At 31.5% G+C, this 144,179-nt stretch overlaps 9 protein-coding genes across 17 annotated transcripts; 6 read left to right on the top strand and 3 right to left on the bottom strand.

Annotated features, from left to right (window-relative positions):
- Nucleotides 1-31,729: 31,729 nt before the first annotated feature.
- LOC135127935 (AFG3-like protein 2) lies at nucleotides 31,730-39,903 on the bottom strand. 2 transcript variants are annotated; one of them, XM_064054647.1, is made up of 7 exons: nucleotides 39,687-39,903; nucleotides 39,359-39,630; nucleotides 39,070-39,310; nucleotides 38,715-39,019; nucleotides 38,505-38,623; nucleotides 32,731-33,234; nucleotides 31,730-32,675 (listed from the first exon to the last, which is right to left on the bottom strand). In XM_064054647.1, the coding sequence occupies exons 1-7, from the start codon at nucleotides 39,771-39,773 to the stop codon at nucleotides 31,843-31,845; spliced, it is 2,361 nt and encodes a 786-aa protein (XP_063910717.1). In that variant the 5' UTR covers nucleotides 39,774-39,903; the 3' UTR covers nucleotides 31,730-31,842. The 2 variants fall into 2 exon arrangements, with proteins under 2 accessions (XP_063910717.1, XP_063910718.1); XM_064054648.1 differs by having other exon boundaries at nucleotides 39,070-39,307; nucleotides 39,687-39,902.
- Nucleotides 39,904-44,954: 5,051 nt separating this feature from the next.
- Whd (withered) lies at nucleotides 44,955-91,312 on the bottom strand. 6 transcript variants are annotated; one of them, XM_064054639.1, is made up of 12 exons: nucleotides 91,059-91,312; nucleotides 74,496-74,647; nucleotides 65,859-65,995; nucleotides 65,048-65,324; nucleotides 64,269-64,789; nucleotides 47,626-47,830; nucleotides 47,466-47,573; nucleotides 47,385-47,410; nucleotides 46,546-46,608; nucleotides 45,881-46,313; nucleotides 45,447-45,758; nucleotides 44,955-45,395 (listed from the first exon to the last, which is right to left on the bottom strand). In XM_064054639.1, exons 2-12 carry the CDS (start codon nucleotides 74,634-74,636, stop codon nucleotides 45,303-45,305), a joined length of 2,316 nt encoding a protein of 771 aa, XP_063910709.1. In that variant the 5' UTR covers nucleotides 74,637-74,647; nucleotides 91,059-91,312; the 3' UTR covers nucleotides 44,955-45,302. The 6 variants fall into 6 exon arrangements, with proteins under 6 accessions (XP_063910709.1, XP_063910704.1, XP_063910706.1 ...); XM_064054634.1 differs by lacking the exon at nucleotides 46,546-46,608 and adding an exon at nucleotides 46,779-46,844 and having other exon boundaries at nucleotides 91,059-91,311; XM_064054636.1 differs by lacking the exons at nucleotides 46,546-46,608; nucleotides 91,059-91,312 and adding exons at nucleotides 46,779-46,844; nucleotides 90,516-90,683.
- Nucleotides 51,106-51,850, top strand: LOC135127752 (uncharacterized). Its single transcript, XM_064054343.1, has 3 exons — nucleotides 51,106-51,163; nucleotides 51,463-51,645; nucleotides 51,693-51,850. The coding sequence occupies exons 1-3, from the start codon at nucleotides 51,115-51,117 to the stop codon at nucleotides 51,848-51,850; spliced, it is 390 nt and encodes a 129-aa protein (XP_063910413.1). The 5' UTR covers nucleotides 51,106-51,114.
- Nucleotides 57,278-57,973, top strand: LOC135127933 (uncharacterized). Of its 2 annotated transcripts, none has more exons than XM_064054645.1 (4): nucleotides 57,278-57,357; nucleotides 57,418-57,465; nucleotides 57,520-57,669; nucleotides 57,717-57,973. In XM_064054645.1, exons 1-4 carry the CDS (start codon nucleotides 57,306-57,308, stop codon nucleotides 57,878-57,880), a joined length of 414 nt encoding a protein of 137 aa, XP_063910715.1. In that variant the 5' UTR covers nucleotides 57,278-57,305; the 3' UTR covers nucleotides 57,881-57,973. The 2 variants fall into 2 exon arrangements, with proteins under 2 accessions (XP_063910715.1, XP_063910714.1); XM_064054644.1 differs by having other exon boundaries at nucleotides 57,418-57,469; nucleotides 57,524-57,669.
- On the top strand, nucleotides 58,142-59,289 carry LOC135127934 (uncharacterized). Its single transcript, XM_064054646.1, has 4 exons — nucleotides 58,142-58,350; nucleotides 58,408-58,452; nucleotides 58,832-58,978; nucleotides 59,036-59,289. The coding sequence occupies exons 1-4, from the start codon at nucleotides 58,299-58,301 to the stop codon at nucleotides 59,170-59,172; spliced, it is 381 nt and encodes a 126-aa protein (XP_063910716.1). The 5' UTR covers nucleotides 58,142-58,298; the 3' UTR covers nucleotides 59,173-59,289.
- On the top strand, nucleotides 82,946-123,558 carry LOC135127931 (BTB/POZ domain-containing protein 10). Of its 2 annotated transcripts, XM_064054640.1 has the most exons (7): nucleotides 82,946-83,004; nucleotides 104,142-104,422; nucleotides 104,689-104,805; nucleotides 104,854-105,102; nucleotides 111,649-111,779; nucleotides 122,286-122,594; nucleotides 122,642-123,558. In XM_064054640.1, the coding sequence occupies exons 2-7, from the start codon at nucleotides 104,232-104,234 to the stop codon at nucleotides 123,016-123,018; spliced, it is 1,374 nt and encodes a 457-aa protein (XP_063910710.1). In that variant the 5' UTR covers nucleotides 82,946-83,004; nucleotides 104,142-104,231; the 3' UTR covers nucleotides 123,019-123,558. The 2 variants fall into 2 exon arrangements, with proteins under 2 accessions (XP_063910710.1, XP_063910712.1); XM_064054642.1 differs by lacking the exon at nucleotides 104,689-104,805 and having other exon boundaries at nucleotides 82,947-83,004.
- Nucleotides 123,544-124,214, bottom strand: LOC135127932 (NTF2-related export protein). The gene is made up of 3 exons (XM_064054643.1): nucleotides 124,106-124,214; nucleotides 123,967-124,053; nucleotides 123,544-123,914 (listed from the first exon to the last, which is right to left on the bottom strand). The coding sequence occupies exons 1-3, from the start codon at nucleotides 124,112-124,114 to the stop codon at nucleotides 123,585-123,587; spliced, it is 426 nt and encodes a 141-aa protein (XP_063910713.1). The 5' UTR covers nucleotides 124,115-124,214; the 3' UTR covers nucleotides 123,544-123,584.
- Nucleotides 124,215-126,967: 2,753 nt separating this feature from the next.
- On the top strand, nucleotides 126,968-138,923 carry LOC135128195 (uncharacterized). The gene is made up of 12 exons (XM_064055088.1): nucleotides 126,968-128,605; nucleotides 128,657-129,184; nucleotides 129,702-129,845; nucleotides 129,954-130,254; nucleotides 130,308-131,334; nucleotides 136,227-136,302; nucleotides 136,581-136,760; nucleotides 137,499-137,909; nucleotides 137,965-138,114; nucleotides 138,176-138,319; nucleotides 138,375-138,684; nucleotides 138,738-138,923. Exons 1-12 carry the CDS (start codon nucleotides 128,519-128,521, stop codon nucleotides 138,854-138,856), a joined length of 3,477 nt encoding a protein of 1,158 aa, XP_063911158.1. The 5' UTR covers nucleotides 126,968-128,518; the 3' UTR covers nucleotides 138,857-138,923.
- Nucleotides 138,924-140,878: 1,955 nt separating this feature from the next.
- On the top strand, nucleotides 140,879-142,897 carry LOC135127928 (cyclic GMP-AMP synthase-like receptor). The gene is made up of 6 exons (XM_064054631.1): nucleotides 140,879-141,086; nucleotides 141,467-141,877; nucleotides 141,933-142,082; nucleotides 142,144-142,287; nucleotides 142,343-142,652; nucleotides 142,707-142,897. The coding sequence occupies exons 1-6, from the start codon at nucleotides 140,934-140,936 to the stop codon at nucleotides 142,823-142,825; spliced, it is 1,287 nt and encodes a 428-aa protein (XP_063910701.1). The 5' UTR covers nucleotides 140,879-140,933; the 3' UTR covers nucleotides 142,826-142,897.
- Nucleotides 142,898-144,179: the final 1,282 nt, after the last annotated feature.

Genomic DNA, 144,179 nt, shown 5'->3' with positions numbered 1-144,179 from the left:
GCCCGAGCGACCGCCGCTCCTGACCGAAGGCGCCACCCCCGGCGGCGTGAAGGTAGCCGCATAAGCTTGGTCGACCAGACGTGTTTCTGATATCAGCGATACTAGTCGACCCAAAGCTTGGCACCCAAGTACGCCGCCACCCCATACGTTATCGGCGAGATTCCGGACCGTCACCGGACCGTCCGTCCCCCATCATCCGGAATTTCGTCGCAAGATGTTTTGATATCTAAGGTAGATAACAAATACAACACAGATTTGAAGGAAAATAAACGACCGATTTTGAAAAAAAAGTGGTATTTTTTTCCTTATTAAAATCTTTTTCGCGGCTATTTAAAAAGATATTGCGAAGACGACATATTCGTGATCCTGAGAAAATTTTTGAAGAAAATGATAACATTGTGAGGTCATTTCGTCAAGTTTAATTTTTGAAAAAAAAGGTGGAGGCGCCAAGACAGAAATTTATTATAAAAGCATTTATTACAGAAATCTGTAGGAATTCCTTTTTGATATTGTGTATATTAAAAGAAATTATGATTTTCTTTAGATGTTTTGATATATAAAATAGATAACGGAACAAAGACAAACTTGAAAGAAAATTAATGACCGGTTTTGAGAAAAATGTGGTATTTTTCCATATAAACATCTTTTCCTCTGCTAGTTGAAAAGATATTGCGAAAAGAAAGACAGATTCGTGATCCTGAGAAAATTTCTCAAGAGAATGATAACACTGTGAGCTCATTCCTTCAAGTTTAATTTTTTTATAAAAATGCTGGGGGCGACGGGATAAAAATTGATTTTAAAAGTACTTATTACAAAAATCTGTAGGAACTCCTTTTTGAAATTGTGTATATTAAAAGAAATTATGATATTCTTCAGATGTTTTGATATCTAAGGCAGATAACAGATACAACACAAATTTGAAGGAAAATAAACGACCGATTTTGACAAAAATGTGGTATTTTTTTCCTTATTAAAATCTTTTTCGTGGCTATTTATAAAGATATTGCGAAAAGGACATATTCGTGATCCTGAGAAAATTCTTGAAGAAAATGATAACATTGTGGGCTCATTTCGTCAAGTATAATTTTTTTATATAAAAATGGTGGAGGCGCCGGGATAAAACTGTATATTAAAGGTACTTATTACAAAAATCTGTAGTAATTCCTTTTTGAAATTGTCTATATTAAAAGAAATTATGTTTTTTTTTAGATGTTTTGATATTTAAAATAGCCAACGCAACAAACACAGACTGGAAGGAAAATAAGTGACCAGTTTTGGGAAAAATGTGGTTTATAGACATCTTTTTCTCCGCTATTTGAAAAAATATTGCAAAAAGAAGGACAGATTCGTGGTTCTGAGGAAATTTCAGAAGAAACTTACAACATTGTAAGCTCATTTCGTCAAGTTTAATTTTTGAAAAAAAAAAGTTGGAGGCGCCAAGACAGAAATTTATTTTAAAAGCATTTAGCACAAAAATCTGCAGGAACTCCTTTTTGATATAGTGTATATTAAAAGAAATTATGATTTTCTTTAGAGGTTTTGATATATAAAATAAATAACGGAACAAAGACAAACTTGAAAGAAAATTAATGACCGGTTTTGAAAAAAATGTGGTATTTTTTCCTTATAAAAATCTTTTTCTCCGCTATTTGACAAGATATTTCGAAAAGGAGGACAGATTCGTGATCCTGAGGAAATTTGCGAAGAAAATAATAACATTGTGAGCTCATTTCTTAAAGTTTAATTTTGATGAAAATGGAGGAGGCGCCGGGATAAAAATTTATTTTAAAAGTATTTATTACAAAAATCTGTAGGAACTACTTTTTGAAATTTTGTATACTAAAAGAAATTTTGACTTTCTTTAAATGTTTTGATATTTAAAATAGATAACGGAACAAAAACAACCTTGAAGGAAAATAAATGACCGGTTTTGGGAAAAATGTGGTTCTTTGATGCTTTGTAGTCTATTAACATAAACTGGTTTTTTACATGACCCCACAGGAAAAAGTACAGTAGGGTTAAATCGGGCGAATTAGCTGGCCACTCAACTGCTCCTCTTCGTTCCCGAGATATTCAACTGCTTCTATACTTTTTGGCAACCCTGTATGTTGTTTGCGCACCAAATTCCTCAAATTTGTTGAAAACGTATCGTTTTAGTTGAAATTCACCATACTTATTAGAACCAGAATATCAAATTTAATGTAATCCCATTTACCTCTCTGCTTGACGATTTTTCACTATATTATAGATCGGCGCTACAGGCAATGAAAACAGTTTCACAGCATCAAGTGCGCGTCATATTCTAGGTTAAACTCACAGCAGCAGTACCCCTTCCAAAGGCTTATATTTCACGATTTCGCTTTAATTTCCCATATAAAGCGATTAGTGGGCTCAACATACGCCGGCCCTGTTTATCGCCGAGTGTTTTCTTTATTAGAACGGGATTAAATCCGAATATTTGGAACTGACGGTGCGAATAATTCGGAACGAGTGGAAAGGCGATTTGTTCTCTGGATATCGAGAGCGCTCTATCAGCGACTGATGCGATTTATTTCTGTTGTTAATTTACGTATGAAGCCGGAAATAAATTACCGGACCAATTTAATTCGCACCCCGACACTGACATTTTGTTTTGCAGGTTTGCTAAATGCGTGTCGATGCGGAACTTTTTCACAAAAAGGTTTTGTTGCCGTGTTTGGCGCTGACAAAACGTAAAAAAAGAATTTTTTTATAGCGACAGCCGATGCAGCCTTCACTCTAGCGGTGAAAATTATTTGACGTTTTTAAAATTCAATTCGGTTTGGTTTGTACGAGCCGACGATACGAAATTGGCGAGGTGGGTATGAAATATTGTTTTTGAAATGCGAGTCGTGATGGACAGAATGTAGCGAAAGTTCGATGTCGTATGAAACCTATCTCCAACGGGTCTTTTTAATCTGGCTGGAAACTTTTTTTACTAAGTTTTACGAATTAGGCGACATAAATTCGATTATTACACGTATATATCATTTTTATTGCAAGCAAAAGCTGGAGGAGGAATTTTAATCGGGTCATTTTGGTGAATATTTAATCGCAGGTTTCCTTAGCGGTTTAAAGCTTGTAGGTTTCCGTCGTCTGTCTGTCAGTCGTCTGTTCGTTACTTGATTAGACAGATAATTTAAGAACATTTTAGAATAAAATAACATTAGATAAATTCAAATCTATTAGAGTTTAGCCAGTTTGAAAGAAAAATTAAATTCATTTTACTGTACCTAAAGCCATGGTTCGTCCTATAGATTTTTTACAGACCATATAATCAGGAATAGAGGAGAATGAGAATCATTTGGACAGCGAGTAAATTCTGACTGTTCAAATTTAGACTATACACAAAAATCCGCCACTCTGAGTTAGCGTTCGGACCTTAGAAATTTTCTTTTATAGTAACTGCTAAATGCAAATTTACAAAGAATATAAATTAAGTATTGTCCATTAAATCAAAGTCATGCGATGAATTGCATAGTGTAAACGCACTTTGTCAAATAAAATTCCGGACAGACAAACTAACAAACAGACAGACAGACGAAAACGGAAGACCTACTTTTTCGTGCTCTAAGACTAATAGAGATTTTTTGAGGGAGCAAAATCTACCTCGATTTATATTTAACTCCAAGATATAATAAGTTGGGGTTGTGTAGGAAAATTTGCAAATCAAAAATGGCTAACTTCAGTAATATTTATGTGTCATAAATTTAAAACATAATTTACAAAGTCCGATAAGTTTTTTAAGCACGACAAGGAAATTAGTTTAAAATGTTACTTATCTATCCTGTATTGGAAATACAAAATATGACTAAGCTATTTCAGTAATTCATTCACTTATGGAAGTGATCAATCATTTTGTGGCTAAAGAAATTTAACTCACGCTATTTTCAGATTTTTATAATTCTCCAGCAAAATATTTCCTTCAACACATAAATCCTTTATTTTAATTTAAAATCTAAAAAAAAACATGTGAAGGTAACGTTAATGTTAAAACACAGTTTATGCAAACTATGTTAAACTTCATTTGTAACAGGTGATCAACTTCTCAGATTAGGTAGACTATGGAAATATTTTTTAATTCACATTCTTACTTGGCGCCCCAGAGAAGGTTTGCATTTTTAAAAAAGACAATTGGGACCCCCGAGAAGGTTTCACATTCTTAAAAAAATACATTTGGCGCCCCTGAGAAGGTTTCACATTCTTAGAGAAAGACATTTGGCGCCCCCGAGAAGGTTTGACCTTTTTAAAAAGACAGTTGAGACCCCCCAGAAATGTTTCACATTATTAAAAAAAGGCATTTGGGCCCCCGAGAAGGTTTAACCTTTTTAAAAAAGACAGTTGGGACCCCCGAGAAGGTTTCACACTATTAAAAAATGACATTTGGCCCCCCGAGAAGGTTTCACATTATTAAAAAAAGAGATTTGGATCCCCGAGAAGGTTTGACCTTTTTAAAAAAGACAATTGCAACTTCCAACAGGGTTTTACATTCTTAAAAAATACATTTGGGGCCAGCGAGAAGGTTTTACATTTTAAAAATAGACAGTTGGGACCCCGTAGAAGGGTTCACATTATTAAAAAAAGAAATTTGGGCCAACGAGAGGGTTTGACTTTTTTCAAAAAGACAGTTGGGACCAAGAAAAAGTTTTACATTTTTTAAAAATACATTTCGAACCCCCCACATTCTTAGAAAAAGACATTTGGGCCCCCGAGAAGGTTTGACCTTTTTAAAAAGACAGTTGGGACCCCCGAGAAGGTTTCACAGTCTTAGAAAAAGACATTTGGCGCCCCCGAGAAAGTTTGAACTTTTTCAAAAAGACAGTTGGGACCCCCGAGAAGGCTTCACATTATTAAAAAAAGACATTTGGGCCCCCGAGAAGGTTTGACCTTTTTCAAAAAGACAGTTAGGACCAAGAAAAAGTTTTACATTTTTAAAAAATACATTTGGAACCCCCGAGAAGGTTTGACCATTTCAAAAAGACAGTTGGGACCCCCGAGAAGGTTTCACATTATTAAAAAAAGAGATTTGGATCCCCGAGAAGGTTTGACCTTTTTAAAAAAGACAATTGCAACTCCCAACAGGGTTTCACATTCTTAAAATATACATTTGGGGCCAGCGAGAAGGTTTTACATTTTAAAAATAGACAGTTGGGACCCCGAGAAGGTTTGACCTTTTTAAAAAGACAGTTGGGACCCCCGAGAAGGTTTCACAGTCTTAGAAAAAGATATTTGGCGCCCCCGAGAAGGTTTGAACTTTTTAAAAAAGACAGTTGGGACCCCCGAGAGGGTTTCACATTCTTAAAAAAAGACATTTGGGCCCCCGAGAAGGTTTGACCTTTTTCAAAAAGACAGTTGGGACCAAGAAAAGTTTTACATTTTTAAAAAATACATTTGGAACCCCCGAGAAGGTTTCACATTCTTAGAAAAACACATTTGGCCCTCCGAGAAAGTTTAATCTTTTTAAAAAAGACAGTTAGGACCCCCGAGAAGGTTTCACATTATTAAAAAAAGACATTTGGATCCCCGAGAAGGTTTGACCTTTTTAAAAAAGACAATTGGAACTCCCAACAGGGTTTCACATTCTTAAAAAATACATTTGGGGGCAGCGAGAAGGTTTTACATTTTAAAAATGGACAGTTGGGACCCCGTAGAAAGGTTCACATTAAAAAAAAGACATTTGGCGTCCCTGAGAAGGTTTTACATTTTTAAATAAAGAGAGGCGTATTCTCACTTTTTTGAGAAAGTGGGGTAAATTCATCAATTAAAAAATGTGTCAAAACAGATAATAATATACACTATGCGAGAAAAAAGAGAAAAAAAAAACAAAAAAAAAGCCAAGTTTGGAATCGAACCTTCGACGTCTGGACCGCACTCCTTTCTCGTAACCACTAGACCACCGCCGGGATGCCTTACGCTAATGGCAAATTATTATTATACCGTACATTATGTTTTTGTAAAAATTTGAACAGTTAAATAAACGTAGAATTCTTTAAAACGACGTCTTCAAATTGTTGGTGGGGATGATTACCAAAATTTTGGTTAGCATGTAACCATCTACTCTACATGATATACATACAAAATTTGACAACAATCGGTCCAGCAGTTTCGGAGATTACGTGTCTAATAAAAATGGATACTGACACCAGACAGACAGACAGACGAAAACGCGAGACTACTTTTTTCGTACTCTTGGGGTCATGAAACGTCGAGAAAATATAAAAGTGGTCATTCGTCCGATGGACCCGATTACTATACTTCCTTAGCTTACGTTCGGGAAGTAATTCGTATTTCTATAGACGACCCTAACCCAAAATCTTTTTGATCACTCGTTATTATAATTGTACATTTTTTACTTCCACGTTTTTCTTTTCTTTATTTAAACGCAAACTTAGTATATTATGTCAGAATAAGCTCGTTTTGGAATTAAATTTTCCAGAATTTTTCGATTCTTTATTTATCCCACTTTTGTTTCTACCTGCTCTGTGGTCCAAATTCTAACACATTTTTCTATCTTCAATTCAAATTCTTATTTCATAAATAAGATAAATACGATATAATAATAAAAGATATTTTTTTATTAGTTATTAAATTAGCTAAATGAACTTTTTATCTATTTTTTCCTCTCTCTCATTATTATTCCTTCGCCCCTGAAGTACAATAAAACAAACCTAGCTTTTTCGGAAACTTATAAGGACAAATGTATCAATTTGGATAAATACAGTGCAATACTAATAATAACAATACTGTATTTCCAATATATATAAATATATTTGTGGTTTACGAGTCTGCCTTGATTTTTATCACAATTACTTTACAAAAGTTTTTGTGCGCAAAGCTAATAAGTATGTATTTGGGTTACGTGCATAACGATTGCCGGTGGACCTGTGGATTTCTTGGAGAACTTGAGTTCTGCTCGCGTTAATTCGATCCCATCCTTGTCGACATTTTTTTTTTCTAGCACGTTGAATTTGTTTGAATATTTGTATTCAGATACGAGGGAAGTCCTGTCTAAATGACTTTAGACTAATTTTTTTTAAATACGTGCTCCTATTAAGCATCCATAAAATCATGTTTAGTTGTCTTTATATAAATTTGTCAACTGTGTGAAACAACACTAATTACGCTGTAGTTCTGCTGGATGCACCGGGTAAAAAATTTTCACCGAAAAAATATAATCATATCTTAAATTATCTTTACAAAAATTTTCTTGCCATTAAAACTAAACTAACAAAGGTTTATTAAAGAAAATATGTAACGAGGTCACTAACTTTTTGATGGAAATAAATACAAAAATTGTACGAATTAGCACAACATTGTCAATTTGATAAGTATAACCACGAAAACATCTATTCACTGTCCACAACCCTTATAAACACACGAAAAGCAATAAAGAAAAATGTAATAATCTACTATCAGCGCAGTTGCTATAATTTATCAGGGATTAGTTTGTTTGTTTTCTACGGCTGCAGTATTTCTATCCTAACGCTATGTCAACTACTAACAAACTACATCTTTATGCACATAATAATCCACTAAAATTTTGCCGATAACTAACACAACTGTGTCAGCTACTGTACCAGTTTAAGTGATTAACTTTTTAATTATTCGCTACACGCTGCCGCTGAACCAATTGACACATGATACATTTGGCACCCTGTAGGTACTTTCCGCATTATCCAGAATAAGCTACATTCAGCGTTCCACTTCCCCAGATTTAAATCCCGCGTCCAACGAGGGAGGCTCTAGCATGATGGATGCTACCCATTTGAATAAAAAGCCCCATTGTCGTTACCCGTTTCCCATTTTTTCGCGTCTCGATCATTATTGGAGCAATATCGGAACGCATCCGTTTCCATTAGTGCCGCTGTAATTGCCGGACGATAACCATACGGGGGTTAACCGGGCAATTAACCGTCACCAAACTATCTTGATTATTGTTAGGTATATCCAGCTGGTGCAGGTTAAGAGTGCAGGGCCGTCGCATTACCATTTAAATGTCGAGGAAGCGGGCGTCCGTCGTTGTTTGGGATTATGGTAATGCTTGGAAGGAAGAGCGAAGTTAGTCGGTCGCTAAGACCGCCATAGGACCGCACTAAAAGCTGATTAAACAGGGACCGAATGCAAATTCGACGCACTGAAAGAACACTTCCGTAATCGCCGCCAGGTTAATTTCATCCAGAGGGTCGCTGGAAGGGCTTATATTTTATAATTACGTTTTAATTTCACATATAAAGCGATTAAGGGGGTTAACATACGCCCGTTCTGTTTAGCACCGAATTCCTTCTTTATTGCGGAGATTAACACGGGGAAAGACAGCTTTAGCGTGATTAAGAATTTCTGAGGTTTTGAGAGGTTTTAAATTTTTTATGCTGTGGGGTAAATTCTTACACAGACCTCTCAGTCCCTCTTCTTTTTCCTATTGATCTTTACTTGTATTTTCGTATATCTACGAAGCTCGGGAAATAACTTTATGCAAAAATATCGCTCATTATGTGCTTTCTCCACATTCAAGCTTCTTCCATTCGATAATAGTATACAATTCTAAGTATAACTGGAGATTTATCTTATAGTATTTTGAGTAATACAGATCATCTAAATTCCACCTTTTTACTATTTTCTGAAAAATGCAATATACATATCCTACTTTTGATTTAATGTCGTTCAAGTTGAAATTTTGGCCAACAACTTGATACTTTCACTATATCATATAGATGATAAAATGCTAACCAAAACCTGTCTGATCATCCCCACCAATAATTGATGACGTCGTCTCAAAATTTTGCGTAGTAAATATTATTTAAATTTCTTATAAATAACATACTTCTATACTTGTGATTTAAGAATCCGCCTTTTTTGTACTGACTGTAACAGAAAGCGAAAAGAAAAAATAAACAAACTACATGCACACTCGATTAGAATTATATTATCACCTAACTTTCTCAAGTGTGAGCAAAATGAGGTCCAGTTTCAGTATTTCTGCCACGAATAAATTCCTGCATACGTATAAATCGTTTGATGAAACAACAAAACTGCGTTTATGATGGATGACATATATTCAGCGTGATCAAGAAATACCAATTTTAAGCTAAATTCATTGATACCAACTGAAACTGTACTTGGTGATCACGCTGTATATGAACCCTTTAATATGTATATGCAATTATATAAGATTAAGACATCTTATAAGTTATCAGAAACCAGTGTTAAATATTTCCTTCGGTATGAAATATTTTACTTTTTAAAATATAAAATATTGTCAAACTTTTTTTTAATTTTTATTTATTTAACCCATATTACATCAACATAACATGAATTTCAGACTTTAAATCTCTGAAATTTAAATCCAAATTAATAATGAAAATAACCAGCATTAAACATACTATATGTTTCAGGGGTGTGGCAATTTTTACATAAATTACTCTGCAGATTTTAATAACGTTCTGGGAGTAGAAGTTGCTACTTTACATTATACGAAGGGTTCTGGTGAACTTTGCTCTGGTCCTGGAATTTTCATATATGCAAAACCAAAAACCTGACATTTTGTATGACAGCTCTGGTGAAAAAAAGTTTGTTCCAGTTGGATGAATTTTGAAAAAAATATTTCAATTAAAAATTTGACCACACATTAAATTGAGTTTTTCTCGGTTATTTTTGAAAAGTTATCCAGTAAGAAAATGATGAATATTTTTTTATATATTATCTAAAATGCTGTTATACAGTTTTGACTTTTTTACGCAAAATTTGACTATCTAAAGTAAAAATTTAAGGCGGATTAATAACCCACAAGCGCAGAATGTTATATTATAAAATATAAACAACATTTGCCATGTAAAATTTCCAGGTCACGTCATTAAACTGTCATATTTTTCTCAAAAATCTCATTCTGTGGTAGTTAATCTTTTTTTTTGTCTGTAATTTCGTATTCCCTTTTGGATTTCCTGTTACCGTGGTTTTACTTTTATTGCTGATCTTCATGTTTCTTTTCTTAAATTCCTTATTAATATTGCTTTGCTTTTCCCCTGTTATGATTAGATCATCTGTACAGCATAATTCCGTTTTTGTTATTATGTTTATTTTCCAATATCCTATTTTATATTTTATATTTCATAATTTGTATTTTATATTTTCTTAATTCTGTTTACACGCTTTGACTAGGTAGTTCACCTAAATTGAACAGTGGAGGAGTGAGTACACATCCCTGTGTTAGTCCTATTTTGCTAATAAACCTAGTAAAAGCATCTCTTCCTACCTTAATTAATTTCTCGCGAAAATTTGGTCTGCTGTTCCCCTAGTCTTTGTTTTGACTCTCTTCCATTGTATGTTATATTTTTTTTTCTTAATCTTTTTCCTAAAATTCTAGTATCCTGCAGTACTCCCCAACTTAGTACTTCTGTAGTTTGTGCATTCCTTACTACATGCCTTTTTGAATATGGGTGATTTAATTCCCACTTGTCAGTCATTTGTTTGGTTAAAATATCTCCAGGAGTTCATCTTTCCATTCAATATTTGAGTACTTAACCTTGTTGTTAGTTCATAGAGCCCTGGGTTTCTTTAATTTTTTAATTTTCTTTTTCTCGATTTTATATCACAGTTTTTTGTTCTTTACTTCGTTTATTTTTTCAATGTTTCTTTCGATTTTAAAATTTTCCCTTTAATCGACTCTTCAAACGAAAAATTACATATTATAATTATAATATATCGACTCTTCAAATTTTCAATCTTTGATTTTTCATTTTTTCAATTTTTTAATTTTAATTTTTCAATTTTGCAATTTTTCGATTTCTCAGTTATCCGTTTTTCCGATTTCTTGAATTGTCAATATTTCGATTTCCAATAGGTATTTAGTTTTTTCGATTCTGCAGTTTTTCGATTGTTAAGTTTCTCTGATTTTATTCTTTCAATTTTCAAAATTTTCGTTTGTTCAATTTTTTAAATTCTTGCATGTATACTGGGACGATTTTTAGATTTTTCTAAATTTTCATTTGATACTTTTTCGATGTTCTTATTTTTGATTTTTCAATTATACAATTTTGCAATTTTTAAAGTCTTGGTTTCCTTAATTTTTCAATTTCCTTTTTCTCGATTTTATATCACAGTTTTTTGTTTTTTACTTCGTTTATTTTTTCAATGTTTCTTTCGATTTTAGAATTTTTCCTTTATTCGATTCTTCAAACGAAAAATTATATATTATAATTATATCGACTCTTCAAATTTTCAATCTTTGATTTTCCACTTTTTCCTTTTTCTAATTTTAAAATTTTTCAATTTTGCAATTTTTCGATTTCTTAGTTATCCGTTTTTCTGATTTCTTGAATTGTCAATATTTCGATTTCCAATAGGTATTTAGTTTTTTCGATTCTGCAGTTTTTCGATTGTTAAGTTTCTCTGATTTTATTCTATCAATTTTCAAAATTTTCGTTTGTTCAATTTTTTAAATTCTTGCATGTATACTGGGACGATTTTTAGATTTTTCTAAATTTTCATTTGATACTTTTTCGTTTTTCTTATTTTTGATTTTTCAATTATACAATTTTGCAGTTTTTAAAGTCTTGGTTTCCATAATTTTTCAATTTCCTTTTTCTCGATTTTATATTACAGTTTTTTGTTTTTTACTTCGTTTATTTTTTCAATGTTTCTTTCGATTTTAGAATTTTTCCTTTATTCGACTCTTCAAACGAAAAATTATATATTATAATTATATCGACTCTTCAAATTTTCAATCTTTGATTTTCCACTTTTTCCATTTTCTAATTTTAAAATTTTTCAATTTTGCAATTTTTCGATTTCTCAGTTTCCGTTTTTCCGACTTCTTGAATTGTCAATATTTCAATTTTGAATAGGTATTTAGTTTTTACGATTCTGCAGTTTTTCGATTGCAAGTTTTCTGTTTTTATTCTTTCAATTTTCAAAATTTTCGTTTGTTCAATTTTTTAAATTCTTGCATGTATATAAGGACAAGTTTTAGACTTTTCAAAATTTTTATTATATACGTTTTCGTTTTTTTCACTCTTGATTTTTCAGTTACAAAATTTTGCTATTTCTCAATTTCTTTGATTTAAAAAGTTGAAAAATTAGCAAAAATTGAAAAATCGGAAAATTGCAACATCGAAAGTTTGCAAATCGAAGAACTGAAGAAACGAAAAATCGAAACATTGAAGAACTAAAAATGGGAAAAAATTAATGAATCCCAAAATTGCAAAGAAGAAAACGAAATTGGAAAACCCAAAATCGAAAAATTATAGAATCATCAATATTGTGAAGTCAAAAAACTGTAACATTGGAATATCCAATAATTGAAAAATTAATATCTAGAAATTGAAAAATTGAAAATCCAGTAATTGAAAAATGAAATACATAGAATGAAAAAGTCTTAAAATCTAATAAATAAAAAATTCTAACTAAAATCGTTAAATTGAAAAAGTGAAATAATTTTAAAATTGTAATTATAATTACGTACAGTGGCGCTCAAAGAAAGGACACCTTTTGAAAGGATTTTTGCAAAAAATGTAGTTGTATAAACTGGACTCAATGACATTTAAACGTTAATAAAAATTTACAACTCTGGGGAATGAAAAGTGTCCTACCTAATTTTGGCCGTCACTGTATATAAAATTAAAACTAGAAAAATTGCAAATCAAAAATTGAAGAAACGAAACGAAAAATAGAAAAATCAAGAAATTAAAAAATCTAAAATGTGAAAAATCGAAAAACTGAAAAAATTCACATTGAAAAAAAATTATAAAATTAAAACTGAAAAATTGAAAAAACAAAGAAAATAGAAAACCAAAACAAATAATTTCAAATTGAAAAATTGGAGAAATAAAAAATTGCAAAATCGAAAAATTGAAAACTAAAACTTGAAAACTCGTGAAGTTGGAAGACGAAAAATTTAAACATACAAAAGTTGGAAAATAAATCCAAAAACCGAAAAATTTAAAAATGAAAAATCGGGGTGATGCATATCGTGAAATTGAAGAAACAAAAAACATGAAAAATTGCAAATCGAGAAATTGAAGAAATGAAAAATAGAAAATCTAAAAACTGAAGAAACGAAAAGAAATAAAAAATTAAGTCATCGCAAATAGAAACACTGAAGAAACGAAAAAGGAATTGAAAAAATAAAAAATAATAAAATTGAATAAAAAAATCGAACGAGACATTGCAAATCGAAAAATTAAAAGCCAAAAACTCGAGAAACGGAAAATTGCAAAATCTAAAAAGTGAAAAATTCAGAAGTTGGAAAATTTAAACTGGAAATCTCTAAAAATTGCACATCGAAAAACTGCAGAAACAAAAAAAAATAAGGAATAGAAAAATTCAACTGAAAAAAGCTTAGAGGTTATCAGAAAACAAAAATCGCAAACAAATTTTATAATTTTTCAGTAGAAGCGGATTTATTGGGCTGACTTTAGGGGCGAGGGAGGTTCTGTCGAAGTAATCTTTGACTAATTTTTATCTCTATGAGAACTTCTGAGAATTTTTTTTACCAAGAAAACTTGTTTTATGCTAATGAATAATTTGTTCGTTTTGTCTATTCTTTCGTTAATCTCATCCTCATCTTCTATATTTCCGTTGCTTTAATCATTACTTCTCGGTATTTATAGCTTAGCACTTGTTCTAATTGTTTTCCATCAATTGTCATCTTATGTTTCTCTTCTCTTCTCTACTATGATTTTAGTTTTATTGCTATTGATCTTAATAAATATTTCTTTTCTTAACCTTCTCATTAAAGGAGTCAATATTGCTCTGTGACTATTTTTTCGTTTCTCCTATTATGATTAGACCATGTACATAGCACAATTCCGTTATTGTTATTATGTTCATTTTCCAATATCCTACTCATTTTTTCTTAATTTCTGTTTACACACTTTGACAACTTCATCTAATGCCAAAGTGAACAGTGAAAGAGTCAGAACACATCCCTGTCTGAGTCCTATTTTGCTAGTGAACGTACTAAAAGCATCTAACTTCCTACTTTAATTACTTTCGCCAACAAAACTTTCATATGCCGTTCCCCTACTTTTCCGTACACCACTTTGACTCTCTTCCATTATATGTTCTATTATTTGTCTTATTTTATTTTTTCTACAATTCTACTATCTTGGTAGTACTGCACCGGTACGCACAAATTTTTAAACTAATCACGTCCTCTGAATAACCGCGATCTTGTCTCCTATTTTGGACTCTAGTTGGCGCTGCGCTTCATTGTTGCATCTTAATGAAGCGCGGCGCCAACTAGAGTGTAAAATAGGAGGCGAGAACGCAGTTATTCAGAGGACGTGATCAGTTTAAAAATTTGTCCTTAGAAGTAGTACCGGTGCAGTACTACCAAGCTAGATAAAGAGATGTTCAGATGAGAAGACTAGTACAATTAAGGTCGAACATCATAAAATCGTTTGGCCTGTTTAATTATATTAAATACCCTGCCTACCCACCTCATCGTACCTATAAATGAAACCTTTCCCCGATTGCTCTTAGTTCTCTCCATTTTTTACTCCTTGTTGGCTAATTAAACCTTCCTCCAGTTATTTATAGCTCTAGCCGTTCCATTTTCTCCACGAAAATCCCGAATTACCGGAATAAACGGGAAACCATTCAAGAATCCGCAAAATAAAAATTGTCGACGCATCGGCGCGAATTCGTACGTGAGCTTCGTGTTCATCTACAGGTAGGTTCGGGAAATTGGCTGGGGGCTCGTTGAGGGGTGAAAGCGTGGTGTGAGAGGACGTTGTACGTGATGGACTTGCGGGGAAATACGGCATTGTAAATCACTGCTGCTATCTGGATAACGCGCGTGCCAACCTCTATCAGATGACCTGCGTGATCCTTCGTGATGGATTTACCACTACCTCGTACTCCTATACACTATACCTCGACTTGACTTCACTAATGAGAAATTACACTCGAAGAAGAGGGAAAGTCTCTCTTGTTTCCTCATCAAAAGGGTTTTGGCGGGTTTAGAGAAGTGGGTGTTTTATTTTTATACAGCACGTTTTTTATGAGAATCAAAAGGTGTAAGAGACACGTGTTATGAAGATACGGTCTGAATATGAAATAATCGTTCCAGTTCTGCCGCCTGAAGCGGTCATGATGAGAGTGCAACTTTATTAAAGAAAAATATTTTCGTATTCGAGATAATTCTAACTTTTATAAACTTGCTGGTTATATACCAGGAAATGTGTTATTATTGTTACAGCTATTCACGATATTTTGACGTTAAACCACAATATTTTTTTTGTACTAATACAAACTCTGCACAAACTTAATTGGAATGTATGAAAATCCGTGAAATCCCAAATCGACGACTTTCTTTCTCTTTCCATCTTTCTTTCTCTTTCAATCAGAATTAATGTGGCTGTAGACGTGACTAGATATTTTAATCGCCATTATAATAATCCAGTTTAAATTCAAGTGTACACAAGAGATCGTTTTCCTTAAAGTTGAAGTTGCGCAAATCGAATTAACTAGAGTTTTTAAACTGAACTTTATTAAATGGAGGTTAGCAGCTGCAACCGTAACAAAAAATTGACCGACGGGATTCTGACAGAACCTTCCTCGCCCCTAAAGTCAGCCCAATAAATCCGCTTCTATTGAAAAATTATAAAATTTGTTTGCGAGTTTTGTTTTCTGATAATCTCTAAGCTTTTTTAATTGAATTTTTCAAATCTAATTTTTTTTTGTTTCTTATGTTTTTCGATTTGCAATTTTTAGAGGTTTCAAGTTTATATTTTCCAATTTTTTAATTTTCCACTTCTTAGATTTTGCAATTTTCCGATTCGAGTTTTTCTAGTTTTGTATTTTAAATTTTTCAAGTTTTCGGTATGCAATACTTCGTTTCGATTTTTTTTTATTCAATTTTTCGATTTTTCAGTTTTATAATTTTTTATTTTTTCAATTCTTTTTTCGTTTCTTCAGTATTTCCATTTGCGATGTCTTAATCTTTCATTTCTTTTCGTTTCTTCAGTTTTTAGATTTTCTATTTTTCATTTCTTCAGGTTCTCGATTTGCATATTTTTCGTTTCGGTTTTTTATTTTCTTTATTTTTACAATTCTTTGATTTGCAATTTCTCAATTTTTCATGTTTTTTATTTCTTTAACTTTACGATATGCATCTCCCCGATTTTTCATTTTTAAATTTTTCGATTTTCCGATTTTTCAGCCTGTGGATGTTTCAGTTTTTAAATTTTGCAAATTTTTCGTCTTCCAACTTTACCAGTGTTCAAGTTTTAATTTTCAATTCTTCGATTTTTCAATTTTCCAATTTGAAATTACATATTCGCTTTGGTTTTCTGTTTTCTTTGTTTTTTCAATTTTTCAGTTTTAATTTTAGAGGAGTAATTTTTTTAATGTAAAATTTTTCAACTTTTCGATTTTTCAGTTTTTCGTTTCTTCAATTTTTGTTTTGCAATTTTTGTAGTTTTAATTTTATATACAGTGACGACCAAAATAAAATAGGACACTAAGTCCAGTTTACACAACCAAATTTTTGAAGAAATCCTTTCACCTTTTGTCCTCCTTTTTTTCGAGCGCCACTGTACGTAATTATAATTATAATTTTAAAATTATTTCACTTTTTCAATTTAACGATTTTAGAATTTTTTATTTTTTGGATTTTAAGACTTTTTCATTTAATTGCATTTTTCAATTTTTGGATTTTAAATTTTTCAATTTCTCGCTATAACTTTTTCAATTATTTGATATTCCAATGTTACAGTTTTTCGACTTCACAATATTGACGATTCTATAATTTTTCGATTTTGAGTTTTCCAATTTTTAGATTTGACTCGTTTTTTCTTCTTTGCAATTTTGGGATTCATTAATTTTTTTCCACTTTTAGTTTTTCAATGTTTCGATTTTTCGTTTCTTCAGTTCTTCGATTTGCAAACTTTCGGTTTTGCAATTTTTCGATTTTTCAATTTTTACCAATTTTTTAGTTTTTCGATTTTTCAATTTTTAGAATTTTCAACTCTTCAAAACAAAGAAGTTGAAAAATAGCAAAATTGTGTAACTGAAAAATCAAGAGTGAAAAAAACGAAAACATATAAAATGAAAATTTTGAAAAGCCTAAAACTTGTCCTTATATATATGCAAGAATTGTAAAAAATTGAACAAACGAAAATTTTGAAAATTGAAAGAATAATAAAAACAGAGAAACTTAACAATCGAAAAACTGCAGAACCGAAAAAACCAAATACCTATTGAAAATCAAAATACTGACAATTCCAAAAAGGGAAAAACGCATAACTGAGAAATCGAAAATTTCCAAAATTGAAAAATTTTTAAATTAGAAAATCGAGAAAGTGAAAAATCAAAAATTGAAAATTTGAAGTCGAAGAATAATTATAATACATAATATTTCGTTTGAAGAATCGAATAAAGGAAAAGTTATAAAAATCGAAAGAAACATTGAAAAAATAAACGAAGTGAAAAACAAAAAACCGTGACATAAAATCGAGAAAAAGAAAATTAAAAAATCGGGAAACTAAAAATAAAATCAAGAACTTAAAAAATTAAGGAAACGAAAAATTTAAAAATTGCAGAATTGTATAACTGAAAAATCAAGAATGAAAAAAACGAAAACGTATAAAATAAAAATTTTTAAAAATCTAAAAATTGTCCCAATATACACACAAGAATTTAAAAAACTGAAGAAACAGAAATTTTAAGAACTGAGAGGATAAAAATAGAAAAACTTAAAAATGGAAAAACTTCAAAATCGAAAAAATGAAAATTATAGAAATCAGAAAAACGGATAATTGATAAATCGAAAAATTGCAAAATTAAAAAAATTAAAAATCAGAAAATCGAGGAAGTGCGAAATCAAAAATTGAAAATTTGAAGAATCGATATATGTATTATAATTATAGTATATAAGTTTTGGTTTGGAAAATCGAATAAAGGAAAAATTAAAAAATTGAGGAAACAAAAAATTTTAAAATTGCAAAATTGCATAATTGAAAAATCAAAAATGCAAAAAACGAAAAAGTATCAAATGAAAAATTAAAAAATTGTCCTAATGTACACGCAAGAATCTAAAAAATTGAAGATAATTTTAAAAAGTGAAAGTATAAAAATAGAGAAACTTAAAAATCGAAAAACTGCACAACCGAAAAAACTAAATACCTATTGTAAAATCGCAATATTGAAAACTAAATAAATCGGAAAAACGGATAATTGAGAAATCGAAAAATTGCAAAATTGAAAAATTTAAAAATTAGAAAATCGAGGAAAGTGCAAAATCAAAGATTGAAAATTTGAAGAACCGAAATACCATAATTATTATACTATTTTGGCAGATGAGATACCTTCTAAAAGAAGAGAGGGTGGGTGGGCGGGGCTAATACCTGTCAAGATAAGACTGATTTTGGCAAATGAGATACCCTCTAAGAAAAGAGAGGGTGAGTGGGCGGGGCTAAAATTGAAAAAAAACGAAAAATTAAAAAATCTAAAACTTGAACAATCCTAAAACCGAAAAATTTCACACTGAAACAAGAAAAATGATAAAATCAGAACTGAAAAATTGAAAAAATAAAGAAAATAGAAAAGTGAAACGAAAAATTTCGAATTGGAAAATTGGAGAAAGGAAAAACTGAAAAATGGAAAAATGAAAAGTTGTAACAATTGCAAATCGAAAAATTGAAGAAACGATGAATAGGAAAATTTGGACATGGAGAAATTAAAAATTTGAGAAGTTAAAGCTGCAAAGACGAAAAATTATGAAACCGAAACACTGAAAAACAGAAAAAAATGAAAAATTATAGAAAAACGAAATATTATATCAAAAAATTTTAATACCGAAGAAAAAGGAAAAACGAAAAATTGTGATATGAAAAAATTGGTCAAAGGTAAATAAATCCAGATTTTTCGAAACATTAAAAATAAGATAAAATAAAGGTATGTATGTAATGTTAAATTAAAAATAAAGAAACGTGCTACATGTTTGTTTCAAGTGAGTTTTTCATTAAAAAATTTTGTCAACATTTTTGCGAGGACACCTATTTCAATTTGGACAGACAATTTTTAAAATAAATTGTTTCGATTATTAATTTTTTTCACTCATCCTGTACGTAATTCTAAAAACTGTGGTATTCTATTAATATTGATAAAACACAAATATAGTCATAACGAAATTTTAAGATGACGTCATCAATTTTTTGGGAGTGGATAACCTGATAAATTTTGATTAACGATTTACCATGCTTATGACAACCTTAAAACGTTTGTAGGATCATTAGATTTTGCAGTTTCAATCTTAAACTACAAATTGTTGTTGTACAATTTTGATTACATTTTCCAAAAATCTGGATGGGTAAGATCAGAACTCAACACGGATTCATACACTACAAATGCAGGAGTATCTTATTTTATAAAAATAAAACAAATTTACTATTGTAAATAATATACATACAACATTATCTGTCTAATATAAATCCGGACAGACCGCAGGCAGACAGACAGACAGACCGACAGATATGAAAGCTCGAAAAAACACAAGAGTTAGGAGTCGGACGATATTCGATTACAATACTTCCTTAGCTTACGCTCGGGAAGTAAAATTGATGTAAGGGTTTTTAACGAAGTACAGTCAAACAAATCCAGTTTATTTTAGATAAATATTAGGAGTATAATAAAATTTGACACACAGGATTTTTTCTACACACAGACAAAAGTGAGAAGACATTGGTAAATTGATTACAAAAAAATGCTACTTATTATTATTATTTCCATCATTATCATTAATTGGTACCTAGAAATTCATGCAGTGCAAATAGTGCACGTGCATTTATTTCACGATGAACTATTCCCACTGTCACCGATGCATTAAGGGCTCGAATACCAATACCCAGAACTAGTAAACAAACCCGACTTTGAGAAATTGACATCTCCACTAATGTACAGAATTTCTACAAGAACAAGTTTTGCGACTCCATTAAAATTCAAATCTCTTCAGTAGATCACAGAGCTTGAATTCGTGTAGAATTAACAATAACGCTTTGAATTAGTGAAACGTCAGCTTATGAAAATAAACGAACCGTACTTCAAAAAGTCCGTTTTAATTGAGTTGCCGCTTCGTTCATAGTTAAATTTGTCCTCGTAAATTTGATTTTGCGCCACACTGTAACTCCAAGACCAATACTCTGCTTTGAAATGATTACTTTCCGTGTCGTTTGATACACACACAATCTTGGTCACGTAATTTTTAATAAGGTAAATACGTGAAATATGCCATCGGCTTCGACAACTCTCCTGGCACATGGTTTCTGCCGAAGCCAAGTTCCACGTATCCACATAAATTATGCCTTATTCCATTTGTGTGTGACTGTCATTCCCTCTGCATGCCACTTCCAAGTCGCTCTATAGATACTGTAAAATTTATGTGGAGTTAGATAAGTGATTAAACTCCACGTTTGACGCAGAGACATGCATCATGCAGCAGCAACCACTGAAATTAACCGAGCGCATTATCTATTACTGGATGTAATAAGCTCCCGTTTTCATTTCGATGCAGAATCAAATTGCATAGATTAATGCTTAGATTGGTCTGTCCAAAATATAATTGGTTTTTTATTAATAATTCAACAGAAACACTATCTCATGGTCTGTAGAATTCAATTAAAATGTGACGTCGATATATTTATTATCCACGCCACCACATCCAATCTATTTTGAGCTGATTACGAGAGGAATAACATCATGGTTATTATCTACAACATTGTTTTACTAGTACACGTAATATACATATGTTGGAAATGTTGGAATGAGTTCCCGGCATTTATAAAGTAGCTGCGCTTGAGGTCATAACCTTATTTATTAAAGTTGCTCGTGACAGTTTACTCTATTGACACACCACATGTCCATGCCCAAAAAACCTGCCGCATATTATACGCTACACCCGACACGGGTCTGTCCATTAATAGCTTGCAATTAAACGGGCAAATACACGAAAGAAAAACTCTCTGCTTTGGCTAAAAATGGTATATTCCGCTTCCGCCATGTGCTCTTCTGCCTGTATCCCGATTAAAATTCGCATCCTATATATCCTATATTTCTGGAATTTAGAACAATAACAGAATAATTACTAGATTTACAGGGATGGAAGCAAATAACATTTAATTATGGTATACCATGTCAAAAATTTTAAACAACAAAGAATTTTAATGACATTAGAATCTGTATTAATTCAAATTATTTTAGATCAAATAAAAATTAAGTTCAAGACAACAAATATGAAATAAGCGCAATAGACATATTAAATAATTAAATCAAAGTAAGGTGGTTTTGGTACACACTTCGCGTTGAGAGGGGTGCTTCAAGAATAAATGTTCAAATTCAGGATGTAGAAACTTTTTAAATTATTTTCTTCAAACGTCAGAAACACGGGCATTGCATACCTTAATTTTTAAATACAAAGTCCCACTTCACTGCCTTGGTAGTGCAAAAGTTTTTTGCTGCCGCTGAATCAGCCAATGAAATTTAAGCCTAGCCGTCTTATGTGTTCATGTTGATGTTCTTTCTGTCAATGTTTTGTGCTGCCAATGTCAATAACAGGCAACTGTCAAATGTCAATTGTTACAATTCAGTCGGTCAGAGTCGAGTTATAATAATTGTAACCTATATCACCTTCGAGGTTTGACATGCTTTTATTAATTAACTTTAAATTTAATAATAAGTTATTTTGAACAGTTATGCTAGAACTTGTCCTTTACACATTTTAAAAGTGCTATACGTAGACAGGGGTTGTTATAAATAGCTGAATACGAAATGAAACGTGAGCTGTGCGAAATGTAAACCAAGGTGTGGAAAATGAGATGTGACAAATGAGAAATGAGATGTGCGAAATAAAATTCAAGATATGCGAAATTAAATATGAGATATTTGAAATGAAATATGAGATGTGCAAAATGAAAAATGAGATGTGCGAAATGAAATATGAAATGTGGAGAATGAAATGAGACGTCTGAAATGGAATATATATGTGCTGTGCGAAATTAAGTATGAGATATACAAGATTCAAAATGTGTGAAATGAAATATGAATGTGCGAAATGAAATTCAAGACATGCAAAATGAATTTCAAGATGAGGGAGATGAAATTTGAGATGTGCGGAAAGAAATATGAGATGTCCAAAATGAAATATGAGATATGAGATGTGCAAAATGAAAAATGATGTGTTCAAAATGAAAAATGAGATGTGCGAAATGAAATGAGATGTGCGGAATAAAATATGAGATATCTAAAATGACATATTAGATGTACGAAATGAAATACGGCATGTGTGAAATGAAATTCAATATGTGCGAAATGAAATATGAGCTGAAAGAAATTAAATATGAGATGTTGGAATGAAATATGAGATGTGCAAAATGAGAAATGAGATGTACGAAATGAAATGAGATGTGAGAAACGAAATTCAAAATGTGTGAAATGAAACATGAACTGTGCGAAATGAGAAGTGAAAAATGAAATATGAATGTGCGAAATGAAATTCAAGAAATAGGAGTTGAAATATAAGATGTGTAAAATGAAATATGAGATGTGCGAAATAAAATATGACAAGTGTGAAATGAAATAATGTGTACGAAATGAAATATAAGATGTGCGAAATGAAAAATTATGTGAGAAATGAGATGTATGAAATGAAAAATGAGATGTGCGAAATGAAATATGAGATGTGCGAATTGAAATGAGATGTGCGGAATAAAATATGAGATATCCGAAATGAAATGTTAGATATACGAAATGAAATATGGCATGTGTGAAATGAAAAATGAGATGTACGAAATGAGAAATGATGTGAGAAATGAGATGTATGAAATGAAAAATGAGATATTTGCAATGGAAAATGAGATTAAATGGAAAATGAGTTGTGCGAAATGAAATATGAGATGTGCGAAATGAAATATGAGATGTGAGAAATGAAATATGAGATGTGCGAAGTGAAATGAGATGTGCCGAATAAAATCTGAGATGTCCGAAATGAAATATTAGATGTACGAAATGAAATATGGCATGTGTGAAATAAAATTCAATATGTGCGAAATGAAATGTGAGCTGAACGAAATTAAAAACGAGATGTTGAAATGAAATATGAGATGTGCAAAGTGAAAAATAAAATTTGCGAATCGAAATTCAAGATGTGCGAAATAAAATGAGATGTGAGAAACTAAATTCAAAGTATGCGAAATGAAATATGAAATGTTCGAAATGAGAAGTGAAAAATGATATGTGCGAAAACGAAAATAAGATCTAAGCAATAAAATTCAAGAATTGCAAAATGAAATATGAACTGAACGAAATTAAGTATGAGATGTTGAAATGAAATATGAACGTGCGTAATGAATTATAAGCTGATCGAAATAAAATGAGTTGTGAAAAATGAAAAATGTGGTATGCAAAATGAAATGTGCGGAATGAAATACGAGATGTTCGAAATGAAATTCAATATGTGCGAAATGAAATATGAGCTGAACAAAATTAAATATGAGATGTTGAAATGAAATATGAGATATGCAAAGTGAAAAATGAAATTTGCGAATCGAAATTCAAGATGTGCGAAATAAAATGAGATATGAGAAACTAAATTCAAAGTATGCGAAATGAAATATGAAATGTGCGAAATGAGAAGTGAAAAATGAAAAATGATATGTGCGAAATAGAAAATAAGATCTAAGCAACATAATTCAAGATTTGCAAAATGAAATATGAACTGAACGAAATTAAGTATGAAATGTTGAAATGAAATATGAACGTGCGAAATGAATTATAAGCTGATCGAAATAAAATGAGTTGTGAAAAATGAAAAATGTGGTATGCAAAATGAAAAATGAGATGTGCGGAATGAAATATGAGATATTCGAAATGAAATTCTATATGTGCGAAATGAAATATGAGCTGAACGAAATTAAATATGAGATGTTGAAATGAAATATAAGATGTGCAAAATAAAAAATGAGATGTACGAATCGAAATTCAAAATGTGCGATATGAAATGAGATGTGAGAAACTAAATTCAAAATGTGCGAAGTGAAATATGAAATGTGCGAAATGAGAAGTGAAAAATGAAAAGTAATATTTGCGAAATCGAAAATAAGATCTTCGGAATAAAATTCAAGATTTGCAAAATGAAATATGAATGTGCGAAATGAAATTCAAGATACAGGAATTGAAATATAAGATGTGGGAAGTGAGAAATGAGATTAAATGGAAAATGAGTTGCGCGAAATGAAAAAACGAAAAAGTATCAAATGAAAACTTTGAAAAATCTAAAAATTGTACACGCAAGAACGTAAAAAATTTTAAAAACGCAAACTTTAAAAGCTGAAAGAATATCAATAGAGGAACTTAAAAATCGAAAAACTGCAAAATCGAAAAAATAAATACCTAATGTAAAATCGAAATATTGCAAATTAAAGAAATCGGAAAAACGGATAATTGAGAAACCGAAAAATTCCCAAATTGAAAATTTTGAAAATTAGAAAATCGGGGAAGTGCAAAATCAAGGACTGAAAATTTGAAGAATCGATATACTATAATTATTATACAGGCTTTTTATAAATGATTCTAAGAGCGTAGTTGGCCATGGATTTCAAAAATCCCGCTTCGCTGAAATTATGCCTCATTATGACAGTTCTCACTTACAAATATCATTTGTAACCTGTCATTTAAAGGCATCGTTTTTATTATTTTAAATTTAGTAAAGTTCAAAACTGAGAGGCGGTACGTTTCTATGACCTAATTCGACCCTATAATCATTTATAGAAACCCTGTACTATTTTGGCAAATCAGATACCCTCTAAGAGAAGAAAAGGTGGGTGGGCGAGGCTAATAGCTGTCAAGATAAGACGGATTTTGGCAAATGAGATACCTTCTAAGAGAAGAGAGGGTGGGTGGGCGGGACTAGTATATGTCAAGATAAGACTGATTTTGGCAAATGCCATACCTTCCAAAAGACGAGAGGGTGGGTGGGCGGGGCTCGTATCTGTCAAGATAAGACTGATTTTGGCAAATGACATACCCTCTAAGAAAAGAGAGGGTAGGTGGGCGGGGCTAGTATCTGCTACGAAAGACTAATTTTGGCAAATAAGATTCCTCTAAAAAGATAGAGGGCGGGTGGGCGGGGTTAGTACCTACTACGATAAAAGTGATTTTCGCAAATGACATATCCTCGAAGAAAAAAGAGGGTGGTTGGGCGGTTCTAATGCCTGCTAAGATAAGACTGTTAATTGGCAAATGACATACCTTCTAAGAGAAGAGAGGGTGGGTGGGCGGGGATAGTATCTGTTAGCTGCAAAATGTGAGAAAGACGATTTGAGATGTGCGGAATGAAATATGAGATGTCCGAAATGAAATTCAATATGTGCGAAATGAAATATGAGTTGTACGAAATAAAATTCCAGTTGTGTGAAATAAAATACAAGCTGTGCAAAATAAAATGTGAGTTGTGAAAAATGAAAAATGAGGTATGCAAAATGAAAAATCAGATGTGCGGAATGCAATGAGACGTCCGAAATGAAATATATATGAGCTGCGCGAAATGAAATATGAGATGTACAAACTGAAATTCAAGATGTGTGAAATGAAATATAAGATGTGCGAAATGAAATATGACATGTGTGAAATGAATTTCAATATGTACGAAATGAAATGTCAGATATGTAAAATGAAAAATGAGACGTGCGAATTGAAATTCAAGATGTGCGAAATGAAATTTGAAAAATGAAATATGAGATGTGCAAAATGAGAAATGAGATGTGCGAATCGAAATTCAAGATGTGCGAAATGAAATGAGATGTGAGAAACTAAATTCAAAATGTGCGAAATGAAATATGAGCTGAACGAAATTAAATATGAGATGTTGAAATGAAATATAAGATGTGCAAAATAAAAAATGAGATGTACGAATCGAAATTCAAAATGTGCGAAATGAAATGAGATGTGAGAAACTAAATTCAAAATGTGCGAAATGAAATATGAAATGTGCGAAATGAGAAGTGAAAAATGAAAAATGATATTTGCGAAATCGAAAATAAGATCTTCAGAATAAAATTCAAGATTTGCAAAATGAAATATGAATGTGCGAAATGAAATTCAAGAGATAGGAATTGAAATATAAAATATGCGAAATGAGAAATGAGATTAAATGGAAAATGAGTTGCGGGAAATGAAAAAACGAAAAAGTATCAAATGAAAACTTTGAAAAATCTAAAAATTGCACACGCAAGAAAGTAAAAAATTTTAAAAACGCAAACTTTAAAAGCTAAAAGAATAACAATAGAGGAACTTAAAAATCGAAAAACTGCAAAATCGAAAAAATAAATACCTAATGTAAAATCGAAATATTGCAAAGTAAAGAAATCGGAAAAACGGATAATTGAGAAATCGAAAAATTCCCAAATTGAAAATTTTAAAAATTAGAAAATCGGGGAAATGCAAAATCAAGGATTGAAAATTTGAAGAATCGATATACTATAATTATTATACAGGCTTTTTATAAATAATTCTAAGAGCGTAGTTGGCCATGGATTTCAAAAATCCCGCTTCGCTGAAATTATGCCTCATTATGACAGTTCTCACTTACAAATATCATTTGTAACCTGTCATTTAAAGGCATCGTTTTTATTATTTTAAATTTAGTAAAGTTCAAAACTGAGAGGCGGTACGTTTCCATGACCTAATTCGACCCTATAATCATTTATAGCAACCCTGTATTATTTTGGCAAATCAGATACCCTCTAAGAGAAGAAAGGGTGGGTGGGCGAGGCTAATAGCTGTCAAGATAAAACTGATTTTGACAAATGAGATACCTTCTAAGAGAAGAGGGGGTGGGTGGGGGGGGGCTAGTATCTGTCAAGATAAGACTGATTTTGACAAGTGACATACCCTCTAAGAAAAGAGAGGGTGGGTGGGCGGGGCTAGTATCTGCTACGAAAGACTGATTTTGGCAAATGAGATTCCTCTAAAAAAAATAGAGAACGGGTGGGCGGGGTTAGTACCTACTACGATAAAAGTGATTTTCGCAAATGACATATCCTCTAAGAAAAAAGAGGGTGGTTGGGCGGTTCTAATGCCTGCTAAGATAAGACTGATATTGGCAAATGACATAGCCTCTAAGAAAAGAGAGGGTGGGTGGGCGGGGCTAGTATCTGCTAGCTGCAAAATGTGAGACAGACGATTTGAGATGTGCGGAATGAAATATGAGATATCCGAAATGAAATTCAATATATGCGAAATGAGTTGTACGAAATAAAATTCCAGTTGTGTGAAATGAAATACAAGCTGTGCAAAATAAAATGTGAGTTGTGAAAAATGAAAAATGTGGTATGCAAAATGAAAAATCAGATGTGCGGAATGCAATGAGACGTCTGAAATGAAATATACAGCCTGTTATTGAAAGGTACGTACAAAATAAAATCGGCAATTGGTCTCGAAGTATGGGTGCTAAAAGTTAAAAAAAGTTCAGGTAAAAGTGTTCTCCTTCTAGAGATAAAAATTATTAAAATTTATGTCCAAATTCGTTGTACGCCTCTGATAAAAAGATCATCTTTCGTTTCTATAGCAACATTTAGTCTTGACAAAAGTTTTATTGTTACAGTTGCTAGGATTTACTAAAATTAATTAATTTTACCCATTTCGATTCAGTAGCGTCTAAAAAGATTGGATAAGGGTTAATTTTCCCCTTAAAATTTTGATAAGACAAAATAAGTTTTTCCGACTTCTTAGACTTCGCGAAGAACCGTCCATTTTGTTGTACGCACCTTTCAATAACACCCTGTATATGAGCTGCGCGAAATGAAATATGAGATGTACAAACTGAAATTCAAGATGTGTGAAATGAAATATAAGATGTGCGAAATGAAATATGACATGTGTGAAATGAATTTCAATATGTATGTACGAAATGAAATGTCAGATATGTAAAATGAAAAATGAGACGTGCGAATTGAAATTCAAGATGTGCTACATGAAATGTGAAAAATGAAAAATAAGATGTGCAAAATGGAAAATGAGAAGCGCGAAATGAAATATAAGGTGTGCGAAATAAAATATGAGATGTACAAAATGAAAAATGAGGTGTACAAAATGAAAAATGAGATGTGCGAAATGAAATGAGATGTGCGGAATAAAATATGAGATATCTGAAATGAAATATGGCACGTGTGAAATGAAATTCAAAATATGCGAAATGAAATACGAAATGTGCGAAATGAGAAGTGAAAAATGAAAAATAATATTTGCGAAATCGAAAATAAGATCTTCGGAATAAAATTCAAGATTTGCAAAATGAAATATGAATGTGCGAAATGAAATTCAAAATGTGAGAAAGACGATTTGAGATGTGCGGAATGAAATATGAGATATCCGAAATGAAATTCAATATGTGCGAAATGAACTATGAGTTGTACGAAATAAAATTCCAGTTGTGTGAAATGAAATACAAGCTGTGCAAAATAAAATGTGAGTTAAAAGAATAACAATAGAGGAACTTAAAAATCGAAAAACTGCAAAATTGAAAAAATAAATACCTAATGTAAAATCGAAATATTGAAAATTAAAGAAATCGGAAAAACGGATAATTGAGAAATCGAAAAATTCCCAAATTGAAAATTTTAAAAATAGAAAATCGGGGAAGTGCAAAATCAAAATCAAGGATTGAAAATTTGAAGAATCGATATACTATAATTATTATACAGGCTTTTTATAAATAATTCTAAGAGCGTAGTTGGCCATGCACATCAAAAATCCCGCTTCGCTGAAATTATGCCTCATTATGATAGTTCTCACATACAAATATCATTTGTAACCTGTCATTTAAAGCATCGTTTTTATTATTTTAAATTTAGTAAAGTTCAAAACTGAGAGGCGGCACGTTTCCATGACCTAATTCGACCCTATAATCATTTATAGAAACCCTGTACTATTTTGGCAAATAAGATATCCTCTAAGAGAAGAAAGGGTGGGTGGGCGAGGCTAATAGCTGTCAAGATAAGACTGATTTTGGCAAATGAGATACCTTCTAAGAGAAGAGAGGGTGGGTGGGCGGGGCTAGTATCTGTCAAGATAAGACTGATTTTGGCAAATGACATACCTTCTAAGAGAAGAGAGGGTGGGTGGGCGGGGCTAGTATCTGTCAAGATAAGACTGATTTTGGTAAATGACATACCCTCTAAGAAAAGAGAGGGTGAGTGGGCGGGGCTAGTATCTGCTACGAAAGACTGATTTTGGCAAATGAGATTCCTCTAAAAAAATAGAGGGCGGGTGGGCGAGGTTAGTACCTACTACGATAAAAGTGATTTTCGCAAATGACATATCCTCGAAGAAAAAAGAGGGTGGTTGGGCGGTTCTAATGCCTGCTGAGATAAGATTGTTAATTGGCAAATGACATACCTTCTAAGAGAAGAGAGGCTGGGTGGGCGGGGATAGTATCTGTTAGCTGCAAAATGTGAGAAAGACGATTTGAGATGTGCGGAATGAAATATGAGATATCCGAAAAGAAATTCAATATGTGCGAAATGAAATATGAGTTGTACGAAATAAAATTCCAGTTGTGTGAAATGAAATACAAGCTGTGCAAAATAAAATGTGAGTTGTGAAAAATGAAAAATGTGGTATGCAAAATGAAAAATCAGATGTGCGGAATTGAATCAGACGTCTGAAATGAAATATATATGAGCTGCGCGAAATGAAAGATGAGATGTACAAACTGAAATTCAAGATGTGTGAAATGAAATATAAGATGTGCGAAATGAAATATGACATGTGTGAAATGAATTTCAATATGTACGAAATGAAATGTCAGATATGTAAAATGAAAAATGAGACGTGCGAATTGAAATTCAAGATGTGCGAAATGAAATGTGAAAAATGAAAAATAAGATGTGCAAAATGGAAAATGAGAAGTGCGAAATGAAATATAAGGTGTGCGAAATAAAGTATGAGATGTACAAAATGAAAAATGAGGTGTACAAAATGAAAAATGAGATGTGCGGAATAAAATATGAGATATCCGAAATGAAATTTGCACGTGTGAAGTGAAATTCAATATGTGTAAATTGAAATATGAGCTCAACGAAATTAAATATGACATGTTGAAATGAAATATGAGATGTGCAAAATGAAAAATGAGATGTGCGAAATGAAATTCAAGATATAGGAATTGAAATATAAGATGTGCAAAATGAAATATGAGATGTGTGAAATGAGAAATGAGATTAAATGGAAAATGAGTTGCGCGAAATGAAATATGAGATGTGCAAAACGAAATTCAAAATGTGCGAAATGAAATATGAGATGTGCGGAATGAAATTCAAGACGGGAGAGATGAAATCTGAGGTATGTGGAAAGATATATGAGATGTCCAAAATGAAATATGAGATGTGCGAAATGAAATATGACATGTGTGAAAAATAAGATGTGCAAAATGAAATATAAGCTGTGCAAAATAAAATATGAGATACGCAAAATGAAAAATGAGGTGTGCAACATGAAAAATGAGATGTGCGAATCGAAATTCAAGATGTGGGAAATGAAATGACATATGAGAAACGAAATTCAAACATGAAACATGAGATGTACGAAATGAAAAATGAGTTGTGCGAAATGAAATATGAGATGTCTGAAATGAAATTCAATATATGCGAAATTAAATACGAGATGTGCCAAACGAAATTGAAAATATGCCAAATGCGCGAAATCGAAAATGGAATCTGCGGAATAAAATTCAAGATCTGCAAAATGAAATTTAAGGTGTGGGAATTGAAATATGAGATGTCCGAAATGAAACACGAGCTGTGCGGAATAAAATATGACATGTGTGAAATGAAATTCAATATGTACGAAATGAAGAATGAGATGTGTAAAATTAAAAATGAGGTGTGCGAATTGAAATTTAAAATATGTGAAATAAAATTCAAGATGTGCGCAATGAAATATAAGTTGTACGGAACGAAATATGAGTTGTACGCAATGAAATTCAGATGTGCGAAATGAAATATGAGATGTTCGAAATGAAACATGAAATGCGCGAAATGAGAAATGATATGTACGAAATGAAAAATGAGATATTTGACTTTCGTCAATTTTTTGGTATGCAGAATATTGTTTGTAATTGATAAAAGTGCATTTGTTTAAACAAAATTAATTGCATTCGACGCCACAGTCCTCCTTCAACGAGTGTAATCGGTGTAATATCAGTCAATTAATGATTTTTAAAACTGACATGTTTTAACTATAAACAATTCTAATTTTTGTTTTATTTTGTTTGTAAATTCATAGTTCCGTTAAGATTTTTAAATGTTGATGGTTTTAAGACAATTTAACAATTATGGAAAATATTCGTTTAAAACACGTGGCCGAAATTCACTTGTTCAGGAGCAACGATGTATGTAAAAGCTCTGGATGTTGTACTTTGGTCATTACATTACCTACTTCCTCTTCATAACTTCTCACTGGAGATTTTAAAATATGCATTTCAATTATGGCATTTAAACTAATTTTAAACGTAGAACCCTTTTGAATTCTACCTACTTGGTTTTCAAGCTACGATACTCTTGCGACTTACCTGTACAGGACCGTAATGACACCACCCCCACTTTTTCTGGACAACCCCCGCAGCACTACATTGATTAAAAATACGGTTATCTACACCTGTTGAATTGAAACATTACTACCAAGATTCAACAGGTCCAAATGCACACCAGCAATAAAACAAAAATTCGACCGTATTAAATATATTTATTAATATTATACTTCCATCAGCAACTGGGATTAACTTCGAAAAAAGTCCTTAATCGGTCAATTAAAATCGATCAACTACCACAGAAAAAATTACACGGGCGACTTCTGAGGTTGTTCCTCCGTTGTCCTCTCCTTATTCCACTCCTTCAACCCTTCAGGTAACGACGTGTCCTCTTCGATAGATCCCGTCCCTTCGACGAACTCTTCATACGTGGACTTCTCCGGGAACGGCCTCTTCCCCAACAACTCTATCATATCCTCCCTACTGATGATCTCCTTCTTCAACAACCTCTCGGCAACCTTCGCAACTTTGTCTTTATGCTCAGTCAACAACTGTGTCGTTCTTACATGAGCTTTCGTTATAAGATTTCTCACTTCAACGTCGATCATCTGAGCTGTGCTCTCTGAGTAAGGCTTCTCCAGCATCATTTCTCCCTCTCTGGGCATATCGAAACTCACATTCCCGACTTTGTCGTTCATACCGTAGTGTACCACCTGCGCGTACGCACTCTGCGTGACCTTCTTAAGGTCATCCTGAGCGCCCGTCGTAATTCTCTTAAAGAAAAGTTCTTCTGAAACACGCCCACCTAAGGTCATGCACATTCGGTCGAAAAGTTGCTCCTTAGTGTACAAATACTGGTCTTTGGGTAAGTATTGGGCGTAGCCCAGGCCTTTACCACGTGGGATTATAGAAACTTTGAGTAAAGGATCGGCGTATTGGAGGAACCACCCGGCTACTGCGTGTCCGGCTTCATGGTACGCCACCGTTTTCTTCTCTTCTGGCGACAACACGTTCGTTTTCTTCTCCATACCGGCGACCACTCGCTCGATGGCTTGCTCGAAGTTTTTCATGTTTATTGAATCGTTCAAATCGCGGGCTGCTATCAGAGCCGCTTCGTTGCAAACATTTGCTATGTCAGCACCTGCAGGAAAAAACGTAAATTACTCCAAAACAGGATAAATCAAACATTCTCCTACCTGTGAATCCAGGAGTAAGAGCGGCCATCTTCCTAGCCAGGTCGTTCTTGTCCAACTGCGTCTTCAAAGGCCCCAAATGTACTTTAAAAATACTGGCACGTCCTTTAATATCAGGTGCCGGGACGAATATTTGTCTATCGAATCGTCCCGGTCTGAGTAAAGCTTTATCTAAAATGTCCACTCTATTAGTGGCCGCCAACACTACAACATTAGTGGTGGTGTTAAAGCCGTCCATCTCCACCAAAAGCTGATTCAGGGTGTTCTCCTGCTCGGAATGACCGCCGAAACTCCGCCCCCCTCTTTTACGTCCAACCGCATCGATTTCGTCGATAAAGAGAATGCAAGGTGCATGTTTTCGGGCCATTGAGAAGAGATCGCGGACTCTGGAGGGACCCACGCCGACGAACATCTCAAGAAATTCCGAACCGGAGACTGTGATGAAGGGTACGTTGGCTTCGCCGGCTGTTGCCTTGGCGAGGAGGGTTTTTCCGGTACCGGGGGGGCCTAAAATAAATTAGAGAGAAGTCCATTAGAATTTACTCCCAATTTACCACATATACTTAATACAATTCAATTAAATTTTATTATGTGGAGTCCTTCATAAAACAATTCTAAAATATTACAAACTTTATATATAGAAAATGCCTTTTTTTCATAATATACATAGGCATGTTTTAAGTTTTTGTGGCGAAAAAATGACTACGTATATTTAGAAAAAAAAAACCCAACATGGTAGCCCCACCCACCCACCCTATTTCATCTGTGATGATGGGTGGGGCTTATCTTAGGAAAACAACGATTTTGCATTTAAGCTCCGCCACACGACTTACGACAGGTAAAAAAAATCACCACGATTGAGACAGGGAGGGTGGGCGGGGCTTATATAATTCCTTTTTTCTTAATATACGTAGTCATCTATTTTAAATTTTTGTTGCAAAAAGATGATTATGTATACTAAGGAAAAAAAGGCAAAATATGAGCCCCGCCCACCCACCCTGCCTCAATTGTGATGATTTTTTTACTCGTCGTGATCCAAGAGGGCGGAGCTTAATTTTAAAATCCTTATTTCTCTACTAGAAATTTCCATGTAAGACATGCTTTTGCGCATCATGTTGTTCAAAAAATACTATGTATATTAAAAATTAAAGCCAGATTGAGATCGAGACGGATGGGTGGGGCTTATCTTTTGACTTTCTTTTTTACTTAATACATATAATTTGCTTTAAACAACACGATTACTCAAGAACACATTTCACATAGCAATTTGTCGTAGGTAAACAAGGATGTTGCAATTAAGCTCCGCCCCATGACTTACGACGGAGAAAAAACTCATCAAGATTGAGATGGGGCGGGTGGGCGGGGCTTATATAATGCTTTTTTTTTGTTAATATACTGAGCATTTTTATTACAAAACAGAAGAAAAAGCTTGTAAAGTAACATTTCTGGAGTTTTTTGACGAATTTCTTGTATCTACAAACGCCATAATCTGGAAAATATACCCAATCGTCTGCTTTTCGCAAAAACATCGATTCTGCATATCGCAAGTGCGTCATGATCAGAATCGTCAAAACAAGTCGAAATATAATTCAGAACTCATAAAATTCGATAAAAATAACATTTCTAGCTAAAACTGATATAAAATGTTGTTCAATAATTTGGAATTTTTGTGGGAAAATTTGGATGCCTAGGATAAAAATTCAAGGCGGATTCATGAACCACAAGCAGAGTGGTCCGAACACAAAGTTTATTCACTAAAATTGTGAAGTGTCAGCTTATTTTTTTACAATTTTCTTGATTGTACTAGCTTTCAGATAATTTTTGTAAGACTGTACACTAAATCTAGTTATTTTGATAAAAATAATTGAGGTTATTTTTATTGTATCCTTCATTTAAATTCAGTTAGCATTTTTTAACTTTTGTACAAGGGTTGCCAATTATTCAACTGGAAGTAATGCTACCACTGCAGATTTTTTTTTTTATGTTACGGCCTTTTTAAATGCAATTTAAATCAAAATAAAGTGAACACTGACTAGAATAATGTATTTCTCACTATGTCCAACAAAAAAGCACCAATTTTTTTTTTACTTCCTAGGCTCCTTTTATGTTTTCTCAACATTTCATGACTTCTAGAGTATGAAAAAGTCAGTCTCCCGTATTCGTCTGTCTGTCGTTTATGTCGATTTTATTAATAATGCTAACCAAAATTTCTCCCATTAACAATTTGATGATGTCACCTAAAAATTTTGCATAATAAATGCTATTTAAAAAAATTTGAAATCTTCTCGGGGGTCCCAACTGTCTTTTTCAAAAATGTAAAACCTTCTCGGGGGCGCAAAATGTACTTTTTTTTGTGAAACCTTCTCGGGAGTCCCAACTGTCTTTTTTAAAAATGTAAAACCTTCTAAGGGGCCCCAAATGCCTTTTTTATGTGAAATCTTCTCGGGGATCCCAACTGTCTTTTTTAAAAATGTAAAACCTTCTCGGGAGTCCCAACGGTCTTTTTTTAAAATGTAAAACCTTCTCTGGGGCCACAAATGTATTTTTTTAAGAATCTGAAACCTTCTCAGGGGTCCCAACTATCTTTTTTAAAAATGTAAAACCTTCTCGGGAGCACAAAATGTCTTTTTTTTTAATGTGAAATCTTCTCGGGGGTCCCAACTGTCTTTTTCAAAAATGTAAAACCTTCTCGGGGGCGCAAAATGTACTTTTTTTTAATGTGAAACCTTCTCGGGAGTCCCAACTGTCTTTTTTAAAAATGTAAAACCTTCTAGGGAGCGTCAAATGTCTTTTTTTAAGAATATGTGAGTTTAGGTTTTCTGAAGAATCTCATAAGCAAGGAGTAGCCCCGCCCAGCGACCCCCTCTTCATTCCAGTGATTGCGCTTATTCAATCTTATCTTGGCAAGTACTAGCCCCGCCCACCCACCCTACATTTTCTTACAGGGTATGTGATTTGCCAAAATTAGTTTTATCTTAGCATGTACTAGGCCCGCCCACCCGCCCTCTATCTTCTTAGAGGGTATGTGATTTGCCAAAATCAGACTTATCAGGCAAGTATTAACAAAAAAAATAAAAATTGACAAATTACAGATCGAAAAATTGAAGAAACGAAAAACTGAAAATTCCAAAAAGTTATAAATTAAAAATTGAAAACTCGAAAAATTGCAAATTGAAAAACCGCAAAATCTGAAAACTGAAACATCCAAAAGCTGAAAAACTTAAAAATCAAAACTCGAAGAGTCCCATATTGTAATGTATTTTTTCATGTATTGTTTTTCTTTTCATGCATTCTTTTGTTTATTGCAACAAATCGATAGGTACCCGATTTGTGTATGCACTCTTTGTGTAAAACACCAATAAACTTGTTATTATTATCATCTTAAAAATGAAAAAAAACAAAAAAAAAATAAAAATTGAAAAATTGCAAATCGAAAAATTGAGGAAACGAGAAACTGAAAAAATTGAAATTGAAAAAAAAAAAATTAAATCGAAACACTGAAAAATCGAATAAGTGAAAAAATGACGATAATAAAAAAACCGAAAAATTTAAAAACATAATAATTGAAAAAGTCAAAAGTTGAAAAATTGAAAATTTTAAACTTGAAAACTCAAAAAATTGAAGAATTGAAAATTCAAGCAAAAAATCGAGAAGAGGGAAGTTCTGTCGAAAAAATCTTCACGTAAAACCTGGTGGTGTCAAATGTCTTTTTTTTAATGTGAAACCTTCTCGGGGTTGGGGGGGGGGGCAATTGTCTTTTAAAAATGTAGAAATCGACACAGATAGACGCCAAACAGACATCCAGAAATGGGAGACCTATATGGTATAGGGGTCATGAAACGTTGAGAAAACATGAAAGTAGCTATTTGCCAGATGGCTATTCTATTAGAATACTTGCTTAAATTACGCTCGGAAATTCAAAACAGACAGTTTCTGTGGATAGTACAGCTTGATTGCATAAACTCTATTCTCTGTTTGAAAAATTGGTCGAAATTTATTTCGACAGAACTTCGCTCGTGTATAAAACTTAAACTTAACTTTTCAAATTTTGTTCTTTAATGATAAACTCTACAAGTTAAAATAAAAATATGTCTGAACTCTTAAAGTATAAAGGAGCATGTTATGTAAGTAAGTAAAATTGTAAAATGTTATTCCATTTTGTTTGTTTTTTTTTTTTTTCAAAAAATGTGGAATCTAAGGTAAAAACTCAAAACAGATTAATAAACCACAAGTACAAGAGTATCTTTATTTTATAAAATTTAAATAAAATTTGCTATTGTAAATTGTGGAGATGATTAGACAATTTTTCGTTAGCGTTTTACCAACTGCACAATATTTCTAAGATTTCTGTAAAATTTGACAACAATCGATCCGGTAATTGCGAAGATTATCTGTCTAAAATAATTGACACAGACGACAGAAGACAGACAGACAGACAAGCAAACATACAGAAACGGGAAACCTACTTTTTCGTATTCTAGAGGTCATAAAACGTCGAAAAAAGCAAGGATTTGTCGGATGGACATTATTACAATACTTAATTTACGCTCAGGAAGTAAAAACAGAGCCGAATAATCGCAAAATAATAATTTCATCATAAAATTTCCGATAGATAAACACGAATTACATTAATGAAAGATATACTTAACCATAATTTTTTTGAGGACGTTAAATTCGATTTTTATGTTTTAGGCGATAATGTTAGGAGATTATCTGTAGCATAAAATCGTGAATATCAGTATTTTCTTCTTCTGCGAACTGTACACAATCTGTTTAGTTATTTCCATTTAAATGTTATAACTTTATTCACAAAGCAGATAAAGATTAAAATGTCATGTAAAATAATTAATTAAGCTTCATAAATCAAAATTTAGTGTTGCAGCAGTCTATTTTGAAGCAAATATTTGATGTGTGCCAACAGCATAAACATTTACACGATAATTTAGCGATACCTATAAATTACATAAAATGTGGTTTCGTGTTAATTTCGCTTAAAAATCAAAGCAAATAATAATTAAAGAATAAAAAAACATTAGATATTTCCAAAGGTATCCTATAAAAAAAACAACTCCGTTTTACTTGCATACTGTCAGTGTTACTCAAAATGTTACTGTGCAGCAACGCTTTGCTACAAAAAAGGTGTACTAATGCTAATTTTAGTACACTAAACTATTATATAACTGCCCAACAGGTGCAAAGATCAAGTGAAAATCGCATAAAAAACTAAAACCCTATTCGACACATGTTTGTTAACCAATAGGAACGCTAGGTTGATTTTTCAACAACTCAAATATTTTAATTTTCTTTTCTTTTTCAGGAGTGTCTGACGCGCATTCGCTTAACGTAAAATAGGTAAACTAAAATACAAAAATTTCGTCATTCTTAGTAGCATGAGAATCAGGATACGTAATATTCTTATATAATTAAAATTGTGACATTTTCTAAGTGTTTTCATGGTACTAAAAAATTAAATTTGAGACAAAATGGACTAGAAATATTCCCAAGAAATTATTATTTATTTATTCATAATCTGATGATCAGAATTGCAGGAGATATGTTGTAATTTTTTTTTTTTTGTTCTAATGGAAATTTTGGAGTGTGAGACACAATATTGTTTTTATTTGCACTAAAAAATCGTAGTCGTAATTTAGAAACCAATTTAAGATAGACAGATTACACTTTACTACTTTTCTCACCTGTTTTAATTAATTAATAATTATTCAAAGTGAGATGGAATATTTTAAATAAATTTCAAAATATTATTTTAAAGCACCTACCTGTCAACATCGCTCCCTTCGGAATTTTTGCCCCAAGATCAATATACTGTTGAGGGTTTTTCAAAAAATTTACAAACTCCATAATTTCAATTTTAGCTTCTTCACATCCAGCCACATCCCTATTAAATTCAGACAATATTTAACACAAAAAGCATGAATATGAGGTAACAATTTAAGTAACAATCAAAAATTCAATAAAAAAAAACATACTTGAACCTCACTCCAATTTCATTAGAATTTATAAGTTTGGCTGTGCTTTCCATTACACCTCCAAAAAGGCCACCTCCACGGCGCCTCTTTCCTCCACCCATCATCTCGGCAGATCGTCTCATCATGTAAATAAGGAATCCAATTACAAGCAGCGTCGGTAAAATACCCGATAAACTAGCAGCCTCAACTTCAGTCTTGTAGATAACGGGTACAAAATTAGGAGGCTCAACATTCATTTCTATTTGTGCATTTTCTAAATTACGTTCAAATGAATCAACACTACCAATATTAAACCAAACAAAATTCTAAAAATTTAAAATTAGTCAAAGTCACAAAACCATAATTTATCACATACAGCACCATCCACGGTATTTCCGGGGAGAAGTCTCACTCTAACCCATTTTTTATTAACAACTTCTAATTTTTCTACAATACCTCTTGACAAATAGCTATGTACGAATTCTTTCCAACCGATTTCTTTATAGCCCATCTCCCATAATGTTATAGTGGCAAGAAATGCGATGGCCGCTCCTGCTCCCAAAATGTACCACTTGTCTCTGTCGCCGTCCCCAAAGGGCTTCCCTCCACTACCCCTACTTTTTATCATTAGTTATGTCATAACCTTCACATAAATGATAACTTACCTGCTCCCGGTGCCTCCAAATAGCCCGAAGGACCACTGGTCGTAGGGTTTGGAGCTACCAGATTGGCTTGTCTTCGGGGGCGGCTTAGGCTGCTCCTCCTTCGCTTCTTTTCCTTTGGTTTCTTTGCTCTCTTTAGCCTCCTTCGGAGGTTCTGTTTTTGCATCTTTTGCTTTCTGTTTGGATCCCGGCTCAAAATATTTCTCAAAACCTTTAGGCGGTTTCTCGCAGAAGAGTCTCCATTGGTTTAATACGGCTTTAAATGTTGAATTATTCTAGAAATTTAAGCATGACAAGAGGTTGCATAGGTTAGGTAAAAATTTCATCATACTTTGCTTACACTAACGTTGCATTGTTTGAGGTTTCTAAATAGCAATTTTTCTAACTTTTTACTGGTGCTAATGAGACGATATGCCATAGCAAATAATGAGAAAAAAAATTATTTATATCACATAACTAACCTCACACTTGATAAATTTTAGTTACAGATGATTTATGCACTGATTTGTGGTGTGTGGTTGGTAATGTCGGCAGTGTTTCGAATCGCTGGGGCAAGTGTCAGCTGTCATATAAAAAAGTCAGTAACAAACTACAGCGTGGTCACAGATATATGCTGGTCACAAAGGGAGTAGGGGATAAACAAGAGACGCAACTCAGTGTAAAATATCGAGACTCCACGCCAACTGACGTTGCGAATTGGAACTAATATTAAGAGCGCGCAGATTTAAAACATCTGCCCATTTTTGTTCTTAAATTTTATTTTGTTTTCACTACTGCTGCATTAAACAGCTGTAAAAAATTATAGTAAAGTACTAAAACTAAAGTATTTTCTTCTTGACATAGCAATAAAAAAACAAAGCCTAGGTTCAAAACAATTTATTAAATAAAAATAACAGTCGTAAGACAGATGTATCTAAAAAGTACATAAAAGAGCACAAAAAAAAGGTGTCAAAATATTCTACTATTATTATAGAAAATCAAATTAATTCATAGTTTTCTCGATTATTCTATCTTAAAAACTTCTTAAAAAGTTCTTTATTCCTTGGAAATGTAAAGTATTTTACTGTAGGATCTGTCTGAAAACACTTTCCACAACCAGTAACTGCACATTTTTTTCGGTATTGATAAGAACCCTATAAATGTTTCATTTTCCATGTTAAATATATGCTTAAAACTAATTTTAACGCTTACCTTCTCCATTTTTGAATTATTAAAACAAAATTTCTCAAGACCAGTGAAAACGGCAGCTTTATAGCACACAATTAACAAATCGAAAAGCCAAACTAAAATACTGTTTTTTTTTTGCAACAATGTAATTCAAATTTAAAAGAGCGTGCAACATGGCTGCCAATAGCGCAAATTAAAAATAACTGTTTCACTATTTCTCATCTAATCAAAAAGGCTTTGATTATTAAGAAAATAATAATAATAAACGCTTAATGTACAAGAATACACAATCAATATATAAAATTTAACAATCTTGCTTTTAAAATATTTATTTCATTTTATTACAAAATAGATTTCTATCACAATTTATATTGACTGCCCTCTCTGAATGCGAACAACAACTATTGTTATGGTTCAAGGTCGCTAATTTAACTTGCTACCCCCTGGTATTTAATATCAGTGTAGTACATGATACAAGTAAATATGGTATGGACATCCCATGAACCAAAACTCGTCTTCTTCTGCGCAACGTTATCTGACGTCATGTGGAATGAATGACCTTCCACTTCTGTGTTGACATCTGATGTCAAATATCAATTTTAAGGGTTATGAGGCAGTTATGAGTTTTTGTGGTTATGAGGGTTATTGTTTATTGTTACCAAACTGATGATAGCAAATAATAAGAAAATATCTGTGTCCTTGTTATGCTCCGTCTTTTCTACAGCAGGTATTTTTTGCTTCCAGTATGGCGATCCTGTTACTGTCATTTGGCCGTCAATTGCCTTGGTGGTAACACGTCTTCCACGACTGTTTGCTGGTTACCGGTGACACTTTCTCGTTGAATAGGGCTGGAGTTACTTTGGGACTGGAATAGTGTTCTTTCCGGTCCGTTAACTCAATAATTCTAGTACAGTCTGTCGTAACCTCAAATCGTAAACACATCAACCTTTCGTTGACAGATAGCGAAAATTACTAGCCTCGCGCTATCTTTGTTTAAGACATAGGTTAGGTTCCTCTCTGTCGAATTCCGACCACAGGCAGTTTGCCGTACTTTCTAAAAGTAATAGTAGATCTAGTGACTTTAGTTGGGCTCGGTAAATATTTCAATTTCCCGCCTGAATACAGCCAGGTGACGTCAGCAAACCTGCGTATGTCCATACCATATTTACTTGTATCATGAGTGTAGTACATAGAATATTCTCACTTGGAATAATTTGATAACACTTCACACATTTTCAAAATAGTTGGCAATTTGTGCCAGCATAAATTGTGGGCTGAAATAATTTTTTCCAAAGAACCACAAATCGTCATATCTACAATCCAGTTCCATATTTGTCTACAAGAATTTACCATTTTAAACATGTTGTAAGTTTCTTGTTCTGAAAAGATGACTACGTGTATTATGAAAAAGAGCAAAATATAAGCCCCGCCCACCCCCTATCTCAATTGTTATTTTTTAATCGTCGAGAACCAAAGGAGCGGAATTTAATTGCAAAATCCTTTGTATTTCTCTAGAAGAAATTTAGAATATTGTGTTATTCAAAGAATACTATATTTTGCCGTTTTATCTTAATATGTGTAGTCATCTTTTCACAACAAGAAACTAAAAATATGTTTAAAATAGTAAATTTGTATAGACAAATATCGATTTTGCAATTAAGCTCCACCCCTCCCATCGGAATTGAGATAGGGTGGGTGGGCGGGGCTTCTATTTTGCCTTGTTTTTCTTAATATATATAGCCATTTTTTCATAACAAGAAACTTAAAACATGGTTGAAATGGTTTTGCAAGGAAATATGAATTTTGCAATTATGAGGCGGGGACTAATTGCAAATCGATATTTCCTTATACAAATTTTCCATTTTAAACATGTGTTAAGTTCTATGTTGTGAAACAAAATCTACACATATTCAAACAAAAACACAAAATGTAATCCCGCCCACCCACCCTATCTCTATTGTAATGATTTTTCTTATTCGCCGTTAACCAAGGGGGCGGAGCTTAACTGCAAAATATTTATTTCTTTACAAGAAAGCACAAACATGTTTTTGAGTATCGTGTTGTTCACAGAATACTATGTATATTAAGAAAAAAAGCCAAAATATATGCCCCACCCACCCACCCCATCTCAATTGTGACGATTTTTTTAATTCTTAGAAACTTAAAACACGTAAATTCTTATAGACAAACATGGATTTTGCAATTAAGCCCCGCCCTCCGATCTGACGACGAATGAAAAATTCATCACAATTGAGCTTGCGATGGATATGGGTGGGGTCTAATCTTTGGCTTTATTATTTTCTTAATATACATAGTATTCTTTGAACACGATACTCAAAACATGTTTTTAATATCTGGTAGAGAAATCAGGATTTTGCAGTTAAGTTCCGTCCCCTTGGCTCACGACGAATAAAAAAATCATCAGAATTGAGATCGGGTGGGTGGGCGGGGCTTATATTTTGCCTTGTTTTTCTTAATATACATAGCCATTTTTTCATAACAAAAAGACAACATGTAAGCCCGCCCACCCGCCCTATCTCAATTGTGATGATTTTTTAAAACTTAGAAACCTAAAACAAGTTTAAAATGGTGAATTCTTGTAGACAAATATCGATCTTGCAATTAAGCTCCGCCCGTCGATCTCACGACGAATGAAAAAAATCATCACAATTGAAATAGGGTGGGTGGGCGGAGCTTCGTTTTGCCTTTTTGACAACGGAGTTTATAAATTACAATTTTCAGCTCTAAAAGCAACGTCAGTGGGAACAGCAACTGCAACCATTTTATCTAAAGAATTTAGTCGATCTAAATAACCGTTAATCCTATGGTGAATTTCCTCAGGATTACCAATTTTTCTTGTCTCTTGAAATGATGGAGACAAAAGCGCATGACACTACTTACAAACTTAATAGTAAATATACATGAAGTTATGGCAGTATCTACCGATATAAACAGCAAAGAGTAAAAACTGGCTTACTTCAGTTAAGCGGCTTATACGTAAGCGGCTTAATAAAGTACGATATAAACGTAGTAACAAGAAAAAATTAAAGCCAAAGATTAAGCTCCACCCATTAGCTGCCCTAAGCTAAATAGTAATGAAGTTTTCATTAATTGACAAATCTAGGGGCGGAGCCTAATCGCAAAATGCATATTTCCTTACAGAAATTTACCATTTTAAACGTGTTTCAAATTTCTAAGAATAAAAAAATCATCACAATGGAGATGGGGTTGGTGGGCGGGGTATATATTTCGCCTTTTTTTTTTCTTAATATACATGTAATCTTTGAACAACACGATACTCAAACTCTTGTAAAGAAATAAGTATTTTGCAGTTAAGCTCTGCCCCCTTGGTTCACGGGCGAATAGAAAAAATAATCACAATTAAGATAGGGCGGGTGGGCGGGCTTACATTTTGCCTTTTTGTTTTAATATGCAGATTTGCCCTCCGGTTAAATATAATGAAACGTACAAGTCTCAAACACAACTCTACATTACAAAAAATGTCGTTCTTTCTGGCGCTAAATTTAACTTGAATCGGGACACTACAGTATTATTAATTATTGTTTCATTACAAACGTAAATTTTCAAGTTATTTAATTTATTATGACCATTTATGTAAGTAATCCCGGAGGAAAATTTGTTCCGTCTCTTGGTTGTTACTAAATGTTTGACTTTTTAGTACATAAGTCTAACATTTGTCGTTTTCGGCGGTTGACAGTGAAAATCTGGTATTGCAGACAAACATTCACTTGAACAATGACAATCAGAAAGAAATTCTACATTTGGGTGGGGATCCGTCACTATTTCGATTAAAGTTAAAAATCTTCTGAATTTTGACGATAGCGCCATGAATATGATACAAGGCAGGAAACAAGCAAAATTTAGTTATCACATTCTATAAAAAATTTCAAACAAATAATTCACACTAATTCAAGTTAATGATTAGATCAAAATTAGTTCAAATTCAAGCTGTAAGAAAACCCTTCAGTCGGCAATGATATTAATTTCTCTCAAAGTGGATCTGTTTCAGGCCAATTTGTAGCGTCCCGTTTAATTTAAAATCTTCACAGTTAACTCGACAATTTTCATATATGTTAAACAAAATTTTTCTACAACTGAGTTTTGAGCATTTATTCTCAGACATTCCTCTCACAGCGAAGTGTGCACCAAGACGACATTATCATGAGAATCGTGTGCTTACACTCACAGCACCAAAACAAGAAGTGGGTCAAGAGACCCTTTTAAAATCTAGGGCGACCTTCTGTGAACCCCCATACCCATGGGTGATTACCTGTTAGTTTTTGTTTGACGCGAAATTTAATTTTTCAAATCGGGACACCACAGTGTATTGTAGAAGCAATATTTTTGTCTTAGAAAAGTGTAGGTTATGTTGTCTGAATTTCAAGGAACGGGTTTTAAATAAAATGAGCACTGATATCAAACAATAGTTTATTAATTCATAAAAATGTATAGGTACAATGATGTCTATAATTTGAAAACTAGAAAACAAAATCAGTTGGTTTAAAAAGACAAGTATTGCATTGATGCTTGCATTATAACTAGATAATCATAATAGTACTCATAATACTCACACAATCATTAGCAGTATTAACAACATTACAAAAATTTCAAACAATGTTCAAATAATAAAAAACAATTTAACATAATTGCAACAACCACTCGGTTCTGTGCTGAATCGCATAATAACTTAAGTTTCTTAACCTAAAACCGAATACCACCATGGAGATTGTCTTAAATTAGATCCCAACATCCTAAAAAGTTAATTTTTACCATTGTGAGATTGATAGTCGACGTAGAGCGCCTTCATGTCCGAAAGCGCCTTTTCTATTCTTTTTGCGAATCGGTGGCAGTCCTGAAACGAACTTATTAATATCACGACAATCACCCAATGCGTCGCTTATACCGTTTTAGTGCTGCTCCTTTTGTTCGATATGTGGAAGAAAAACATATCTTCGCCCGCTATGATGTACGAAACACCATAGCCATCGTCGGCCACGGGCCCAAAACCACCCCCTGCACTAATACAGTTGGGGTGCTTATTGAGATCCATCCTGCCAGTCTGGCCATGGGGGGTTTGTGATGTTGACAATCTCCACGGCTCACTCAGCACTTTTTGAAGGAAGGGTGATTCTACTTCTAGGTATTTTGAAACTACATAGAGACAGAACAGGTGTCTGTCGATGCCTTTGCCGCACATGGCGTCTTGGTAGGCAGTCTAGAAAAAAAACGAATTGATAGTGTCTTGAAGAGCTCGATCGCCTTGTTCAGAGGCATCGATCCCGTAACCGTGATCCATGATACACACTTTGAATTTTGTTCATGTTTAAACCTCCTTACCTGGTGTTTCTCACAAGCCTCTATTAGCAGCTGCACTCGTTGTTCAGTGCTGCAATTAGGATCCTCCATCGATTTGACCCACTTTGACGACTGTACGGTACACGGTCTCACGGTTTCGGTACGTCCTTCCCTATATAACCTTGTCATACTGGCTTCATAAGTCAGATCGAACTTTCCAGCGTCTCTATAGTAAGCCAGCTGCAGCGCCATCTGGAGATACGCGTCTGGACTTAAACGACAACGTTTTATAAACCCTTTGCCGTAGTTATTATGGACGTAAATTCTTAAATCGATGTCTTGTATTAAACTAGCGACTACTTTCATGCTCTTGTCGATGGCCCCTTGACATTCGTGTTTTATTTCCCAGTTGAGTCGAATTGGGGTGGGGGGAGTGATTTCTGGAGTACCAATCGCGTTGCCGTTTTCGTCGTATCTGATACATACAACGTGAGTACAAATATAATAACGAGTCATTGGTGAAAATTGTCACAAAACCTGCCACTTTCACACAAAAGCGGCGGATTTAGTTTTGATTATTATGCAACTAATTATCAAAACCTCATCCGCAAAGCTCTTCATGCATTCAAAGCAATCATGCTTGGAAGTGTAAGCGTTAGTGCAGAAAATGTGGTGTGTTTAACTACAGTCCCTAAATAAATAATTACCGTTTATTAAGTTCATCGAGGATGAGGTACTCCCATAAATGTACAACAACGGCAGCATCAGCCCTAGTCATCGAGAAAGAAACAATTTACAGTGAGGTCCACAACCACGATAACATAGAATAACATTAAAAGAAAAGCGCAAAGAAGAGAAAAGTAAATAAAGTACAGTGGGACGCAACAGCGGGTTCCATTCATCTAGAGAACATTACAATGATGAGGATGCTTATTATTACCGGTTTTCGTGGACCTGGGCCGTTACCACCCACTCCCAAACATGGGAAGCTACCGCTGCGTCGGCCCTGCATTAGAGTATTCGAAAATCTATATTAAAAAAACAGTGAACACCAAAAAATGAGAGGATGTTACAAAGTATGAAGTAAACACTATTTTTTCCCAAATCTCTGGACGTACTATATTTGCTGATAAATCGTCAACATACACACAACTATATTCTATTCTTTTGTAACATCATCTCATACTTCACTAGGAAAAAATATGAATAAACATAGCTGTGGAAAGTTTTTAAACCAAAAATTAGTAAAATGAAAGAAAAAATAACTTATCACGCACAAGTTTTTCTTAGTAAGTAAACCATACAAAAATTCTTTCTTCTTTAATTTTCCGACTGCTACATTTTCAAAATATAAATTTGGACAACTATAGTGTGTTCAGTTCATCTCAAAAATGAATTCACAAAAACGCGTTTCTATTCACCTGTAAAAAAATTTGAATCAGCAACCTCTTTTTTTTTGTTTTTTGCAAACAACGATTTCTGTAAGACTTTTTTTTAATTTAAACTTATTTTAAGAAATGTTTACAATTACGCAATAACCACTCACCACGAATGCTCTGCATTAAAGCCAATCTGCAACAAAACAACAAAGTCAACTAAAATTCGAAATTAAGGGGTCAGTACGAACCCGTCCGTTGTTTCCTATGCACAAAGTAAACGACTTGTCGAACCAGCGGTCGTACCCTTTTCCATGCAACAGAATTTTGCCGTAGTTGTCCAATTTGTCAGGGTCCGCCTGAAATAAACAACATCAATGAAAATTCTAACAAGTATAAGGAAGTTCGCACCGCATCGTAATCGTAGGGCAAATCGTCCAACGTGACGAGAAAAGCGGCTTTTTCTATGGTGTCCAAGGACGATTTGTTGACACCTTTACCGAAGAACATTCGCCTGACGTTGGCCCAATGCGTTCTTTCGCCTGCTGTTAAAGCGGCTAGTTTTTCTTCACCAGGAAGCGGCTCGGATTTGTCGTCCAGAATCTGTTGGATTTGTCTGAAAATAAAAATTTGTGATAATTAATTATCAATTAAAAAAATCCAACTATACAAAATTTTGTAATAAAAACTATTTCTGATAAAAGTGCAGCCTCGATATTGGGCACTTCTTTTGATAACTGTCTTTTGTATTTGTATTATTTTTAGATTTTTTGATGTTTGATTCCAATTTTTCATTTTTTAAATATTCCAATTTTTACGTTTTTCGACATCTCGGATTTCGATTTTTAAATTTTTTCGGTTTTTCAATTTCTGGATTTGTAATTTTTTGACTTGAAATTTCTTTCGATCTTCCGATTTTTCGATTTTTCAATTTTTCAGGTTTTTAATTTGATGTGTCGATTTCTCGTTTTTTCAATTTTTCGAAATTTCAGATTTTTCACTTTTTTGGTGTTTCACTTTTTGGATCTTCCGATTTTTCAACTTTTCGGTTTCGAATTTTGCGCTTTTTCAATTTTTCGATACTGCAGTTTTAGGATTTTTCAATTTTTCGATATTTTAAATTTAAAATTTTTCAGTTCTTTGATTTTTAGTTTTCTATTTTTCAATATTTCAATTTTTAACTCGATTTTTCACTTTTTAGTGTTTCAAATTTCTCAATTTTTCTGTTTTTCGGTTCCACAATTTTTCGACTTTTCAATTTTTCAAATTTCAGATTTTTTGATTTCTCAATTTTTTATTTTTTTTAAATTTACATTTTCGATTTTGCCATTTTTAAGTTTCTTTGATGTTTGATTCCAATTTTTCATTTTATAATATTCCAATTTTTCAATTTCTCGGTTTCTGGATTTTTAAAATTTTTCGGCTTTTCAATTTTTGAATTTTTAATTCGATTTTTCACTTTTTTGTGTTTCAAATTTCTCAATTTTTCAGTTTTTCGGTTCCACAATTTTTCAACTTTTCAATTTTTTAAATTTCAGATTTTTTGATTTTTCAATTAGTTTTTTTTAATTTTTAATTTTTATTTTTCAATTTTTCGATATTTTAAATTTAAAATTTTTCAGTTCTTTGATTTTTAGTTTTCTATTTTTCAATTTTTCAATTTTTAATTCGATTTTTCACTTTTTTGTGTTTCAAATTTCCCAATTTTTCAGTTTTTCGGTTCCACAATTTTTCGACTTTCCAATTTTTTAAATTTCAGATTTTTTGATTTCTCAATTAGTTTTTTATTTTTTAATTTTTTTTAAATTTACATTTCCCATTTTGCCATTTTTATGTATTTTTGATGTTTGATTCCAATTTTTCATTGTATAATATTCCAATTTTTCAATTTCTCGGTTTTTGGATTTTTAAAATTTTTCAGCTTTTCAATTTTTGAATTTTTAATTCGATTTTTCAGTTTTTTGTGTTTCAAATTTCTTAACTTTTCAGTTTTTCGGTTCCACAATTTTTGGACTTTTCAATTTTTCGATTTTTTAAATTTTCAATACATATTTTAAATTTCAGATTTTTCACTTTTTTGGTGTTTCACTTTTTCTATCTTCCAATTTTTCGGTTTCGAATTTCGCGCTTTTTCAAACTTCTAATCATCAATTTTTCGATACTGCAGTTTTAGGATTTTTCAATTTTTCGATATTTTAAATTTAAAATTTTTCAGTTCTTTGATTTTTAGTTTTCTATTTTTCAATTTTTCAATTTTTAATTCGATTTTTCACTTTTTTGTGTTTCAAATTCCTCAATTTTTCAGTTTTTCGGTTCCACAATTTTTCCACTTTTCAAGTTTTGAATTTTTTAAATTTCAGATTTTTTGATTTCTCAATTAGTTTTTACATTTTCGATTTTGCCATTTTCTGTTTTTTTTTATGTTTCCAATTTTTCATTTTATAATATTCCAGTTTTTCAATATCTCAGTTTTTGTTTTTTTAAAATCTTTCGGCTTTTCAATTTTTCAATTTTTAATTCGATTTTTCACTTTTTTGTGTTTCAAAATTTCTTAATTTTTCAGTTTTTCGGTTCCACAATTTTTCGACTTCAATTTTTCGATTTTTTAAATTTTAGATTTTTTGATTTCTCAATTAGTTTTTTTAATTTTTAGTTTTTCAATTTTTTAACATTTACATTTTCGATTTTGCCATTTTTAGATTTTTTTGATATTTGATTACAATTTTTCATTTTATAATATTCCAATTTTTCAATTTTCTACATCTCGGTTTTTGGATTCTTAACATTTTTCGGCTTTTCAATTTTCCATTTCCCAATTTTTTAACATTTTGGGAATTTAAAATTCTTCAATTTGTGGATTTGTAATTTTCTGACTTTTCAATTTTAAATTTCTTTCGATCAAGAATATTCTGTCTAAATTACTTCAATATTTTTCTAAATTCTATTGTTATACAAAACCTTTTTTTAAAGCTGGCCATAGGGATTTACGTGCTAAAACTTTTAGTCGTAGTTTTTTCTGACATTGGAAAATTTGGAAATTTTCCTAAATCAAAAAATATCCATAACACTGAAGTATAAATCCCATGAGGAAAAGCGTTAATTAAAACAGGACCGTATGCACATGAAACATAGCAGTGAAAATTTTCTGTACAGATTTTACGATAGGATCTTAAGCAGATTCAATAACTATATCATAACAATGAGTAATTAGCACAACGTGATTGTAATAAACGCATTTATGGCCAGGTACAGGGCGGTATTAAGTCCGGAACTGCAGTAGAATTCTTTTAATTCTGGCAAGGTATAAGTTTCCGCCCTGCGGGCATTTTTATCAGCATTAATACAGTGTGTCGGACGAAGACAGAACCACAAACATACCAGATGTCGTAATTGGTACAGTTTTACAAGACCTCGCCACAATTAAAAAAATTTCTTCAACTCTCCAAATTAGGGATTCTAAATATAATCATTTTTCCAAAATAAAGGGAAATAACGAAAACTGTATCAAAACACCCTTCGCCGTCAAACGTATAATTTTTGTAGTGTGTTTTACGAAATTATTATTAGAGAACAAAAATCTTGTTGAAAAAAATAGACATAAGAAAATTAAAAATCAATGATTTAAACTCTAAAACTAGCAAGAAAAATAAAAAGTCACGGAGCTACTTTTTCATACTCGTAAAAATCAAGCATTTTATTTTGTTGAAAATATTTTTTTCTATTTAGTGTTCAATTATTTTGACGTAAACTGTATTCAAAAAGGGCCAACTCTATTTTTACAGTCAAGAAACTTTCGTTAGTTGCTTTCTTATTACGGTCCTGAGCATGTAAATGCATATAAAAAGCGAGCCCGAGATTTGCATTTTCACAATCTGAATCATCTACCCAACAGTCAACAAAATGTTGTACGTCCTTTTGATAGTGATTGGTGCGTCCTTCATCGAACAAGGTATGTTAATTTGTTTTCCAAAAATATAACCGTGCTTAAAAAAATGTTTTTCTTTAATGAACATATCCGCATGCAGTAAATACCAAATTTAACGGTATGTTGAACAGTACCTAAGAATTACATTGCACTGATGATAATAGTACCCTTCATCCAAAAAATTGTGTTACGTTGTAGACTCTAATCACAATTTTTTAATTTAGTACGAATAAATCGTGATAGCGGTGCATAAAATTCAAATATTTCCACTATACTATTCAAAAATGTATATGTATAAGTCATAATAAAATATATTGTTGCAGCTCTTAGTTTGCAGTGTTACGTGTCCAACACCCACCCCCTGAGTAACAATTTTATCGAAAATACTATACAAGATTGTGATCCATACCTAACAAATGCGGCACAACCCTTTGGAGCACCTGATTTAAATTTAGGTACTTTTTTAGGTACTTCCAGCCGCTGTTACACAATGCAAGTGACAACAAGTAATGACAAATGTTTTTTTTTTCCACAATTTGACACAGTTTTGCAGGTAGCCCAATAGCCAATTTCGCTCTAAAAGGCTGCGTTCCGGCGGGCCTCTGCGACTTCATTGTAAGGCCGATTGCTGAGAGACACGCTCTTGAGAGAGGGGTAACTGTTGTAGCAACAAGATGCGATCAATGCGCCCAACCACACTGCAATCTTTAAAATTGTCGATTCAAAGAAGTCCAATTATTTCGGAATGTACATCATTTTTGTGACTTGAATTAAACACAATAAAACATGTAGTACAAGGATTCAGGCAAGACTTCTATCATTACGGGTATTAAGACCAAGTAATGATATGCATTGATAAGATTAACAAAACAACTTTCGAGATTCTAGAATTACAGCATACAAATTAGTCTGCTATTATTCTCTAATCTCACCCCATCCCCAAAAGTCTAGCGTAACTACCGATCATTTATCCGCGCATCACTTGGAAAGTGACCTACACTACTCTGACCTACTGGTGCTAATCTAACTGACTGACATGATCAGACTGTTCGAGAAACTTACGAACAATATGACATGTTCCTAACAAAACAGCTTTTTGAATTTTGACAATTATTGAATCATTCAAATGCAAAGACTTTAAATTCTCAACTAAGCTATTTGGGACTACACTTACATTAGAGATAACTAGGGGTAGAATTGAAATTGTTTTAAGATTCAACATGAATTTCATTTCTATCGATAATTGTAGATATTTTGAAATCTTGGTGTGGTATGTTTGAATAATGTTGTTTGTGTTAGGAATAGCAATGTCAATGAGAATGACTTCGTTCGTGTGTTTTTTGATAAGTATGATGTCTGGTCTGTTAGCTGTAATGTTTAAGTCTGTAAGTATTGTGCGATCCCAGTATAATTTGTATTTGTTATTTTCAAGGAACGGAGATGGAATGTAAGTGTAATAGGGTGTCGTATCTTCGATTAAGTTCATAAGTGTTGTTAATTCTTTGTGAATGATTTTGGCTACGTTGTCGTGTCTAGCTTTGTAGTCAGTTTGTGCCAGGATGCTACAGGAGGAGATTATGTGCGGGATCGTTTCAGGTTTTGCTTTGCAGAGGCGACAGCAGTCGTTTCTTATATTCGGATCTTTGATGATGTATTTTCTGTAATTCTTGGTATTGATTACTTGGTCTTGAATAGCAAACACAAATCCTTCTGTTTCGGCATACCAACTTGATTTTTTTAACCAAATCAATGACATCTTCTTGACATGAGTTTCTTCCAAGCCTTTGTAGAATTTTCCATGTAGTTTTATTATTTTGTCTATTGTGTGGGGGGTGTAGATTTCTTCGGTGTTCGACAGATTTAAAGGTGTGTGGTTCAAATCTGCTCTTGTGATGGTGCGAAACATTTCATTTCTTTCTGCTCGTTTCAAGAAATACTTCTTCAGGTCTGAGATTTGTCTCTGATATAAGTTTTCTAGGTTCTGGAAACCCCTTCCTCCATTCTGTCTTGGTAATGAGAATCTTTCAATGGACGATTTTGGATGATGCCTTCTATACTGTGTGAAGATTTTCCTTGTTGCGATGTTTAAATTTTCAAGATCAGTTTTGGACCATTTAATGACTCCAAAAGAATATGTTAGCAGTGGAACGCAGAATGTATTTACTGCTTTCATTAAATTTTTTCCATTTAACTGTGTCTTCAATATTAATTTTAATCTCGCTATGTATTGATCTTTCAACTGTGTTTTCGTTTTGGTATGATTGATGTGGGAGGATTGACAGAAACCCAGATATTTGTATGTATCATTTCGTTTTTGGGCTTCGATTATTTCGTTATTCTGGGCTGTATGTGGTATTTGGTGTTGGACGCCTTTTCTGATTGCTTGGGTCTTACATTTCTCAATACCAAAACACATACCAATATCACCGGAAAACTGTTCAGTCAGATTTAATAGGTTTGTTAACTGATTTTGTGTACTTGCATATATTTTTATGTCATCCATATACAGCAAATGACTTATTCTGTTTTCTCTTTGTTTGTTAATTCTTATATTGAACCCATAATTGCAGCTGTTCAGGATATCGGAGAGGGGATTTATTGCTAAGCAGAACCATAACGGGCTAAGAGAATCGCCTTGAAAAATTCCTCTTCGGATCATAATTGGATCTGACTGAATTGTTTGTTCATTTAAGGTTATTTGGAGGGTGGTCTTCCAAAATTCCATGGAACATTTGAGAAAAGATTTTAGTATCAATTTTGTATAATTCCAGAATTTTGCATAGCCAGGAATGAGGGACAGAATCGTAAGCTTTCTTATAATCAATAAAAGCAGTATATATGTTTCGGTTTTCTTTTCTAGCTTGTTCACAGATGATGGAATCTATGATTAATTGCTCTTTGCAACCAAAGGATCCTTTAATACATCCTTTCTGTTCTTCATTAATGATGTCAGAGTTAAAACAGTGTTGATAGATTTTTTGTGTAATGCATGAGGTTAATATTTTATAGATTGTCGGTAAACATGTGATAGGTCTGTATTTTGATGGATTTTTTGTGTCGTTATCTTTAGGTTTTAGGTATGTTACACCATCACATAAGATTGTTGGAAAGGAGGATGGGTCAAGAAGGAACTGATTTAAGTGATGTAGTAAATGAATATGTACACAATTTAATTTTTTTTATCCAAAAATTATGGATTTTGTCTGGTCCTGGTGATTTCCAGTTGTGTGTTTTATTGATGGTATTTATTAATTCAGCAAGTGTTATCTGATGATCATTCATTGGTGTAACTGTGGATAGTTTATGGAATATATGAGGAATCCATTTGGCAGATTGGTTAAATTCAAATTCTTGAGACCAAAGTTTTGACCAAAATGTTGTTACATCCTGGAAACTTGGAAGTTCACCGGATAATTGAGTTTTGCTTGAATTAGTTAAATGTTGATAGAATAGCTTTTCGTTGTTTAAAAATTTAGTGTTATGAATTTTTCTGAGATGTGATTGTTCGTATCTTTTAAGTCTTTTGCTATATAAGGAAAGCTTTTGTAATAGGGTATCTTTAATTTGGGATAGTGTTGTGTTGTATTCATCGTCATCAGTTTGATGAAAATTATAATTTTAGTACTTGCTGAGACAAGACTGATTTTGGCAAATGCTCTACCCTCTGAGAAAATAGAGGGGCAAGTACTTGCAAAGATAAAACTTATTTTGGCAAATGACATATCCTCTGAGAAAATAAGGGCGGGTGGGCGGGGCTAGTAGTTGCTCTGATAAGACTGATTTTTGCAGACGCCATACCCTCTGAGAAAATAGGGGCGGGTGGGCGGGGCTAGTCTTTTTTTTTAGTGTATAGAATTTTCTTTTTTATTTTGTCCGTTCTTTCTTAATATGCGAAGTCTTTTTCCAACAAGAAACTGAAAACATGTTCAACTATCCTGTTGAAAGAAAATCTATAGACTAAAAAAAAGATTAAGCCCCACCCACCCGCCCCGATCTCAATTGTGATGAATTTTTACATTCGCTTTCTCAATAGAAAAAGGTCTAACAGTGAATTAAAAATTCATCACAATTGAGATCGGGGCGGGCGGATGGGGCTTAAGCTTTGTTTTTCTTCTAATATAGAGAGTTTTCTTTCAACAGCAGGATATATATATTTTCAGTTTCTTGTTGGGAAAAAAAGCCTTCCTACATTAAGAAAAAAGGGATCAAATATAAGCCCCGCCCACCCACCCCTTCTCAATTGTACGTTATTCATCGTGAGCTGAAGGCCGGAGTTTACTTGCAAAATCCTCCATGCCGCAAAGACCAAGAGATATTATAATAAAAATATGAAGTCAATCTATTATTCAATAATTTTGAACCGTATTACTAATGTTGTTAAATCAGATTTAGGAAATTAACTAGTTTCTATGGAAATATGCAATTTAACACCTTTTAAATTTAAGAAGTTTTACAAGTCTAATGGAGGCAAGATCATCTTATCTTAGCAAGTGCTAGCCCCGCCCACCCGCCCCTATTTTCTCAGAGGGTATGCCGTCTGCAAAAATCAGTCTTATCAGAGCAACTACTAGCCCCGCCCACCCGCCCTTATTTTCTCAGAGGATATGTCATTTGCCAAAATAAGTTTTACCTTTGCAAGTATGTACTAGCCGCTTTATTTTCTCAGAGGGTATGGTATCTATCAAAATCAGTCTTATCTTACCAAGCACTAGCCCCGCCCACCCGCCCTTATTTTCTCAGAGGATATGTCATTTGCCAAAATAAGTTTTACCTTTGCAAGTACTTGCCCCTTTATTTTCTCAGAGGGTATAGTATTTGCCAAAATCAGTCTTGTCTCAGCGAGTACTAACCCCGCCCACCCGCCCCTATTCTCTCAGAGGGTATGGCTTGTACTTTCTCGGTTTTCTCGAAAAACTGAAGAAATGAAAAACTGAAAAATCTAAAATATGAATAATTAAAAATTGAAAACTCGTGAAATTTGAAATCGAAAAACTGCAAGATCTAAGAACTGAAACGTCCGAAAGTTGGAAAATCATAAACTGGAAAATTTAAAAATGAAAACTCGAAGAGATATCGTATAATTAAAGATTACAAATTGAAAAACTGACGAAACGAAAAATTGAAAAAAGTGAAATTGAAAAAACAAAAAATTCTAAAATTAATAAATTGTAAAAATAAAGATAATAAAAAATTGAAACGAAAAATTGCAAAATGTTGAAAAATTGAAAAATTAAATTTAAACTTCAACTTTGGCTGCACTTCAGAGGCGAATGGAAGTTCTGTTTAAATAACATTATCCAATTTTTTAAGCTTAATTTTATATTTCTCTGCTACCTGGTCCCCAATTAATTTTACGAGTACAGTTTCTAATAATATTAGTACGTAAATGCACACAAAACAATAAATAAACATTGGCTTAAAGTTATTTAGCTAGAACGCCTCTGAAGGACAATCCATTAAACAGGTGCAGTTTTTAGACAAATTACACAATTTAATTCTGCAAATTTTATTTTGTTTTCGAGTAATCCCTAAATGTTGAAGTAAAAATAGGGGTGTTATAGTTTCAAGTAGGATTTTCCTAAGAAATTTTTTGGTGACGTCATCAACTTTTTAAAGGGGACAAATTATCAGTTTGTATACGTATACAACATTAGCAGGTCTACAAAAAAAAATCGCAGTCATACGCTTTTTGTCTTTTGGGCATAAATGACTTCCTTGTATCCTAAAACTTCTGTAAAAATGATTTTTGCCGTTTGTGTTTTTTTATTAAAGGAGTATTTTGGTTGTTGACCAATGTATTGTTGGTCAGTATCGAATGCATACATGTCATGATATGTGGTGTTTTAACTCCTCTTAGGTACTGTGTTATTTGACCTAGTTGTTTTCTAATGTTATTAATTTTATAATTTAACCGTGTTTCCCAATGAGGGGTGGAGGGTATATGATTGGTGTTTGTATTTATTATGTTATCTTTACTATTATTATTATTATTATTAAGAAACCAAGCACGTTTTTTCTCTTTTGTTAAATAAGAAATGTAATTTATCCTAATATTACATCATAACAAGTGCACTTGATCTTTAAGTTTAAATAAATAAACACTTTCGGCTAATAATAATGATAATCGTAACAACAGCACATATTTGATGTACAACTGATCGCAACAATGTCAAAGTACTTCGTTGTTTTAATTTTTCAATTGTATTTGACTCAACAAGGTAAGGGTTCTTAATCAATTCATGAGTTTATTTTCTGTTTTCTTTTTTTTTTTTTTATAGCGTTCTGCCTGGAGTGTTATACCACTGATCCTTCCATTTTAGTTCAAGGTAACTGTACTTAAATTCGTAATTGTTATAATTATTATAAAATATTTTATTTAGGTACGAATGTTACGGACAACATACACGCGTTAAAAGACTGTAACGACTACTTTCGAGATATGGCCAAAAAATCAGGACGCACTACTATTCCTATAAAAATAGTACCACCAGGACTTGCTCTCACTTGTTTTACGCTAGTGACTAACACTAGTAAATATCTGATTCCAAAAAATATGGCACACTTTGACATTTTTTAGGAGAGAACGTGATAGTTAAAGGATGCTCTCCTACTACTGTACCAACGTGCAATCATGTAGAAACTACAGTCAAAGACAAAATGTCTGATAGAAACTCTCGTACATTTAAATGCAGCATATGTAACACCAATGGATGTAACAAAGAAAACACGGTAACAGAATAGAATAGAGGTTTATTTTGATTCCATGTTTGCCGTGGAATTCCCTAAATACTCAAATTATTATTAATTAAATCGAAGAATAAAGTTTAAACAAAGCTTATCAAATTTTTATCTGACCTCTGATGTAAATTTAACTTTTTGAATAACAAATAAATCATTATGATTATAATGTATAACTTATCTGCTTTAAAATAACACATACTAACTCGTAACCATTACCTATTTATGCTTGAACCACTTTCGTATAACATTATTAAACTAACCTAGTCGACAACTAAGCTACTTACTCTTCATCCATCATTATTAAAAGTCTTGAAAGTACTATGTTATTCCCCACGGAGATAACCTTTTAACACCAAATGCATACAATATGCTATATAAGGACTTGCAAAAATAAAATCATACAGTAATAAAGCCAACAATGTTGAAACACATCATTTTCTTAATCGTCCAACTGTATTTCATCCAAAATGGTAAAGCATTTCTAGGTACATGAAATTAATTAAATAACGTTTGTTGATTTTTTTCAGCGTTTGGAATTGAGTGTTATACAACAGACCCTGCCATTTTTCTACGTATGTATTTAATTTTTTATCTTTTCTTATTTATTCTTTTTTTATGAAAAACCCTGCTATCATTACATGGTGTCGGATGAATTTTTATTTTACAATCTACTGTTTATATATTTTTGTAGAAATATCGTGCAGATAGTTAAACGCTAACCAGAATTTGTCTAATTCTCGCACTAACAATGGAATGACCTCATTTTCAAAATTTACGATAGTAAATATTTTTTAAAATAGAATAAGATACTCCTACACTTGTGGTTTATGAATCCGTGATGAGCTTTTGTCCAGATTTTTGGAAAAAAAATTGTTAAATCGAAATTCATCCGTTTATTCCCTCCCAAAAAAATGTTCACTACACTTCATCAACTTTCACGTACATTCTCAGATCGGCCAGTTAATGTTGAAAGCTACACCCATAAACTAACAAACTGTGACGACTTTTTCGCCCAAATGGCACGAGTAACTCAGCAAGCACAAGCAAGACTTACACGGAGCGCTGGCTATGATTGTATAACAGTAATCGTAAATACAGGTAAATAACCAAACGATTTAATGTTATGTATATGAATGTAACTTTTTCGACTTGCAGAAAAAAAATTGGTGGTAAAGGGATGTGTCCCCAGTGGTATCGCTAGGTGCAAAAGCGCAAACGCGATTCTTAACGAAGGTGACTGCATGGTTTGTAGTAGTGACGGATGTAACAAAGGAAATCCACTGAAGGCATAAAAGACGTTTACTTTATGCATAGCTTCGACTGTTTCGTAGGTTATAATCACATAATGTATAAAATAAAAAAACAAATTATATTGACGCCGTAATAAATGTACAGTTAATGCATACAAATTGGGTTTTTTGTTTTAAAAATTCTGTACGCAGGTTTGTAACTTTTTGTTAAATACGAGAGTCAAAATTTTGAAGAATCTATCCACTATCATGTTTTTCCAAAGGTGAATTCGATTTTGGCCAAACAAATTCACCTTTGAAAACATGACTCTCTACTTTTACGTTTTCCCGACCTTTCATGGCCCCAAGAGTACGAAGAAATGGGTCTCCCATTTCTGTTATTTTGTTAAATTAAATTTAATTCTGCGTTTAAATGTCTTCTTTTATTTGCTAATTTGTACATCAGGTTTTTTAATAAAATAACGATCACTAGTTAAATTAATAATTTTTAAAGTGGATTTGCGAAATTTTTCAGGGTGGCTGGTTTTTTTGCCGATCAGCAAATCTAAAAAATATTAATGCAGTGATAAATCACATGTATAGACTTATCATATTTTGTACATTTAACATAGGATTTATTCAGCAACATTTTTGGGGGAATAAACAAAACAGATATATTTTAATTAACAATTTACCAAGCTTACAACAACTTTCAAACGTCTGCAAGATTTCAAAGTAATCCGTTTTTGATTTACGTAATAAAATAAATTGATTGATTCATTTTTTTGAGTCACCTATATACGTAAATTTAAAAAATATGAATGCAATGATAAATTACAAGTGTAGATCGATCATATTTTGCACATTTATTCGGCAAAATTTTGCGATGAGGTAATCAATTTTTTGGGGTTGATAAGCAGATAATTTTTATTAAAAAGTTACCATGCTTACAGTAAGTACAAGGTTTCAAAGTATTCAGTTTTGCAATTCTTGATTTAATCAATAAAATAAATTGACTCAGTCATTAATTTTTTTTGAGACACCTGTATAAGCAAATCTAAAAAATTGGTCTAAAGAGTTTAGACAGTACGTCCCTCGCTGTCGGAAACGTGACGACTTCATGCCTATTATGGTTTTTTTTATCATTACATTTTTGTAGTGGGGCATTTTAAAATAAATCGAGTATTAAATTTTTCAATTTTGTCATTATTTGGTATTGACATCTTTGTAATTTTTTTTGTGATTGCTATGATTGCTTCTTAAAAAAAAATTGGACGAAGTCGCCTCTGGGGTGTATAATATATAGCCTATGCAAAAATTGTCAAGCATGAGCAGATAACAGGCACACCCTGTATAGTACTTGTAATTTAAGACAAATACGTCTGCAAGATTTCAAAGTATCCAGTTTTGTAATTCTTGATTTAATCAATAAAATTAACTGATTCAGTCATTTTTTTTTGTTCAGACACCCCGTATAAGCAAATCTAAAAAATATTAATGCAGTGATAAATCACCATTCTTTACACATTTAAGATAGCATTTTTTGAGCAAAATTTTGCTGCGGCGTCATCAAATTTTTGGGGGGGGGGATGAGCAAATACATTTCGATCAAAATTTTTCCATGCTTATAAATTTAAAACATCTCTAAGATTTCAAAGCATTCGGTTTAGTAGTTCCTGATTAAATCAATAAAATAATTTCACGCATTCATTAATTTTTTTGAGTCCCTCTATATATGCAAATCCAAAAAATATGAATGGAATGAGAAATCACAACTACAGACTCATCATATTTTGCACATTCAAGATAGGATTTTTTCAGTAAAATTTTGAGGTGACGTCACTAATTGTTTAGGAGGGGACGAGCAAATACATTTTGACTAAAAATTTACCATGCCTATGATAACTTTAAAATATCTCCAAGATTTCAAAGCATTCAGTTTTGTAGTTCTTGATTAAATCAATAAAATAAATTCACACATTCATTAATTTTTTTGAGTCACCCTGTATCTGCAAATCCAAAAAATATGATTGGAATGATAAATTACAAGTACAAACTCATCATATTTTGTACATTTTAGATAGGATTTATTCGGCAAACTTTTGAGCTGACGTTATCAATTTTTTGGAGGGGATAAGTAAATATATTTTGATTAAAAATTTGTCATGTTTATCATAACTGTAAACAGTCTACAACATTTCAAAGTATTCGGTTCTGCAGATTCAAAATTAAATTGTAAAATGTTGTTTCATAATTTTGATTTTTTTTTCCAAAAATCTGGACGTTTCAGGTAAAAACTCAATTCGGAGTCATAAACTACATGTGTAGGACTATATTATTTTATACAATTTAAAACCCATTTACTATGTACAATTTTGAAGTGACGTCATCACATTAGTGGTGGGGATGATTAGACAAATTTTGGTTAGCGTTTTACCATCTACATGATATTCCTAATATAAGTACAAAATTTCACAACAATCGGTCCAGTACTTTCTGAGATTATCGGCAGACAGACCGACAGACAGACGGAAATGGGAGACCTATTTCTTCGTCTTCTAGGGGTCATGAAAGATCGAGAAAACGCAAAAGTAGAGAGTCGGCCGACGGACTCGATTACAATACTTCCTTTGCTTACGCTCGGGAAGTAAAAATATTAATACAGTGGTAAAAGCCATCTCTATGGGTGCGTACCGGTTGTTAATACCAAAGATGTTCGTTTTGGAATAAAATGAAAATTCAAAAGTACAAACAGACCGCTTTTAACTTTTTAATATATCTACCTTAAAAACAGTACATTTTTTTAAATATTTGCTTTTTTAAATATCCCGTAAAAAACAGGGTGAAATTTTTAAATTTTAAACGTTTTCAAATGTTAATTAGTTTAGACAGATTCCATAAAATTTGACTTTTAAAAAAAGGGTACCTTTAAAAACAGGGCATTGATTAAATGCATCCTATTGTTTGGAACGAACAGGGCAAAGGTCATACCAACATTTGGCCGTCAATCGCGCGCATAGGCAACCCCCATAACAGCAACAAAACAGTTCTTAAATCTACCACTCGATACAGGGCGACGAAAAAAATTTGTAAGAATCTCCTAGTAAGCATTAAGATAATTTACAACGTTGCCAGATAAGCCTAACACAACTTTGCCATTGTTTCTAGTCAATTAGATTTTATTTCGTTAAAAGTTTCTGATAAATAAATCGGATTATTATAATGAATAAATAATACAAACAAATTATTAGTTGTTGTTTTAAACACTTATTAGTGTTATTGAAAACATAAAAATAAATGTAAATAACACATTGGTAGCTCGCTTTTGTTACTAATAAATACAAAGGAAAATAATTTTAAATGCGTTTTCTCAAAATTTACATTTTTTTAGAAAATTTAATAGACTAGAGAAAAAACATATGTCTTAAAAAACTGGCACAATATGCCGCATAAACTCGAAAATAAGTCATTTTCTTTCACATTTTATGATGTAAGTACACTCGTTACTGAAAATTTAATGATCTTTTTTTGAATAAATTTGTGTTAAAAAAAGATTATTTGTGGTTTACTTACATAATTTACTTATTTACAATGAATGTTTTTAATACATAGCACAAGAAAAAGAAGTCGTTTTTACGTGTTTTAAAATCCACTGATGATCTCCGGACTTTCGGCCTTTTGGTGTTTCACTTCGACACAAGAACTATCTCAAAGAAAACAACAGTGGAAAAAATGGAACAGATTTCCGTCAACAAAGTAAAATTTTTGATTGAATAGACAGACTGTTCTAGGAAACTTTACTAAATCTCTTCCTCATTGATACCTCCTACCTACGTCAGTTCTTAGCTGCCCCTACTTAAGAGTGAAGCGAAAAATATTTCAGTAATAAAAATAAAATGCAAAGAATGGGAATATAGTGAATGCGGTAGTACATACGTATGCGTAATATGTCGTTAGATGTTAGGTATTTTGCAAAATAAAATTTACTTCATTGAAAACAGAAATATTAAAAAAACGTATCTGTACAAATTTGGGATCGATATGGCTAGTTTAGAATATAGAAATATGCTTTTGCTCGTATTTACAATTATTACGAAACCGATTATCAAATATTCCATTTTCATATGGCGGCAGAAGAATTAAAAACCAAAAATTTTCATTGAAGAAACAAACTCTTCCAAGAAAATTTAGTAAATTTCTTAGTTTGCGCACTCTTTAAAACGGTCAGTATAGTCGCATTATTCCGTTGACCATTCTGGCCAAGCGAAAAATCTTGTAGTAATAAAAATAAAAAGCAAAAAGCTGTTTAAGAGAAAGCGACAATTTGAGAGACGCCTGTAAGAGAAGAGTTAATGGAATTGTTTTAGCATGAAAAACTCTGTTTACAACAACAGCCTCCTTTACTGCTTGTTTTTAAGAAAATATCGTACTTGGTTTGTTTCTGTTATTTTGTTAAATTAAATTTAATTCTGCGTTTATTTGTCTTCTTTTTTTTGCTAATTTGTATATCATGTGTCAATAGTGAATGGTTCTTTAATAAAATAACGATCACTAGTTAAATTAATAATTTTTAAAGTGGTTTTGCGAAATTTTTCAGGGTGGCCGGTTTTTTTGGCGGTCAGTGTATTTTGCCTTTAGTCTAATCTGCCTGTTTTTAGTCTAATAAGTTTTTTACAAAAATATAGTAAATTTTGAGAAAACGTATTTAAAATCATTTTCCTTTGTATTTATTAGTAACAAAAGCGAGCTCACGAAAGTGTAAAAAAATGTGTTATTTATATTTAGTTTTACGTTTTCAATAGCACTAACAAACATTTAAAACAACAAGTAATTTGTTTGTATTATTTATTCATTATAATAATCCCATTTATTTATTTATCAGAAACTTCTGAACGACATAAAATCTAATTGACTAGAAATAACGGCAAAGTCTGGCAACGTTATAAATCATCTTAATGCTTACTATGAGATTCTTACAATTTTTTTTTGTCGCCCTCTATCGAGTGGCAGATTTAAGAACCGTTTTGTTGATGTTATGGGGGTTGCCTATGCGCGGGAAACCATCAACTAAGCCCCAAAACTGTGTCTAATTAAAAATAAAAATATTCTAGTAGTCTCAAAACAAAAAACAACAAATTCAAAAAATCCAGCATACTTACACTTGTATCTCGCAAGGCTTCAATATCCTCCCCTTGTAAATCACAACCTTGAAATATCTTCCTTTATGATAAACTACAATATGATTCGAATCGTGCAGGTGTTGTATTTTGTCCGTTTCCAACCCCGGAATCCTCGTCGTGTTGAAAATTCTCTCGTACTGCCACGAACACAGCGGCACCAAGCCCTGGATCATGATGGGTTCCAGTTCCTGCCTTTCCACCAGCCTCCGCAAAATTAGGCACGAACTGATGGCTGAGGCCGCTCTGGCCGCCTGATTTGTGGTGGGTTTCATGAAGATGGCGTCAATTCCGTAGAAATTCGAGTTGATCATGAGTGGTGAACGCCCTCTGAGGTAGACGTACTCCTCCCACCAATCGGAGACGTAGTTGCTGGACCACCACGACTTCAACCAGAGGTATCTTTGGAGCTTGCGGCCGATGCCGTTTTCGAACTCTGAGGCGAGTCGCTGCATTCGTTCGTAGTTCTGGTCGTCGAGGAGTGGTCGAACACTCTCCAAATACTGGAAAGAGGAGAATTTCGGGGTTAGAAGGGAACAATCGAGTGTTTGGGAAGAAATTGGTGCTCGACGAATAAAGAAATGATTAATTTTTTAAAGTAAAGTCGGAAAATTTCTAGTATGCAAATATATGCAACTGCGAAATATCGTTCGAATTTTTGTCAAGGTAACACAAAAGCTATTGTCACATCCACTTTTATTTAAAAAAATTCATTGATTTACAATGCGATTTCCAATTTTAATTACAATCACCATACTCACCCTGCTCATTGTATCGTGCAACGAAGGTAGAGGTAGTCTAGGAAGCGAGCCTTGGAAACTATAAAGTTTTGGCCTGTTCCAGCCGCTAAAAATTCTAACACATATCAACCACATTTTCGTAGGTAAAGATGTTTTACTACCTTTACCTCTCTTTTCATACATCCAACCCTTGTACATCAGTAAAAATTTTAATGTGTACCTAAGGGTGAATATTATTGTTAGCCAATAAATTAAGGCGGTTAAGAAACACGCTGTGAACTGCCATCGCACAGACGTCCTAGAAGAAAAAAATCTCATAATCAAGAGTCTAAATCCACAAACAAAAAATAAAAAGAAGCTCAGTAAATGCAGCGACTAAATTAGAACAAGGTTAAGCTTTACGCATTCATAAGCGCATACTTCTTGCGTTGGATCAAGGTGCGTTCATAGTTCAATCTGAGTTTTGTATGATAAATGTTTTTCTTTGTTTTGTTTTACACAAAAATGATAATCGCGTCACCTTGAACTGAAACTTTGTTTTTACAACCAGTTTTAATTAGTTTAGTTTGTATTTCCAAAACAATTCATTATCTAGAAACCCGCTATTTTGAATATGTGTAATCTTTTCCTCAAATCTGTTAACAATAAATTTAAATCGCAACATAAAAACAAAGTTACAATTAGTACTGAATATTCGAATTGTACTTATCGCAGTGGCACAGAGGTCATGTGAACATTTTATTATTCTTGTTCTAATTGAAACGGCGCGAAAAAGCCGCTTCATTCTGAACTTCTTTCAATATTTCAACCAATTTAATAAAACAATTCTTACTCATTTAATAAATATGTAATTTTTGCTGCTAAGTCGAACGGAACTGCATTCCCCAGAAAATGCACCGCCGTCACAATTGAAAATATCAACCATAGACTCCACAGATGCCCGGGATACACACCATTGTGAACACTATTCTGAAAAAAAAAAAAGATGAAGATTAGAAATAGGTATAATAATACAGACGATAAAACACAAGTTGAAAAAATAATGTTACGGTCTACTATTTTGTGTTAAGTAGCGCATTAAATTAAACCAGGTCTTTATACGTAAAGATAATCCTAAAGTGTTACCAACAACAATAGCAACTCAAAATATTTTAAGTTGTGAAATACTCGATTTCATTCAGCTAAGATAATTAATTATAGATAACTAAAATAAAAAGATTGAAATGTACCTGAAAAACTCCAAAAGGTTGAGACCCTCTGGCAAAAATATTCAACATGAATATAACAAGTTTATCCAGTAGATATGTAAAAAACATTTTGTAATTACATTGTTGTTGCAGAAAAAACACCTGAAGAATTTATAGAAACAGCTCAAACAACTTCCGATATAATAACACCGGTTTCAAAATGAGCATAGTAAATCTATTTCTCATATTACCTAATGTAGTTTGGCAACTTTTAAATATTATTATTTTAATTATTATGTCACTCACCGAATAGACTCGATTTATTCATAGTTTTATATAGATGTTTCCAATTAAAGTGATAATTCGAGTTAAACACCCGTTAATTTGATGCATGGAATATTTATTGTTCACCTTGGGCTAACCAATATATAAAAGTGCATCATCATTGGTTTGTTTGTTTGTTGAAACAAAGCTTAAACTATTTTTTACAAAATATGTCATATTTACGATATACGAAATTAAGCTTCCTCCTTCAAGCTAAACACAATGGTGTTGTCAAGATATAAGGCCGCGGAATTACATCTAGGGTAGATGTACATATACCCAATTCAGATTTTGTTTTTGACTTGTAACTTTATTTATTAAATACTCTAATAATACCATAAAAACATTACACCATATAATAAAATTGTTTATTTGTTTATGCATGTGCTAAATAACGCATAGAATTTGTAAACAAATTCATTGACGAGAAACCTGTTTTATCAGTGGCGTAGCTACCGGGAATTAAGAAAAAATAGACGCAAATGAATTCATAAATTACATTTGTCGTTCGGAAAAAAAGTATACAAAACCGACCACAACATAAATGAAATTGTTTTAAACATCCTGCACGAAAGATCATTTTGTTGTGCGTTATTTATTCATGGTGCTTATGACTCCTTTGAATAAAACAACACACCACAAATATAACATCCGGAATTCTTAATATACAATAATTCAGTATTTACAAGATGGTAAAAAAAAGGTTCTCTGAAGATGTTGCTTCTTCAAAAATTTCCGGTTATTGACATTAAATATAATATATAAACGTAGTCGTGCAAAAAACGTTGTACGTAGTTCGTTTGCAAAACATTCACGTATCATTAAAAAACTTGTTACAAGTCAAAGTACTTTTCACATTAGAATACACATGCCTTGCGTATATACCAATTACTGAATAGTTGCAAACATAGTGCGTTTCTGATCATCTGGACAAAGTACTCAATAACAACCCATTATAGAACATATATGACAAAGATAATACGTCCATTGACAACTTCGTGCATTTCATTATATAATGTACTCGATACACGTGTACTGTCGATAGACTGCCATGTTTTGAAAATTTAACATACTAAAAGACACGAAAATAATGCGCTAACAACGTTATCATTTTGTGGTGTACCTACTTAAGTCTCTATTGTCTAGTCAAAACATAAACTTTTATCATTATTGTCCTCGTAATAACTGCGACATTTTTTTTACAACTGCGATATGTCACAAATGAATAAAAATTTTTTTCACTATTGTTTGAATAATTAATATTGAAAACAACATGAATTTTTTAAAATAGAACGATATATCTTTTGTTATTTGTAGATAGTACCTCTAGTACCAATGAGAAATAAAATACTTAGGAATAGTTTTGCAATTATTGAATTATTCCAGAAGTAGTTTGCACATTGTATACTCCAGGTTATAGGAAAACCATTTTGAAGGTTACCTGAAATGTCATAAGTTATAATAATTAATCTGACTGGTACAAGTAGGAACTAATCGAGCCGGAAGCAGTGTTTTATAGATCAGGAACTGTGCATTTATTGCTATAAAACTGCATTGTGATGGTTATAGTAACGAGATAAGCGACAGAATCAATAATGTCCTGTGGCAATAATTTGCAAACATAGAGATATTATCTTGATAAATAATACTACGTACGTCCTAATGAACAAATATGAGCTATGTATGTTTAGCATGGAGGATCTTCAAGCGTACTTTGGAATAGGCGCCCGGCCTTAATTTAAAAGGACATCAATTTAGTAATTGTACCATATACAGTAATAAATTATAATAGTTTGAATAAAATCCGTTAGAGCGATAATTGCGAAATCATTTTGTTGCGGTTTTCGGAAACATGTTGCTTGGTAACAGCCCTACTTGGGGCTTAATTTTTGTTGTTTCTTTAATATATAGAATTTTCTTTCAACGACAGGATAGATACAAATATTTTCAGTTTCTTATTAAGAAAAAAGGGATAAAATATAAGCCCCGCCCACCCACCCCTTCTCAATTATGACGAATAAGTTGTTCATCGTGAGCTGAAGCGCGGAGTTTAGTTGCAAAACTCTCATTTCTCTACCAGAAATTACCATATGAAATATGTTTTTAAGATGCTAGAATTTTTTAGAGAAATATTGATGTTACAATTAAACTCCGCTTTTCGGTCTGATTAGAAATGAAAAACTCATCACAATTGAGATCAGGCGGGTGGGTGGGGCTTAATTTTTGTTTGTCCTTTTTTTTAATATACAGGGTGTTATTGAAAGGTACGTACAGCAAAATTGACAGTTCTTCGCGAAGTCCAAGAAATCTGAAAAACTTATTTTGTGTTATCAAAATTATAAGGGGAAAATTAACCCTTATCCAACCTTTTTAGACGCTACTGAAATATAAATAGGTAAACTTAATTTATTTTGGTAAATCCTAGCAACTGTAACAATAAAATTTTTGTCAAAACTAAATGTTGCTATAGAAAGGAGAGATGATCTTTTTATCAGAGGCGTACAACGAATTTGGACATCAATTTTAATAATTTTTATCTCTAAAACGAGAACACTTTTACCTGAACTTTTTTAACTTTTAGCACCCATACTTCGAGACCAATTGCCGATTTTATTTTGTACGTACCTTTCAAAAACACGCTGTATAGAGTTTTCTTTCAACAACAGGATAGTTAAATAACATATGGTTAGTTTCTTGTTGGGAAAAGACGACTTCGTATATTAAGAAAAAATGGACCAAATACAACCCCCACCCACCCACCCACCCCTTCTCAATTGTGATGAATGTTTTATTCATTGTGAGCTAAAGGGGCCGGAGTTTAGTTGCAAAATTCTCATTTCTCTACAAGAAATTACCATATGAAATATGTCTTAAAAGGGTAGAATTTTCTAGAGAAATAATATGTTACAATTAGACTTCGCCCCTCGTCTGATTAGGAATGAAAAATTCATCACAATTGAGATCGGGCGGGTGGGCGGGGCTTAATTTTTGTTTGTCCTTTTTTTTAATATATAGAGTTTTCTTTCAACAACAGGATAGTTAAACAACATATGGTCAGTTTCTTGTTGAGAAATGAAGACTTCGTATATTAAGAAAAAATGGAACAAATACAAGCCCCGCCCACCCACCCCTTCTCAATTGTGATGAATGTTTTATTCATCGTGAGCTGAAGAGGGCGGAGTTTAGTTGCAAAATCCTCATTTCTCTACAAGAAATTACCATACGAATATGTCTTAAAAGGGTAGAATTTTCTAGAGAAATAATATGTTACAATTAAACTCCGCCCCTCGTCTGATTAGGAATGAAAAACTCATCACAATTGAAATGGGGGCGAATGGGTAGGGCTTAATCTTTGTTTTTTTTTTTTCTTTATATACATTGGTTTCTTTTAACAATTTTTTGCCGCGAAGAATAAGAGATATTATAATAGAAAATATAAAGTCAATTATTCAATAATTTTGGACTGTACTCCTAATGTATGTCACATAAAATACTTTCCCGTTTTTCTAGAAAAACTGTAAAATATAAAAATTGAAACCTCTAAAAGTTGGAGAATCGGAAAACTGGAAAATTTAAAAGAAAACGCGAAGAAATATCGCAAAATTAAAGAAAAAAAAAACGAAAAACTGAAAAATTTGAAAATTGAAAAAGTGACGAAACGAAAAATTGAAAAAAAGTGAAATCGAAGAAAACAAAAAAATTATTAAATCGGAACACTGAAAAATTGTAAAAATAAATAAAATAAAAAACTGGAAAGTTGAAAACTTGAAAAATTAAATTTGAAGTTCAAAACTCAAAAAAATTAAGGAATAAAAAAATGAGAAACTGAAGAAAAAATTCAAGTCAAATAAGCTGCGGGAACGTTATTTACGCCACTGGTTTTTACTTTATAGGAAAAATTAAAAATTGAAAACTAGAGAAAGTCAAATCGAAAAATTGCAAAATCTAGAAATTGAATTGAAAAGTTGAAAAATTCAAAAATATTTAAACTTGAAAACTCAACAAAAAAATGAAAAATTGAAGAAAAAATTCAAGTCAAATAAGCTGCGGGAACGTTATTTACGCCACTGGTTTTTACTTTAAAGAGGTTATCAGAAAACAAAAATCGCAAAAAAAAATAATAAAAAAAATAAAAAACCTGTTCTATAAGGTCCATTAGCATTATAGCAGTTCAAGTTTTTAAAACAATAATTTTTGTTGTTTCTTTAATATATGGAATTTTCTTTCAACAACAGGATAGATACACATGTTTTCAGTTTCTTTTTGGGAAAAGAAGACTTCGCATATAAAGAAAAAAATGGATAAAATATAAGCCCCGCCCACCCACCCCTTCTTAATTGTGACGAATAAGTTGTTCATCGTAAGCTGAAGGGCGGGGTTTAGCTGCAAAACTCTCATTTCTCTCCAAGAAATTACCATGTGAAATATATTTTTAAAAGGATAGAATTTTTTAGAGAAACATTGATGTTAGAATTAAACTCCGCCCTTCAGTCTGATTAGAAATGAAAAACTTATCACAATTGAGATCGGGCGGGTAGGTGGGGCTTACTTTTTTGTCCTTTTTTTTAATACATATATAGAGTTTTCTTTCAACAACAGGATAGTTAAACAACATATGGTCAGTTTCTTGTTGGGAAAAGAAGACTTCGTATATTAAGAAAAATGGACCAAACACAAGCCCCACCCACCCACCCCTTCTCAATTGTAATGAATGTTTTATTCATCGTGAGTTTAGTTGCAAAATTCTCATTTCTCAACAAAAAATTACCATATGAAATGTGTCTTAAAAGGGTAGAATTTTCTACAGAAATAATATGTTACAATTAAACTCCGCCCCTCGTCTTATTAGGAATGAATAACTCATCACAATTGAGATCGGGGCGGGTGGGTGGAGCTTAATCTTTGTTCTTTTTTTTCTTCTTTATATACATAGTCATAAGTCAATCTACTATTCAATCATTTTGGGCTGTACTCCTAATGTATGTCACCTAGAATACTTTCTCGTTTTTCTCGAAAAACTGTAAAATATAAAAGTTGAAACGTCCAAAAGTTGGAAAGTCGGAAAACTGGAAAATTTAAAAATGAAAACTCGAAGAGATGTCGCAAAATTAAAGAGAAAAAAAAAACAAAAAAATTATTAAATCGGAACGCTGAAAAATTGTAAAATCTAGAAATTGAATTGAAAAGTTGAAAAATTTATTGAAAAATTAAATTTAAACTTCAAAACTCAAAAAATGAAGGAACAAAAAAATGAAAAATTGAAAAAAAAATCAAGTCAAATAAGCTGCGGGAACGTTATTTACGCCACTGTTTTTACTTTATAGGAAAAATTAAAAATTGAAAACTCGAGAAACTCAAATCGAAAAATTGCAAAACCTAGAAATTGAAGTGAAAAGTTGAAAAATTGAAAAATGTTTAAACTGGAAAACTCGAGATATCACAAAATTAAAGAAAAAAAAAATTATTAAATTGGAACACTAAAAAATTGTAAAATCTAGAAATTGAATTGAAAAGTTGAAAAATTAAATTTAAACTTCGAAACTCAAAAAAATGAAGGAACAAAAAAAATGAAAAGCTGAAGAAAAAATTCAAGTCAAATAAGCTGCGGGAACATTATTTGCGCCACCGTTTTTACTTTATAGGAAAAATTAGAAACTGAAAACTCGAGAAACTCAAATCGAAAAATTGCAAAATCTAGAAATTGAATTGAAAAGTTGAAAAATTGAAAAATATTTAAAAACTGCAAAACTCGAAAAAATGAAGCAACAAAAAAATGAAAAATTGAAGAAAAAATTAAAGTCAAATAAACTACGGGAACGTTATTTACGCCACTGGTTTTTACTTTAAAGAAGTTATCAGAAAACAAAAATCGCAAAAAAAAGATAATTTTTCAGAGAAGTGGGATTTATTTGGCTGCACTTCAGTGGCCAAATAAATCGAAATAACCTTCGACCAATTTTTTTTTCTCAATTCTCAATAATATAATATTACACGGTATAGTTGAAAATAACATTGTGGCTTAATTAATAACTTTAGTCCTCTGTTTTGAGGAGACAACATATTCAAATTAAATAAATTTCTACGTGACATTCATTCGATGTATAAACTTAAACAATCGAAGTTAAGCATGTACACTGATAATAACACACTATTTTCCGTTGGTTATTTGCTTGTGAATATATTTCGAATTGTCCCTACGTCTATGGACGACATTTTCTTTGCGCCACCGCGGCGCGGATGGTTAAAAGTGTCACTTACACTACTGACCAATTTTTTTCTTATTATTAAAACTAAAACTAGAATTATTGAAATATCGAGGAGTGTATGTTTAGTGACAATAATTCACTCGAAATATGTAAGGTATTATAACATAATTGATCATAAATTAATCAAATATTCCAGTGTTGAACAACTGCACGAAACTGCATTTTAAGCTTACTAAAAAATAAAAAGATCAAGTAAATATGAACTAAGTAATATTTTTTTGAGTACTTGTAATTAAAACATACGCACTTTCGAATTTTGAAATCACAAACGAAACTGTATAAAATGTCACTTATTTGTCAATCTCAGGTAATTTAAGTGATTGTTGAAAATGTTATCAAAATAATTTCTAGAACTTAACAGGAAGTGAATTTGGAGTTCAGAGTTTCCTCTACTTCATTTAGCATTTTTTGGAGTATTTTTCAATATATTGTAGTTTGTTTAATTTGTGTTTAATAAAATACCATAAAACAAAAAATATGTCAATTTTATATTAAATATTTATAACATTTTTGTTTAAGTTAAATTTTTTAACCAAAAAATGTCAAGTTTATTATTGCGCACAAATCTAAATCAGATCTTGTAAAACTGTATCAATTTCGACATCCGGTATGTTTCTGTCTTCGTCTGATACACAGTACGCTGGCAAAGACTTATCACTTTAAGGGCACAAACGTTTACTTACGTACCTGTGTGATACGAAGACAAAAACAAAAACATACCGGTTTTACTATACTGTATGTACTATCGCACGCAAAAGTATTTTCGGCACTCAGCAGCGAGAGGTATTAGACTTCTCCGCCTCCTTTTTGCGGGATTTCATAACCCCATAAACACTTAGGTATAATTTAAAAATAATTAACGTATATTATAAATACATGCCATTATGTTTGTGCACTTTCAATGGACGAATTGTCATTATTTGACTCATTTTTTCCATAAAAAAATTATATCTTGTGATTGCATATCAAAGCAACCAATGTCGAGGCCCTCACTATTTCCCTACTTATTTTATCTTATTTTATTAAATAAAACAAAAGAGCAAAATAAATAATTAATCACAGGTGTGACAATAAACGGCACACCGCTATACATACAATAGCTTTGTTCTCTGAGTCAGTGACAGAAAGAATTCCGTATCCTAGATTTTGCTTTTACGTATTCTTTGATTTCTTATCGCCTACCCGGAACCGTTCTTTGTTTAACTTAATCACCGTTACGCCACCTTATGCGCACCCGTGGTGCCCCTTCTCTTCTTTATTTGCTCTTAGTTTGTTCTAAATCGGAATTTTAAAGAAGAATTATAATTTTTCCACATGAGCTATACTGCAACGAAAAACTTAAGTTGACAGGTCTGACGTAATACGATAAACAAATAAATCAATTAAGAACTTAAATGGCTTACTTAAAAAACAATAAATGCACTCGTGTATCAAACATTGTGCAACCTTTATCAGCAAGCACACGTTTCAGAAATCCATCATATTGACAGACTATATTAAAACAAAATTTGCACTTGTTTTAATCGCATCATTATCTAAAAGCGGCCATTCTGTTTACAAAGAACTTATTGATTTCCATCGGCATGGCTTACACAAGCATCAACTTGACAAGTACTGTTATTAACGCACTCAGATAAAGTCGACGCGAAATTGATTTGTGATGTTGGTTGCATAAACAAACCCAAAACCAACCTGAAACCTGGCGAGTCTTTTTTTCCACGAACGAATGCCCGACTGCCAGACTAAGTGGAGGACTTCTCTGTCGAAATTAACGTCCCAGCCTTCATGGGTGATGGAAAACGAGAAAGCAACGGCTGAATGGGCTTCCGCCATACTTCTTCACTCTGAAAAAATACATAGGACGTAAACATCTGGGTGTTAATCTTTGCACTACATCTACAGATTTTGACCTTTGACGTCAATTCCGCGATTGCAAAAGCGAACAAACGACGACAATTGAGGCGGAATTTTGGCGAGGCTGTCGACCTTTGGACTAATCAGCGATGTAGGTGTGTATGTGTGTGTCGAAGACGCTGCGGCCTTCTATTTCCATTTCTTCGCACAAAAATAAACGCGCGTGGTTATCGTGTCTATTTTGCTACATTTCTCGCTGCGTTGGTCTTATTGTCGTCTGCTAGTTGACCCTTGCGAGCGCGATTAAAAGTTTCTGGCAACAGATTCGATTTTGACGACTGACCTCAGATAACCCAAAAAACGTCTATAATTCTGACGTGGGAGATCACACGGGAATCTGTGTGAACTAATGGACTTATTACATTAGGGGACAGACCTTGAACAAAGTTCGCGGATATATTTTCAGGTGTCTAAATTAAGCGATGGATGTGTATAATAAAGTGAGCATGACTGACGGTTATGTAAACACAATCCTGGTTGAAATTTCTTCCACAGGAAATAGAAGCATACAAGGAAAGAAGTGTCCCTTGATTCCAAACTTTATTGGTAGATAAATATGTTTTTTTTTTAATTTGTGGATTATAGCACACGGCTTTCTATTACCTAACAAATTAACATCAGATTTACAAACATTTTGTATAATTTATTAAAAAGTTGCTCAAGCGAGTGCGTTTTATTACCTAAGGATACATACAAATTTTCAGAAAGAAACTCAGAAATGAGAAATATCTGACTCATAGTTTAAGATTGTGAAAAGTAACAAGGCTAAATCTAGACCAAATTGGAAGAATGCAACGACGTCAATTCTTATTCTTTTCACAAATCAAATACTAATAACAACAATTACTACTCTTCACTGAGATTTTTTTTTTAATAAAAAATGTTACATACGACACGCGAATTGTTAATTTGGAACCCTTGTATCACAGATGTGCATAAAAAGCGAAGTTCTACTGTAAAAATATGACTGTTTACACCGACTTAAGTATTAAAATAAAGTTGACTTACTGAAGTTTATTTTTCAAAATGTAGAAATTTTGTCGTGTTTTCCGCAGAATAACTCACTTATTGTGCTTATGTGGATGTATAATATTATTATTCACGCACGTCGATCACTCAAAACGTTTCACTATTAACGTGGTATTGAAATCTAATGTTGCGCTCGACTAATGAAATGCAATAAGCGTACTTATGTATATACGACTATACCAACACGACACTACGAGCCAACTGCACTTGAAAATATAAACAAAACCCACGATTGGAGCTTAGAAGATAATAGATTAAATGGGCGGATCTTTGAACGACTTTTAAATAGTTTTGTTTTTATTACCATCCGTCTTAGTAACGTTGTCTCATCTGGTATATCCGGGTTCCAACAGGTCAGGTAATATTTCTGTTCTAAATACAATTATCAGTTAATGTGATGTTTTGAATCAAAAAAGGTTTTACAGAAATAAAAAAATATTTAAACACTTAAATACCATTCTGTTTGATTTCGGGTGTTTGATTATTATTATTATTTATTTGGAACATTAAAAAATCACACTAAAATGATAAAAGTAAACAATTCCAGCTTTCATTATTTTCCAAATACAAAAATGTTTTGACTAGGTAAGTAATTTACACAAAATGAGTTTTAAACTACTGATTACCATACAATCAACGACGAACCCGTGGGCTACTGCCGAATTCCTGTATCGGTTGCATGAAATACGCCGCAAATATTGCACAATTTTTTGTCAAGTAATTGTAATTAAAAATCAAGGCTGATGCATAAACTACAAGTGCAGAAGTACATTATTTTGTAAGATTTCAGTAGCGTTTCATGTACAAAACTTTGAGGTGACGTTATCAAAGTGTTGGTGGGGATGAGTAGACGAATTTTGGTTAGCGTTTTACCATCTACACGATATTCATAACACACAGGCAGACAGACTGACGAAACAGGGGATCTATTGTGTTGAACTCGAGAGGTCATGGTGAAACGTCTAGAAAGCAAAAATCTTAGTTAGCGCCAGACCATCTTCATAACAATCCTAAAATACACTCAAAATATCTAATTAATTAATAATTCCGTAAAATTTTTCAACAAAAATAACAAATTCGTCCCAACAGAAATTTTGGATTAATATTTCTGCACAAACACGAGAAAATAGAAAAATCACGAAATCAAAAAATTGAAAATTTGTGAAATCGAAAAATTGAAAAATGGAAAAAATTTAAAGTTGAAAAATCGAGAAGAAAAACATTTTAAATTGAGATCTTGAAGAATTGCAAATCGCATAATTGAAATTAAAATACCTAAAAATTGAAAAGCAAAGTTATAAAACTGAAAAATTGAATTAAAGAAAAATCGAAAAAATTTTAAATTGAAACGAAACATAAAAATCGAAATCGGAACAAATTGAAGAATCGGGGTCCATTTGGCGAACGGCTAATTTCATGTTCCGACGTTTCATGATCCCTACAGTATGAAGATATTTCGACAGAACTTCCCTCACCCTTGAAGCACAATAAAACATACCCAGCTTTTTCGAAAAATTTTAAAATTTGTGCAATACTAATAATAACAGTATTGTATTCCCAAATTTTCGGGAAAATGGAGTGACCCGTTCCTGGTTTAATCAATAAAATAAATTGACTCATTCATTAATTTTTTTTAAGTCACGAGGGACAAGTAATTCTAAAAAATATAAATTCAATGATAAATCACAAGGATAAACTCAATCATATTTTGCCACATTTTTGATAGGATTTATTCGGCAAAATTTTGAGATGACGTCATGAATTTTTAAATTGCAAAATGTTATAAAATTTTGATTTTTTCCATAAATCTGAATGTCTAGGGTAAAAATTAATACATTACAAGTGCCAAAAGTATCTTATTTTATAAAAAAAAATATACATTTATTGTAAATTTTGGAATGACGTCATGCCATTGCTGGCAGAGATGATTAGTTAATTTTGGCGAGCGTTTTACCATCTACATGATATTCCTAATGTACGTACAAAATTTGACGACAATCGGTGCAGTAGTTTCGGAGATTATCTGTCTTCGTACTCAAGGGGTCATGACAGGTCGAGAAAACATAAAAGCGGAGGGACTTACGCTCAGAAAGTAAAAAAAGGGCTCCCGTTTCCGTGTATCTGGCGTCTGTGTCGATATTTATTGGACAGAAAATCTTCGAAACTACTGGACCGATTGTTGTCAAATTTTGTATGAATCTTGGGAATATCATGTAGAAGACAGTAAAATGCTAACCAAAATTTGTTTAATCACCCCCACCAGCAATCTGTTGAAGCCATCTCAAAACTTTTCAACGTAAATGTTATTTAAATTTTACAAAATTTTGTGGTTTGTGAATTCGTCTTCGTTCTTTATTGATATATTTTTTATTGTTTAATGAATCTCATGTAGATGGTATTCTGGATTCTGGATTCTTAATTTATGGGGGCTGACCGTAGCCAGCCGGCACTTAGGCCTCGCCTTTGGGCCCATTGTACCTTCCCCAAGTCTATATCAGGGTGTTTTCCCGCTCCTCTACTCGTCAAGCCACCCAACTGCTTGAATGTACTTGAGTAATGCAGAGGGTGGAAACTCCCTGATATTTGCCGTACTAGGCCAGATGTCCCCTAGTATGGATTCCCTGTAGGAGGCTCATGTAGATGGTAAAATGCTAACCAAAATTTGACTAACCGTCCCCACCAACAGTATGATGACGTCACCTCAAAATCTTCCACTGTAAATGTTATATAAATTTCATAAAATAACATACATTTATACTTATGGTTTATGAATCCGCCTTTATTTTGTAATTGAGTCCGTCGGCCGACTGTATATTTTTGTTTTCTCGATCTTTCATGACCCCTAGAGTATGAATATGTATATATGTATAATAAGTCTCCCGCTTCCGTCTGACTGTCTGTCTGTCCGTCTGTATTTTTAATTTTGTATTTATACAGCGTGTTATTGAAAGGTACGTACAAAATAATATCTGCAATTGGTCTCGATGTATGGGTGCTAAAAGTTAAAAAAAAGTTCAGATAAAAGTGTTCTCCTTTTAGAGATAAAAATTATTAAAATGTATGTCCAAATTCATTGTACGCCTCTGATAAAAAGATCATCTTTCGTTTCTATAGCAACATTGGGTGAACTGTGCTGGATTTCCTCAATAAAACAAATTCTTCATTTGTTAATTTTTTGGGTCGCCCTGTATGAGCAATTTGAAATTAAAAATTCGACCTCCAAATTTATAAACTTTCTATAATCAAAATTTACATAGTAAGGTGGTCCTTGGAGCAAATTTTCTAATTATTAATTTTTCACCTTTAAATTTCACAAGTTTTTTCAAGATCAATAGGAGCAAAATCAGTTTAATCTTAACAAATACTAGGCCCGCCCACCCGGCCCCTATTTTTCCAGAAGATGTCATTTGTCAAAATCAGTCTTATCTTACCAAGTACTAGCCCCGCCCGCCCGCCCTCTGTTTCTTCAGGGGATATGTCATCTGCTAAAATCAGTCTTATCTTACCAAGTATTAGCCCCGCCCACCCGCCTCCTATTTCCTCAGAGTATATATTATTTGCCAAAATAAGACTTATCTTACCAAGTACTAGCCCCGCCCACCCGCCCTCTGTTTCCTCAGGGGATATGTCATCTGCCAAAATAAGACTTATCTTACCAAACACTGGCACGTGACAAAAGTTTTATTGTTACAGTTGCTAGGATGTACTAAAATAAATTCATTTTACCTATTTATCCTTCAGTAGCGTCTAAAAAGGTTGGATAAGCGCTAATTTTCCCCTTATAATTTTGATAACACAAAATAAGTTTTTCAGACTTCTTAGACTTCGCGAAGAACTGTCAATTTTGTTGTACGTACCTTTCAATAACACCCTGTATTAGGAATATCACGTAGATGGTAAAACGCTAACCAAAATTTGTCTAATCATCGCTACCAATAATGTGATGACGTCACTTCAAAATTGTACATAGAAAATCGTTTTAAATTGTATAAAATAACCTAGTCCTACACATGTTGTTTATGACTCCGTGTTGAGTTTTTACCCAAAACGTCCAGATTTTTGGAAAAAAATCAAAATTATAAAATAACATTTTGCAATTTCATTTTCAATTTGCTAAAATATAGTTGCTTATCCACTACAAAAAATTGATGACGTCATCTCAAAATTCTGCCGGATAAATACTATTTAAAATGCGCAAAATATGATCAGTGTGTGATTTATCACTGCATTCATATTTTTTAAATTTGCTTAAACAGGGTGACTCAAAAAATTACTGAATGCCTGAATTTATTTTATTGATTTAATCAGGAACTGCACAACCAAATCCGTTGAAACCTTCGAGATGTTTTAAAGTTATCACGAGCTTGGTAAATTTTTGATCAAAATGTATTTGCTCATCCCCTCTAACAAATTGATGACGTCACCTCAAAATATTGCTGAAAATATCTGATCTTAAATGTCCAAAATATGATGAGTCGATACTTGTGATTCATTTTTAATGTACGATTAATATTTTTTAAATTTGCTTGTACAGGGTGTCTCAGAAAAATTAATGACTGAGTTGTTAGAAAATAAATATCCAATCAGATTTAGGAGTTTAACTCGTTACTATGGAAATATGCAATTTAGCCCCGTACACCCGCCCTCTATTTTTCCACAGGGTATGGCATTTACCAAAATTAGTCTTATCTAAGCAAATACTATCCCCGCCCACCCACCCTCTGTTTTTTCAGGGGGTATGGCGTTTGCCAAAATCAGTCTTATCTGAGCAAGTGCTAGCCCCGCCCACCCGCTCCTATTTTCTCAAACGATAAGTGATTTGCCAAATTAAGACTTATCTTAGCAAGTACTGGCAAGTACTACCCTCTGAGAAAATAAAGGGCGGGTGGATGGGGCTAGTACTTGCTAATATAAGTCTTATTTTGGCAAATGACATATCCTCTGAGAAAATAGGAGCCGGATGGGCGGGACCAGTATTTGGTAAGATAAGTCTTATTTTGGCAAATGACATATCCTCTGAGAAAATAAGGGGCGGGTGGGCGGGGCTAGTGCTTGGTAAGATAAGACTGATTTTAGCAGATGGCATATTCCCTCAGGAAACAGGGCGGGTGGGCGGGGCTAGTACTTGGTAAGATAAGTCTTATTTTGGCAAATAATATATACTCTGAGCAAATAGGGGGCGGGTGGGCGGGGCTAGTATTTGGCAAGATAAGACTGATTTTGACAAATGACATCTTCTGGAAAAATAGCGGGCGGGTGGGCGGGCCTAGTATTTGTTACTCACTTGAAACATACGCATAGCATGATTTTGTTTTGACTTATAGGGATTAAAATGAAAAAAATCGACAAAATCAAATTTTATAATATTTCCAAGAAGCATTTCTGGAAGTAGCAAATTATCTAATATATTCTACAGTCATTTTTTAATAATTCAACACTCAATCAAGACGAAAAATGCACGAATGCTTTGAAAAATATGTGATTTAATTTACGTATACGTGCGCTACGCGCACGATGCACGCGTAGAACATCTTCAGCATCTTTGTCCATCGCAATTGCGATCATTACACTAAAAATAAGAATAAAAATACACTATATTATGAGCTTAAACACTACATGTTGTTCATGCAAGCGCTAAATTAAACAAATTATGACTTTAAAAACCAGCAAATATTATAAACGATCCATTTCTAAATACGCATAAAAACGGTTTTCCCACACAACGGAGTAATGCTCAGACAGACAAACAACATTGTTAAGCCGCAATGACATGTGACACTCATCAATCGCACTTCCGTGTTTATGTTGGTTTATGCGGTGCCTCTGGATTCTAATTTTATGACGATTCCAAGAATTTCGAATCATTTTAATTATTAAAATCAAAATAAATGTCACTTTCGAGCAACACTACTAGAAATAAATAATTACATTCCTTTTCAAGAAGATTATGTAAACTAGCTTTCTGTCCTACGTGACAATGAAATCATTTCAATACACTACACACGGAAAAAGAGAAAAGTGACTTTGCCATCGGTTGCGATCCAAACAGGAAATGCCGCTTGAGGATAACCACTGCTGCAGTCATTTGGCCTCAAATAAAAATTGGAATGTCCGCCATAATTATTTGGCGAACCAAAAAAAATGCACATATTGCGACACCGTAATTTGGTTGTCAAAAATAAAATGATTTATGTTTATCCCAATAAAACTGATTCTGTCTCAGTCATCACCAATTAATACCACTATTACAAATTGATATCATTTAAATTTATTTCCGTATGCCTGTAACTGGTAGATTGCAACTGACCTTCAGACTATTAACTTTGGAACCTAAATCGCTACACTGTCACCAATGTCATTATCAACTCACAACTCAACACAAATTTCGGTTTTCGTTGCGTCCCTGATGGCCAGCCAAGTATAACAATTTTGAGTGTCTCTTAAAATCAGAAACAATGCGATATGGTTGAGCTCATTGGACTTCAGCAACTACATGACTCAGTAATCAAATTAAATTCAAGAGATACGATTTTTTATTGTTTCACAGGTCTCAATTGTTGTATTAAAATTGGTTTCCCCACGTCCAATTTAGAATATGTAACTTATTGATTTCCAAACCACTTACGTGTCACGGAATTAAACAAACACAATCCCCAAAATACCCACACGATAAGTGGTGCGAAGATGATCACAACTTTGCGGGCAAACTACCAGACAAAGTCAACAACATTTTACCTGCAACAATACCGCGTGTTGCCAGTATCCAAATGTCCAAAAAACCCAAAATAATAAACTTGTTTTTCAACTCGGATGCAACCTTGGAATTTGAACAAGTGACGTGAAAGTACGGAGACGTAATTAACGAAATTAATACTTAAAAACGCATTACTTGTATTAGAGTGTTAATTCGTATCTTCAAATTGAAAAGTGAAATACCGTTACGGTGTGTAATTCTAGAAAGTGGAGGTAGGTATTAAAATTTTGAACCTAGTTATAATTTACGACAGCTTGTAACACGGGAAGCGAGTAATTTTACGGTTTATCAAGAATTTCGCCACCAGAAGTCGTTCGTCAAAACACAGCAATATTATCTCGTTTCCAATTATGGTTGTTTTGTCTGAGATAAGAGTCTACTTGGACAAACGTACCTTCGAATATATTTTTTATCATTCGTGGGTACATACTCGAATCGAGTGTTTACGGGCCATTATTATCAAATATCTTTGTAAATCTGGCCGTGACACTACAATCGAACAAGGTACTGTTGTTTATTTTTTAGTCGACGTAATATCTTTTTCGGTGCTATTATGATAACAAAACAATGTTAATCAAAAATGATGATGAACCAAAATAATCCAGATCTGAGCTCGATAATAAGAATACTATACCTGATTACTTAAAAAATAATCACTACCATATGTCTACCACTTACTTAGTTGTATTAACACGAAGCTTAAATGGAAATCGTCGCAAATGAGTTTAGAAATCGAATTAAATATTCTGGGCGTTTTTCTGCGGTTTGTTAATGTTGTAGTTGACTGTTGCTATCGCTGTTAAACGATAGCGTAAATTAATATTGTTGAAGGTTCTTTGTTCCACACATTCGTCCTGTACGAAAATACTTGAACTTCGCGAATGCTTAACATCTATGTACAATAGTAAAAATATTTGTCACATTTTGGTTTACACAACCCACTGTGATACTCAGGGGTATTAATATTAAAAATATTAACTGTCAGGTGAGGAGTCGCCGACTTAAGTCCGGCAAAAACTATAGCAAGTAGTTTACTACACCTATACAATAAACTGTATTATACAATAAACTGTTACGTTTTATTTTAGAACAATTTATAATTGAAATCCATAACCAGAAAATTAAAAAAAATAATTGTTATTGTACTGATGGCCTACGATAACTAAATATTGTTTTCCAATTAGCCAATTCATGTTTAACATATAAAAAAAATTAATAAACAATGACATTGGAAATAACAGGAATTACATATTTTGAGAAAAGTTCGTTTGACTGGTAATTGGTTAAAGCTAAATAATTCATAATTGTACTGCCGACGTACCTCAGACAACAGAATAGGTACTGAACATTATTTATGGCATATTTGAAGTTTCCTTGACTTTGCGGTCAGTAACCTTTTATGAATGAATAAAGCAAATTTTGTAGACGAAAATCTGATCAATTTTCACAAAATGTAAAAATAAAGCAAGCATTAAAATTTCGTATTTCAAAAATGCCAGAATTTTTTAAAAAGGCATCAGCAAAAATTGTAAATACAAATTTTTGGAACAGTGAAGGACATGCCATTTAAAAAGTCTGTCTGAAACTACTGGATCGATTGTTGTCAAATTTTATACGTATTTTAGGAACATCGTGCCAAATTTTATAAAATCTTGTGGATTTTGTGTTCAAATGGTTGAAATTTACATAAAAATGTGTGTAAATTTTCTAATTAAAATATTTTGCTCAAGCGAATATACAGTAACTTTTTGTAAGTTTAAAAAAATCATATTTGCACATTTTCACTTCTGGAGAAAAAAGCTTGAAATGTTACTAAACGCGAACCACGTTTTCATGTAAAATAGGCAACAAGAAAGACCTACTTTCACATACATACAGGAATAGACAAAAGTTTTTTCTAGATACCTGATTTTAAAAATAGAAAAATTTGTCTTAACGACCATCATATTAAAAACTTGAATTGTTACAAATCGTTACAAGTTGTTATTACTAGCATTTTGACGTGCAAAAGTTCAATAAAACCCACTTTCTGACAACTCGTTATCAAAATTATGTACGTACAAAATCCATTTATATTTTTATTACACTTTACTACATAAAGCACAAAGTTCATTAGACTTTAACAACGTTTTAAATTCACTTGAAACAATTAAAATGCGACAGAATTTACAATTAGGTAAATCGCCAATTCATGATTCATTTTGTATACTAGTGACCTTTACACCGGCTAAAAATCAACAACAAGCACTCAACTAACGATAATATTCACATTATACACAAAACTTAAATAATCAACTAATATAAGTTTACAAGTGATTAATTAACACATGAAAGCAAGATAACTAAACAATAGTCTCAAAATAATTTTTGTAGAACCGTCAAACAGCGTTTTTTTTGTCAAAATGTAACAATCTTTTACCATTTTTCACAGCTACTTCTGTTTACGTTACACGTGGAAAAAAGCGTTGTTACCACACCTGTGTCAAGCTGGCACAAGACGAAGTGCTACCAGTTGTATAATCAAATCACGCGAAGGTGATAATGAAACTACCACCAATTAAAAAATTAGTTGAAGGTTATTTCGACAGAACCTCCCTCGAACCTGAAGCACAGCCCAACAAATCCCGTTTCCATCGCTTTTTTGACTTGAATTTTTCAATTCTTCCATTTTTCTTTTTTTATTTCTTTAGTTTTTCAATTTTCCAAATTTTGAATTTTTAAATTTTTCGATTTGCAATTTTTTGTTGCGATTTTTAATTTTCTTTATTTTTTCGATTATTCGATTTTTCAATGTTTCGATTTTATAATTTTGTTTTTTCAATTTTTCGTTTCCTATTTGCATTTTTTTTTTGTTTCGTCAATTTTAAGACATGCATTTTTTGGAGTTTTCATTTTTAAATTCTTCAGTTTTTCAATTTTAAAACATTGAATTTTTAAATTTTTGGATTTGCAATTTTTCGAATTGAGTTTCACGAGTTTTTAATTTTTAAATTTTTCGATTTGCAATTTTTTGTTTCAATTTTTAATTCTTAATTTTTTTCAAATATTCGATTTTTGAGTTTCGGTTTTCTAATTTTTTGTTTATTCAATTTCAATTGTTTCAATTTTGTTCCTTAAATTTTTCGATTTTTGATTTTTCAATTTTTGGTTTCCTCAATTTTTCAAGTTCTTGATCTTTACTTTTCTTTTTCCCAATTTTTTAAATTTTCAGTTTATTCAGTTTATATCACAATTTTTCATTTTTTCATTTCTTTTATTTTTTCAATGTTTTTTTCGATTTTGTAATTCTTCGTTTATTCAGTTTTAAAATTTTCAATCTTCGATTTTCAAATTCCTCCATTTTCCAATTTTTAGATTTTTTAATTTTGCAATTTTTGGATTTCCAGTTAACCGATTTTCCGAATTCTTTAATTTTCACTATTTCGATGTTACAATATCTTTTTGGTTTTTCGATTTAAACTTTTTCGATTTTTCATTTTTTCGTAAAACCAAAAAATTGAAAAAACAAAGAAAATAGAAAACCGAAATCCAAAATCGTAAAATTGTAGAAATAAAAAACTGAAAATTGAAAACTCGTAAAATTACAAATAATCGAAAAATTGAAAAATCCAAAAAGTGGGAAAATCGACAATTTTAATAATTTAAAAACGAAAACTTTAAAAGTTCTTATTTCTTCGATTTTTAATTTTTCAATTTTTCGATTCTCCAATATTTCATATCTTCAAATTTTCAATTTGCAATTTTTTGTTTCGATTTTTAGTTCTTTATTTTTTTCGATTATTCGATTTTTCAGTGTTTCGGTCTTATAATTTTTTGTTTATTCAATTTCAATTTTTTCATTTCTGTGTTTCTTCAATTTTATGATTTTCGATTTTTCAGTTTTTGGTTTCCTCAACTATTTTTAATTTTCCTCTTCCCAGCTTTTTAAATTTTCAATTTCTCCAGTTTATACACAACTTTTTTTTTAATTTCCTTTATTTTTTCAATGCTTTTTCGATTTTGTAATTCAGCGTTTATTCAATTTTTAAAATGCTCAATTTTCGATTTTCAAATTCCTCCATTTTCCAATTTTTATTTTTTTTAATTTTGCAACTTTTGGATTTCCAGTTAACCGATTTTCAGACTTCTTTAATTTTCAATATTTCGGTTTTTCGATGTTACACTTTTTCGATTTTTAAGTATCTTAATTTTTAATCTTTCAGTTTTTAAATTTTTCGTTTCTTCAACTTTTCAAGCTCTTGATCTCCAATTTTTCGATTTTTCGTTTCGTACTTTTTCGTTTTAAAAAAAATAAAGAAAATAAAAAACCGAAATGCAAAATTGCAAAATCGAAAAATTGAAGAAATGAAACACTGAAAATTGAAAAATCGTAAAATTACAAATAATCGAAAAATTGCAAAATTTAAAACTGAAACATCCAAAAGCGGGAAAATCCAAAAATTTAAAAACGAAAACTTTCTTCGATTCTTCAATTTTTTCGTTTATCCAAATTTTCCATTTGCAATTCTTCGTTTCGGTTTTTTATTTTCTTTTTTACAATTTTTCGATTTTATAATGTTCCGATTTTATAATTTTTTGTTTTTTCAATTTCAATTTTTTCAATTTGCAAAATTTCACTTTTTCATATTTTTTTTTATTTCGTCAATTTTAAGACATGCAACTCTTCCAGTTTTTATTTTTAACTTTGTCGATTTTTCGATTTTTCAACTTTTGGATGTTTCGATTTTGCAATTTTTTTATTTGCAATTTCACGAGCTTTCAATTTTTTTTACGTATCAATTTTTCGGTTTTTCGTTTCTTCAGTTTTTCTCATTGTGAAAATTTTCAACTTTTCGATTTTTCAATTTATAGATTTTTTAATTTTTTTTTTTTTTTCAATTTTAGATATTTCAGTTTCTCGATTTTTCAATTTTTCGTTTCTTCAATTTTTGATTTGCAATTTTTCTAGTTTCCATAAGTAATAATTATTATAATTTTTAAAATTTTTCTCCATTTTACGATTTTAGAATTTTTCTATTTTTCAATTACATACGTATTACATTTTAAAACTTTTTCATTTATTCGATTTTTCAATTTTTCGATTTTTAATATTCCAATTTTTCAATGCAGTTTTTTTTATTCTCAATTTTTAGTTTTCAATGTTTCAATCTTTAGTTTCTTCAGTTGTTCGCTTTGCAATTTGTCAATTTTTCACTTTTTGGATTTTGTAATTTTTCGTTTTTTCAATTTATCATTTTTTTCCGATTTTTTTTTTAATGTTTCGATTTTTCAAATTGTAAAAAAACGAAAAAGTGGACTTGAAGAGGCAAAGTTTGAAAATTTAAAAAAATGAATAAACTAAAAATACTTTATAATTTTTAGGAAAGAAAGGAAATATTGAAAAAATAAAGGAAAATAAAACGCGAAAAACAGTGATATAAAATCAAGACAATGACAATTTAAAAAAAAAATGGGGAAAATGACAAATAAAAAGCACGAACTTGAAAAATCGAGAAATTAAAAATTGAGAAACTGAAAAATCCCAACATGAAAAATTGTAATACCGATAAAAATTGTAAAATGGAAAAATTGCAAATCGAAAAATTGAAGAAAGGAAAAATTGGAAAATTTGGAAGTAGAGAAATTGAAAAAATTAAACTTGAAAAAACGAAATATTATGATCAATGATATATTTTTGATTTGCAATTTTTCTACTTTTTAAAACTTTTCCATTTATTCAATTTTTTAATTTTTCGATTTTTAATATTCCAAATTTTTAATTTTTAAATTTACAATTTTTCGGTTTTCCAATTTTTCAACGCATTTTTTTTATTCTCAATTTTTAGTTTTCAATGTTTCAATCTTTGGTTTCTTCAGTTCTTCGCTTTGCAATTTGTCAATTTTTCACTTCTTGGATTTTGCAATTTTTCGTTTTTTCAATTTATCATTTTTTTCCGATTTTTTGTTTTTCGATTTTTCGAACTGTAAAAAACCGAAAAAATTTAAAATGAAAACTGAAAAATCTAAAAACTGAAAGTCAAGAATAAAACTGAAGAAACGAAAAATTCAAAAATCGATATTTTAAAAATTACGAAACTTAAAAATCGGAAAAGTGCATAATCGAAAAAACGAAATATGTATTATTGTATTATAAAATCGAAAGATCGGAAGTTAAAGAAATCAGAAAATCAGATAATTGCAAATCCAAAAACTGCAAAATTAAAAATTTTGAAAATTGGAGTTGAAAAGGCAAAGTCTGAAAATTTGAAAAATTGAATAAACTAAAAATTATAAAGTCAAAGGAAATACATAGTGAAAAAATAAAGGAAAATAAAACGCGAAAAATAGTGACATAAAATCAAGAAAATGAAAATAAATAAAATGGGGGAAATCACAAATAAAAAGCAAGAACTTGATAAATCGAGAAATTAAAAATTGAGAAACTGGAAAATCGAAACATGAAAATTGTAATATCAAAAATTGTAAAATTGAAAAATTTGGGAGTAGAGAAATTGTTGAAAAAATTAAACTTGAAAAAACGAAATATTATGACATTAATATATGGAAAAATTGTGATACGGAAAAATTGTAAAATCGAAGGAAATTCGAAAAATTCTGCAGTTTCAAATTTACGGGAAAATTGAGTGAGTCGTTCTTGATTTTAAGCAATACAATAAATTGTCTGGTTTATCTTTCTTTGGTCACTCTGTAAACTAACCTGGTTTGACATACACCTTGTAAAACTTTTATGACTTAAGCACCCTTATAAGTCAAACTGGCTATGTATTACCTAACTCAATTCACAGCTTCAAAATGCCAACAATGGACAGTAATAATCCTTGAGGTTCGGGTCCACAAAGCTTAGGTACTAATAGTCAGTTTGACTTATAAGGGTGGTTTGGCTTAAGCCGCTTAAGTCATAAAAGTTTTACAAGGTGTCAAGTGAGGTTACTTTATAAGTATTTCTAAAATCTTTGAGTGCACTGACACACCACATTATAGATTCATACTATTTTGCAGATTTCAGAGGCTTTATTTGGCAAAATTTTGAGATGACGTCATCCATTTTTTGGAAGAGGATAAACGAATAAATTTTTTTTAACGATTTACCACGATTGCAAGTTTACAAAATGTTGTTATATAGGTAATTTTGATTTTTTTCCCACAAATCTGGACGTCGGGGGTGAAAACTCGACACGGATTCATAAACTACGTGTGCAAGAGTATCTTATTCTATAAAATTTACATAATATTTCGTAAATTTTGGAGATAAAGTCATCCTATTATTTTATCTATTATTTTACCATCTACACCAGAAAACAAAAGTAGCCAGTCGTCCAATGGACTCGATTACAATACTTCCTTAGCTTACTCTCAGGAAGTAAAAACGATGTGTACGTATTTTATCCAAAAAAATAAAAAACGATAATAGTATACGGAAAAAATAGGCACAACTGTCGAATCAATCTAAATCAGTTCTATTAAAATCAGTTCTCGACTAGCGTCTCATTGCGAACTTAAGTGACATTTCAACCACAGACTTAAGTCTACTTACGCTTGTAAAACGTTTTAAGTCTGTCAGGGAAAGCAGCTGTTTGTCGTCTTCCTTGAATGAACCAAACCGCGAGAATTTAACACCGTATTCATTACAATTGCATTGACCTAGACCATCTGTGCCAACGTAACCCCATTAACAGAAAAACCAGCCGGACTACGAAACACGTGTTAACTCCATTGGAAGAGCTCAAAGTCGTGAAAGCTCGTCGAAGACAACTTTCGTAACACAAATAAAAGTGCAGACTTTGTAACTTACTAACCGTGGCAATGAAAAGAAAAACGTAAATGACGTCAATGGCAGTCGTCTTCGCACAGGTGGGCCTAAAACCGGCTCGTTGGACCATCATAAATGATTTTTCGTCGCGAATTTCACATTATTCAAACTTAGGTGGGAGCGCGCAGCAACGATAAATAAACACAGTCCAAAGTCCAAACTACATTCCAAAGGTCAAAACGCTAAAAAAAATTATCGGACTCACCACGGGGTCTTGGGGCACGAAGAACGAGCTTCTGGTGAGCGACGAGAGAGACGGTTTGCGGAAATCGTGACGACTGTGGCAGGTGGTCGGTGGTGGCAAGCACCCCAAATGAAGCTTCGGGACTGCTCAAAGCGCACTATTATATCCGAATTTGTGTGAATTATTGATAACACGTCACATGCACCCAATTTTTAAACGTGGGAGTGTGTGATCGGTTCAGTGTGATTGGTCAATTTGGGGTTCGGCCTTTTATCTCGCCTTGTTTACTATTTGCACCGCTTTATCAATTGAGGACTTGTTGTTTGTTTAATTCTCGTAAATCAAGGCGCGATTATGTGGCAGTCATATGGTTTCGTTTCCACCAACAATTCAATTACACACTTCAGCTTATTTTAAACTCGTGACCTAAATAAGACGAACTTCCTTAGGTCGTTTCTAATTTCTACTGTCGCCTCTTCACCTACTACCGGAAAAAATTAGAGCACCTTCCTCTCGAACGCGACCACCGAAAAACTTTGTTCCGATTTACCAAAAAACACTTACCTTATGAGTATTTCCGATTTGGGGGCTCTCGCACGAAAAACTGCCGCCTTTTCTAACAGAACATAGCCGGCTGGAGGTGAAATCGAATGGAACAACTGCTGAGATTTGCGTGTTTTGCGGTATTGTTGCGGAAAAATCTGTTTTCACGATTTGGTTGTTTTGAACGAAACTGTTCGACTGTTGAACGCGGAATGCCAATGCGAATTGGTTCGGTGAGTGCAGTTGCTGCTTGTTGGCGCTTGCGAAACAGCCTTGAACTGTCAGAGTTTACAGTTAAACAACTAAAGTGAAGTTAGGTACAGGTGGACTGGTTTGGGTGGTATTGACTAAACTGACAAAATTAATTTAACGAATTAGGATAAGTTTGCAGCTACGGTTAAAAGCTCATTCAAAAATCTAGCCGTTACTTTTGTACATTCTATTTGTTCGGTTTTTCGGACGACGTATATTGCGGTGTACAGCACACGAATGAAATAATGACCCTGTTGCTCGTTGTGAACGGAAGTACGGCACAGGAGCCAAACAATGAGTGTCACTCAAAATTGAAAAACTGCTTATTATTGTCTCAGAGAACATAAAGAAGCGTCATAGTTTAAATTAAATCACGGTTGAGGACTCCTCGACTTATGTTGGCAACAGTGTTTGTTTCTAACTAGGAATAAAATTAACTAGAAAAAATGTGATAATATTTTTAACGACGCGTTTTACTTTCAACAAATTGACACTAGATTTACTGGAATATTACAAGCTGCTTACTGTTTCCTTCACTTTAATTCAGGGCTCACGAATTACAGTTCGTGGTCTGAGAACTTGTTTGATCTACAGACCAGAAAAACTGAGATTTCGAAATTTTAGTTTGGGGATTTTTCAGTTTACTCCTAGTTATTACTCAATTTTTGGATTTTACAATTTCTAAATTTTTCAATTTCTAGGTTTTCAGTTTTTCTCTTCAATTTTACGATTTTTAAATATTTAAATTTTTCAATTTTTGACTTTTATAAACTCTTTATTTGTCGATTTTTCAATTAATTGATTTTTCAGGTTTTTTGGTTTTTCAATTTTTCCATTTTTTCGGGTTTCGATTTTTCAACTTCACTTTTTTGATTTTTCGATTTCTCAATTTTTCAATTTTTTTAATTTCTCAGTTTTTGGACATTTCAGTTTTGGGATTTTTCAGTTTACTTGTTATTCAATTTTTCGATCTTACGATTTTTCAGTTTTTCGATATTTCAGTTTTGGGATTTTTCAATATTTGTGTTCTTCGACTTTTCCATTTTTGACTTTGGGATTTTTCGATGTGTCGACTTTTTACTTTTTCGATTTTTAAATTTTAGATTATTCAGTTTTTTGATATTTTAATTTTTCAATATTTAAAATTTTAGATTTTTCGATTTCTCGATTTTTCAATTCAGCTCTTCCATGTTTCAATTTTTCAAATGTTTCAATTTTTCGACTTCCCTGTTTTCAATTTTTCGATTTTTAAATTTTACGATTTATAAATATTTCGATTTTTCAATTTTTGACTTTTATAAACTCTTTATTTGTCGATGTTTCACTTAATTGATTTTTCAGGTTTTTTGGTTTTTCAATTTTTCTATTTTTTCGGGTTTCGATTTTTCAACTTCACTTTTTTGATTTTTCGATTTCTCAATTTTTCAATTTTTTTAATTTCTCAGTTTTTGGACATTTCAGTTTTGGGATTTTTCAGTTTACTTGTTATTCAGTTTTTCGATCTTACGATTTTGCAGGTTTTTGATTTTTCAATTTTTCGATTTTTTTAAGGTTTCGATATTTCGACTTAAATTTTTTGATTCTCAATTTTTTTATTGTTTAGATTTTCATTTTTGGGATTTTTCAGTTTTTCAGTTTTTCTTTCATTTTTCAGTTTTTCGATATTTCAGTTTTGGGATTATTCAATATTTGTGTTCTTCGACGTTTCCATTTTTGACTTCGGGATTTTTCGATGTGTCGACTTTTTACTTTTTCGATTTTTAAATTTTAGATTTCTCAATTTTTGGTATTTTAATTTTTCAATATTTAAAATTTTAGAGTTTTCGATTTCTCGATTTTTCAATTCAGCTCTTCCATAATTCAATTTTTCAAATGTTTCGATTTTTCGACTTCCCGGTTTTCAATTTTTCGATTTTTAAATCTTACGATTTTTAAGTATTTCGATTTTTCAATTTTTGACTTTTATAAACTCTTTATTTGTCGATTTTTCAATTAATTGATTTTTCAGGTTTTTTGGTTTTTCAATTTTTCCATTTTTTTAGGTTTCGATTTTTCAACTTCACTTTTTTGAATTTTCGATTTCTCAATTTTTCAGTTTTTTAATTTCTCAGTTTTTAGACATTTCAGTTTTGGGATTTTTCAGTTTACTTGTTATTCAATTTTTTGATTTTACCATTTTGCAGATTTTTGATTTTTCAATCGATTTTTTTAAGGTTTCGATATTTCGACTTCACTTTTTTGATTCTCAGTTTTTCGATTCTTTAGATTTTCAGTTTTGGGATTTTTCAGTTTTACGATTCGTCAGTTTTTCTTTCATTTTTCAGTTTTTCGATTTTTAAGTTTTGAGATTTTTCAATATTTGTGTTCTTCGACTTTTCCATTTTTGACTTCGGGATTTTTCGATGTATCGACTTTTTACTTTTTCGATTTTTGAATTTTAGATTTCTCAATTTTTGATATTTTAATTTTTCAATATTTGAAATTTTAGATTTTTCGATTTCTCGATTTTTCAATTCAGCTCTTCCATATTTCAATTTCTTAATCTTTCAATTTTTCGACTTCCCGGTTTTCGATTTTCTGTTTTTCAATTGTCGTTTTTTCAAATTTTCGATTTTTCAATTAATCGATGTTTTGATTTTCCCATTTCTTGACTTTCGAGGAGTTCGATATTCCTGTTCTTCAATTCTTTAATTTTTCGATTTTTCTGGTTTTTGATTTTTCGTTTTTTAGTTTTTTTTAAGTTTCGATTTTTCGAGTTCACTTTTTGGATTTCTCGCTTGCTCAAATTTTCGACTTTTTAGGTTCTCAGTTTTTGGATATTTCAGGCTTTACATCTTTCAGGTTTTGTTTCATTTTTCAGTTTTTCGATATTTCAGTTTTGGGATTTTTCAAGATTTCGATTCTTCGACTTTTCGATTTTTGGCTTCTGGAGTTTTCGATGTGTCAATTTTTTTACTTTTTCGATTTTTCAATTTTTCGATTGCTTAATCTTTCGATTTTTCGACTTCCCGATTTTAGATTTTCTGTTTTCAATTGTCGTTTTAAATTTTTCGATTTTTCTATGTTTTGATTACGATTTAGTTTCCCATTTTTAGTTTTTCTTTCATTTTTCAGTTTTTCGATATTTCAGTTTTGGGATTTTCCAATATTTCGATTATTCGACTTATCGATTTTTCAATTTTTCGATTTTTAAATTTTAGATTTTTTAATTTTTAAAATTTTAGATTTTTCGAATTCTCGATTTTTCATTTCAGTTCTTCGATATTTTCCAAATTTTCCAATTTTTCAAATGTTTCGATTTCTTAACCTTTTGAATTTTCGACTTGTCAGTTTTAGATTTTCTGTTTTTCAATTGTCATTTTGTCAAATTTTCAATTTTTTAATTTTTCGAATTTGACTTTTATAAACTCTCAATTTTTTGGAGTTTTCAATTAATCGCTGTTTTGATTTTCCCATTTCTTGACCTTCGAGTGTTTCGATTTTCCTGCTCTTCAATTCTTTTTGATTTTTCAGGTTTTAGATTTTTCAATTTTTCGATCTTTTAAGGTTTCTATTTTTCGACTTCACTTTTTTGATTTTTCAATTTTTCAGCTTTAGGATTTTTCAATATTTCAATTCTTCGGCTTTTCTACTTTTAACTTCTGGATTTTTTGATGTGTCGACCTTTTTACTTGTTCGATTTTTCAATTTTTGGATTTTTAAATTTTAGATTTTTCAATATTCTGATATTTTAATTTTTCAGTATTTCTTAATCTTTCGATTTTTTGACTTCCTGGTTTTAGATGTTCTGTTTTTCAATTTTTCGACTTGTTAATTTTTCATTCCCGATTTATCGAGATTTAATTGTTCAGGTTTTCAAATTACAAGTTTTTCAGTTTATTATTTTGGCCTATTTCGGTTTCTCACTATTTCCAGTTTTCCAATTTTTCGTTTTTTGATTTTTCCGCTTTTCCAATTTTTCAACTTTAAACTTTTTGTTTGCCGATTTCTCTATTTTTCGATTTTTCGACTTCATCAGTTTTAGATTTCTCGTTCTTTTGATCTTTCAATCTCTCAATTTTTCGAATTTTTAAATTTTTTGATTTCTCGATTTATCGAGATTTGGATTTTTCGATATTTTGATTGTCAATTTCTCAATTTATAAATTGTTCAATTTTTAACTTTTCGATTTTTCGATTTTGGCCTATTTCGGTTTTTCAGTTTTCGACTCCACGACTTCTTGATCTTTTAATTTTTCGATTTCTCGGTGTTTCGATGTTTCGATTTTTCAATGTTTCGGTACGACAAAAAACTCGTATCATTTTATTAAAATCGTGATAGTGTTTTTTAGTTTCCATGTAGTTTTAGATGCACTTGGAGCCTATATATACATATTACGTAAATGATAAAATAATAAAAATAATTTATAACATTATCTTAATGATTTATTGTCTCAATTATCGTTTAACGTACGTGCCTAGAGCTGAATGTAGAAATCCTAAGCCGCTCAAATTATCCCAGTGTAGGACTACATCATTGTGTAAATCCATCGAACAAGTATCGAACCGCCGTAACAATATTTACTTCAAGTTCTAAAGAAATTTTGAGAAACTTTAGTGATGTCGTCAGCTTTTTTGTAAGGACACGTATACCAATATAAATATGTGCATTGCAATACAATTAATGGCAAAAGAAATTACCATGTGAAACATTTTCTAAGTAATCGTGTTGTTCAAAGAAAACTGTGTGCATTAAGTAAAAAAGAAAGCCAAAGATTAAGCCCCGCCTACACCCACTCCGATCTCAATTGTGATAAATTTTTCATTAGTTGTCAGACCAAGGGGCGGAGCGTAATTGCAAAAGCCATATTTCCCTACAAAAATTAACATTTTAAACATACGACTGCGTATATTAACACAAAAAAGGTAAGATGTGAGCCCCGCCCACCCGCCCTGTCTCAATTGTCAAATATTATCAAGAAAATTACTTTACAAATAAACCTACACCTGTAATTAAACAATGCAACCCTATTGTGTTTCAATTCAATTCAATTAATTTGATAACTGGTAACGATTAAATTCTTTGTTCAGATTACAGCTTCCAAGATAAATTGTCAAATGTTATAAGATTTTGTATTTTTTTCAAACTCTAAATATCTAAAAATATTATCATAATAATCGAAAAATATCCCGCCAAAATTAAACATATGTGTTGTGTGTATGTTTTTTTTTTTATGACGAAATGACTTTAAAAGCAAAGTGGTCAAACCTAAAATATGAAGAGCAAATTGTTTATTCCTCCATTCTAAAGAGGTAAAAGCTGTTAAAATAAAAAATAAAGCCATCCCGTTTTCGAGATCACGATAATATTAATTTAACTGATAATAATTTTCAAGGTCCTGGATAATGTAATAACATAACTTAAGTTCTTAAAATAAGATGACCCTGTGTAAGATTAGAAGATCACTAATTAGGTGGTCTTGTACTAATTACACTGAGAGGGACAGTGGCGTCGAATGCGATTCATTTTTGGTTAAACAATTGCCTTTTGTGAAAACAAAGAAAAATGTACGTACCAATTTCAACACGTGTCTGCACCCACAACACCTGTGCTGGCGTTTTTTCTTCAGGGTGAAATTTAACTTTTCAAATCGGGACGCCACATTATCTATCTAATAAAGTCATCGGCAGAATATAGTCTATAAAGGAAAGAAACCTCTTCTTTTTTAAGTACTCACCTTTGAAAATAAATGGTCTATAGAAGTTTCATCTGATAGCATTGTTTCTAATAAGTCAGTTACCAAAGCTAGAAATTAAAAACATATTTATTGTAAACAATTAATATAAACTGACAACATATTTCAACGTCAATAAACTTTTAATTGATTAAATACACAAGATTTAAATAAATTTAAATAATAAATAAGAAACGCGTTTCTTTGAATCATACCCTTGATATTTATCTGCCTACGCAACATTATCTTCTGTTCATTTATTAATTTATGATAAACAAGGAGTCCGTATTTCGTACATTAATAAATTCATTACATATTTTTCTCGCTACATTATTCCTAATATCCAATTTTCAGTATTAAGTATAATGCCTTTACGTTATTATTTTTCACAATTTTTAATTTATTTTAGTTAATAGAATACACAGCTAATTTAAAATAAGAGGTTCAGATTAAACAATTTTAATTAGATTGTTGTTTCATACAGAACTGAAAAATGTTCCGCTTATTAACTTTTCAATCAGTCAAAAACTGCAAGACAAAGTGCTGGGCGTACAATGAAGTCCCTTAATAAAACTTATTAATCAACAACGGAATTTTATTACCACGAGTTGTTATATTTCTTATATCTAACAAAAAAAGGATAAATTTTAAACTTACAACTAGAAATTAATTACTATTTTCAACAGATTTTTAAAAGCTTTTTCTTGTCTCTTTCGAGTATTATTAAATTTAAACTGTATTATCATATGATATTAGAGACATGTCAAGACTGTAGGTAGCCTTTCTAAACTTAACTGTAGTTGTTGTTTATCTGACATTTCGATTTATTGTTTAAAGAATATATAATTGTAAGATTATCAGTGACTTTGACGTCAATTACCTTCTAGTACCTAATTTTAATTTCAAATGCCAACCCAAATCTAAAAAAGTAAAGTTAAAGCACAGGTTTGTAACGTTTATTTACAATAGAAGAATTCACATTATAACTAAATCAAGGTATGTAAGAAAATGCTCTTTACACAGTATTTGTATTTGTATTTGCTATAATTTTTAATTATAAATGTTTTTCAAAATTTTCCATTGGAGATCATTGTTTTAACATTGAAAACGATCTTCGACGTCGATTGAGATTATTAGAGCAAATTTTAAATTTTCTATTATATCTGGATCTATATAATCATATTTACAAATTCTCCTCCCAAAATTTTACTCACAAGCGACAAGGTATTGAAATCTACATTTTTTTCTAAACCTTGATCCTTCACTTTTAATTTTGGTGGGATTGCTTTTTAGATCAGTATCGTGCACCCAGCGACGAATGGACGAACCATTTTGATAGATCCATGTTTCATCCAAATACACAAAAGTCAAATTTTCACAAGAATTTAGAAACTGTAAATATGTTCTCAAAAAAGTCATTTTGGCTGCAACGACATGTTTTTGTTCATATAGAATTTTGCGACCATTTACTTCCCTGTGTATATAACCCATTGACTTAAGGCTTGCGTCTGGTTCGGTTTAGCCCTATACTAAATACATTGAAAACATCGTCGCGGTTTCCGGAGTTGCATTTTAAAAATATGAGATATATCGCTTTAAAAAAATTATATTTCGAATTAACAAACTTCAGTCCAGGGGACCTCCATATTTATCTTCATATCTAGTATGCAGTTTTTACAAAAAAAAATTATAAAGTTGAACAACTTTTACATCACATTTTAATCGGCACATTGATGCATTTTTTGACGAAGTGCTGAAATTTTTTGCATTCTGAGATAGGAGGTCCCCTGGGGAAAAGTGGCAGCTTTCTTTTGATACCATTTATAATATTAAAAAATCCACGACTGAGGTAACTAACTCGCGAAAAGTCAAAATCTATTGAAACGAGAAATCGGCATTAAACGAGCTGTGATGCGGTAGCAGAATACAGGTTTACTTAAATTCTGACTTGGTTGGAGATTTCAGTATTTTAAAAATGCAATTCCGGAAACTACGACGATGTTTTCAATGTATTTAGTATTGGGCGAAACCGAACCAGACGCCACCCTTAAGAATTTTGTGTAATGTGGTTTGCCCCCCTTTAAATTCCAACTGTTCCCTAGAATATGTCAAAATAGTATCTACAGTGAAATATTCGTTTTTTTCATTAAATTACCAAATTTGTCGTTGCAGGTCTTTCCGAAACATATAATTTGTAAATAAATCCGTTGGTTCTTAAATTTTGTCCATTTTTTCATAACATACAAAGTCTTCTGTTCCCAACAAGAATCTGAAAACATGTTTAACTATCCTATTGGTGAAAGAAAACTCTATATATTAAAAAAATAATAATAAAGATTAAGTATGATTAATTAATTATTTCACAACAATCGGTCCCGTAGTTTCAAAATTGAAAAATCGAGAATTTCAGAAATTGAGAAATTGAAAAATCGAGAAATCAAAAAATTGAAAAATCGAAGAATAGAATAGTGGAAAGATCGGGATCTCGAACAATCGAAAACTCGAGAAATCTAAAAATTGAAAATTCGACAAATCAACAAATTGAAAAACGGGGAAATCGACAAATTGAATAATTAAGAAATTGAAAAGTGGGGAAATAAAGAAATCGAAAAATCGAAGGGAAAAATCAAAAAATTGAAACCGTGATATTGAAAAACCGAAAAACGGAGAAATCGGAATAACCAAAAATTGAAAAATCGAAAAATTGAAAAAACGAAAAGTCGAAAAATGAAAAAATTAAATATCGACAAATTGAAAAATTGAAGAGCAAAATTCAAGAAATTGAAAAATGCAGAAATCAAAAAATAGAAAAATTAAAAAATCGAGGAATAAAATAGTCGAAGAATCTAAAAATTGAAAATTCGACAAATCGAAAAATGTAATAACCGGGAACTTGAAAAACGGGGAAAGCGAAAAATTGAGTAACTAAGAAATTGAAAAGTGGGGTAATCAAGAAGTCGAAAAATCGAGAAATCGAAAAATGAAAAAATTTAAATATCGACAAATGGAAAAATCGAAGAGCAAAAATTAGGAAATTGTTAAACATGTTTTTGGTTTTTTATCTGGAAAAGAAGACTTCGTATATTAAGAAAAAATGGCCAAAATATGCGTCGTTTTATTCATTGTGAGCTGAGGGGCAGAGTTTAGCTGCAAAATCCTCATTTCTCTACAAGAAATTACCATATGAAATTCACCACAATTGAGATTCGGGTGGGTGGGTGGGGCAAATCTTTTTTTATATACGTAGTTTTCTTTCAACAATTTTTTGGCGCAAAGAACAAGAGATATTATAATAAAAAACCTCAAGAATACATTATTCAATAATTTTGGACTGTATGAAAAACTGCAAAATATAAAAATTTAAGCGTCTAATAAAAGTTGGAAAACCGGAAAACTGGAAAATTTAAAAATGAAAAGTTTAAGAGATATCGTAAAATTAAAAAAAAAAATCGAATGGTTGCAAATTGAAAAACTGTTGATAAAATTTTCGCCACAGTTGATGTTCCCACCTATGAGAAAAAAAATTAACAAAATATTTTACAGCGTATTTTTTCATTACAGAAAATATTTTCGAGATCCTCATAGTTACTTCTTTGAAAGAAAGATCGAGCCTGTCTTTTCGAAACTGCAAAAGACATCTTTTAATTGCAATTTTTTGTTGCAGTAAAACTATTTTAGGCATTTTCTTTTTAAATAATGTCGCAATGATCTGTGAATCTGTCACAATGACAAATTATCTATGCTGACAAAATTAAGACATTTGTTTGCTTGATTAAAAAATTGCATCTAAAAATTCTGATCTAATAAATGAAGTAGAAAAGTGGCAATCCAGCTCAAAGCTAATGTCAATCAGACTACTGACAGACAAAAAAGTAAATCATCAAATCAGTTTATCCAACTTAAGGGTCCCCAGTCGTCGCCCGCAAAATCGGTTTCAGTGAGAATTATTTTTTGTAACTATGCAACCCAAAGTACCGATCCACGGCAGGTAGCGACCCAAGAGAGGAGAGATTATGGTCACTGTAGGGAGTCCGTCATAAAATGCAAATCGGTAAACAACACCAGATAAGCTTATTTATTTTCAAATGAAGGGTACAGGGAAATAACCATCGAAATCATTTGTATGTATTTTGAAAGAAATTGAGTTGAAAGTTTAAAATGCGGCGGAAAATAGATTAAGAAACCCACAAGGTTCAGTCTAACACAACTTTTTATTTTCTTTATAATGTTTTAAAAATATATAAAATAAACTGTTTATGTTGAAATATAACAGCAAAAAAAATTGGTGTAAAGTTGTTTCGACAGAACTTCCCTCGCACCTAAAATACAATGAAACATACCCAGCATTTTCGAGTTAAATTTTTACTTTAGGTACACAATTTTGTGATGAAATCATCAACATTTTGCAAGGACACGTAAATCAATGTGGATTAGACTAAAAATAACAGTATTCCAAAAATTTCTGGGAAAATGGAGTGAGTCGAGACTGATTTAATCAATAGAATAAATTGACTCATTCATTAATTTTTTTGAGCCACCTAGGTATATAAGCAAATCTAAAAAAATATGAATGCAATGATAAATTACAAGTAAAAACTCATCATATTTTCCACATTTTTAGTAGAATTTATTCAGCGAAATTTTGAGATGACGTTATCAATTTTTTAGTAGCATAATCCTGAACTTGTGGTTTATAAATACATTATTGAGAATTTTCGGCTTTTCGGTTTTTCGATTTTTCAACTTTTGATGTTTCAATTTTTCAGTACATATTTTAATTTTTGACATTTTCAATTTTTCCATTTTTCAAATTTTTGATTTCTCCATTTTTTTATTTTTCGATTTCTCAATTGTCCGATGTTTCACTGATACGATTTCACAATTTTTCAGCTTTTCGATATTTTAATTTTTCAATTTTTAAATTCTAGATTTTTCGATTTTTCGAGTTTTCAGTTCTTTCAATTCAGTTTTTCAATTTTCGGAATTAATTAAATTTCTGATTTTCCATTTTTTTTTAATTTTTCGATTTTCCAGTTTTTCGATGTTTCGATTTTTCAATTATACGATTGTTCAATTTCTCGATTTCTAAATTTTAGATTTTCCAATTTTAATTTTTTTTTTTATTTTTTCATGTTTGGACTATTTATTATTGCTAAAAATAAAAGTAAAAAATAACTACCAAGATTGTGACTAAAAATATGTAAAAATTAATAGAAAATAGAACACATTGCTGCTAAAACATAAAAATAACTGTACTTTCACAAAAAAATCTATTGCACTAGTATTGCTAATTTAGGACGTTAGGATCAAACGCAGTGAAAGTATTAATTCTTAGTTAAACAAAAAAATAGTTTAGTGTCAAAATCGAGTGAAACATGTGAGACGTGTGTAAACAAAAGCATCTAAATAATAACTATTTCCCGCAGAATTTCTGGAGGCTTATAGAGTCGACATTGGCCTGAGCGCACTCCGGTCTGTGGATCATACAAGTTCTCGGGCGACGATGTATCTAACGAGGCAGTAGTTGAAATACCTGATATGTCACAGTGCAAAAAGTATTTCTCAAAAAACTTTCAAACGTTGATGTCTTTTTAATCGAACAAAACACAATTGGCGAACGCTATAATCCAGAATGGTGTGCAGAAAAATCTTTTAGACTAACCGAACGTTATTTTGGTAAAATTTGCAAAATGAGAGAACAAGTAACACGGCTAATCCTACTGTACTGTGAAAAACACTTTACATCCCTGCAAATCTAGTTCAGCATGTACTCTCCCAAAATCTTTGCATAGAAAATGAAGCAAGGGCAACTGAAGCATTTTGCAGTAACACCAAAGTGACAAAAAGACAATGCGGTTTGTACATTTTTAGCGGCATCGTCAGACGGCCTAATAAACAAAAACGCTATCGTAGAAATATATACAATGTCCAATTTAAATAATGCTTAATTCAACGAGATGATAAATTTTGGGAAAATAATATGATAGAGCCCTAGAAAAATTTGATTTATATGCCTTACTTCCGAAGAGAGTAGATTCTCGTTATTAAACAAGTCAACCCATTAGACAAATTGTAAAGAAAAAATTATACAATTACAATTTTTTATTTGCATTCGCGTCATGTGTAGTTCATATAAATCTTTTGCCATTCTAGTATAAACACACACAGGAATAAATAGTAATATTGGAATAGGTTTACTGGAGATATCACGTAAAAAACGTGCCTCTACCTCATAGGTGGTGCGGAAAAGAGTATCAAAAAATTAAATTGAAATAAATATGTATGATTGTTCAGGTAAATAAGTGGTTAGTGAAGTGATGGGAATCTAAATCTTGTCAGTTTTGTGTATTGATTAATATATAAAATGACAGATTAATAAAAAATATTTGAATAATTTTTTCAAAGAAAATATTTTAGTAGAATATATAAAATTATAAAAATTTGCAAACTTTTAAATCAAATAATGTCAGCAATGAAAGAAGTCGACTTGTAAAAGAGTTTCAACAATGTTGGTCAGCTAAGAATATTTATGAGTTTTATGATCTAAAGTACCTGGACTGATTACCTGAAAGGGTCGGTCGGCAAGGCTCCCTGCTGTATAAAACTCAGCCATTTATTGAAACGGAAAACTTTGTAAATAGGGTTGCCTAGTTTCACTTTATTTTCATTAGTCAGTATTTTTTTAAAAAGCAAATAATATTTTGATAAATCTAAATTTTAAACAAAAATGACCGGGTCTTCCCCATAGAGCTCAATGTTGTCTTTGCACTGATATAAAAGTTAAAGCGAAAAATGCTCTCTCCTCGTCTAAAAATGCAAATTCCTTCGAAGAATGAACGATTAATGAAACACTAAACAATCACTTATTTTAAAAAATATTGTGTCTTCCCCAGAGATTTAGACATAATCTATCAATTGAAATGTCGATCTTTTTTTCAAAGTTGAAATTACGCCCGTAAAATGAAAATCTTTTTAGCTCATTTTTCGGTCTGCTACTGGACACCCTAAAAAAAAAATATCAAAGCCTACTTTACAATATAAAGATCGTGAATGGATAATAGAGTTCTAAATTGTTAGTGCATTATTTCTGCCTTCAACTGTACTCTTTTGCAACTAGACTAGTGTATTTCACTTTGCAGTGTTGGTGTTCGTCCATAACCGCCGCAAACTTCACAGCGTGACCTGGGAACTGTCAGTGTCATCTGCTGCATGCCTTTGTATTTTGTTCTATGTACTGGCTCGGTTCCAGAGATACTTCCAATTGTGCAGAATACATTTATGTATTTGTGAAGTGTTTATTACCCCGTGTGAAAATGGCAGGAGCGAGTGATCGCCACATTTACAACAATAACGACACCAGCAGTGACACGGAAGACTACGCTGACGACCGCCGTCGCAGGGTCTTCAAAAACCGCTTAAGGTAGCCCTCTCCTCCTAAACCTGCCCTGCCGTGCCCAGACAGGCCGCGAAAATCAAGCAGAACCACTTCGTCGAGTGAAAGTCAGTTCGCATGAGAAGCCATTGTCTTGTCTCATGACAATGCCAGTATTTGCGCAACAGTTATATTTAGCAGCAAGGGTTATTCCTGCAGGTGCAGGCCAGTCCTCTGCTTCATTTTCCTGCGGTCGTAGCGTCCCATCTGTCTAGTAGTCGGCCGATGATTAATGATAATATTGCTTTGCGTAGTTATGGATCGTGTTCGAAGCCGAAACCGTGCCTTGTGCAACGTTCTGCGTCCCTATCGGACCCCCGGTGCCACTCTGTAGCTACGCCTAAGCAATGTCACAATGCTCCTCGCAATAGGCAAGAGCTGTCTTCCCGTTTCGACACTATCTAAACCGCACTTTCCAGAAGCCGCAACGTGCTGCCACCCGCCAAGAACCAGCCCCCGGGCGCCGCCGCCAACGCCTCCACCAACGTTAGCGACGACAGGGTCACCCTTGTGGTGGATAACACCAGGTTCGTAGTCGATCCCGCCCTCTTTATGGCGCATCCAAACACCATGCTGGGAAGAATGTTCAGCTCGAACTTGGAGTTCACGCAGTCCAACGAGAGGGGCGAGTTCGAGGTGGCCGACGGAATCCCGGCGACCATTTTTAGGTAGGGTGGTCATATTAGCCTTGTTGACAATGCAGTGGGTAAAGGTTTTATTTTTTCTTCCATAATCAATGGAAGAGTACAGAGAATTAATACCAAGGCAAGAACAAAATGTTTACATTCCAAAGTACAGTTGTGCTACATATTTATGTCATGAAACTTTTAGAATGATTCATTGGAATTGACAAAATTGTGCAACTGTGAAGTCTCATAACAGGATTTTTTGGCACAAACGAGATTTTGTAATTTTTTGGCAAATACATTATAAAGTAAAATATAACAACCAAAGTGCATAAACTGCATTGTCATAAATTATATGTACAAAGTTGCCAATCTTACAATAATTAAACTATATAATCAGGGTTTTTTTAATTGAATTCAACAAGTGGTTGATTTTTGATTTTGGAATAAATTGTATGTGGCAGAACCCTGCAGTGGAAAACAAAAGGAATTAGAGTTGGCATTGTCTGTCAATCTTTGGTTTTCACACGTATTTATTTTTTTACATTGATGTATAATCATCATATGGTAATGATGTTATGATAAAAATTTGGCTACTACATATATATGTACAAAAATATATATATTTTTCACGAAGTAATTAACCCACGTGCCGGTCTACTACTTTAGATTTCAAAGTAATAAACATTTCCTTTTTTTGTTTTTATTAAGCAACGTAAAATTTGTGTACATTTTGAAAGCGCAACAAACAATGTACATTTAAGTATTTTATTTTATCGCCAGTTTAAAATTTTAACACTTTCATTATTTATAGGCTTTTAATAACAGAACACTTCACATTCCCGATAAAAAAAAATATAAAATCTAACACATTTCGATAAGCAAGAAGTTTTATAAAACTTTGTAAAAATGAGAAAATGGTATACAGCAGATTTAAAATAATTTCTCTTCCGCAAATTTTTTAAAATGACGTAATTTCATTTTTTGGAGGTGATCAATAAATCGATTTTAGTGAATGTTCTTTAAATTCTAAATTAGTTAGTATATTAGCAGAATTTTAAAACAGTTTGTTAAGCAATTTCGGAAAAAATCAGTTTTTTATGGTCATTAAACATGCTTGTTTAAAGTTCAAAATTGAATAAAAAAAATGTTGACTAGGACATGAAATTTATTTTTAAACTTCATCTCTAACTTTTACAATAGTAAAAGTAGTAGTTTTAGTGTTGAGTTTTTACCCTAGCATCTTTGATTTTTCAATTTCCCGATTTTCTAATTTTTAAATATTTGAATTTTGCAATTTTTGGATTTCTAATTATCCCATTTTGCGATTTCTTTAATTTTCAGTATTTCGATTTTACAATCATATTTCCTTTTTCTCAATTTTTAATCTGTCGATTTTTCAATTTTTATTCGAAAAAGTGGAAAATCGAAAAATTGCAAATCGAACAACTGAAAAAACAAAAAAATTGAAACATTGAAAAACTAATAATCAAGAAACTTAAAAATCGAAAAAAATCATTGAATCAAAAAATTGGAAAGGAGAAAAACCGAATCGAAACATTGGAAAAGCCAAAAATCGGAAAAACTATAAAATTGTAAAGTCGAAAAAGTGCAACATTGAAAGACTGAAAAATTAAGTATCGAGAAGGTTAAAAATCGAAAAATTGAAAAATGGAATAAATGAAAAAAAATTGAAAAAACGAAAAGTCGAAAAATGAAAAAATTAAATATCGACAAATTGAAAAATTGAAGAGCAAAAATCAAGAAATTGAAAAATGCAGAAATCAAAAAATAGAAAAATTAAAAAATCGAGGAATAAAATCGTCGAAGAATCGGGACCTCGAAAAATCGGAAAGTCGAAAAATCTAAAAATTGAAAATCCGACAAATCGAAAATCCGACAAATCGAAAAATGGAATAATCGGGAACTTGAAAAACGGGGAAATCGAAAAATTGAATAACTAAGAAATTGAAAAGTGGGGTAATCAAGAAGTCGAAAAATCGAGAAATCGAAAAATGAAAAAATTTAAATATCGAAAAATGGAAAAATCGAAGAGCAAAAATTAGGAAATTGTTAAACATGTTTTTGGTTTTTTATCGGGAAAAGAAGACTTCGTATATTAAGAAAAAATGGCCAAAATATCAGCCCCGCCCACCCGCCCCTTCTCAATTGTGATGAATGTTTTATTCATTGTGAGCTGAGGGGCAGAGTTTAGCTGCAAAATCCTCATTTCTCTACAAGAGATTACCATATGAAATTCATCACAATTGAGATTCGGGTGGGTGGGTGGGGCTAATCTTTTTTTATATACGTAGTTTTCTTTCAACAATTTTTTGGCGCAAAGAACAAGAGGTATTATAATACAAAACCTGAAGAATCCATTATTCAATAATTTTGGACTGTATGAAAAACTGCAAAATATAAAAATTTAAGCTTCCAAAAGTTGGAAAACCGGAAAACTGGAAAATTTAAAAATGAAAAGTTTGAGATATCATAAAATTAAAAAAAAAAAATCGAAAGATTGCAAATTGAAAAACTGTTGATAAAATCCAATAATTGAAAAATTCTAAAATCATAAATTTGAAAAAATAAAAAAATAAAATAACAATTATTATTATTACATATTTAAGAACCGAAAAATTGAAAAATACAACTTGTGAAAAAAAAAAACATTTTTTATGGTCAACGAACATACTGTTTAAAGTTAAAAGTCGAAGTACCGTATGATAAAAAAAAATCGTCTAGAAGGCCATGAAATTTATTTTTAAAACATGTAATGATGTTGGCATTGCAACTTTTTGCGCACTGTATTTGACATTTGTTTGAGTATAACTGTCAAACTAAACAAGCAATGCGCTAGCATTGCAACTTTTTTGCACTGTATTTGACGTTTATTTGACCATAACTGTCAAACTAAACAAGCAATGCGCTAGTGTTGTCAACGTAATTTGACCCCTAGAATACGAAAACATAGGGTCTAATCGTTTCCACCAACAATAACATGACGTCATCTCCAACTTTTACGGTAATAAATGTTATTTAAATTTTATAAAATAACATACTCCTCCACTTGTAGTTTATGACCCCGTGTTGAGTTTTTACCCCAAGCATCTTGGATTTTACAATTCCTCGATTTTCAAACTTTTCAATTTTTCAGTTTTTGGATTTCTAATTATCCGATTTTACGATTTCTTTAATTTTCAGTATTTCGGTTTTACAATCATATTTCCTTTCTTTGATTTTTAAGTTTCTCAATTTTTAGATTTTTCAGTTTTCATTTTATACTTTTCCGTTTTTTCATTTTTGATTTTCAATTTTTACAGTTTTGCAATGTTTCCACTTTTTTTTTATTCGAAAAAGTGGAAAATCGAAAAATTGCAAATCGAACTGAAAAAACAAAAAAATTGAAACAATTGAAACATTGAAAAACTAAAAATCGAGAAACTTAAAAATCGAAAAAAAATCAATGAATCAAAAAAATCGAATAAAAAAATTGGAAAAGCCCAAAATCGGAAAAATTATAGAATCGTCAAAATTGTAAAGTTGAAAAAGTGCAACATTGAAAGAATGAAAAATTGAAAAGTTAAATATCGAGAAATTCAAAAATTTAAAATCGAAAAATTCTTAAATCATAAAATTGAAAAAGTAAAAAAAATACATATTTAAAATGAAAACTGGAAAAACTGCGAATCAAAAATTGAAGAAACGAAAAATTGAAAATGCAATTTAGGAAAAAACATTTTTGTATGGTCATCAAACATTCTTGTTTATAACAACTTGTAGTTTATGACCTCGTGTTGAGTTTTTACCCTAGGCATCTTAGATTTTTCAATTCCTCGATTTTCAAATTTTTCAATTTTGCAATTTTTGGATTTTTAATCATATTTCGTTTTTTGATTTTTAAGTTTCTCAATTTTTAATATTTCCATTTTTCAATTTTCGTTTGTTTAATTTTACAAGTTCTTGAATTCCAATTTTTAGGTTTTTCAGTTTTCATTTTATACGTTTTCCTTTTTCATTTTTGATTTTCAATTTTTACAGTTTTGTAATTTTTCTGTTTTTTTTTTTTATTCGAAAAGGTGGAAAATCGAAAAATTGCAAATCTACAAACTAAAAAATCGAAAAAATTAATGAATCGAAAAATTGGAAAGGAGAAAAATCGAATAGAAAAATTGGAAAAGCCAAACATTGAAAGAATGAAAAATTGAAAAGTTAAATATCGAAAAATTCAAAAATTAAAAATCGAAAAATCGAAAAATTCTTAAATCATAAAATTGAAAAAGTAAAAAAAAAATAACATTTTATTATAATGATATGTATATTTAAAATGAAAACTGGAAAAACTGCGAATCAAAAATTGAAGAAACGAAAAATTGAAAATGCAATTTGGGAAAAAACATTTTTGTATGGTCATCAAACATACTTGTTTATAACATACTTCTCCACTTATAATTTATGACCCCGTGTTGAGTTTTTACCCTAAGCATCTTAGATTTTTCAATTCCCCGATTTTAAAATTTTTCAATTTTGCAGTTTTTGGATTTCTAATTATCCGATTTTACGATTTCTTTAATTGTCAGTATTTTGGTTTTATAATTATATTTCGTTTTTATGATTTTTAAGTTTCTCAATTTTTAATCTTTCCATTTTTCAATTTTCCTTTCTTTAATTTATTTTACAAGTTCTTGAGTTCCAATTTTTAGATTTTTCAGTTTTCATTTTATACTTTTTTGTTTTTTCATTTTTGATTTTCAATTAGTTTTGCAATGTTTCCATTTTTTTTTATTCGAAAAAGTGGAAAATCGAAAAATTGCAAATCGAACAACTGAAAAAACAAAAAAATTGAAACATTGAAAACTAAAAATCGAGAAACTTAAAAATCGAAAAAATCAATGAATCAAAAAATTGGAAAGGAGAAAAATCAAATAGAAAAATTGGAAAAGCCAAAAATCGGAAAATTATAGAACCGTCAATATTGTAAAATCGAAAAAGCAACATTGAAAGAATGAAAAATTGAAAAATTAAATATTGAGAAATTCAAAAATTAGAATCGAAAAATTCTTAAATCATAAAATTGAAAAAGTAAAAGAAAATTAACATTTTATTATTATTACATATTTAAAATGAAAACTGGAAAAACTGCGAATCAAAAATTGAAGAAACGAAAAATTGAAAATGCAATTTGGGAAAAAATATTTTTTTATAGTCATACTTGTTTATAACATACTCGTCCACTTGTAGTTTATGACTCCGTGTTGAGTTTTTAGCCTAGGCATCTTAGATTTTTCAATTCCTCGATTTAAATTTTCAATTTTGCAATTTTTGGATTTCTAATTATCCGATTTTACGATTTCTTTAATTTTCAATATCTTGGTTTTATAATCATATTTCGTTGTTTTGATTTTTAAGTTTCTCAGTTTTTAATCTTTCGATTTTTCAATTTTCGTCTATTTAATTTTATACGTTTTCCTTTTTCATTTTTGATTTTCAGTTTTTACAGTTTTGCAATTTTTCCGTTTTTTTTTTATTCGAAAAGGTGGAAAATCGAAAAATTGCAAATCGAGAAACTTAAAAAATCGAAAAAACTAATGAATCGAGAAATTAGGAAGGAGAAAAAACGAATAGAAAAATTGGAAAAGCCAAAAATCGGAAAATTATAGAATCGTCAATATTGTAAAGTCGAAAAATTGCAACATTGAAAGATTGAAAATTAAATATAGAGAAATTCAAAAATTAAAACTCGAAAAATTGACAAAATACAATAGTTGAAAAAGTAAAAAAAAAAAATTAATTATTGTTAATTGTGAATTGCTAATCAAAAATTGAAGAAACGAATAACAAAAAAAGTCGTCTAGGAGGCCTTGAAATTTATAATTATTGTTACATATGTAAAATAAAAACAGGAAAAATTATCAATCAAAAATTGAAGAAGCGAATAATTAAGAAATGCAATTGGGAAAAAAAATCGTCTAGGAGGCCATGAAATTTATTTTTAAAATACCCTAGGCATTTTTGGTTTTTTAATCCCTATATGGATATGGTGCTTCTTTACCTGTACTTTAACAGTCCACACATATATTAATTTTACATAGGGGTTATTATAAAAAAATATATAAAATTGTCAAAATTAAATTTAATATTTTTAGAGGATGATTACATTAATTTAGAGGTATATTAGGTACCACTAGTCACAATATTGTTATCTTTCCAGAATAAAAAAAAAATGTGTCGGTTCATATATATGGCTTATTTAAATTAATATTCGAAATTAAGTGTAAAATTTGCGAACTTTGGTTTAATAACAATATTAAAGCGAATTTGAAATCTCAAAGTTATCACCTACATTTTTTGAGCTGTGAAACTTCAAAAAACATATAACTATAATATCGAAGCAGTCGTTCCACAAATAACAAGTAATATGCCAAAATGAAAACATAAATTTTATTTGTATAAAATTAGATTTTTTTATCTCTTGTAAAATTTCCAATACAGATGTTATATTTAACCCTACGATAAATTAATTATTATTAAAATCTTGTCTTAGTCCGTATTACCGAGACTGAAGTGATCCCCTAACCCTATTTTTAGAGCCATCTTGGAGTATTACAAGGGAGGGTTGATCAAGTGCCCACCGTCCGTCTCAGTACAGGAGCTTAGAGAGGCCTGTGATTACTTGCTGGTGCCTTTCGATGCCAACACAGTTCGATGCCAAAATTTAAGTAAGTATTATAATATGTGAATATTACGCAAAGCGCCTCTTGGCGCAAGTGCAAGCTAAACAATGATGTTTATGTTTTTGTAAGTGCTATGTGAAGTAGGTATGACATAAGGTGGGAAAATTCCCCTCGATTTAAAAAGATAGACTGCTATTTTCTTATTGTTGTTGTTTTAATGAATTGCATGTTTCGTGCTAATTACTGCCACTTTATAAGTGACATACAGGTGCATGGCAGACCTAATTTATTGTTGTCTTTTCTTTGAATGTAACAAGAATGGAAAACGTCAGTGGCGAGTCATTAGTCAGAATAATGAATAGCTCGTTAGTTGTTTTTTTTTCTTCCATATAAATAGTACATGTAATGATGATACAACAACATGAACTAAATAGACATTAACGTTTGGACGTGGTATTGTGTGTTTCCTTGTATTAAATACAACAACAATTAATAGTTAATCTATGACATCAATAACTTGATGTTCCGTAACTATAAATTAAATTCCAGGTAATACCTCGCTTGTTATTAAGGTACGCAAGTGCTATTTATTAGTAATGGATTAATTAATTAATTTTATGAAATAAGACACTTCTGCACTCGTGATGACATTCACGAATCGGTGTTGAGTTTACTCCATAGACATTCAGATTTTTGGAAAAAAAAAAATCAAACCTGAAACTGCAAAACCGAATACTCCGAAATCTTGCAAAGGTTTTATGGTTATCGTAATCATAGTAAATTGTTAATCAAAATTTATTTGTTCATCCTCTCCAAAAAAATTAATAACGTCAGCTTTAAATTTTGCTTAATAATAAATCCTATCTGAAATATGCAAAACACTATGACTTGTGGTTTATCAGTGCACTCATAGTTTTTAGAAATACTTATACAGGTATAAAAAATTGGTCTAAAGAGTTTAGACAGTACTTCCCTCGCTGTCGGAAACTTGACTGCATGCCTATTGTGTTTTTTTTTCTCATTACATTTTTGTAGTGGGAATTTAAAAAAAAATTGCGATGACGTCATCAACATTTTTGCAAGGGCACGTATATCAGTTGGGATAGATGTAGTGTAATACTAAAAATAAAATTATTATATTCTCAAATTTTCGGGAAAATGAATTGGGTCGTTTTGAATATTGATTTGTAATAATCAATAAAATAACGAAACAATTTACTCACGGATACGTATCAGAGGCAACTGAAAATCGTTTATGTATAAACATTCTTAATTTAAGATGACAAGCGTAACAGCATACGTGAGAGTCAAACAGAGAAACTGTAAACAAAACGACCATCGGTTTTATTGCTTCGACTTCCGCTTATTATATAAAACATTGGGTTTTATTTTAATTCTTGACGGTGAAATTCACAATTGGTTGATTATAAACATGTCTATTTCACATTCGCGGAACCAAGTGAACGCATAAAACAAATGCAGGTCTGTAATGTTAAAGTCGATGTAAATAAGCGTGCTACCCTTATGTTTCAACCGAGTTTTTCCTTTAACAAATTTTGTGTCTACCAAATTGGGTTTGTTGGGGTGTAATACTAATAATAAGTGTTGCCTTTAATTTAATCAATAAAATAAATTGACTTCATTAATTTTTTTGAACCACCTCTTAAGAAAATCTAAAAAATATGAATGGAATGATAAATCACAAGTACAAACTCATCATATTTTTTGCATTTTAGATAGGATTTATTCAGCAAAATTTAAGGGTGACGTCATCAATTTTTTTAGGAGGGATGAACAAGTACATTTTGAACAAAAGTTTACCATGCTTATAATAACTTTAAAATATTCCCAAGATTTCAAAGCATTCGGTTTTGTAATTCCTGATTAAATCGATAAAATAAATTAACGCCTTCATTAATTTTTTTGAGTCACCCTGCATATGCAAATCCAAAAATATGAATGGAATGATAAATCTCAAGTACAGACTCATCATATTTTGTACATTTTAGATACGATTTATTCGGCAAACTTTTGAGCTGACATCATCAGTTTTTTGTAGAAGATAACCAAATATATTTTGACTAAAAATTTATTATGCTCTTTATAACCTTAAAACATCTGCAAGATTTCAAAGCATTCGGTTTTGTAGTTCCTGATTAAATCAATAAAATAAATTTACGCATTTATTAATTTTTTTGAGTCACCCTGTATATGCAAATCGAAAAAATTTGAATGAAATGATAAATCACAAGAAGAGACTCACCATATTTTGTACATTTTAGATAGGATTTATTCAGCAAAATTTTGTGGTGACGTCATAAATTTTTTAGAGGGGACGACCAAATACGTTTTGATCAAAAATTTACCATGCTTATGATAATTTTAAAATATCTTCAAGATTTCGAAGCATTCGGTTTTGTAGTTCCTGAGTAAATCAGTAAAATAAATTTACGCTTTCATTTATTTTCTTGAATCACCCTGTATATGCGAATCCAAAAAATATTAATGGAGTGATAGATCACAAGTACAGACTGATCATATTTTGTACATTTTAGATATGATTTATTCGGCAAATTTTCGAGCTGACGTCATCAAGTTTTTGGAGGGGATAAGCAAATATATTTTGACTAAACATTTATTATGCTCTTTATAACCTTAAAACATCTGCAAGATGTCAGAGCATTCCGTTTTGTAGTTCCTGATTAAATCAATAAAATATATTTACGCATTCATTAATTTTTTTGAGTCACTCTGTATATGCAAATCCAAAAAATATGAATGGAGTGATAAATGACAAGTACAGGCTCATCATATTTTGTACACATTAGATATGATTTATTCGGCAAACTTTCGAGCTGACGTCATCAAGTTTTTGGAGGAGATAAGCAAATATATTTTGACTAAACATTTATTATGCTCTTTATGACCTTAAAACATCTGCAAGATTTCAGAGCATTCGGTTTTGTAGTTCCTGATTAAATCAATAAAATATATTTACGCATTCATTAATTTTTTTGAGTCACCCTGTATATGCAAATCAAAAAAATATGAATGGAGTGATAGATCACAAGTACAGACTCATCATATTTTGTACATTTTAGATATGATTTATTCCACAAACTTTTGAGCTGACGTCATCAAGTTTTTGGAGGGGATAAGCAAATATTTTTTGACTAAAGATTTATGATGCTCTTTATAGCCTTAAAACATCTGCAACATTTCAAAGCATTCTGGTTAGCAGATTAAAAATTAAATTTCAAAATTTTTTTTCCAAAAATCTGGACGTTTCGGGTGAAAAGTCGATTCAGAGTTGTAAACTACATGTGTAGGACTATGTTATTTTATACAATTGAAAACCCATTTACTATGTACAATTTTGAAGTGATGTCATCGCATTAGTGGCGGGGATGATTAGACAAATTTTGGTTAGCGTTTTACCATCTACATGATATTCTTAATATAAATACAAAATTTCACAACAATCGGTCGAGTACTTTCGGAGATTATCTGTCTAATAAAAATCCGGGACGGCAGACGGACGGACAGACGGACAAACAGACGGAAATGGAAGACCTATTTCTTCGTCTTCTAGGGGTCATGAAAGATCGAGAAAACGTAAAAGTAGGGAGTCGGCCGACGGACTCGATTACAATACTTCCTTTGCTTACGCTCGAGAAGTAAAAATTAATAAATGACTCTAGTTTCTCAAGAATTTACTTCAACATTAAATGCATATCCTTATTTTTGCTTATAACGATTATGATAAAAAAATAAAATTCGCAAAATCAAATCTTATAATATTTCGAAAAATCTGGATTTATTTACTTCGGACTAATTTTTTGATAGCACAATTTTTCGTATCTTCAATATTTCTCGATTTTACAATTTTCCATTTTTCGATTTTTCAGTTTCTCAATTTTTAATTTTTTGATTTTTCAATTTTTCGTTTCCTCAACTTTTCCTGTTTTTTCATTTCCTTTATTTTTTCAATGTTTCTTTCGATTTTGTAATTTTTCGTTTATTCAATTTTTATAATTTTCAATCTATGATTTTTTAATTAATGGATTACCCAATTTTTAGATTTTGTATTTTTGGATTTCGAATTATCCGATTTTTCGATTTTTCACTTTTTCGGTTTTTAAGTTTCTCAGTTTTGAATCTTTCGATTTTTCAATTTTTCGTTTCAATTTTTGCAGTTCTTGATTTTTATTTTTCATTTTCCTGATTTTTTAATTGTCATTTTTTCGATTTTATATCACAATTTTTCGTTTATTCAAGTTTTCTTCATTCTTTAGATTTTTCAATTCCTCGATTGTTCGATTTTTAAATTTTGCAATTTTTTATTTTTGGATTTTCAGTTATCCAATTTTCGGATTTTTTTAATTTCCAATTTTTAGATTTTTCAAATATCATTTTATACTTTTTCGTATTTTCATTTTTGATTTTCAATTTTTACAGTTTTGCAATTTTTAGTTTTTTTTTATTTGGAAAAATGGTAGATCGAAATTTTGAAAAATAAAGAAATTGAAAATCGAAAACTAAACACTCGGAAAAATTAAAAAAGTGGAAAATTGAAAAATTCCAAATCGAAGAACTGAAGAAATGAAAAATTGAAACATTGAAAAACTAAAAATATAGAAACTTAAAAATCGACAAAATTAATTAAAAAACTGGAAAAAAGAAAAAACAAATAGAATCGAAAAATCGGAAAACCAAAAATTATAAAATCGAAAAATTATAGAATCGTCAAAATTGTAAAGCCGAAAAACTGTGAAAGTGAAAGATTGAAAAAAAACTAAATATCAAGAAATTCAAAAACTAAAAATCGAAAAATTAAAAATGGAATAAATGAAACTTTTAAAATCCAATAATAATTGATTTAAAAATGGAAACATCATAAAATTGAAAAAGTAAAAAAAATCCCAATCAAAAATTGAAAAACAGACAAAATTGAAAGATCGAAAAGCGCGGATCCAAAAATTGAAAATTTTCGCATTAAAAGAAACAAAAATTACAAAAATCAGAACATAAAGAAAATAAAAAACCCAAACGAAAGATTACAAATCGAAAAATTGAAACATCCAAAAGTTAGAAAATCGAAAAACTGAAAATCTTGAAAATGAAAACTCGGCAGAGTTGCAGGTCGTAAAATTGAAGACACGAAATTATAAATATGAAGAAAATAAAAAACAGAAACGAAAAATTATAAAATCGAAAATGTGAAGAAATGAAAAATTACAAAATCTAAAAATTGAAACATCCAAAAGTTGGAAATTCGAAAAACTGAAAAATTTGAAAATGAATACTCGGAAGAGTTGCATTTCGTAAAATTGAAAAAACAAAAAAATATAAAATGAAAATTTGAAGAAATGAAATTCAAAAAATTGAAATTGCAAAAAAAAACAAAAAATTATAAAATCGAAAAATTGAAAAATTAAATATCAAGAAATTCAAAAACTAAAACTCGAAAGATTAAAAATGGAATAAATGAAACTTTTAAAATCCAAGAATTGAAAAACGGAAAAATCATAATTTGAAAAAGTAATAAAAATTGCCAATCAAAAATTAAAAAACAAAAAATTTTAAAATCGGAACATTGAAAAACCGAAAAATTGAAGAAATTAAAAATTACAAAATCTAAAAATTGAAACATCCTAAAGTTGGAAATTCGAAGAAATGAAAAATTAAAAGGTTGAAACATTGCAAAATCAAAAACTGAAAAAACGAAAAATTGAAAACATTGAAATTGAAAAATAAATTATAAAAACGAATAATTCAAAAACTAAAAATCGAAAGAAAAAAAATGCCAATCAAAAATTGAAAAACAAAAAAAAATGAAAAATCGCAAAGTGCAGTTCGAAAAATTTCGTATTATAAGAAACAAAAATTGCAAAAATCAGAACATAAAGAAAATAAAAAACCAAGACGAAAAATTGAGAAATTAAAAAATTGCAAAATCTAAAAATTGAAATATCCAAAAGTTAGAAATTCGAAAAATTGAAAATTTTGAAAATGAAAATTCGGGGAGGTTGCATGTCGTAAAATTGAAGAAACAAAAAATTGTTGAAAAAATTTAAATTGAAAAAACAAAAAATGATAAAGTCGGAACATTGAAAAACCGAAAAATTGTAAAAATGAAGAAAATCAAAAACCGAAACAAAAAGTTATAAAATCCAAACATTGAAGGAATGAAAAATTACAAAATCTAAAAATTGGAACATCCAAAGTTGGAAAATCGAAAAACTGAAAAATTTTAAAATGAAAACTCGTAAAATTGAAAAAATATAAGATCAAATTGAAAAAACTGAAGAAACGAAAAATCGAACAATTGAAATAATAAAGAAAATAAAACACAGAACCAAAAAATTACAAATCGAAAAATTGAAAAATTAAATATCCAGAAATTCAAAAACTAAAAATCGAAAGATTAAAAATCGAAAACTTAAAAATGGAATGAATGAAAGTTTTAAAATCCAATAATTGAAAAATGGAAAAATCATAAAATTGAAAAATCGAAAAGTGCAGTTCGAAAAATTGAAAATTTTCGCATTAAAAGAAACAAAAATTACCAAAATCAGAACATAAAGAAAATAAAAAACTGAACCGGAAAATTGAAGAAATGAAAAATTCCAAAATCTAAAAATTGAAACATCCAAAAGTTAGAAAATCGAAAAACCGGAAATTTTGAAAATGAAAACTCGGGAAAGTTGTATGTCGTAAAATTGAAGAAATAAAAAATTATAAATCGAAAATGTGAAGAAATGAAAAATTAAAAGATCGAAACATTGCAAAATCAAAAACTGAAGAAACGAAAAATCGAATAATTGAAATAATAAAGAAAATAAAACACAGAACCAAATATTACAAATCGAAAAATTGAAAAATTAAATATCAAGAAATTCAAAAACTAAAAATCGAAAGATTAAAAATGGAATAAATGAAAGTTTTAAAATCCAATAATTGAAAAATGGAAAAATCATAAAATTGAAAAATCGAAAAGTGCAGTTCGAAAAATTGAAAATTTTCGCATTAAAACACACAAAAATTACCAAAAGCAGAACATAAAGAAAATAAAAAACCGAAACGAAAAATTGAAGAAATGAAAAATTCCAAAATCTAAAAATTGGAACATCCAAAAGTAGAAAATCAAAAAATCGGAAATTTTGAAAATGAAAACTCGGGAAAGTTGTATGTCGTAAAATTGAAGAAATAAAAAATTATAAATCAAATGAAAAATTAAAAGATCGAAACATTGCAAAATCAAAAACTGAAGGAACGAAAAATCGAATAATTGAAATAATAAAGAAAATAAAACACAGAACCAAAAAATTACAAATCGAAAAATTGAAAAATTAAATATCAAGAAATTCAAAAACTAAAAATCGAAAGATTAAAAATCGAAAACTTAAAAATGGAATGAATGAAAGTTTTAAAATCCAATAATTGAAAAATGGAAAAATCATAAAATTGAAAAATCGAAAAGTGCAGTTCGAAAAATTGAAAATTTTCGCATTAAAAGAAACAAAAATTACCAAAATCAGAACATAAAGAAAATAAAAAACTGAACCGGAAAATTGAAGAAATGAAAAATTCCAAAATCTAAAAATTGAAACATCCAAAAGTTAGAAAATCGAAAAACCGGAAATTTTGAAAATGAAAACTCGGGAAAGTTGTATGTCGTAAAATTGAAGAAATAAAAAATTATAAATCGAAAATGTGAAGAAATGAAAAATTAAAAGATCGAAACATTGCAAAATCAAAAACTGAAGAAACGAAAAATCGAATAATTGAAATAATAAAGAAAATAAAACACAGAACCAAATATTACAAATCGAAAAATTGAAAAATTAAATATCAAGAAATTCAAAAACTAAAAATCGAAAGATTAAAAATGGAATAAATGAAAGTTTTAAAATCCAATAATTGAAAAATGGAAAAATCATAAAATTGAAAAATCGAAAAGTGCAGTTCGAAAAATTGAAAATTTTCGCATTAAAACACACAAAAATTACCAAAAGCAGAACATAAAGAAAATAAAAAACCGAAACGAAAAATTGAAGAAATGAAAAATTCCAAAATCTAAAAATTGGAACATCCAAAAGTAGAAAATCAAAAAATCGGAAATTTTGAAAATGAAAACTCGGGAAAGTTGTATGTCGTAAAATTGAAGAAATAAAAAATTATAAATCAAATGAAAAATTAAAAGATCGAAACATTGCAAAATCAAAAACTGAAGGAACGAAAAATCGAATAATTGAAATAATAAAGAAAATAAAACACAGAACCAAAAAATTACAAATCGAAAAATTGAAAAATTAAATATCAAGAAATTCAAAAACTAAAAATCGAAAGATTAAAAATCGAAAACTTAAAAATGGAATGAATGAAAGTTTTAAAATCCAATAATTGAAAAATGGAAAAATCATAAAATTGAAAAATCGAAAAGTGCAGTTCGAAAAATTGAAAATTTTCGCATTAAAAGAAACAAAAATTACCAAAATCAGAACATAAAGAAAATAAAAAACCGAACCGGAAAATTGAAAAACCGGAAATTTTTAAAATGAAAACTCGGGAAAGTTGTATGACGTAAAATTGAGTAAATAAAAAATTATAAATCGAAAATGTGAAGAAATGAAAAATTAAAAGATCGAAATATTGCAAAATCAAAAACTGAAGAAACGAAAAATCGAATATTTGAAATAATAAAGAAAATGAAACACAGAACCAAAAAATTACAAATCGAAAAATTGAAAAATTAAATATCAAGAAATTCAAAAACTAAAAATCGAAAACTCAAAAATGGAATAAATGAAAGTTTTAAAATCCAATAATTGAAAAATGGAAACATCATAAAATTGAAAAATCTAAAAGTGCAGTTCGAAAAATTGAAAATTTTCGCATTAAAAGAAACAAAAATTACGAAAATGAGAACATAAAGAAAATAAAAAAGCGAAACGAAAAATTGAAGAAATGAAAAATTCCAAAACTAAAAATTGAAACATCCAAAAGTTAGAAAATTGAAAACCGAAGATTTTGAAAATGAAGACTCGAGAAAGTTGCATGTCGTAAAATTGAAGAAACGAAAAATAGTAAAAAACCGAAACGAATAATTATAAAATCAAAAATATAAGAAATCAAAAATTACAAAATTTAAAAATTGGAACATCCAAAGTTGGAAAAACGAAAAACTGAAAAATTTGAAAATGAAAACTCCAAAGAGTTAAAAAATTATAATTAAAAAATTTGAAGAAATGAAAAATTAAAAAACCGAAACATTGCAAAATCAAAAACTGAAAAAACGAAAAATTGAAAAAATTGGAATTGAAAAAAACACAAAAAATTATAAAATCGAAAACCTGAAAAATTTAAGCTTGAAAATTCGAAAAACTGAAGAAACAAAAAAAAATGAAAAACCGAGCAATTGAAAAATTCAAATCAAGCAAAGGGTATCAGAAAACAAAAATTGCAAAAAAAATATAATTTTTCAAAGAAGTGGGAATTGTTGGCTGTACTTCGGGGGCGAGGGAAGTTCTTTCGAAATAACCTTCAACCAATTTTTATACTATGAAATTTCTTGTTCTACAAAATCAAGTATGTATTTTGACGTCCTTTCAATGCATTGACCTGTGTTTTTTAAAATTGGACATAGGGACCAAATATGGGTATGTTCAGGGTTAAAAAAATCCCGGTATATGTAAGGGGTGTGAATCTGTGTATCCACCAATACAAATTAATTATCACAAAATAAAAAAAAATAATTAAAGCCAATTGAAAGAAATTTTATTAGGTCCTTGTGTAAGACAGTTTCACAAAATGTCAAATAGGGTTTATCATTTTTATTAGAAAGATGTATTATTTTTTGTAAGGCAGATAAGGGAAAAGGAATCAATCAAACGCATATTTAGTTAACTTCGTTTTGTTCAATTCTTTGATAAAAATTTCTAATTTTATCCAAGTGAGGTGCATACCTGTGAAAAGTACAATTTCGTGTGCAGTTTTATTTCAGTTCCGTGGATTCTTTCGGACGTTATTCAACAATTCGACAACGTTCCAACACATTTTACGCAAAGTTTGTTCTCTTTAAAACAAAGACACAACTGAACCAGCTTGAAAAATAAAGCAAGATTTAATTAACATTGTGGATACGGTATTTCAAATGACATATGTCAATAATTGACGTAAGATATCCATGCCTACTATGTGGATTGTGCATCGTCAATGAAATCAAAAATACTTTAGAAAACCTGAAATATCACAAAATTATACCAATGGATGTATGGAAGTATTATATTAGTAAAAAAAAAAGTTGTTGAAACTTCATTATTATTTAAACAAATTTTGTATTAAGAAATGCAGTTAATAATATACCAGCATAATCACAGCAGTGGGCTCTACTTCGAAACCACCCAACTTGACACCAGATGCCGACCCTTTTCGCCAACAAGGTTAGCATCATCAGGACGTATAATTTAACGTGTTACTAAAATCTAAAACTACTGCACAACTAATTCGTTCGTGTTTATGAGAAGTGATGTTTTGGTTGGTTTTCAGGGGGCTTGTTGCACGAACTGTCAAATGAAGGAGCCCGCTGCCAATTCGAAGTTTTCCTCGAGGATCTCATCCTCCCTCTAATGGTAAATTCAGCTCAAAGAGGAGACCGCGAATGCCACATTGTGGTTCTACTGGACGACGACACCGTAGACTGGGATGACCAATACCCACCCCAAATGGGCGAAGAGTATAGCCAAACCGTCAACAGTACCGCAATGTATCGATTCTTCAAATACATAGAAAACAGAGACGTTGCGAAGCAAGTTTTAAAAGACAGGGGTTTGAAGAAAATACGTCTTGGGATTGAAGGTAGACGAAACGATTAATTAACAAAGTTGTGCAAATTTTCGTTCCAGGGTATCCCACCTATAAGGAGAAGGTCAAGAAGCGTCCAGGTGGTAGAGCTGAAGTGATTTACAATTACGTCCAAAGACCGTTCATTCATATGTCTTGGGAGAAGGAGGAGGCTAAAAGCCGCCATGTTGATTTTCAGTGTGTGAAGTCAAAGAGTGTCACTAATCTGGCAGAGGCAACGGCTGATCCGGCATTGGAGCTGGATGCTAGGGGCAATCCTATTGTGGCAGTAACTATAGCTGATCCACCTCCAATGGAGATGCCGCCACTTTTACCTATAGATATGCAGCCGCTGGGGGTCGACAATGACGAAGGGGCGGTTGGTGGCCCCCAGGAGCTGGATGCAGGCGCCAATGCGCTTCCAGATGAACAGAATTGAATTTGAGGCATTGAATTCGACTGAAAACTAGTTGTATCAGTGTATGATTTTTGTTTGTTTTCAAAATACTGCCACTGCTGTTTTAGTTTGTTTTGGGCACATAATACCAATATGATATTACTATTGGATGTATTTACTTCATATTTGTATCTAAATGTGAATTTTGGTTACAGTTACCGCACATTTCAGGTTTTTCTCAATAATTGTGATCAATCCACGCCGGCACAACCTAAATGTTTCAGCAAACATGCCTAAAAGAGTACATAATTGTAGCTGTTTTGGCTGTGCCCTGCTCATAAGAAGTGAACTGTTAAAAACAACACATTCCTCTGATTTACAATGTCCAAATTTTGCGAACCCTTGAGACTGAAATTTGTAGATCATTTAATTTGCTCATTATTTTTTATTTATTTGTACATACTGTATTTTATTTGTGATTAATCTGGTAAGTTATGCTTTGCTTTTAATATGAATGTAGCTTAAGATTTTATACCTGTTGTTTTTATGAAATGCAAATAAATGGAGTTTCATTGTAGAAAAGTATTTATTTTAATCCAAAACATGTATTAACTCTTTGTATCATTATTAGTCAAAGGCTCTTGAAGTCTGAAGCAGTCGCTCACTATCTTCCATTTGTCTCCTTGTGCGGTGATAATAAAATTTTGTTGGAATGACTTAGGAACACGGTCTTGGTATCTCACAGTACCACTGACTTGAATCATGAATGTAAGTTGGCCATTCACAGCTGAATCTAGTACTGGTTGGGCGTCTAATGTGTTGATTATATGGTCTGACGTCGGCAGGTCTATGAAAAACTTCTGTATTCTTTCATTCCCATTAATTCCGTTACCATTCCATGCTAGTAGGCCTGAGTCTAGATACAACTTTGACATCAACTAAAACATTTAAAAATTTTAGAAATCATTCATATTTCGGGTAAATACCTACGTGACGTCTCTTGTCTGATGTTTCGTAGTAAAGTTTGGTAAACTCTTCAGCTACGCGACATGCTTGGTCGATTTTACTTTTGACAATCTAAAAAAAGAGACATGAAGACATAAAGTTATAAAATTCAAGACTTCCATACCTGCGTCATTTTACTGTAAATGAAGTGGCAATTACTTAAAACAAGTATTTTTTATCTGTTGACATGTACAGGTTATGTGTAGGTTATGTTTTTGCAACAACAGTGTCGCCACATGACTCACACTAAAATCCCTAAAAAAGAAAGGTGAAATTTTACAAAGGGCACTTCACGATTTCAGACAAACTGTTTGCACAAAATTCTTCTACATACCCCCTGATCACGTTCCTTACCTTCAAAAGTTGTAAGAATGCTTCCATGTGTCAGAAAAAAATATTTAGTATTTGCCCTATTAGTTGCGCCACATGTAGGCAACCAACTACACACACAGTTGAACTCGAACGAATTCCAATAACTAAATGGTCCACGGAGCAAGAAGTGCCACGTATAGGGGTATGTTTGTAATGGGGTGTCTCCACTAAAAATCCGACATTACACCTACGCGTGTTGTTGACTATAAAAAGTTAGGTTATGTTGGAAATGGCTTCCCATTTTAGAGTGTGCAAATGGGAAATTTAACAATTTTTTTCTGGCAAAAGTAAGCATTTGCACATTTGAAAGTGAGGAATGTGATCAGAGGGTGCTGTAGAAGAGTTGTGTGCAAACAGTTTGTGCGAAATCGAGAAGTGCCCTGTGGTGACCGAATTTAAATCAAATTTTTCGCTCTGAAATTAATTAACAGCGGCGCGAATTCACATTTGAATAATTTCAATTTGAAAAAAAAATAAATCACAAAAAAAATCGTTAAACATAGGCAACCTGGTGCACGGAAACGCTTGCTTGGTAGACGGACAATTAATAGCGCTTAGGGGGAGTTTTTAGTTATAGGGTTGGTTGGAAGCGCCATGGCGTAGCGTCAATCTGAATGTGCTTGTGTGAGTGTAAACACGTGGTAAGAGCTAGGTTTAAATTAGTTGGTTTGGTAGTTAATAAAATGGGAGGAAGCCTTTGTTTAACGACAATCAATTGTAGCCAACGCCACTCTGTTGTCCCCAACCCGTGCGGCTAATTCTTGCGGCCTTTTAATCGAAAATTTGCGGACTTCCGTTCAACGCGAAATACGTTCTATAAATTTGTTTCATTGTTTGTAAATTCACCAATTAAGTTAGTTTTTCTTAATCGTCAGCTAGTGCAAACACAATTTAACAGTCAGGATTATTTAAATAAACCATTTGCTAGAAGATTTCATGAAATTCACTTAGTCAGGAAAACACCTTGTTGTTTAATTACGAATAGGTTTCTGGATGCGTATAAGTAAGTGTTACATTATAACACTTCTTAATTCTTCACACAAGATTGCTAATAGTTCATTTACGGCAGTTAAACAAGTTCATTATACTGCGAACTGGCGGGGGTTATGATAATTTCTTCCTTTAGGTGGTTGTCATAGTTATCATGATTAATTCACCGAGGCATGCTCTCACAACGCTACAGATTGATTAATTCATCGACGCCTGCCCTCACAACGCTACAGATTGATTAATTCATCGAGACATGCCCTCACAACGCTACAGATTGATTACTTCATCGAGGTCCGTTCTCGCGACGCTAGAGATTAATAACATCACCGAGACGCTTTTTCCTCGCAACGATTTAAAATTTAGATCACCGAGACGCTTTTTCCCTCGGAGCGATGATTGGATATTTTTGTGTTTGTTTATTATGTGTTTTGTTGGGGTAACCAGTTCGTGGTATTTTAAACTCTCAAAGTAAATTGTTTTAAAGTAACCAATCACTTCGATCATGATATAATTTGACATAATGTAAACTCTTTGTTTGAATCATTGAAAAAGTGTGGCAATTATTAATCTCAAGTAAATTTTGTTAACCTTGCAAATTTTCACCTCATACAATATTTCTCTAATCTCACAATTTTAACCTCAGTAATTTTCCTTTGTTGTATAATTTTAATTGAACGTAAATTTCATGCTCTACAGTTTTCACCTAACATAATATTTCTATTTGTACAAGTTCATTTCACACCAAATTTTTTGTTTCATAAATCCTTGCTAAGTTTGTTTTGTAAATACTTTGTTGATGAATGTTTCTATCATATAAATTATTTGATGTCAAATTTAAGCTCACATAAGAATTATTATTTCACAAGATTGTATGGCGAATTTAAATATTGTTTATTGCTCGTTGAAACTTTAAAACTTGTTCAGTTGTTGTTAATATCAGAGTTATGAGAGATTGAACCTTTAAAAATGGAATTGAGGTTAAATAACACAGAAAATCGAGTTACTTAATTCAGGTTTTGCTTTGTTTTTATTAAATTTGTGATATTCAAATATTGCATTGACTCCAAACAGATGTATAGAATTTTGCGTCTGTTTGTTTTTCATATGTGTATGTTTGAAATGTAATATATCTGTGAATATATTACTACTTTGGGGAGTTTTGGGAATGAAGATCGATGACGCCTTGGCCCTGCGGAACCACCAGAAGGGTACGCTGAGTCACTTTCGCTCTTCGTTTCTTTTCCTCCTAAGGAAGGGTGCCATTTCGGCCCCTCCCTAATTTTTGTCTATTATTTCTTGCGCTCTCGACTCACACGCAGTGTATGCACTTGTATAAAAGAACGTCTTCCCGCCACTTTTCAAAAAAGAAAAAACACAACGTAGCTTCCCATTTGTTAGATCACAGCCAAGTCCAAATTTTGAATTTTTGAATTTTTCGCGGGCCTTTCAAACTTTTTCAAGGACAATTAAAGGCGGGAAGTTTGGGTTATCACAATATATATGCTTCTTGCACCATGCTACCAACTAGAGGACGATGTTAATCACACGTCAGTATCCAGCATATCCCACTCAAGTGAAAATATTTAATGAACGGATTTCAATAAACATAACCTGAACCTTGATTACACAAGAATCCAAGATGATTCATACCACAATCGTGCAGCACGTAAACAACGAACATTGATGTTGACTTTGTTGCTAGGTGTAGTGTGTATCTGTGAGTGTATAATAGGTACCCTAGTACCAGTAAGGAATAAGGTGGTGATTTGTGCCACCAAATTACCAACGTCCACGGTGGTAGAAGTAAGGTGTGGAAACAAGCCGCTCCAATTTGTTGAATAAAACACGCATCCCAGTAGGCTTATTTACTACGAAATAGTATGCAGCACAGTATGTCCATCTATGTATTAACATTTCAACTTGTCCGTGTATTTATGAATGAAATAAGTGACAGATTCGTTGGAGGGAAAATAAATCACAGCACTACGGTTTGTGGTTGGTCTTTGGTGTGAATCGTGTGATTGGTAGATGATTCGACATTTGTGATTGGGTAATAAATGACATTGGCATAAATGTCAAAGATTTAATACAGTTTTCTATTACTTAATTTCAACTGATCTCTCTAGACGTCGCTGCGGTGTGGACAGATAATGACATATAATCCAAACCACGCGATTTGTGTTTTCTACCAATGATTTTGAGGAAAGTTATGAATGAGGTTTCCACACCTTACTTCTACCACCGTGCCAACGTCTATATGCATGCCATTCGCCCTTATTACTTCTGGGTATACTGTTTTACAATAGTTAAATTGACTATAAAAATCGCACATACATACAGGAAGTCGGCTTTGAAATTTCCACAATTTTGCCGCCTTATTGTGATAGTAACCATTGATAGGGGACACCCAATACTTCAGCTCAAATAATAAATTTGCAACGTATTTTAAACAAACTGCATTTCTTTTTTAAGATGTAGTGGCAGATTTTCGGAAACAACTTAACGTGCGATCTTTTATAATCGCCTCCTCTTGTATACCATATATATACATGATGGGTAAATTATGTGGCATTTTTATATATAGTTCTTTATTTCGCAGACATTTTTCCAAAATTAATTTTATTATAACTAATTACATTAAATTCGAAAATTGTTCTTCGTTAAAAAAATATTTTTAGTAACAAAAATTGCCGAACATTCGAAAGGAACAACCACAATATGGGGAAACGAGGCTTGTTTAACCTGAAAACTTTGATTAAGTAATTAATTATAATTACTGATTTTCTCAAGGTGCTAGATGCATTTCATTTATCACTTTAACAATAATGGGTTTCACAAATAAAATCAGTGGAGTTAACGCCTTATAATACTATTCAAATGTGTTATTATCCCCACAACACCGAAACACTGTCAACACGTCTGAGCAGCTACGGTTTCTTCAACTTTTCGGACTAAACCAAACGAAACTAAATTACACTGAATTTCATAACTTCAGTCCAGAATATGTCAGCGTAGCTGCTGAAACGCCTCATTTTTCGGTGTTGTAAACACAAAAATGTTTTTGAGTTCGTACACTGCACCATGAACGAGATCTTCGCTTTACATTAAAAATAACATTTTTAGAATACACTTTGCAGCGTTATAAGTATAAGATTGAAACCAATATTTTTCTGTTATGGAAAACAAATTGCATAATATCATCAGGAACCACATTTCCATTCCAGAAGATGAAATTTCCAGGAACAATCAAATTCTTGCTTCTGTTTGTATCTCCTTCAAATCACTGATTATTTTCTAAATCGTTGTTCTGCAGGTTCTTCCAAAAATCATAGACAGTATGAAGAAAAAGGATCCACTTTTTAAGGCTATGTACAGACGTACTTTTTACGGAGGCAGCTACTACGATGGTTTGAAAGTTGGCAAACCTGAAGAATTTGATTTAGATTTGTTGCTTGACGTCCCCAAGTATGCCGAACCTGAATTACTTAGCAGTGGGTACCCTGGTTTTGTCAAGGTGCGCGTTAATAAATATCATGCTTGGATGAAACAACCTGAAGCAACACCATCTTATGAAAAATTTGCAAAACTTTTTGATAGTCAGTGTAATTTAAATACTGAAAAGACATTGGCTTGGATGGAAGGTCTTGTCCAGAAGAGTTTGAACGATTTCCAGAATGAAAGGGTTGCCCCACAGATCACTTTTAGTAAATCAGGTCCGGCTCTGACGCTTCATGTTTCTGAATCTAATAAGAAAATAATGGACATAGATTTGGTTCCATGTTTTGTTTTTGGTAGTGATAAATGGCCTAAGGGCTTCCGAAGTAATCCTGTTCCTTCAAAGGTAAATGTTCAAGGAGTATATCTATAAACGAGTACAATATATTCATCTCAATGGGAGAATAGCATTTCTTCAAAACTACGATTTGCATGTAAAATGAATTATGGAAACAATTTTAACTCATTTTTACGATTTTGTACTTTCACGTGTTCATCTGATAAAATACGAAAATGCAGGTTTGGTGTTTTTGGCTATTGACTTGTTTTTAACATTTATTATTATTATTTTCGAATTTATATAGGTGTGTTTTAAAATCGTGGCGCTGAAAGCAGTTTTTTATTCTGGATCCAAAAATGAAAAATATACAAAAAACAGTTGCCTGCGCAAACATTTTTTTTTTTAGATTGTCTGCAGTGTAATTTATTTCCTGGGCAGGTGGTAGTTCTAAGTAGCTAAATTTCTGAAGCACTTGTATTTTAATATTTTACATTTTTATGTTTGATTGAAAACATAATCTCTAAATCCGGCCAGAGCTAAAGAATATAAAAATTCAAATTGTAAAGGATTTTTCTGCTTTTAGCCAGAATTTTTTATTGTTCCCAAAAGACCAAACAACTGCAAAAAACAAGAGCAGTCACATCACTGGCGTCTTTCTTTCCAGGAGCAAGAAAGGGAGCTGATTTCTGATAAAATGATGTTAAAGCCAACTGTTAAACTGTTAAAGGTACCTACTAACTTTTTTCTATCTAGTACTATACTAGATATATACTATACTACCTACATATAATAGGATTTACGTTTATTAAAAGACTATGTAAAGGGATCATTCTAGATCATGAGGGATATGTATGAAGATAGATGGATGGCTAGTTACTACATTAAAACTGTGTTTCTTCATTTATGCGACCAGAAGAATGAACAGTTCTGGAAATCATCTTTGACTCATGTCTTTAAAACTACATTAAGAGACTATAAAGACGTAGTGAAAAATGGAAAAATACCATATTACTGGAATGAAAATAATAATTTAATAGCCAACATAAGTAATAACTGCATAGAAAATTTTACTAACCGGTTAGAGAGGCTATTGCAAGAGTTAGAAAAAAATCCAGAAAATGTGGAAAGTTGTTTACGTAAGAAGTGTGCAACCAAGTTACAACAAGTTTATTTCTTTTTTTCATTTCAGTGAGGCAGAGAAAACAAAAAAGAAGTTACTGGACTGGCAATGAATTTTCGCATCGTCATTTTACAGACCCACGAAATGACCTGACTACTTGCGCCGGACTACTATTAATTATTTTCTTGTTAAATTCTACCTCTTTCTTTGCATTTTTTCAATCTCTACTTATTTCGCTAATACAAAACCTTCCACTAGTCATTTTTTCTGTAATGCTTCTGTTTGTTCTTTATTTAATCAAAAAATTTATAGATTTCGTCAAAAGTCTACCCCAAGAAGTAATACTAAAATACTCTTCAGTCGTAGCTGTTATCACCTGTTCGTTTTTCGATAAAAATCCTAGAATTTTCCTTACATTTTTCTCAGCGTGTGTATTCTATGAACTTTTGGAATCCGTTAGGATTGCTAAAAACGATATTTCCTTGGAAAGATATTTTCCCACTGTACTCATCGTTATTACGTTCACAGTTCATCATGCGAATCCTCTTTACCTTGTCCTTTTTTCTTTAGTTCTCGTAGGGTTGATCACACTGTGGTTGATAATATGGTTTTTGTGCTTGAAAAGTGAACTCATAAAAACATCAACGTTTTTAGTGTTTGCGTTTGGAACATACAATTTTCCTCCTTTTGTGCTAATCGTGCCTGCTTTGGCAACTTTTCTGTTAGTGTGGAAGACTCTAACATTAGGTATAAAGTATTTGACCGTACAGCACTACCGTATGTTGGCTGCTGGAATTTTGTGTTTTCAATTTGCTCCTGATATTTTTTATTTGCTTAGAATAATTGTATTTCTAATGTTAGCAAAAGTGCTAACATGGACGCTGAATGTGCTTTTAAGTATCGAAAACATAATTGTTACTTTATTCATGTTGAGTTCTTTTTTCCTAAGTGTCTTCGATGTTCAAGAATCTGCAATATTCCTCTTTCTGCATGGATTTGTATTAATTATAATCAAAATGATTGTTTTATTTTTGGGTAATTTAAAGTTAGAAAATTGTGTTGCGTTGGCACTCGTTTTAAGTTGCTTTGATGTTGAGTAATTGTATTAATAACGGTATTTCAACTAGGAAGTATTAAGGGGATTCGCTAGACGAGGTATAACATTTTTTTGTTTTTTTGTATGAAAAAATGATATTAATATAGATGTGTCATACATCAAACTGCAGCTTTTTTTCATATTCTAGAGCGCAGAGACCAGTTCAATCAACTAAAAAAATATGGCTGAGAAATATCGTAAAAAAAGCACCATTGTATGTTTTCTTTTCAAGTTTTTTAAGTCATAACCATCATAGAATCGCTTGAAAATTCGCACATGGATAAAACATCACTTTTTACAGGGCGCAGTGTCATTAAATGTTTGTTAGTGGTACAATTTGTTTAAATAATATTGTGTTTATTAAAATCAAAATATACCACAAATTAATGCAAAATACGTCGAATAATTTTAACAGGAATATCAGAGGAAAATTAATGATCTATTGGTTAGCAGAGTTTTTAACAAAAACTAACAATTATTGAAAAAAATGGGTATCAATTCGACAGAATTTGAGCAGTTAGTGCAGTACTTTGCCGATAGGAGCGCCACTAAAATTTACGGAAGCGGCTTTCCAGGTAAAACCCTTATCGCCTGCTCTACCACAAGCTGATTGTTAGAGTTCTCGGCTGATTTTTCTAATTTATGGCAAGGAACTCAGTTTTATAACAAGCCGCCAGGACCGGCCGTAGTAATCTATTGTTAAGGAAATTAACTTTTACGCAATGAGGTACTATTTATAAAACCGAATTAAAACTGGGGAACTATAATATTTTTACTCCACTCAGGATCCTGAATTCAATACACATCATTACTAAAAAATCATTGTAATATTATTGTTGATAATATATTTTGCTTTGTTAATTAATAAAACTAATAAACATATTTATAATAATAATAAAAAATATATAAAATACAGCTTTTGTTTAACACGTATAAGTAGCTAAGTGTATCTACTACTTATCCCAAAAAGGAGGTGTTTTAAAAAAGCCCTACGTCCAGTAACTTCTCCCTTCATTGTTTACTCGAAAAAAGTGCTCGTATATGTTTTCATTTGCCGAGAGATAATTTTCAAAATATATTTATAGTAAAAATATGCAAGTCTTGGTGATGAAAAATGTACTCCTAATAAATTATTAAAGTACATAAAAAAATAGAAACAAATTTTATTTATTTAAAAAAAAAATCTCTTGGAAAGGCAGGTTCCTCTTTCTTCTTGAATCAATTATTTCGGACAATAATGCGCCAAAGTAAAATCTGCCAAGTTTATCTGCCATCTTTTTACATATATTTCTTCGTTCTTATACATTTTTTCTATATTTATTCCTTTGGGTGTCCATACAACAAAATAAACTTGTGAAATACCCGTAACAAGAATTTGTCCCTGGACTTGAAAGTAGTAATCATGATTTTTTTTTAGTTTCAATTCTCTGTCAATGTACAAAATTTTATTATTTTTTTTCTAACCGCTTCTTCGGGAGACAAATCTTGCGATTTTGAAGGGCATTTAATTTCGACTAATGCACTCCTATCCTCTAGAACCCTGTCTGGACTAGCAGCCAAGTAAGGAAATTGTTTTGAAATAAACAAACCACACCGTTCAGTTTTTATATTTTTATTTATTTCAAAACACTTGACAGCTTTTTCCTCACTTTGCTGTCCATAGTATGTATGACTATTACCTCTAAATGTACTGTAAAACAGACGAGCTTGTTTTATAGACGAACAATATTTTTTTGTTATTAAACCAGGACCGTTTTAATCACAATATATTTACTTATCCCCTCTAAAAAATTGATAACGTCACCTCAAAATTTTGCTGAATAAATCCTATCTAAATTGTATAAAATATGATGAGTCTCTTCTTGTGATTTATCATTCCATTCTTGTTTTTTGGATTTGCATATACAGGATGACCCCAAAAATTAATGAATGCGTAAATTTATTTTATTGATTTAATCAGGAACTACAGAACCCAATGCTTTGAAATTTTGCAAATGTTTTAAGGTTATAAAGCGCATAATAAATTTTTGCTCAAAATTAGGGATGTACCGACTAGTGGCCGACCGGTCGGATAAGCCGACTATTCGGCCATTTTTCATCGTCGGCTACAGTCGGCGACTGGTCGGCGACTGGTCGGCTAAACAGCCGATCGGTCGGCTTTTTTTATTAAAATTAAAATAGTATATAAAACAATTAAACCCGGTTTACAGAACCTCAATTGAATATTTAATTGCGATTTAATTTTTAACCCCGCCTTAAAGTATCATGTGACCGACTCTACGCCAATTAGACGTCGTTAATGGCCTTGTTAAATGCGCGGTCAACTTAATATCAATTAAAATATTGTATAAACTGGCCCTAAATTGTGTTATTCTTTATTTTTGTACTGAGTTACTAAAAAAAATTAAATGTTAAAATTATCCAAACAAATTTAATAAATTTTTTGGAAAACAAAGGAACTTTAGTTATTTCTTTTATTAAAATGAAACAAATTTTTAAGGTAGTCAGAGAAATAGAAAAAAAAAAACGCATTGTCTGTCGCATTTATAAACCGATTTTAGCAAAGTCGAACAGTCGGCCGACTAGTCGGTTTTTACTGGCCGAACAATCGACTAGTCGGTTAGTCGGCCAGACCTACAGTCGGTACATCTCTACTCTAAATATATTTGCTTATCCCCTCCAAAAAATTGATGACGTCAGCTCAAAAGTTTGCCGTATAATCCTATTTAAAATTTACAAAATATGATGAGTGTCTTCTTGTAATTTATCATTCATTCATATTTTTTGGATATGCATATACAAGGTGACTCAAAAAATTTAATGAATGCGAAAATTTCTTTTATTGATTTAATCAGGAACTACAAAACCGAATGCTTTGAAATCTAATGTGAAAAAAAAACATAATAGGCAAGCAGTCGTCACGTTTCCGATAGCGAGGGAAGTACTGTCTAAACTCTTTAGACCAATTTTTTTGATTTTCCCATTTTTCCATTTCTCAATTTTTCGATGTTTCAGTTTGGGTTTTTTTCACTGTTTCGATTCTTTAATTTTTCTTCCATTTTTAGGTTTTTCAATATTTCAGCTTTGGAATTTTGCAATATTTCGTTCCTTCAATTTTTCAAATTTTTGACATTGTGTTTTCTCGGTTTTTAAATTTTTCGATATTCTAATTTTTCAGTTTTTAAAGTTTTAGGTTTTCAGATTTCTCACTATCTCGACTTTTCGATTTTTCAGTTCCATGATTTTTCAATTTGTCGAAATTTTAAATTTTAGATTTTTTGGTCTCGATCATTCAATTTTCTGAGTTTTCAAGCTTAGACTTTTTATTGCTCAATTCTTGGATTTTTAAAATTTTTGTTTTTTAACTTTTCCTATTTATCAATTTACTGGGATTTCAATGTTTTGATTTTTTGATTGTTCAATTTCTCGATTTTTTTATTTTAGTTTTTGATACGATTTTTTTTTCAAAATTTTTCAGTTTTTTAATTTATTAACTTTACGATATTTCACTTTTACGATTTTTAAATTTTTTTATTTTTCAGTTTTCAATTTTTGACGTTTCTAAATTTTTCGATTAACTGATTTTTAGATTTTCCCATTTCCCTATTTCTTAATTTTTCAATTCTTTCTTCAATTGTGATTTTTCAATTTTTCGATTTCTGGATTTTTCAATGTTTCTGTTTAGTATTTTTTCACTTTTCCGATTCTTCAATTTTCTTTCCATTTTTCAGTTTTTCAAGATTTCAGTTTTGAATTTTTTCACTTTTTCGATTTTTCAAGTTTTTCGATAGGTATTTTAATTTTTCAATTTTTAAGTTCTAGATTTTCCGTTAATTTTTTTGTTTTTCTTGATGTTTTGATTTCTCGATTATTCGATTTTTCAAGTTCTCGGTTTAGATTTTTTGGTTTTCCAATTCTTCGTTTTTTAAATTGTTTAATTTTTAGATTGTTCAATTTCTCGATTTATAGATTTTTCAATTTTTCGGTTTACCGATTTTTTCATCCAAAATGTTTCAATTTTTCAATTGTTAAGTTTTCGATTTTTCAATTTTGGTGTAATTTGAAAACGGTATTAATAATACATTTAGGCGAATAAACTAATAGACGGGCTTGATAAGCCTTGTTTGCTTTACAGTGTCTAAATTGTGTTTGAATAATATAATAATTATCTCGAATATTAAAATTAATGTCAAAAGAATATGAGAAATGATTATTCTGTGCTGAAGGTATGTTGTGGGCCGTCTGCCATAAATTATCATTAATCTGCATTATCGGCTTACGATACTTTTATGACCCACGTGCGGTAGTTGTCTATCCCAGCGCGTCAGGTAAATTTAAAGAAGAATTGCTGGTTGCGTTTAAGGCAACAAATGGCGCCCAATTCAAACTTGTCTCTCGTCTAGCGTTCTCCCTTAAGTAGATGTGGTACTTGTTATAAATTTTATATACATAAAAATTGTTCACCAAAGATTATCACGCTTGTAATAAATGAAACAAATGAGGGAAATTGTGTTTTTTTTCTTGTGGATGTTCATCAATGTCAACCAAAAATCCAGAAATTTTAAAGGGTCACAAAGTTCAGATTTTATTTTTTGTATTTTCATTATTTTAAAATGTTGTTTAATAAAAGTAAATTAATGCAAGTGGATATCAGTGTAACAATTATTCAGTAATAGTTTTTACAGTTCTATTGTCATTATGTTCAAGACTTAAATTTTGCAAAAGAAAATTAAATTTTTATGTAGGCAACCATGAATATAGAAACGAGTGAGAGCATCAGATGAACGAGTATTGTATGTTGGCGTTGTGCCGGCACCAGCATACTTTCGACCACAAACATGCAACTTGCAGACGATGCCCGATGGAAATACACAATTTAAATTTATTCCTAGACACACAGAAGCGGCAAATGTGAGGCAATGGTACATTTCACTGTTTGCTAGATGTCAAACGATTTATGAAAGTCCGGTATTTGTTCTAGAAAATCACCATCTACAGTTATCTATTCCTCCATTTTTCGTTGGACACAAGATACATTTGCCTTTTATATAGGGGCTCGTCACAAAGGCATTAGGTTTTAAAAAAATCAATGCATTTTTTAAACAAAAGTCACTATAGTCTCGAGGAAAACTCGGTCTATATTTTTCAAGATCTGTGGTAGAGCACTATTTTTAGAGTCGGTCACAGGGGCAACACATGTTCGTACTAGACTCGTGTATTTTCGCTGGCGTTCGTGGTATTAGTAGGAATATAGGGGAATTTCCTTTTTATTCATGTCGTTGATCGAACTGTGTGCCGTGTTGTTAGTCTTACGTGTCCCAGCGTCCACTTCGCTAAACATGGAAAACGTACTGCAAGAAATAAATAAAAGATTTATATCGTTACCAGATGAAGAAGTTCGCAGAAATAACAGAATTTTGGATTCGGTAAGTGTTATCACTTATCAGTTAGAATGCTTATAAAAAGTCCAAGTTGATAATATTTATCTTTATGAGACACAATTACAGCACATTGCAACTCATGATCACTTTACACTGTGTTGTAACAGTCCATTTGCAAATCGTCGGCTAAATACATATATCTAATAGTACTATATTGCTAACTGGCCTCAAAAGATTCCGAAAACATAACGGCAGAGCAATATATCGGACCTCTCTGTCTCTCTGTGGTACCAAACAGTACTGCGCATGCACTCGTACTTAGTTGATTTGTAGTGGATAGCGTGACTGGATGCGTTTTGACATTTCGTACTTTCGCTTCTATTTTGTGTACATGCGCACAGACCCTCGGTACTCTTATAGACAGAAAACAACATCTTCTGTCTCTCTCTGTCCGTGAACACCGTTTCTATGTTACTTCCGAAGTGTTAGCAATATAGCACTATTAGATATATGGCTAAATAACAAAATTATTTTCTAAAATTCAAATTAAAGATTGTATACTTTATCTTAATTAATTGGAGAGATTCAAACAAAAAAATCAATTTTGTTTATTTTTGTAGACATATTTTGCTACTTTGTTTAAGTATTGCAGATAATTTGCATTTTTTGAGCTTGTCTAATAAAACTTCTTTTTTTTTAAGAATACTGCTAGAATGAAATGAGTAAATTAACGTAAAGTTTTTCTTATTATTATTTTTATTTATATGCGTAAATAACTTGAAGGTACTCACGACATTCGTGGATAAAATGAAGACCAAAGATCCCCTTTTCAAAGCAATGTTCAGACGTGTATTCTACGGTGGCAGTTACTACGACGGCCTTCGTGTTGGTAAACCTGAAGAGTTCGACTTAGATCTATTACTTGATATCCCTACATATGCGCAACCTGTTTTAATGGAAAGCAATATACCTGGTTTTGTCCATTTGCAAGTCAAGAACTTCGATGGCTGGATGAAACAGCCTGAAGCTAAGCCAGGTTATGCAAATTTTAAAAAATTGTTTGATGACAAGTTCTTCTTGAGTACAGAAAAAGTGTTAGCTTGGATGCATGGTGTTATCCAGATAACTTTCAACGATTTTTCGCCGTCTAGCAATGGGGTATATACTTTTCAAAATCCAACGGGCACCTTTAAGGTAAACTATTTGCATATAATATAAATTAGTTGATACATGATGAAGGACTTTACAGATTAAGTTCAGTAGTTCTGGACCAGCGTTGACTCTTCATATTGCAGGAGCTGGGGTGAAAATGGACGTGGATTTTGTAACATGTTTTGTTTTTAGTGGGAAGATGTGGCCTATAAATGGTTTTAAAAGTAACCCTTTTCCTTCAACTAAGGTACGTTAGAGGTTTAAAATTAAAGATATAAATTTTATTCACTTATCAATATTTGTTTTAGCCGGAATTTTTCATAGTACCTAAGAAACCCAAAGCTCCAGAAAATCAGCCAATTCCTCGATATTGGCGACTGTCTTTCCAAGAACAAGAAAGGGCTTTAATGGAGGACAAAAGAACTCTGAAGCCTACAATCAAATTGCTTAAAGTTTGTACTGTCTTGTTTTTATTTTATACAATATTTGTTGTAATTTTTATTACAGAAATTGCGTGATAATCAACAACAAAGCTGCATCGCTAGTTACTATATCAAAACGGTTCTTCTTCACATTATGGCACAAAAGGAGATCGATTTTTGGAGAAAACCGCTGAGTCATGTTTTCTTCGTAGTTTTGGAAGAATACAAGGAATTTATAAAAGAGGGAAAGATCCCTTACTATTGGAACAAGAAAAACAATTTAATAGGCAAAGTAAATGCAGCAACTTTGCAAAATGTCAGTGGAAGATTGACAACGATTATTAAGGAGGTTAAAAATTTTCCTGATAAACCAGAAATCATCGCGAAATATTTACGTAAGAAATGGTTACATAAAAAAAGTGTGGTTGTTGATTATTCATGTTTATAGTGACGAAAGAAGAATATAGAAGCTTTATTGGCGAAACAGCAAGTACTACCGGTGGTGTATGTCCACAGCCCACCACTAGTAACAACGATCAAGACAAATCAAGTTGTTTACTTAGTTAAGTCTCAATTTTATCATTTATCTATTTTATACTTAACAGGTTTCGTTAATTATATTCGAATAAATTAATTCGACGTTTGATTTAAAATGTATAAAAATAAAATGAAAGACACTACGCAAAGGCAAGTGGAGCAAATAAAAAAGTCACGTTAAAATTATGCAGATTAAATGCTATTTAAATTTTATAAAACAACACTCCTTTACTTGTGGTTTATAAATCCGCGTTCATTTTTACCTAAGCATCCAGATTTTCACAAAATTGACGTTATCAAAATTTACTCTGTTTATTTACTCCGTTGCCAAGTTGCCGTTGATAGTAACTTTGATGTTCAACTTGCCGTATTTAAAGGAGTTGTAGAAAAAAAGTGGCGGATTTAAGTTGATTACTACAAAAATTTACCATTTCGACATGTTTTAAGTTTCTTGTTGTCGAAATAAGTCTACACATACTAAGAAAACAAAGCAAAATGTTGCCCCGCCCACCCGCCCTATCTCAATTGTGATGATTTTTTTGTTATTCGTCATGAGCCAAGTTAGATTTTACGTAGGATAACTGGTACAAACCAAGAAGGCGAAGGAATTATAGAAGTGATAACAGCAGATAGTTGACGTCGTGTGCAAGATAATACTGTCGTTTCCAAAAAATTTCGGGGAAATGACATTGACATGAAAGTCATATTCTTATTGCTTTTCATTGATCTATAAAAATCTGATTTGGTCATCTTGCCCGAAATTTTTTGGAAACGTTTGTAGTACACGTGTTCAATTGAAAAATCACTCATTGTAGGCGTTGGAATATCATTTGACAGAATCATTTGCTCTCTTAGAGGGTATGTCATTTGCCAAAATCAGTCTTATGTTAGCAAGTAGTAGCCCCGCCCACCCACCCCTGTTTTCTCAGAAGATATGTTATTTGCCAAAATAAGTTTTCCTTAGTAAGTAGTAGCCCCGCCCACCCACCCTCTATTTTCTCAGAGGATATGACGTTCGCCAAAATCAGTCTTATCTGAGCAAGTAGTAGCTGAAAAGTCTAAAAACTGAAGAATGTAAAGATTGAAAATTCGAGAAATTAAAAAATCGGAAAGTATAAAAATTGAAAAATCTAAATGAATAATGGAAAAATTAATTGCCACATCGAAAATTTGAAAAATCGAAAATTCTGTGAATCAAATATTCGAAAAACGAAAATCCAAAAAATCGAAAAACCGAAAATAAAAACTTCGAAAAATCGAAAAAATCCAAGAATCGAAATATAGAAAATGTCGAACAATTGAACATTCTAAAATTGAAAAATGGACAAATCGAAATTAAAAAAAAATGATAATTCAAAAAATCGAGGACTCAAGATATCAAAAACTCGGAAATTAAAAAAAATTGAAAAATCGAAAAGCTGAAGAATCGAAAAATTAAAAATTCGGAAAATCGAATTAACAAAAGTAGATTAATGGAAATAGATATCGGTGTAACAATTATTCAGTAATAGTTTTTACGGTTCTATTGTCATTATGTTCAAGAGTTAAATTTTGCAAAAGAAAATTAAGTTTTTTGTAGGCAACCATGAATATAGAATCGAGTGCGAACATAAGATGAACAAGTATTTTATGTTGGCTTTGTGCCGGCACCAGCATACTTTCGACCACAAACATGCAACTTGCAGACGATACCCGATGGAAGTACACAATTTAAATTTATTCCTAGACACACAGAAGCGGCAAATCTGAGCAATTGGTACATTTCACTGTTTGCTAGATGTCGAACGATTTATGAAAGTCCTGTATTTGTTCTAGAAAATCACCATCTACAGTTATCTATTCCTCCATTTTTCGTTGGACACAAGATACATTTGCCTTTTATATAGGGCCTCGTCACAAAGGCATTAGGTTTTAAAAAAATCAATGCATTTTTTAAACAAAAGTCACTATAGTCTCGAGGAAAACTCGGTCTATATTTTTCAAGATCTGTGGTAGAGCACTATTTTTAGAGTCGGTCACAGGGGCGACACATGTTCGTACTAGACTCGTGTATTTTCGCTGGCGTTCGTGGTATTAGTAGGAATATAGGGGAATTTCCTTTTTAATAATGTCGTTGATCGAACTGTGTGTCGTGTTGTTGGTCTTACGTGTCCCAGCGTCCACTTCGCTAAACATGGAAAACGTACTGCAAGAAATAAATAAAAGATTTATATCGTTACCAGATGAAGACGTTCGCAGAAATAACAAAATTTTGGATTCGGTAAGTGTTATCACTTATCAGTTAGAATGTTTATAAAAATTCCAAGTTGATAATATTTATCTTTATGAGACACAATTACAGCACATTGCAACTCATGATCACTTTACACTGTGTTGTAACAGTCCATTTGCAAATCGTCGGCTAAATAACAAAATTATTTTCTAAAATTCAAATTAAAGATTGTAAACTGTTATCTTAATTAATGGGAGAGATTCAAACAAAAAAATCAATTTTGTTTAAGTATTGCAGATAATTTGCATTTTTTGAACTTGTCTAATAAAACTTCTTTTTTTTTAAGAATACTGCTAGAATGAAATGAGTAAATTAACGTAAAGTTTTTCTTATTATTATTTTTATTTATATGCGTAAATAACTTGAAGGTACTCACGACATTCGTGGATAAAATGAAGACCAAAGATCCCCTTTTCAAAGCAATGTTCAGACGTGTATTCTACGGTGGCAGTTACTACGACGGCCTTCGTGTTGGTAAACCTGAAGAGTTCGACTTAGATCTATTACTTGATATCCCTACATATGCGCAACCTGTTTTAATGGAAAGCAATATACCGGGTTTTGTCCATTTGCAAGTCAAGAACTTCGATGGCTGGATGAAACAGCCTGAAGCTAAGCCAGGTTATGCAAATTTTAAAAAATTGTTTGATGACAAGTTCTTCTTGAGTACAGAAAAAGTGTTAGCTTGGATGCATGGTGTTATCCAGATAACTTTCAACGATTTTTCGCCGTCTAGCAATGGGGTATATACTTTTCAAAATCCAACGGGCACCTTTAAGGTAAACTATTTGCATATAATATAAATTAGTTGATACATGATGAAGGACTTTACAGATTAAGTTCAGTAGTTCTGGACCAGCGTTGACTCTTCATATTGCAGGAGCTGGGGTGAAAATGGACGTGGATTTTGTAACATGTTTTGTTTTTAGTGGGAAGATGTGGCCTATAAATGGTTTTAAAAGTAACCCTTTTCCTTCAACTAAGGTACGTTAGAGGTTTAAAATTAAAGATATAAATTTTATTCACTTATCAATATTTGTTTTAGCCGGAATTTTTCATAGTACCTAAGAAACCCAAAGCTCCAGAAAATCAGCCAATTCCTCGATATTGGCGACTGTCTTTCCAAGAACAAGAAAGGGCTTTAATGGAGGACAAAAGAACTCTGAAACCTACAATCAAATTGCTTAAAGTTTCTACTGTCTTGTTTTTATTTTATACAATATTTTTTGTAATTTTTATTACAGAAATTACGTGATAATCAACAACAAAGCTGCATCGCTAGTTACTATATCAAAACGGTTCTTCTTCATATTATGGCACAAAAGGAGATTGATTTTTGGAGGAAACCGCTAAGTCATGTTTTCTTCGTAGTTTTGGAAGAATACAAGGAATTTATAAAAGAGGGGAAGATTCCTTATTACTGGAACAAGAAAAACAATTTAATAGGCAAAGTAAATGCAGCAACTTTGCAAAATGTCAGTGGAAGATTGACAACGATTATTAAGGAGGTTAAAAATTTTCCTGATAAACCAGAAATCATCGCGAAATATTTACGTAAGAAATGGTTACATTAAAAAAACTGTGGTTGTTGATTATTCATGTTTATAGTGACGAAAGAAGAATATAGAAGCTTTCTTGGCGAAACAGAAAATACTTCCGGTGGTGTGTGTCCACAGCCCACCACTAGTAACAACGACCAAGACAAATCAAGTTGTTTACTTAGTTAAGTCTCAATTTTATCATTTATCTATTTTATACTTAACAGGTTTGGTGTGTTTTATTATATTTGAATAAATTAATTCGGCGTTTGATTTAAAATGTATAAAAATAAAATGAAAGACACTACGCAAAGGCAAGTGGAGCAAATAAAAAAGTCACGTTAAAATTATGCAGATTAAATGCTATTTAAATTTTATAAAACCACACTCCTTTACTTGTGGTTTATAAATCCGCCTTCATTTTTACCCTAAGCATCCAGATTTTCACAAAAAATACTGAACGTGTGAATATTCTATGACGGTATCAAAATTTACTCTGTTTATTTACTCCGTTGCCAAGTTGCCGTTGATAGTAACTTTGATGTTCAACTTTTGCCGAATTTAAAGGGATTGTAGAAAAAAAAGTGGCGAATTTAAGGTGATTACTACAAAAATTTACCATTTCGACATGTTTTAAGTTTCTTGTTGCCGAAATTAGTGTACACATACTAGGAAAACAAAGCACCCCGCCCACCCACCCTCTATTTTCTCAGAGGATATGACGTTCGCCAAAATCAGTCTTATCTGAGCAAGTAGTAGCCGAAAAGTCTAAAAACTGAAGAATGTAAAAATTGAAACATCCAAAAATCAAAAATCCGAAAGTAGAAAGATTGAAAATTCGAGAATTGAAAATCGAAAACTCGAGAAATTAAAAAATCGGAATGTTGAAAAATCTAAATGAATAATCGAAAAATTAATTGCCACATCGAAAATTTGAAAAATCGAAAATTCTGTGAATCAAATATTCGAAAAAACGAAAATCCAAAAAATCGAAAAACCGAAAATAAAAACTTCGAAAAATCGAAAAAATCCAAGAATCGAAATATAGAAAATGTCGAACAATTGAACATTCTTAAATTGAAAAGGACTCAAGATATCAAAAACTTGGAAATTAAAAAAAATTGAAAAATCGAAAAGCTGAAGAATCGAAAAATTAAAAATTCGGAAAATCGAAAAGTAAAACAGTTAAAAAGTCCAAAAAATGAAGAATGTAAAAACTGAAAAGTCGAAAATTCGAAAAATCAAAAATCGAAAACTGGAGAACTAAAAAATCGGAAATTAAAGAAAGTGAAAAGTCTAATTGAAGAATGGAAAAACTGTGAAATCGAAAATTTGAAAAATCGAATATTCGATGAATCAAATTATTTTGAAAATCAAAAATTCGATGAATCAAATCATCGAAAAACCAAGACTGAAATATACAAAAAAAAAAAAACGAAGCATAGAAAGTCGAGCCTTTAATTGAAATTTAAAATTTTGCATTTTTAATTTTTTGAATTTTCAGTTTGTCGATTTTTAATTTTTCGTTCCCGCAAATTTTTAA

Source organism: Zophobas morio, unplaced genomic scaffold, assembly GCF_036711695.1.
Source record: "Zophobas morio isolate AGI-343-1 ecotype UQ-CSIRO unplaced genomic scaffold, CSIRO_AGI_Zmor_V1 ptg000012l, whole genome shotgun sequence".
NCBI lineage: Eukaryota > Metazoa > Arthropoda > Insecta > Coleoptera > Tenebrionidae > Zophobas > Zophobas morio.
This window is presented reverse-complemented; position numbering and strand designations above follow the sequence as displayed.

Excerpts from the sequence above, each read along its gene's own strand:
- LOC135127932 (XM_064054643.1), bottom strand. Across the intron at positions 123,915-123,966 it reads CATCAGACAAGAGACGTCAC|TTGATGTCAAAGTTGTATCT; the intron begins GTAGGTATTTAC and ends TAAATGTTTTAG.
- LOC135127935 (XM_064054647.1), bottom strand. The coding sequence starts at position 39,773 with ATGGCATATCGTCTCATTAGCACCAGTAAAAAGTTAGAAAAATTGCTA. Across the intron at positions 33,235-38,504 it reads GAAGGGAGCGATGTTGACAG|GCCCCCCCGGTACCGGAAAA; the intron begins GTAGGTGCTTTA and ends AATTTATTTTAG. Across the intron at positions 32,676-32,730 it reads TCTTACTCCTGGATTCACAG|GTGCTGACATAGCAAATGTT; the intron begins GTAGGAGAATGT and ends TTTTTCCTGCAG.
- LOC135127931 (XM_064054640.1), top strand. The coding sequence starts at position 104,232 with ATGTACTGGCTCGGTTCCAGAGATACTTCCAATTGTGCAGAATACATT. Across the intron at positions 104,423-104,688 it reads GTCTTCAAAAACCGCTTAAG|TTATGGATCGTGTTCGAAGC; the intron begins GTAGCCCTCTCC and ends TGCTTTGCGTAG. Across the intron at positions 104,806-104,853 it reads CACAATGCTCCTCGCAATAG|AAGCCGCAACGTGCTGCCAC; the intron begins GCAAGAGCTGTC and ends CGCACTTTCCAG.
- LOC135128195 (XM_064055088.1), top strand. The coding sequence starts at position 128,519 with ATGGAAAACAAATTGCATAATATCATCAGGAACCACATTTCCATTCCA. Across the intron at positions 129,846-129,953 it reads CAACTGTTAAACTGTTAAAG|ATCATGAGGGATATGTATGA; the intron begins GTACCTACTAAC and ends GGATCATTCTAG. Across the intron at positions 136,761-137,498 it reads ATAACAGAATTTTGGATTCG|GTACTCACGACATTCGTGGA; the intron begins GTAAGTGTTATC and ends AATAACTTGAAG.
- Whd (XM_064054634.1), bottom strand. The coding sequence starts at position 74,636 with ATGGCGGAAGCCCATTCAGCCGTTGCTTTCTCGTTTTCCATCACCCAT. Across the intron at positions 65,325-65,858 it reads ATTACATATTTATTAAATGA|GACGTCTGTGCGATGGCAGT; the intron begins GTAAGAATTGTT and ends TTTTTCTTCTAG. Across the intron at positions 47,411-47,465 it reads GCATAGGAAACAACGGACGG|ATTGGCTTTAATGCAGAGCA; the intron begins GTTCGTACTGAC and ends GTTTTGTTGCAG.
- LOC135127934 (XM_064054646.1), top strand. The coding sequence starts at position 58,299 with ATGTTGAAACACATCATTTTCTTAATCGTCCAACTGTATTTCATCCAA. Across the intron at positions 58,351-58,407 it reads ACTGTATTTCATCCAAAATG|CGTTTGGAATTGAGTGTTAT; the intron begins GTAAAGCATTTC and ends GATTTTTTTCAG. Across the intron at positions 58,979-59,035 it reads AACAGTAATCGTAAATACAG|AAAAAAAATTGGTGGTAAAG; the intron begins GTAAATAACCAA and ends TTCGACTTGCAG.
- LOC135127928 (XM_064054631.1), top strand. The coding sequence starts at position 140,934 with ATGTCGTTGATCGAACTGTGTGTCGTGTTGTTGGTCTTACGTGTCCCA. Across the intron at positions 141,087-141,466 it reads ATAACAAAATTTTGGATTCG|GTACTCACGACATTCGTGGA; the intron begins GTAAGTGTTATC and ends AATAACTTGAAG. Across the intron at positions 142,083-142,143 it reads ACCCTTTTCCTTCAACTAAG|CCGGAATTTTTCATAGTACC; the intron begins GTACGTTAGAGG and ends TATTTGTTTTAG.
- LOC135127752 (XM_064054343.1), top strand. The coding sequence starts at position 51,115 with ATGTTGTACGTCCTTTTGATAGTGATTGGTGCGTCCTTCATCGAACAA. Across the intron at positions 51,164-51,462 it reads TGCGTCCTTCATCGAACAAG|CTCTTAGTTTGCAGTGTTAC; the intron begins GTATGTTAATTT and ends ATATTGTTGCAG. Across the intron at positions 51,646-51,692 it reads CACAATGCAAGTGACAACAA|GTAGCCCAATAGCCAATTTC; the intron begins GTAATGACAAAT and ends ACAGTTTTGCAG.
- LOC135127933 (XM_064054645.1), top strand. The coding sequence starts at position 57,306 with ATGTCAAAGTACTTCGTTGTTTTAATTTTTCAATTGTATTTGACTCAA. Across the intron at positions 57,358-57,417 it reads ATTGTATTTGACTCAACAAG|CGTTCTGCCTGGAGTGTTAT; the intron begins GTAAGGGTTCTT and ends TTTTTTTTATAG. Across the intron at positions 57,670-57,716 it reads TACGCTAGTGACTAACACTA|GAGAGAACGTGATAGTTAAA; the intron begins GTAAATATCTGA and ends GACATTTTTTAG.